The sequence below is a fragment of the Chelmon rostratus genome, chromosome 24 (genome assembly GCF_017976325.1).
Source record: "Chelmon rostratus isolate fCheRos1 chromosome 24, fCheRos1.pri, whole genome shotgun sequence".
Lineage (NCBI taxonomy): Eukaryota > Metazoa > Chordata > Actinopteri > Chaetodontiformes > Chaetodontidae > Chelmon > Chelmon rostratus.
The window spans coordinates 14,086,197-14,223,882 of record NC_055681.1 but is presented as its reverse complement, the minus strand read 5'-3'; the positions used below and the strand labels follow the sequence as shown (position 1 = coordinate 14,223,882).

General features: G+C 41.1%; 2 protein-coding genes and 1 non-coding gene across 6 annotated transcripts; 1 reads left to right on the top strand and 2 right to left on the bottom strand.

The window, feature by feature from the left end:
* Positions 1-28,752: 28,752 nt before the first annotated feature.
* trnar-acg lies at positions 28,753-28,825 on the bottom strand. Its single transcript has one exon. It is a non-coding gene; the product is annotated as a tRNA-Arg (tRNA).
* Positions 28,826-50,808: 21,983 nt separating this feature from the next.
* On the top strand, positions 50,809-102,623 carry LOC121627425 (pseudouridine 5'-phosphatase). Of its 2 annotated transcripts, none has more exons than XM_041966329.1 (4): positions 50,809-50,908; positions 51,699-51,917; positions 53,883-54,112; positions 101,531-102,623. In XM_041966329.1, exons 1-4 carry the CDS (start codon positions 50,839-50,841, stop codon positions 101,705-101,707), a joined length of 696 nt encoding a protein of 231 aa, XP_041822263.1. In that variant the 5' UTR covers positions 50,809-50,838; the 3' UTR covers positions 101,708-102,623. The 2 variants fall into 2 exon arrangements, with proteins under 2 accessions (XP_041822263.1, XP_041822266.1); XM_041966332.1 differs by lacking the exon at positions 101,531-102,623 and adding an exon at positions 76,005-76,567.
* LOC121627424 lies at positions 75,676-82,270 on the bottom strand. Of its 3 annotated transcripts, XM_041966326.1 has the most exons (4): positions 82,249-82,270; positions 81,645-81,700; positions 77,022-78,122; positions 75,676-75,757 (listed from the first exon to the last, which is right to left on the bottom strand). In XM_041966326.1, the coding sequence occupies exon 3, from the start codon at positions 78,103-78,105 to the stop codon at positions 77,062-77,064; it is 1,044 nt and encodes a 347-aa protein (XP_041822260.1). In that variant the 5' UTR covers positions 78,106-78,122; positions 81,645-81,700; positions 82,249-82,270; the 3' UTR covers positions 75,676-75,757; positions 77,022-77,061. The 3 variants fall into 3 exon arrangements, with proteins under 3 accessions (XP_041822260.1, XP_041822261.1, XP_041822262.1); XM_041966327.1 differs by lacking the exon at positions 82,249-82,270 and having other exon boundaries at positions 81,641-81,693; XM_041966328.1 differs by lacking the exons at positions 81,645-81,700; positions 82,249-82,270 and adding an exon at positions 78,447-78,480.
* Positions 102,624-137,686: the final 35,063 nt, after the last annotated feature.

The window sequence follows — 137,686 nt, the reverse complement described above, 5'->3', positions numbered from 1 at the left end:
AATTTGCATTCATAATTACGTTGTGCTGAGAATCATAATTGCTGCCTGGGTATGTTGTTGCCAAAAGACTTTTTGTGTAAGCATGAGAATTGTGGGTGTCAGAGTTTAATTCTCCTTTAATGACACTGGTTAAAAAAAATGCTGTTGAGTCCCTTTTGCTACCAAATAGCCATCAAGTACAATGCCCACGGCACACTACACATAGAAGATTCATTCTATTTTGTATTGAGACCCTCAAACCAATTAGTACTATGTATTTGGCTATTACCTGATCAATGTTGCCTGCATGTCAGTTAGTTTGTTGTAATTTGACAAAACTCAGTTTAATTTCTGAAAATGCACATGTGAGCACAACACAAAGTCACGGTTTAAAACTGCATTTTGAGAGGGCCACAAGATTACGTCATAATGCAGACATCCGCAAGGGAGAATATTTTTAGCTTGTGGGGGCTGCCCTGCACATGCATATTGAAATTTTAACATACAGATTAACATGTAAAACCTGATTTCACCACACTGCTGTCTTATTCAACATGTTGCTCATGATGGTCATGCTTCAGATGGATGTCCATCCCGTCTGTCCTCAGAATCACAACACACAACACACACAAACACAACAGGATGCTCACATTCTGTGTCCACAAAATAGGAGAACAGCCCCTACAGCACCCTCCTTCCTGCGCTAATTATTGCAGGACCCATTTGATATTGTACTTTTGTGGTTTAAATTCCCAAACAAATTTGCTACTAATCAAATTACCAGCGACCCCAGGATTGCTCGCTTTACCCAACTGAGCATTTATTCATTGCAAGGTTCTTGCATGAATTTAAAGGGTCATACCACCACTTTTGAAGTTTTGTCTTTTATTGTTCAACGTAAATTTATACTAAATCCTTAAATCCATCCATGTCTCTGCTGCATTTATGTCAGTCTTGATTACGGAGGCATCTTATACAAACATGCCTCTTTTCCAAGAAGTCTTCCAAATGAAACAAGAATTTACGTAATTTGAAACTGCCCTTTAAAATGACATAGGGAAGCAGTCTCTGACGTCACTTTCAGCAGGGTGACACTATTGAAAGTTCTTAATTATGATTGGGGGACCATCATCGTCATGACAATAATAACAAATGGTTAACCGTGGTCGTAGTTAAAAGAAACCAGTGTTGACTGTCAGTTGGAAACGAATCCCATGCTTCTGTACTAAAGTCTGGTGCACTACAATAACGTCATCGTTGCTCCCGTCATAATTAATACAGCAGCTAGAGGCATTGTCACTCGAACAAAAGCTATTTTGGTACATTTGCCGAAATGACTGATGCTGTTGTTTTTCTTGGGAGAACAGTCTCAAAAATGTAGTGGAGTGAGTGACACCTCAGATAATAAGTGGAGAGGCGGGAGTCAGTCAAGCTCGCCAGTTGAAGGTGAGGCCTGCCTCTTGTCTTGCTAAATGGCACCCAGGGCATTCAGATTTTGGCCTGTTGGTAATGTAAAGCCCTTTGTGTCTCCAGAGGGATCTGAGTAAACTCTGAAAAATATCCTCAAGTGATGTCACACACTTACCAGGTCTCTGTAGCCTGCTCCTGATCTCTGCTTCAGGCAAGAAGCTTGAGGTTGCATTAGCCTCTACTAACATTACACACCCAAATTTCCTGAAATGAACTGTCGGCAGCTGAGTTGCATTGTGGGTAATGTACACCCCAGGCTTTTACAAGGAAGGCAAATATAATTGATATGATCCCTGCTCATCACATGTTTGACAGTATTGTAGGAGGAGAACGATAAAAAGAAGTAAAAACTGTGGCACTTCTGTGTTTTATATCATTGTAACCTGATCTTGAACTGCTAGTTTGCCAAAACAAGACATTTGAATACATCATGTACTGTCAACCTACCTTAATTAAACCGCATATCACATTGTGCAGTGGTGTTTTTCTATTCTTTGGTAACCTGTGCATTGTTTCCTCTGCAGGCTACCAGAGGACAGTATTGTGCATCACGGCATTGGCTGGAGAAACGTGGGTGGAGAAGGTGATGAGTAACACTGCTGCTTCTGTCAGCAGCTCCCATCCTCAAGCTCTTGAGTGATGCACTTAAAGACGGCTCCCAGGTGTTGATGCATGGGAGTGTGTGAGAGCAGGAAATCGCTGCAAAACCGCAGTTCACTCAGCAGCTCTCTCTGGATAAACACAGGTCTGAAAACACACACCCCTGCTGACGCTCTCCAAATGAGGAAGCGGAGATGTGTGCTACAGGCGGGTAGGAGGTGGGGAAGATCTGAAGGTGGCCTATATCTTTCTACCTCCGGCTAAAGCCAGTGTATGGAAGTAATGAGCCACATTAACGGTGGCTGCTGATAAGACAGACAGCAGAGGAGCATTTTAGATTCCTATCACTCTGAGGAGGTCTGGGAGGAGTGTTGAACTGTCGATCTCAGATGCAAAATAAAGCCCCAGGCTCTTGTGAGAGGTGTGTGTGTATGTGTGTATGTTTGACTACGGTGAGGGCAGTCTCCTATGATTTGTCATGAAGTTACAGCAGCAGGTCAGATTAACACTGAAGTAAAGATGGCCTACTAAAGTACAATTTCTTCAATATGGTTCAAGTGTTCAAAATTGACCTTTTTTTTTAGTTAATACCGGAAACTTTATTGAAAGGTATCCTGGGGTGTTTTGACCACCAGCAGTGCTATGGAGCAATGTCTTTACAATGTCTTTCTGAGGAAGGACATGCACACGCCCATGTCCATACACATGCACAACTCGATACACAGTCCGACTAATGGTTTCACACTATTCTACTGACATACAGGTGCAGCAGGAAACACAGCTATTCACTAACAGAGGCAGTTAAGATTGCAAGCTAGTAATCATGGGTGTAAAAAAATTGGCATTGCAAATGTTTTATGGTTGCTGCGAGCAACCAGCCACAACACGGCTGACTCTGTGACGGCCGGTCTGTAGTTTGCAACTGTTATTTTTCACAAAATGGATGAATATTTTTCCAACTCTGAGGTGGTCAACGATGACTTTGTTTACGATGGACGTCCTTACCGTTTTGAGCCAGAGTACACGGACGAGGAGCTCGTTGAAAGGAGGACGCGGAGGCAGAGAGAGGAACAGCTGGCAAAACAACAACAAACGGCTGCGCGTCCACGAGTAGACGGTAACTGGTGGTGTTCTTGTGGGCAATGTTCATCGATGACAACAGAGGAGGAATGCCTCTGCTGCTCAGAGTGGGACTTGCGGCCAGGAGATTCGCGTCTGGATGTGTCAATAAACGTCTGTATCACAACACTGGAGGATTTCCGCGCAATGATAAACCGGGCTGTGGTGGAGACTTTTTTTCGTGTCCCAAAAGTGAACTTGAAGACCCAGCCAAAGCCTGCAGGACCAAATGGGCAACTTTCGATTGAGTAAGTAGCTTACGCACATGTATAGATTGTTTATTTGCCTTGGTTTTGTTTGCCAGAAGTTTGTCATTGCGCGGAAATCCTCCAGTGTTGTGACACAGACGTTTATTGACACATCCAGACGCGTATCTGCTGGCCGCAAGTCCCACTCTGAGCAACAGAGTTATCCTTTAAATATTATGTTCAGGCACAGCACTTGTTGAAAGTCAGGCGAAGATTGTCTTGGTTAAAAACTGGCTAAATTTGCAGTGACTCAATGCACAAGATTACATTACTTTATTAACATTTAACTTGAATCACAATCAGCTGCTTCACCTTAACCAAAGTGTTTTTGTTGCCTTAACCTGGCAACAAACAGGACTCAGTCTTCAGTGGCAAAACCCGACACTATTTACAGTATATTCACTACCCACCTGAAGTTGGTGACACATAATGAAAAAGATGACACCACCCTCATTGGGCACATCTCTGGTGGGGATGAGTCTGCCTATAGGTGGCTGATGGACCATCTGGTGACCTGGTGTAGGCAGAACCAGTTGGATCTCAACACTCTAAAGACAGCGGAGAAAGAACCCAGCCCCAACCACCCCCATCACCCTGTGTGACTCCCCACCCATTATCATCACCCCAGAGAGATCAGAGATCACGATCAGCTCCGTCACTGAGAAGGCACAGCAGAGGATGACTTTTCTGAGGCAGGTGAAGGAGTTCAACCTGCCAAGTCAATGACAGTGCCCTTCTATACCACCATGACTGAGTCCACCCTCACCTCCTCCATCAGTTTGCATTCTACAGGACCTGTACGCCTCAAGGTACCATGGGGCAAGCAGGAAAGATCATGGCCAGCATAAACTTTTTGAAACACTCCCCTCCGGCAAGAGGCTGTGGTCTATCAAGACCAAACCCTGATGCTGCAAGAACAGTTTCTGTCCAACTGCAGTGGGCTTCATCAACAAGGCCCAGGACCCTCACTGAGACTCTCATCCCACTACATGTTACATACAGCATCAATCAGTGTGTTACAGGAACATTATTTGAATCATTATGTCTGGACTTGCACATATTGTTTGCATTATTTATGCTGTGAACATTTGAACATCCCATCATTTTTGTTTTAAGAACGGTACAGTTCTTGAAATTGATGATTCTTGACATTTGTTTCCTCTAGTATATTTGCATCAAAATACCAAGGCTGATATGTGAAAACCTGCTTGGTAATAAACCTAATTCTGATTCTGATAATTCAGGCAGCAATTGTGTTTCCTTTAAAAACATAATTTGTAAAACAAAGGAATAGTATACAAACATAATTTCTATGCCACAGGGTTGCCTGTGTAGCTGTATGTAATTGTATAGAGGCCTGGGGACTAGGTTGAAGACTGGGCTTTGAAAACTAGCTAAGGCTGTAAATGTTATGGTACGTTGCATAGGTTCATGCCATGAATTTGTCTAGAATAAAATCAATAAATAAAATGATTTTGTCAAGACTGCTAACTAACGGACTTGGCCCACTGCTTACCTTGACATAATGCTGACATTACATTTATTGTTTGATACAGTTACAGTGTAATAATTATCTTTTAGTAAGAATAGAATAAAAAGAATTCCTCCCATTGCAGCTTTTTATACTTTATGTGCAGGGCAGTAGACAGACATCATGGCAGACAGAAAATGTTTCAGAGGTTTAGCCTAAATATGCTTATTTACCCATTAACCTTATTCAATTAACTTCACAATAACTACAGTACATACACTGCCTGACTGGTCAACAAGGTCACAGTCAGCAGCCTGTGGTTCAAATGTGTGCACATTAATTACCACGGTCACAGTTTTAATCAGCCATGGACGATGAAGGATATACAATGATGTATGGATTAGGCTTGTGAACAGATCTGGAGTTTTTCATTGCGATGCAGAACGCTGTCATTATCCGAGAGCGCTTCACACCCACACACGATCTGTATGCACACATTCACGTTATTGAGTCGGGGAAAAGGTGACACTTGCATGGTAATTAGCGAGTGGAATGTGCTCTTTAAACTGTTATTGATGTTTTAGTAATCATTGCTGTACTTTGATTTTCAGCCTTGTCAAACGCGTAGCAGAGGAAGTCCCCCCACCGAACACAAACAAATCCGAGTGTGCTGGTGTTGAAAAGCTAATTAATGCGAATGACGTCCCTTAACTACCACAATTTCAACAGTCATCGGACTTCTGTTTGTCATGTTATCATATTTTGCGCATTGTCGCGAACAAGTCTGTGTACAGAGAGAGTCAGAGTGTGATATTCCAGCAGCAGAAGACAAGTGCAGTGCTCGTGTTTTCCCCTTCAGGGCTTGTATCCCAAGTGGATCATGCAAATAGCAGACATAAAGAAAAACTGACAGTGAGGAATCACAGGGCGGTGTGAACAGTAGGCCTGCAGGGCCTTCTACATATCAATAATGAGGGATGAGCTGAGCTCTCACATGTTTGGGCTCCATCTCGGGGGGATTCATTCAGAGGGTGGATGCCAGTGCCCTCAGCAGGCCTCACACAAAGCCTCAGGTTTCACGTGGGATGCCAGGGCTTAGGATCCACTATGTTTCTCTCTCCTCCTGGCGTTCGACAACAGCTGACACACTGTACAGTCTGATAAAATGAATAAATGTATAGGTCAAGGATTTTCATGGTTCAGGATTATAGAGGAAGGTAAGTACATGTGAAGTGAACTTTTCTGTGCCTATTTCATGGTTGATATGATTCTGTGTTTATTTTAGTTGCTTTCTATTGACTATACAGTCTACGGTTTATGTTGCATGATGATGATATTTTGCATCACAAAAACACACATACACACGTAACATGATGCGAAATAAATAAAATAAATGGGTGTAGAAATTTTCTAGTCTTACGATAAATCGCTTTTAAAAGGTCCACTGGATGAGCTCGATTCACCACCTCACGACTTCTGTGGATGGAATCAAAAAACTTGTGAGTGAGCCGTTACACAGACAGAGATGGCCGTGAGCCTGACTGCTGTGGCAGACAGTCAGTCAAACAGCCAGTCTGAACGCAGCCATGTGTTCCACATAAGCAGCAGATACTTCCTTCAGTCAGGTCAATGGATGTTATCCAGCCACCTGGCTGGATGCAACCCAGTAGCTGTCTGACTGTCAGCATGTAAAAAAGCCTCTGTGCAACGGGACCATTCATGCCACACAGGTGCAGTGTGGGCCTCATGCCCCCAAATTTCTTGGATTGCGGCTATTTCATCCTCCAATGTTGCCCTCCTGGCAAGAATGGAGAGGGAGGCCTGAATTATGCCCCTGAAAAGAGGGGGGTTGGTGGCAGGATAGTCCTGTCTTGTCCAACCAAGGGGCAAGGTGGCTGCAGCGCTTCACCCATGCTGAGTGAGGATCCATGATGGGATCAGTGAGAAAAGCTAGGACCTCTCATGCAATCAAAGATGGCTGCCATCTTGGGGAACTTGACACGAGGGCGAAGTCTCCCATGAACCTGGATAAGGAGGCGTGTCATGAAATCCACAATGGTGGTCTTGAAAGGTGGCTGGAGAGGTAGTGGGATCATCATCCAACAGGCACTGCATATCGTCAAGAGGATAGTGTTGGGCTGCTGTGTCCTCCTTGAAGAAAGAAAGGGTCCTGTTCTTCAAAGACATGATGGTCATCGTCTTCATCATAGTAAGATCATGCTTTAGGAGCAGCTATAACTGAACCATAACTTGGTGGTGTATGCCCACCATCACCATCATTTGTTAGTTACTGGTGCGAGAAAATCCAAATTTTTGCATGTAATCTGGTTGAAGATAAACCATGGTGAGCAAGTTGGCAAGCTGAGTCAGGTAACAGAAATGTCAGATGCTGTTAAAACTACATAATCAACTCACGGTCCAGAGTTAACAACCAGGCCCTAACCCGTCACAGCCCCTCACCAGCCCCTCTCCTCAGCCCTTATACTTTTGTCCCTACTCCAGTTCCTTATGATGGTGATTAGGAGACCACAGAACAACTTAACAATCCATCACTGGAATATGTCAGTGAAAGAGCCTCTGCGTCCAGTAAAATTGGAAGCTTGGCAGTAGTGGGAGATATTCTGTAGTGTATTTTTATGACTTATTATTTATTCATCCATCTACATGATTTTTGTTTTCTGAGTAGCCCCCGTAACATTTGAACATTTTCTTATTCAGCCCTGTGTTGTAGAATCATAAATAAATGAACCTTGTACCTTGTACAAAGCACAACAGTTTGTGCAGCATCCTCTTCTGCATCACCTCCTTGAATGGCTCAAGGGTAGTTCCCAGAGCAGAATCAGCCTTCCTGATCAGTAATGGGAGAGTGGCAAGAAGAAAGCCACAGTTAAAAACGACACACAAACTCAAAAACTCGCCTAGAGTTTACCAGGAAGCACATGGGAGTGTTATGGTCTGATGAAACCAAAATTGACCTTTTTGGCCATCCAACAAAACGGTATGTTTGGCATTTGCAGAGTACTGCAAATCTTCAGAATTACACCATCACCACACAACGCAGCAGTGTAGTGGCAGCATTATGCTGTGGGGATGATTCTCTGCAACAGGTCTTACAAGGGTTGTTTAGGTAAAAGGACGAATGAATGCAGCAAAGCAAAAAAAGTGAAATCCTGTCAGAGAACCTGAAACAGTTTGCAACACATCTGCAACATGAGGGAAGATTTGTTTTCCAGCAAGACAATGAGCACCAACATGAAGCCAAAGCTTTGCAGGAATGGCTTAAGAACAACAATCCGAACGTCCTCAAGTGGCTGATCTCAGCCAAATTGGGAATTTGGGGCTGGACTTGAAAAGGGCTGTTCACTCGCGATATCCTCTCAACCTAGCTGAGCTGGAGCAACTTTGCAAAGAAGAACGGGGAAAAGTACTCGTGTCCAGACACACAAAGCTGATCCAAAGAAAGCAGACTCAAGGCTGCAACTGCTGCCAAAGGTGCATCTACAAAGTACTTGAAAAAACAATTAAACCAATGTGTAGAAATGTTTCCAGTTGACATCAAAGGATATTTTTCTGTTGATAATAAAAAAATTGAAGTGTGCACTGTGGCCTAGTATGTATGTTGATAATTTCTGTTACATATTATAGTATACTTTTCAATGTTATATTTAACTATGCCCACACTATAACATATTATATTTGATATTCTGTTCTGTCATATTGCTGTATTATACTATATATTGTTATATTTTATTATTACCCTTTACCTTGTGCTGTATCTCATATCCCATACTATATCATAATTTACCATAATATTCTATATTATGTTAATATATTACACTGACATCTCTGTATTAATAAAGACACATACTAAGTACCATCACTTAATCATAATATAGATTAGTCTGATGGACACTATATTTTAGGTTTTTAAACCTCTTCTGATTTTTTTCTTCTTCTACTTTTCTACTTATTGCTGTCCTAGTGTTGCTGCAACAACCAACCCACGAGGGATCATTGAAGATTTAACTTATCTTTAGCAATGGTGAATTTGGAATTGTTGCTCATCATTATCATTATATAATATCATAATTTCATAACCATTATGTTTTTGAACACTTTCAGCTGATTTAATAATGCATTATTGTGTGTATAAAAACACATCAGTTCATAATAAATGTGTTAATTATGAGTGAATACTTTCATGATATAATTATTGGAAGCGTTGTAATATTTGTTGAATCATGCAATCCTTAATGCACTAAGTAATTCATCATGATTGTAATCCTGATATGCATATTTTTTTAAATTTCAATTTCTTCTTCAATGGGGTCAGCGTGCTACAGCAACACAATTCGCCTTTATATGCCAAAACAGAAATCTAAGCTCCTCTATGTTTCACAGAGATAAATACACAGATCACAACAAGTCATCTTTTATGGCTTTGGATTGGGTTTATTCGTCCCACCCAGAACACTAGTCGTCTCAGTGGGAAACTCTGTAACCACTGACATTTTCCTCCTTCCATGTCACTCTATTGACACTGAAAGCCACACCTGACATATGACATGCTGTGCTGAGATAGAAAAACAGGGATTGTTTGTGTAAATATGATGGCATCTGTACCTCAGCTTGGCAGACAGAAAGCTTTTTTTTTTCTTTCCTGCAGTAAACACAGTGAAACAGAGCAGGCAGAGTGAACTTGTCACAAGGATCAGATGCCACTGGACTGGCAGCAAAACTTCCCACAGACATGGGCCCATTTTGCTCAACACATTGCTGACTCCATCACTCCCGTCTCACTAGAGACATCCAGCTTAATCTGCTCGATTACAAAGATTCAGTGAGCGCATGCAGGGAATGCAACTGTTGTGGTTTTTCCTTGTGCAATGCTTAGGCCCTCTTCTTCTGTGCAAACAGAGGAGGGAAGTGGAGCATTGAAGGCTTTTAACATATTAGTGTTTTCAGTAATTAAACAATATGAAAGAAAAATCTGAGCTTTTATGACTAATACTTGGTTATTTTTACCTGAGCATCACTAGCTTAGGTTGTGATGGCCCTTTCCCGACTTTCTCATTACAACACAGTCAATGTCACAAACGACAGCGGAAGCGACAAGCGGAAAACATGGCAGCATAAAATACCCCGTATGTGTAAATGTTTTCTTGCCTGATGTCGCTCTCAGCCAAACAACACTTTTTCTCAGTGCTTTCCAAAAATGATCCTGTGAGTGCTTTAACATAACCATAAAAATTTGAATCATGCTTCAGCTGTTGGAGTGGATAATGTATTGGAAGAGCAGATATCATATAGAAAAAAATGACAGAAGTTATCAGTGAACATTGACGGCTGCTGGGACCACTGGTACATCCAGCATCAACATACTGTGACTTGGCATGTAGATACGTTTCTTAACATCACTATAGCCTGCTGTATATACACCTCAGTCCACCACTCTGTCCTTTGCTTGTTTTGTGTGTCAATGCTGTCTTTGAACCTGTCCAGTCCTATTTGCTTCAGGCCCGTACACCCGTCATAGACCCTGTAAGTACGCCACTTATGGCCACTAGTACTGAAGACAGGCTGTTTTTAAAGATCCATGGTGAAATTGCACTTCTTGTGTTCCATGCATTTGGTGTTCCAAAACACAAGCGTCTTCCATGCTGTTCATAAGGTTGCTGACAAAATAGTGGACATGCGGGATGCGCTGCATTCATTTCCCAGATCCTCATCAGCTGGCTGCAGTTGGAGAAGGCTTTGCTGCACTGGCTCGGAATGACGCATTCAAAAATTGTGTGGGTGCTACTGATGGTTGCCACATCAGAATAATGGCCCCCTTCAAGTCCTGCCTCCAGTGACCACGTAAACAAAAAGCTATTTCATTCCATCAAGCTCCAAGTTGTTTGTGACAGTGGAGGCAGGTTTTGGACGCCTTTAGTGGCTACCCAGGATCAATGCAAGACACCGGAGAGGTCAAAAACAGTTCTCTATTCAGAAATTACCTGTACCCTCCTGCAGGTTATTTCGGTTATTTCGGGGGTGGTGGGTATCTCTGTATTGAGCAACATGTCTCCATTTTGACACCCTCCCAGGTGGACTGTGACTATTTGTAAGTCACATTAAAAACAACAGTGCACAAAAAAAATTAAATATCACACACAGATTTTGTTCAGACATTTGTTTCTTTTGCCAAACTGAGGATATATTTATTTTCTAAAAAACCTTTTCTTTAAAAGAAACAAACTTTTTTTATTAAGTTATGTTTGTATGAAAATTAAACAGGAAAAAATGTGATTTCATTTAAATTCACTCACACCAGGCTTAAATATGATAAATGATAAGTAAACAAATAACACCTACCTAAAAAATTAGCCGCAGCAACAAAAATGTTTATACATTTAATGTTTACAGATTATCAACCATTCTCTCTTGTACCTCCAGGCGCCTGAGTCTGGCCTCATCTGTCCGTCCTCCTCATAATATTTCCACCACCGAAGGATCATCTCCAACCTCCCTGTGTTGGTGGACTGGGCATCTCTTCTGCAGAACGCAGCCCTTGCTGCTCATACCTTTCTGGTAGAGGCTGCAGGCATGACATGTCTTGTGGAGGTGGGATTGCTTCCTCACAGGAGATTACGGGGGCCCTGGCAGATGAGCGGTTGTGCTGGGTGATGACTGATCTTCCCCTGTGCATGAGGCAATCACAACTGGAGGACTAATTGATGGCTGTGACCCAATTGCCTCATGCATCAGGGAAAACCACTGCCAGCTGTCGGCAGTTGTCTATCCCTGATCGGTCCCTGGAAGACACAGCAGTAACCTAAACATTTTTAATCTTCTCATTTTCCTTTTAAAAGTATGAATACACACGTTTTAGCAATATTGTAGCATACTGTTACCAAAATAAAAGACATTTGGCCAAATTTATGCCAATGACCTTAAACTTCTTTTTAAGATTCTCCCATTTCAGTGTCAATGTCTCATCATCTGTCCAAATGTTAAAATCATAGTATACAACAGATAAAACAAGCAGCATCACAATCAAGATGCTCTTGAAATCCGTTCATAAGATGCAATGTGGTATAAATGAAAACTCACTCCCATTGTGCTTCCTTATAAAAGAAGGCTTATTGCTACTTCTCAACTTCATGAGGAGCTCTGTCTCCTCGTCAGACCCTACAACAATGTGAAAACAATAATTGCTGTCAAAATGTTTTAATGAACCACGCGACATCAACACAAGCAGAGCAAATGAGTCGATGCAAATGTGAAGTTTATGGGTACGTGAGATGTAAAGGCTACATAGACCTGTAAACGTTTTTCTTAAAGACAAATGAGCTAAATGAATAAAAAGTATTTTTGTACTTGTATATGGATGAGTTTTATTTAAATCACCATGGATGTATTTTCTTGCACCAGTTTTTCAGATAAATGGAATGACACTTGATGGCCGTGGGGATTCAAGTGCCAAGAGGAAGTCAACAAGGTATGCATGGTTAAGAGTTGGGTGTGGGTTCCTCAGAAGTCAGTAACAATCTCCTCTGTTTTCCCCATATTCAGGGAGGGTGTCATTCCTGCACCACATGGCCAGTTGGTTCACCAGGGGTGCCCTTTTGAAGGCCCCTGTGCTTAGCGTGATGGCGCTTGATGTGCTGTTGCCGACCCGTACTGATTTTAAACTTTCAGTGAGAGAGTCCAACAACCAACTGCAGAGAGAGGTGCTCAGGCCCACCTGGCCCAGTTTCGTTATTGACTGCCGAGGGATGACAGCAGTTTTTATTGACAGTGCTGAACTAAAGTTTATGAACAACATTCTCACATAAGAGTGTCTTGTACAGTTCTGTTTATTTATTTCAGGTTGTGGTCTGTAACAGCGATGCAAATGAGGAAAGCTATCAATCTAACAAAACACAATGCAATTAAGCACACACTCATAATGCAGATAAGGACTGTAATGACTCATTAACCCCTTAACGCCTAAATTATTTAGAATTATATTAAAAAATTAATTCTTTGTGTTTTTGCTTTCAAATTGATCCTAAATTAAGAGGAGTTTGTTAATTTTTCTGTAGCACTTATTTAGGTATGATGCAAATTAGCGTCAACAGGCGTTACACGTTAACCTGTTACTCACGGTTTTAGTTTTCACTTTGACCGGTCCGACGAGAAACCAGTGCTTGCAAAAGGTTCCTAGGTGTGTGTTGAATATGCACAAACCATTAGCATTAGAGGAATGCATGCGCGATTCGGCTGCAATGTGGATTAAAGCGGTATGATGCAAATTTGCGACAATCGGTGTTAAGGGGTTAAAATGCATGAACAAAAATGTTTTAACAACAGATAGCACACTGAATCCCACAAGGCTTAGGTATATAAGCAAGAGAAATATACTGTATATATGCACCTTCACCTCTGAGCACAGCAAAAAACCCCAAATGTAATACAGAATAAGTAGAAGAAACAAGGAAATATGTTTTTAGCGAAATGAGATGGTCTTTCCTCTGAAGCGTTTTACATTTCAGTTGTCAGTCACAGCTGTAGAGGCTTCTGACCATTTGTCTGTGCACGCGTGCATTAGCACAGTGCTAACACTAGGCCGTACCAGCAGAAACACCTGCACATGGATTTGTTACCCATGATTCCACGTTGTCCTGATTCTGTATTCATACTGCGTGCTGTGTCCTGCTCAAAGCACAGAAACCATTTCCAGTTTTTATATTATTTATTCACTGGCTGACTTGTGTCTGTATTTACTGACAGACCTATTCTGATTGTGAATTCAGTATCTAATAACCCAGCATATGGTTGTCATCTTTTAAATGCTGGAAATAGCTTATTGGGTCAAAGATTTCTGGGAACATAAAATGATATAACCCATGACAAAACCGACAGTCTCACATGTGACTGAATGGAAATAATGATCAGTGATGTGAAAGGCGTTTCATGCTGACATACTCTCCTGCTCTGACTTTAATTGTATCAATAACAAAAGCAGAAATTACAGCCTTAGAGATGGCAAGGATTGAGTAGCAATGAAATATCAAATAAGCCAAAGTCAGACTGCTCCCAACCTGAATCTACAGGGACAACACTAATAACTCACCCGCCCACTAGAGGTCCTTGAATACTGTAGGTCGTATCAGGAATAATGACAAATATAGTTATTGAGGTCTCTCATAATTTAGATTATTAATATATACAGTAGTATGAAAGGTGCCACAGTTAATGTGGTGGATGTGCTACAATGTGACATGAGCCTCTTATTACTGTCCTGCTGACAATTTTTTAGGATATTTAGAAAGTAAAAACTGGGATCCAGACATGGCTTGCCATATTATCTTGGAAGGCAGAAATCATGAAGGAATATGTTGATATATTGGGTTCCGGCTCATCATTTTGCAGAAACCTGATATTGCTGGTCAGCATTGCCGTGTAAAGGCTTCTAATGATTATAGCTCCAGACTGTTGGGTAAACAAATGTATAAGCATTTGGTTTCCAGAGAGCTGCTTCGTATTAATGTGGCAAAAATTAAAGACATTCATGGTTTTTATATTGTCTGCAGCAAAGTGAGAGAGCATCATTGAACCACAGCTCATGTATCCACACAGAACCACTGAGCTTCCCAGTTAATTGCTATTGCATTTAATTTAAATCACTTATTAAACTAATTACGTGCTGGGGCACAGCACAAAAGATCATGACAGTGGAAGGCCTTGAAACGAGCAGATATTAAAGGAACAATCCACCCTCAGATACCTCTCTGTGTTACATAACACAAATTTATGATATTTATTGCGTTCAAGGCTTTGTGATGTGACGTCATTTACGTGTCTCTCAACCTGCTTCCTCTACCGCTGTTGTTTTTTAGGGATTTTAGATTTGATGCCTTACAGTGGGCTCATATGTAGACAGTCTCCACACAGTGATTTACATCTCACCCATGGTGGATGGGATAGTAACTCCTAAACATATGGATAACGCTCCGGAGTATATTGTGCTCACTTTGGACAAGGAAATTAAAAATAATTTTTTGATTCTAAGTTCATTCATGCTAGTTCAAAGATTCAAGTCTGAATGTAGCTGCTCATATTCTGCTATGCCAAGAAATCATATCACCATTCAACATACACCAGTACGAGCAATAATGAGTGACTGCATCACTGTTATTATCCTAGTATTGAGCACCATCAGTGTGTTAATTTCATTAAGTTGAGAGCCACACTCAGCCACATACATTATGGACATTAGAGCAATAACACGAAGTATATATTCACACATGAACTGAACACATCTAGTTTGCATGGCCTAATCTACTGTCAAAGTGGATGATAATCCCCAGAGAAGATCACATTTTCCTCATCACAGCATTCCTTCCATCTGTGTCCAGCCATGACGAGCACACCACCGGACCCTCACAGAGGACCCGTAAAGAGACAACCTTGAATGTCTGCTGCAGGTCACTTTCGGGGTTGAGCATCTTTACCCGGAGACACTTTGACAGGATCAGCTGCGGATTGAACGGCAGAATGACAAATAGGCCATGTATGCTGGCCAATACCGGCAAATGCAGATTGAAGCCCAGTGGGCCAGTGGAACACTGACCCATTGCTATGCTGGAGAGACACCTCGTCACCGTGTGATGAATGAGATCAATGAGTCCAATAAACAACATGACATCATTGCAGCTCATCAGTCTGAGCCCAGCGCTACTTAAGATAACAACAGTGAGGACGAGCGATGTGCTGTGACTCACTGTTATTAGACAGCGTCTTTGATGCTGTTTAATTCCACGTTAGACAGAATGGCAGCTCAGGGTTAAATGTTGGAAAATGTAAAATGAAGGCAGAATCTTCTTCTTGCTCTTCCTTTTGCGAAGTTTAGATATACAAGCCAGTCAGTCCTTATCATCAACTCTCGCTAAATATTTCTGCAACGTCTCAAAGAGAACTCTGTTGCACTGCTTTCCCCCTTGTCTCTCGCTGTGAGTTTTATCAGAAATGCACTTTCTTTTATGCAATATATGTAAATTGTAGGCCATATAGCAGGATTATTATTATTTTTTTTTCATCTTGAATTCTTGGATCTTATGTAAAATGTCTAAGGTAAGGGAAAGAAAACAACATCACCACAGTGGCCAATTTCATTGAGAAATTGTCATTAAAGAGCTCATATTTTATTGTAAGCCATTGTGTTTCCTAACTCATTAAAAAATAGACTTTCCGTGTTCCTGGCAGAGCTAATATGGACTATAGCTCCTGCTTTCTGTATCTAAACTCTCCATGAAAATGAGAATTTTGGAGATATGGACTCCATAATTCCATTCCAGCTGTTAATCGCAGTGCGTGTAATGACTTCCTCCAGCGTCTTTCACTTCAGCGCTGCCATTTTCACAGAGCTGCAGTATCAAAGGAGGCTTTGTCCTAGATTCTCCAAATCAAACTCAACTGCCACATGACCACACAATGTCGTAACAGTGAGAACATTGCAGCTGAAGACTACAAATACAATCAAATAGAAACTTCACAGAAATATTTACCGCAAATTTTTCATAGCCTGCCTATGCAGTGATGCTGCAAATTTTAGAGTGCAAATATCACACATAGCTAAACAAATGGCACCAGTTTTTCTTCTTCCTGGTGTTAAGGAGTGCTTGTTCTTCTTTCTTAACTCGGCCCAGGAGATCACATTTTTGGGTCGGTTTGTTTGTTTGTCAGGCCCTATTTTCATGAAACATGGTGGAAGGTTGTAGCGTGGGCAAAGGAAGAGCCCATTTAATTCTGGAGCGGCACCAAATTACAGGATGGATATACAAATTATTCTTCCCCTTAGTTGGCCTTTGTGTAATAGATGGCAAACATCTTAAAATCCAGTAGATGGCAGTACATTTCAGTTGTGACTTAACATAGCCAGTTGTTGAAATACGATGGCTCCATATCACAGTCCACATTAATTGGTACCAGTAATCTTCTTGTAACCTATATATGTAGCTGCACAGATAACTGATCCCCTCTTCTCTGCTCATCCACTCCTGAGAAAAAGATGACTCTGGACTAGGGCTGGAAGGGGACAAAAAATTGACTTTGGCATTTTTGGCCCAGGCAATCCCCCCACAGTCGGTCGAACACCACCCACTAGTACATCATCCTTGCTGTCCCTTTAAATATGCATAGTGTACTAACCACCCAAACCACTAAAAAGCTGAGGACCAGGGTTCTCATTCACTCTTCACTGACTCAGAGGTGGCTGTGGAGTACACAATATCCATATTCAAGTAGTCTCCAGCTTCATGTTCCCCCCTGTGTTCCTCCTTCACTGCTGCCTGACAACCTGACTAGTCAATAATATAAGAGCAGAGAGGGAGAAATGATTACAGTTAATTGGGTAGGGTATTAATGTGATTATGATATCATTAACATTCAGCTATTCAGCTCATACAGATTTGAAGTATCCAAAAATTACTGAGGACTATTGCATAAGGTGTTGACATCGTTCAGAGAGGAGGAACAGACATGTGCATATGATGCCTATAGTTGGAAATTATTTTTTTCCTGTTACTTTTCCTCACTATTTTCCCTGAACCGGCCTAACACATAAGTAGGGATGCAACCTGTAATACAGCCTTTTCAGCCTTAGGGAACTATGCCAGGATACAAAAACAAATGCTACAAATATTTTTACACTATTTGCCACTGACTGACTGAGTGAGCCCTTCTTCATCCACAGACGTTTGGCCCTGAGCAGTGGTATCTGACATGAGAAACAGAGAGAGGCAGGAGAAGAGGATCAGTAAGAGATGTGATTGGGCCAGCCTCATGTTATCATAGAAAGTGAACCAATGGGCCGCTGCCCCTGCTTTACGGCCAGATCGTTAGCAATCATTTTTTTTTTATTGCTAGCGATCGCCCCCCAAGGTGCGACAATGCCTTCTAAGCCAGATTAGCAGTCCACCATTGCCTTCAACCAGGTGTTGGGTGATTTTCCTCGTGGCAAGAGCGCCGATGAAGACCGCAAGAAAAACAGCTGAGGAGGAAATCTCATACCAACTCTAAACTAACTACTAAAAGTTAAAGTAGGTCATGTGTCTTTACAACGTATGAGAAATTTTATGTGTGAGGTGTTATGACAGTCAGACTGGTGTTTAAAGCAGCATTTTTTTTTTTTACATTTCAAAGCAATTATATTTTATAATTGACCTGTTTGTTGAAGGCTTTTTTTTTGCAGTTTTAATTGTTCATGGCACATTGCACTATGCTTCATCATTAATCCTGAGCATCCTTAAATTGTTTAACCGTTAAATGTTTGTTATAAAAGTGTAACCGGACAAAGAGAAGCTCTTAACTTTATCTTTTGTCAGAGACTCTGCACTACAGAGGACTTGTGGAGTTTAAAATAAATTAGATGTACACTGAGGTGCTAATTTCTGAGCTGCTATTTGCTTAAGAAGAACCAAAGACATTAAACTAAACTACATATACCAGGGTTAGGCAATATGTTAAAATCCAACTGGCCACCAACAGGGAGATGTGTGCAGGTGGTGAGTTGGCTACATTTGTCTAATAAATACACCTTCTGAATTCAAGTTTCTCTCTTTCACTGAACTAAGACAAGCTTAATTGCCTTGTTAAGTCATTGTAAAAAACATACTTCACTTAAACTTGACAGACACGAAAATAAAACTCCAACCATCCTGGTTAGCCTTTCCACCGTTCCAACAATCACCATCTCTGGGTTGGTTGAAATACACCCTTAATTCACAGAGTTTGATGCAAAAATATTCATATATATAATACATGCAAGATTTCCCCACTGCCTCTCTGTGGTCTCTCACTTGTTCTTTGGAGGAAGACCATTAAATTAGCAAAATAAAATGTCAAAATTTGCCCAGAAAACAATCTCTCAACCAGTGATGGACTGACAACATATTTGTCTAATTGCCAAACCCTAATTTGTACCATACTGAACTGCATGGCACCATATTCTTTTGAATTGCCTCATATTGTGTTGAATTAAATCACACTGGATTGCATAGGGGTGACTTGTACCATATTGCATTGGTAGATGCTTGATATGTTTCTTTAAAGTATCGGATTGTTGGCAATGCATTGAAATATGTATCACATTGGCCTCAGTGATGAAAATGCACATGCCTGTTGTATAGTGCCACCTGTTGGTGAAATGTGGGAAAATAAAGTAGTTTCTTATGTTTAATGCAATACAAAAAAAAAAATTAAACAAGCATCTGTAGACCACAATAGTAAAAAATACATTTTTTCACTGCTGTAACTCAAAATATAGAGTACTGCACAGTGTAGTGGAAATACAATGAGCGAAGCTCTGCATGGCAGGTCACAGCTAAAGTATGCACTACTGTGCCAACAGTGAAGGACTGCTTACCTTTGCTGCACACATTGTTCACTGCTGCCCTGGAAGAGTTTGGTACGTGTTAAACATCACAAAGCTGCAGCGGCTAATTTTCCGAGCTGCAGTAGAAATTGCTGTGGGAGAGACAGGTCATTCCGTCTGCAGCGCAGTATCACTCAAATTGGTTCAGCGCCGGGAGAGGCCTTTTAGAAAAGACCCAGGCCACTCAAATGAAACACGAACCCTATGTCAAGTTTAAGTGGGCCAGTTTAAAGTTAAGGTCGATGCAGCACATTGCAAAATTACCTCCTCCTCTCTCCACAGACAGCACGCGCCGCTGTGTCACTTACAAGTTAGCAGGAGCAGAAGCTGCAGGAAGATCTTCCCAGTTTGATAATAAAGGGTCATGGCATTCAGCACTTCCAAGGCCAGGAGCACACAAGAGCCCTTTCACCAAAGTGGAGAACAGATTGAATGCCTGGGAAGCCACAGAGAGAAGGAGCCATGTCCGTCATGGAGGACTCCTGGGAGAGAAGATTGTATTGATTTCAGCTTCCCTCCCACATGACTGGAACCGACCACAAACAAACACAGTTGTATGTCGGTGATAAGTCCAGGACTTAAAGGATTTCAAACACTTTGATTGGAGGAAGGACGAGGTCAGCTGTAGGGCCAACAAGGTGGTGACATTTATGCATTAATTACCCTCTGCATTTTCTGAAACAATCACTGATTGAGCAAAGAAAAACATTGAACAGCCTGGAGGGAAGTTTCATTTTCAAACTGAATTGTGCTGGAAATGTACAATAGACATGAGAAATTAGATGTTGATGGCTGAATGTTATGGGCTTCGATTCATTATAACTGAACATTATCTCTGTATTATGGCACAGACACGTCTCTAAGAAATTACATTGAGATCTTATTAATTATCAACAGCAAATCTTCAGAATCATAAAATGTTCATATGCTGCAAAATGGTAAGCAGCAAACTATTTTCCTACAATGTTAGGGAGAGACAATTGTCTGTGGCATCCCTACAACTCCCAAAACACAAAAGCATAGCATCGCTTTCACTCAACAACACACTGAACATGATCACATAATCACAATACAATGGAAAACAAACAAGTATTGTATCAGCATAATTTCTAGGAGACAAGACAAGGTTTTGTATCAGTTATACGGGTAAAATGGAGAAATCTGTTAATTGACCTGCTGCATGCAAGCACACCAACAAGCCATCCAAATGGCAAAAACAACAAAAAGAAGCATTGTTTGCTAATCCCTATCAATGGGATGACATTGTCACACTGTTGTGCATGCGGGGGTGCAGGGAAACAAGTGGTTGAGCCCAAAAAACAAACAAACAAAAAAATATAGCTTTAAATAACAGACTAACAAAACAGGCAGGCAACAAACTGCAGCAGCAGACAGGAGCAAAATCCAAAAAACTAAGAAGAAATGCTACCAAACAATGCATGATAAAGACAGGAAGCAAAACAAGACATGACACATGAGAGGAAACTCTTTCATCATAAAACAGGAAATAAAGCAGAAAAGCATTATGAAAAATGTGGTTAGGTTAACTTTGATTAGGTTTACACACAAAAACAAGGGTTTGTGAACCATCGTGGTCAGGGTTAAAAGAACATTGACTGCTTTGTTGATCCGTGCTGATGTACAGCACATTGATTTTACAGTAAATGGAGAATAGCATTAGTTCTGCCAGTGCAAGATGATTGGCTGGCTTTTTCATGCTTCACAGCTACTGCTCACTCATCAGCTGCCTGGCTACCAGCTGACTGGACATGGCCAGTGATATTTATACAGGTGTACAACGTCGAGTCAAGTCAATTAAGTTTGAAAACAGTGCTTGTGTGGATGGGATTTTTAGAGAACCAAGGAGGAAAAACCCCATTTTAAGAAATGTCTGTGTGCGTGTGGACTAGAATAGCTGCTCAGTGCGGAACACCGGAGGATGGCAACTGTGAGAAACAATACTATTTTTATAATTTTTTATTTTATATTTATATTTATATTTTTATATTATATATGATATAAGGAATTAATGGACTCCCCATAAGCCATTAATTCCTGATAATGGACATCTTGCTGGGCATTATCGCTTACATAATGTAGTCACATGCAGATATGAGGACATTTGTCAATATATCATAATTTGACCTTGTGATATGATCAAAAGGTCCAGAACACTTGCTATGGACCTGTAAATCACCATGGTTTGAAATGATTTTGTCCACATTTATTACATACACATATATAATAGATAAACAAAGACAGATAAAGTGTTTTCCTTCGAAGGAATAAATGAAGTAAATAAAGAGCAAGAATCTGTCGTTTGTCTGCACAAGCTATGAATTCAAGGATAATGACGAATCAATCAATCAATAAATGTACAAACAAACAAATAAATAAATGATATAGAAGAAGGCTTTGAAAATAAAATTACACTTTAGATCTTCGTAGAAAAATACATTTTCAGAAAATATGATTTACCAACATAAACTAATGACATTAAATAATCAAAGATATGTACAGCTCATTTTTGCCGGCTTGTTCAAATCTCCTGGGGAAGGATAGGGGATTGATGTCATAAATACTCTGCCTGTGGCCTTGGCCTTAGTGTTTTCTGGTGGAGGCTGCAGGAAGTTGAGAGGTTCATGAGCGATTGATTGCTGGAAAAAGTGGTATACATCTAGATAGGAAAGTTTAGCCGCTTTTTTGACAGCAGATTGGTCACAGTAGAGGAAGACGTGAACTGGTGAGCACAAATTACCTTCTGCAGCTTTGATAAACCTCATCTCAAACCCCTCATTAGCACCTGCAAAGCCTTTCTGAACTTTAGTGCCCTGCCAGAATTTCAGGTCGTGATTTCGGTGTTGACGTGACGCTGCTTTCAGTTCGATTTAAATGCACCATTATTTACCCAGAAGACTATTCTGTGAGCACTGTTCCCTGCAGACCACCTCAGTCTTCTCAGCATTGATGGATCACGTATAAAGGACCATGCAGCTCGTTGAAAATGTGATTTATCAGAAGTAAATGCAGCACAGAAAGCTAGTATTGTGCTGAATTATTCCTGAAGGGATAAGCACTGTAATCACAGTGCTTGCGGTACTTGTTCTAGTGGGCAACGCTCCAAGCACTTCATGCATTCCAATTTCTCCAGAATACATTAATATTGTCCTTTAGTTCTCCCATGGTGACAGTGGAAATTATACATTTTTATGAGGAGATCACAGGAGAAGCAGAGCATGGAACATGTAGCATTACAGTGTGATGAATTTTCACACCACTCCAGATTAAAAGTTAATGGAAAGAACTGAAGATGGGATGTGACGAGGCCATGTTTGCCTGCAACCCCCCCCCCACCATGGAGGCTATCCTGACTTTACTCTTGAAATGTATGATTCACAGATTATGACTCTTCCCTCCGGTACATCTTTGATCATCCAGCAGCAGAATCGGACCCTGACAGAGCTAATCAGAGATGTTTCCCAGGAAGAACCGTCCACAAGCGACTGCACTAAGAACTACTTCACAAGCTTTGTGCTTTATTGCCTTGAAAACGCACTCAAAGGTTAAAGCTTTCAGAGGCAACATTTTCATTTTCCTTTAAGACAGTAGTGGAATTCACATTGAGAAACAAGACCATCTGAATGATTGCGGACTTTACTGACATCAACGCATTTCTCCTGTAACTCCTGTTGCTGAAATCTCAGTATTTAAGCTTGAAGGTTTATGATTTAACTTGAAAAAAAGGCCAAATTTCTTAGAAAGTTTCAACAATATCTTTTGGCTGTCTTCAGCAGATGGAGTTTGGTGGATGAAGATGGTTCAGGTGTCATCATGCGACCTAGGTACGGAACTTCAGTCACTGGAAAGCTAGTTGTTTAATGGTTTACTCTGGACTCTAAACAATATCACAGTCAGTCTTTCTGTGTAGAAAATACACTCCAACTCAGATCATCAAAAAAAATGTTAAAGATGCTCAAGATTCAGACCCCCTCAGAATAATCCATGATGCCCTCAGTCTCAGAGCCCTGTTTTGGCGGTCCTTGTCTTCAGTCAGCAGTGAGCAGGTTTGTAGTTAATGAGTTTATAGACATCATACAGAAACAGTGGCAGAAAGCTTGAAGAAGTGGAGGAATAAAGCCTCTCTAATGGCCCGGACACTGACACAGTGCACACAGCTTTATTTATAGCTGACTGGCTGCAATCAGCTGCCTCCTCAGGGTCTGCAGTGGCTTTTACCTCAACCACAGGCTGTTAGACAGCTCATCAACATGACTGACAGCTGCTGGGGCTGGAGCCAGACCAACAGGGGAGGGGGGCTTCAGATGCAACTGTTTGCTTCTTTTCTTTAAATATCATGATGGGAAAGTACAAAAGGATATATATATATATATACCTTTATAATGTATAAACTGAACTTTTATTATAAAAGTATATTCACCCATGGACCCAGCTTTCAGCTACCATTGGTTGGGTGTGGCCTACGACCCATGACATCATCAGGTCAGCAAAACCCCAGCTCCCCTCCCTCATTTCTCTCTTTCAGATGACTGTCTGGTCATCGTGTGTTATGCTGATCGAAAAAAGCAATGCTGAGTGTGATGTGCTGTTTACGGTTCAGCTTATGCTTACACTGATATTCATCTTAGCTTCCGCACTCCTCCCTGCTCATTGAAACTGAGGGGCTGCAGATGGCCACCCACTGCAGGTAATACACTGACTATGAATAAGTCGGTCTTACAATTCCACTTCAACAAATTTCAAACTATCTCTTTAACTAATTACCTATTGATTTTTTCCTTTTTGAAGGGTGGTGCCCTGAGGTGAATACAATGCAAATTCAATTCTACTATTTAATCTAAAAATGGATGCCATTTAAACCTTTTTCCCTTCAGCAATTTTGGACTTTTTGCCTCAGGTGTAAAATGTTGTCCGCTCTGCTGATCTCCATTCCTGTGTGAACTCCACAAACTGAGATGGAGCTGTGCAGGTTTCCTTCTGTCTTCACTGTGAGGTACCTGTTGGCGTATTTTCTAAACAATACAATAAAAAAATGCTTTGTTGAGTAAACCAACAGTGGTTTTAAAGCCTGATGTTTTGTTGAATGATATGAAGGTTTTGTGGCTCTACAATGCCGTCACCCCTGTCGCTCCTGTCATAACTCTGTCGGCTGCTTGGGGCTTAAAACATGGCATTTTGAGACATTTCCTTGAAAGCCTGATGCTGTCGTTTTTCTCTGGGGAACATTTTCTTTAGTGAAGGACGGCATGATCAAGAAGTAACTCATCCAATGTTGGTCAGAACATTAGCTACGAGATACAGCAAGTCAATGCCATATCATAACATTAAAGATTAACGTTACACATGAATAACTAACATGGGTGATGTGGACTAGGTCACAGCATTTTCCTTTAGGGTATGCTTTACCAGGGGTTATATGAGAAAAACAACCATGTTTGACATGATCTCAAAACCCTCCTCACAGACTTGCATTTCCAGAATTATAAAGCTGTTTGATCAACAAGATTCAAGATTGTCTTTATTATAACTGAGCATAACATGTCAATGACATTTGCATTGCAACCCCCATGTTAGAAACAATAAGAAAGATAAGAAAGACAATAAAATAAAATAAAGATACTAGAATAAAATAACATGAAGATAAAAATATACATAAATGCAATAAAAAAATATACCAGAAATGAAAATATACCAAGACAATAAAATATTCTAAAACAATAATAGGATAGATTTAAAAATTTTACTTTTTGTTTTTAAAGCCCTCAACGGGCAGAGCTCCTCTCTGTCCGAAACCCAAACAGGGCGCTAAGGTCTTCAAATCATTTATTACTGGAAGTCCCAGGGGCCAGGTATAAACACTGGGGGATCGAGCCTTTTCCGTCTCTGGGCCCAGACTCTGGAACAAACTGCCCCCTGACATGCGCACCATCACAGACTTTGGCCTCTTCAAAACTCAGCTTAAAACATATCTTTTCAGACTGGCTTTTAATACACAGCTAATGTGGTGACATTTTATTTTATTTTATCATATCTTATTTTATTCAATTTTATCAGTTTTTTATTTCCCTGATATGTGTTCTATTGTTGCTTTCTTTTAATCTGTTTTCATTTGTAATTTTACTGTTTGTTTTTAACTGGAAAGCACTTTGGTCACCTTGAGTGTTGTCAAAATAAATTTTGATTGATTGATTGATTGAATAAACAATAAAATATACCAACAACAGCTGAAATATAATAAAATACACTGACAAGTACTAAACTTTTTTGTTGAAGTCAGGATTTCTTTGTATGCAGACAAATGTACTTGCCTTTATTTAAACCACTCTACTTAGTGTGATAACTGTTGTAAATATTTAGCTAAGTGAAGTTTCCCTCTAATGTTGGTAGATAATTTTGCTTATTTAAGTAATATTTCCCCATTTTATTATTTTTTTCCTTGTTTTTGTGAGCTGATTTTTTGCAGTGCATGGCACAAACTCCAGTCTCTCAGGTGACAATCCTGTGTTTGAGGCATTCATTCACCACGGCCTGGTGGTCCTGCAGCAACACTGATTATGATGTTTCAGGAACAATTCCAACACAAGTCACAAAGCTATAGCATCACTAAAACGAGACTGGTCAGTTGCAATAATGGTCCTGAGCAACATTAAGCATTCTGTAGGAACACACTGACATGAAACCCTGGAGCACTGTTACATTAAGTGTCCACTCTAAAACAGCCTGTCCTGTAATCATCATCAAGAAAGTACCTGGATATCTAAATAAAGCAATGTGCATCATCATCACATACTATCAACAGAGTCCCTTTCCAAATGTTATTCGACTCAGGGGTCCAGCCATTCGAATCCCTCCTTTCTGACCAGCCTTTGGAGATGCAGCTAATGGCACAGATGTTCACATTGATGGATGCGCAGACGCTGAACTCCAGCTCCACAGGGACAATTATGGACATGTCACAATACAAGTGCCATTATTAATGAGCCAGAGCTATCTTAACTGTCCTCTTTTTTGTCCTCAGGTTGCTGTCTGAGATAACCAAAACAAAGAATAGAGAGGTGAGGCCGACATTTCTGCCTTACTCAAAGAAGCTACAAGTGCCAGCTCTCCAGATTTTGACCCCAGAGGTGTAGCTATTCCTGCAGGGGAGATGTGTGAGGGTAGGTGTAGAGTCAAGGAGCATGACAATGCTCTTTCAGCTCTAGTCTAATGAGTAACTGTCCTGTGGGGTCTAGGTGTTAGTTGGTCCAAAAAAGTTGTCAAATCCCTGTTCAGAACCCCATTCAACGTGTTGTCTACCTCACAAAGAGAACAGTTCTAGGAACACTGGAGGTGTTTCACTGAAGTGAAACCGGTTTGCTGTTTTCCAGGTGGTTCAGAGCCAATATTCCATCCCACTGTAAACACTTACTCATCTCAGCTAAGCACAGACAAGCATAGAGAGAGAGAACGAGTAAATGAGACAAAAGACATGACAAAACAGAGATGGCACCCCCATCTACTGATGTGTCACACCTGGTAGCGGATAAACAGAAGCTCATCAGAGACATGTATGAAGAGTCAGATGTGCTTGCTAAGAATGATTCTGACATTGGTCATATCCCCTAGGTCTGGTGTAATAATTGGGGCAAACTTCAGATGGTCAACATTGCAGTAAACATTTTCAGTGATGATGTTGCCATGTTAATGTTAACATTTAGTTCAAAGCACCGCTGCTCCCAAGTATGCTTCCAATAAATTGCTTGTTGAATCGTCGATTAGCATCTCAAAGCCACTGCCCCTCTCAAATGTCGGATTTGTAGGTGCTGCATCCGTAAACGCTCTCCTTTTCATCCATCGTGCAGATACTTGCGTCAGTTCATGTGAACAGCTGTCTGAAAATGTGTGCATCCTGAACTCTACATAGCCATGCAGTGCAGCCATGCAGAGCTGCTAGCATGGCTGTGGCATGTCTACACAGGAGGAGTTTCAAAGTGTCATGTAGTCCATTCCAGACATGTCTGACGGGAAAGATACATTCACGGGGGTGCGCAATTATTGAAACACTATTGAAATACTAATACCTATTCCTTATTAAAGCAAGATGAAACTAGCGGAAGTGACTTTGCCCGCCTTGTGATACCTGAAACCCACTCATTGCTGCTCATAGCTGTAATTTTGGCCCATTGAGCTATTTCCTTCTGTTGAACGCAAAAGGGCTTCAATCCAGAATTGCTGCATGCGGCTATATTCTAATATTATATCTGTGTGTTAATCCTTTGTGCTCTGACAACTCATCAACAACTCATCAACATATCCACCACAGAGCACTTTGTGTAAGTGTGTAGTGTAAAATTGCTTTACATTTAATGACCTATCATTACATCTAACTGTCCAGGGTCACATTTTGAACAAACCATCGTGGATTCATTATATAATCATGTTACTAGAGGAGGTTGTGGCAAAGGACCAAAGCAACTTAAAGTCTGTACAGTTTGTTATGCAGTTTCAGTACATGCTCTGCTTCAAGAGTCGAATATATGTGTTTATGAATATATATATATATATATATATATATATATATATATATATATATATATATATATATATATATATATATATATGTTTCTTGGATAATTGGGTTAAATTGAAAGCACATTCAGCAACACACTACACTACAGATGTGTGGTGTATTACCACACACTGGACCGCACTGTAGTCTGTACATTGTCCTTAAGACTTTATTGTCACATGCAGTAGTGCAGTGAAATGCTTGTAGCCGTGGTCTCTTATTCTTTGTTTACATAAATAAAAACAGAACATCCATGCCATCATTCACACCATCCATACCATAACTTTAACTTAATGTAAATATTTGTATTGTATTAAAAATGGTTATGTCTCATACTAAAATCTGTGTTGTGGCTCTTGGTTTTTAAGTGCTGCACATATTTTTGTTCATCAGCTGGAAATCCATCTTAGAATACTAATACTAATAGCACCTTATAAGATAAGATAAGATAAACTTTATTAATCCCCAGCCGGGGCAATTTGTGTATTACAGCAGCAGGTAATGGCAGTTGGAAAAAAATAGCAACAGAAAGAGAGAAATACAAAAAACAAATAAAAGCTGACTATTTATATGTACATTTTATACAATGGACTATATAAAAGAAAAAATGTACATGTCACAGTAGAATACTATTATGTACAGATATGTAGAGTACTCAATGAGAGTGGAAAAAAGCAATATTGCAAGGTAATAGGTGTATCATTAAATCACACATCGGTGCAAAAACAGTCTTAATATGGAAACCAGGGCTAAAATAAGCAAGGCTGGAGTTCAACACTTTGACAGCTGTTGGTATGAAGGACCTGCGGTAGCGTTCCTTCTTGCAGGTGGATGCAACAGTCTGTAACTCAAGGAGGTGCTGAGGGTCCCCACTGTGTCATACAGGTAAAGATTACATCGAGCTAGCCAGGAGTCAAACCTAGAATCTTCTGATCCGTAGTCAGACGCGTTATCCATTGCGCCACTAGCCCTATGAATCCTCTGGCCAAAAAAAAAGTCGCCACCTGGATTTAACTAAGCAAATAGGTACGAGCCTCCTATTGGATAATTACTGCATAGGCGATTATCTTTCAGCTGGCAACAAGTTTTTTAAGCCTAACTGGTGCAATGAGTAGATTTTTGGTCTGGCCAACAGAAACGCATATATGTGGCTAAGTGTAAACATATTTGTCTTAAATCTGATCTAGATTTTGTCCAGTTATGAGATGACACTTGAGATGACAAGTGGAAATGGGGCCAATGGGTTTTTTATCCAATGCCTACTTTCATCTTTGACTCTACCTATTTATTTTCTATTTCTAGAGGCAGATTAGGGGTCCAAGGTTCTTCACTGAGAATGAATCCTCTTTTTGAGCACAAGTATCTTGTGTTTAAATTAACTGGCTTTCAAATAAGAACAGCTTTTCGAAGAATACCAGGCCCTAAAGATTCCCCAAAGCCCCTCAAGATTACATGTTTTAATATATAATCTCAAATTTTAACTCTCACTTTTTTATCTTTCAATGGCCTAAGTAGACGTTTTTCTTGGGGGTATGGTCATTCTATACAAACTGCATTGCATTTGTGGTTTACTGTATGTGGCATGACTGTTCCTATCACATTTCATTCACACAATGCATTCTCCTTTCAATATTCAGATGTGATCCAGAGAGTTATGAACAGCTACATATATGTTACACTACAAATGCAATACAATACATATTATATTATACACTGTGTAGTTACATATATTGACAGTATATGGCCTTGCTCAATGCCATACAGACAGTAAATAATTGATTGCAAAGTTGAAATGCTACAATGGTGAAACTGAATTGCCTTTTCACCTCTTTTACTGTCCATCGTAATGGCCCTACCCACTTAGCCAATAAAATGATGCACTTGTGACAAGACAATTAATCTCACTGATAAAAGATGCAGCAATCAGGATCTGACTTTGTAATTTCTAATTACTGGAGTGTAAATATGTGAAGTAATGTTACAAGACTGATCCATTTCTCTCTGGGAAACCTAATGAGGCTAATGTACATCAGGCTGACTTTGACTGTTAATCACTCTACAGTGCCCTGGTAAGCAGTGGGAATCAAAGACAACAAGGCCCTCATCAACATGCCTGTAGATAAACAGTATCCTTTTCTGATCAGGAGACTGGCAACCAGAGAATAGTCAGCCCAAAATGTTTCTTTGTCTGGCAACGTCTGAAAAGATTGCTTTACATAATACCATGTTATCACTAAAATGGAATTCACGCACAGCAAAATGTAATTTGCAAATATCAACAAGTCTCCTCCAAGGCAAAAATTAAAAGAGCCAAGACGGAGCTCTGCCACCAAGCAACACTTTCTGGAGCTGTTCCACTGCCAATGAATGCGCTGGCACTTCCCGTATCCAAGGTGATTTTCTGGGATATGTGCACATTTTCTGCTTCACTCTGCTCGTTTGGATGTGATAACTCAGACAAATACTCACAGTTTACAGAATAAGTCCCACATTTGTTTGACTGGATCAGCTCCAGATGGGGCAACATGGATTAAAGGACCAGTTCACAATTTTGGGAAATATGTTCATTGACTTTCTTTCCCAGAGATGGTTAATGGATATCAATATCACATCTGTGAGTTATTTATGGTATTGTATGTGTATTCTTAAACACCTTCAGCATCTCTGAATGTCAAATATCATGTGTCCAGGTCTGATGTGCCAAACTGTCAACCCCACTGTGACCACAAGACTCCATGAAGCAGCACTTTCTTAATACAGAAAACATAAAGTTCAAACTCGAACTTTGGACACTGAGAATAGGAGGACACACTGTTCTATTCGCTATTTGGACAACGGCATTCTTCCTGTCCCATCACTGCTCAACCGGACTCAGGTCATTATATTCAAATTCAAAGAACTTTATTAATCAGTTCGGATCTTCATTTGTGCACAGCATCAGAGCGTGTGTGATTCACGAACCCAGCAACACAGCACAACACAATATACCACAGACACATGATATACCAGCAATCCAACAGAAAGTCAAGGCGTTTAGCAAAGCACAATACATGAATAAGTAATAAACAATAAAAGGCTATAATACAATGATATAGAGTCAAGTAAAAGGATGATTGTGTATAATATATACAGGTGAATAAATAGATCTAATAGATGCAGGTACGAAACTCGACATGGCTCTCTTGGTCCTGAATATGAGTGATTTGTATCTGTGACCTGAGGGTAGAAGACTGGACTGGCTGTGGAGTGTGTGAGTGGTGTCTGAAGCTATTTGTGTTCCTTTCCATTTAGTCCTTCTGTCGTAAATGATGAGTAGTTTTAGCTCTAGTCCAGTTATTTTACTGCTAATTGCTATGACTTTGTTTAGTGGATTGGATGGACGGCGACCCAAACCAAGCTGATACACTGAAGGTTATTACTGATTCAGGGAAACATTTGTAAAAAGCTGTCAGGACTGGCTGGTGAACCTGAAGTCTGCTGAGTTTTCTCAGGAAAAAGAGGCGCTGCTGAGACTTTGAAAAGATAGTTTCACTGTTTGGCTGAAAGGTTTATGATCAATTGTTGTCCTGAGGTATCTGTATGGCTGGACCCTTTCTATTGGCCGGTTGTTGACTGACAGAGTGGAGATGCTGGAGGGGCCTTTCTGGAAGTCAACAACCAACTCCTTCGTCTTGGAGGAATTGAGGTCAAGGCAGTTTCACGTACACCACCCTGCAAAAACGTCCATCTCAGACTGTAACTGTCCCTCTGAGCTGGTGGTGTCCATGATCACAGTGTCATCAGAGTCTTTGTCGTATGTTATAACTGGGTTAGTGCTTCTACACTAAGTTAGTAATTTTTCAAATTAACAAGAGTTTTTGGAGGTTTCAAAGCATTAAGCACGGGATCAGTAATAAGTTCACAGCCATCTCTGAATTACAAGAAGACGTGTCAAGATCAGACTATTATTATGCTGACTGGCCGATCATAGCTTACCCTGCTGGAGGGGCGAGAAACATCTCAGAGAACAACTGAACAACTTTTTAAGTAGACTTTATTTTAATATGTCGACTGCATACATCAATCTAAGCTGCTTATTGCCAAAACGAGACAGTCTTGCAGTGGCTATGTGAGGCTTTAGTGGTCATTGTAATGAAAACCGCTAAAACTAAAACTAAAACTAAATAAATAAAAATACTGTATTATTGAAATTGATAACTGTGCTAGATAAGAATTTGGAAAATAGGATTTGGCAACCTTCTGACTATCTCAATAGGCTTATTTCCATGATTTCTGATTTATGGTGGATTATCCCTTTAAAAATATAAAAGTAACATCTATTTTCTCTAGTTCCCGAGTGGACCCTCTTGACTTTTAAAGGGGGTCTGCTGATTTTCTTGCTGTAAACACAATGCATAGTGCTGCCATGAGGCCTTGTTAGGAGCACCCAATTAGGCACACATTATTTCCAGCTTTCCACAGGGTTCAGTTTGCACAAACAATTATAGTTTGTTCAAAACCCAGCGGCTGTAGTGATTTCCAGCCACACTGCTCTGCGGCACTTTACAGGACGCCGCTTATATTTACTTTGAAGCAGTGAAGGCCAGTGTTTTCTGTAAATGGCAGGGAGGATGTGGAGGGCTGCGGCGTGTCCCGCATAGATATGAATATTTTATTGGGCTGCTCAGGGGTCACTGCACGTCAGCCATGACAGCCACATAAATCAAGAGCCATATCAAGCAGGAAGATGTTCCTGAGGTGCAGCAGACTGTTAATGCGGGGCAACTGTGACCCTTTTTGCTGGTGACAAACAAACACGCAACAGGAATGCAGATAATGGGCCTCATTTATCAACACATTGGTGTGTTTATTTCTGCATAAAATAAATGAACTAAAACACCCAACACATCTCCAACTGGGAGCCATGATGCATGACTCAGTTTGAACCATGCAGAGCAGGTGAACTCTTATACAATATTAACTGCTGTTAAATAAATTCATGTTGTTCTCTTTCAAAGCTTTTTTTTTTTTACAAGCTGGTTGTTGTTGCTGTTCTTGTTTATCACTACTGGTTTTACTCAGCAGGTTAAAAGCAGTGCTCTGAGGACACGTTGAGTCTTCTTGTCATAGATTCACATCCAGGTCAAGTAGGGCAACCACATATTCTTAATACCTAAACCACTTAGTGGAAATAAAAAGGAAGGTATTATCCAAACTTGCACACTAAATGTCGGAGATGATGAAGCTTCCCCTTACAACTGTAGCACAATACCATATCCAGAAAAAGATTATTGAAAAGGAGCATTGACTGTAACAACTTTTGTCTTTACTTCTGAATAAGTGGTTTACACATCTAACTTAAACTGTAGACTTCTTTGGAATTCATGCTGTGAATGGAAATTGTTCTGAAAGATAAAAGACACTTTTAAAGTGGAATCAAAATATAGGAATGATGGTCAAGTATTTTCCTTTAACCCATGTAGATTTTCTGAATCTTCTACCTGTAAACACAAACTATTCAAATAAGACTTTTCATGTATGAGTCAAAAAACAATCACACCACCATCACAGATTTTGAGCATGTGTAGTTCTTCTTATTGCTTTTATCGATTCTATTTGTTGCTTGATCGTATTTGTCTGACTTTACATGTGTGTCATGTCCAAGAAATTGTGTAAGGTTATGTTTAGTTTTTGTCCTGTGTCTATGATGTCTTGTGCTTCCTGTTTTATTGTGAAACCTAACTCTCCTTTCGTTTCAGGCCCCTTGACTTCCTGGTGTCCTTCCCGCCTGTCTGATTGTCTACCTCGCCCTGATTGTTTCCACCTGTTCCCCGTTACCTCATGTGTATATATAGTCTGCGTTTCCCTTTGTCCCGTGCCAGTTCGTCTTGTCCTGTGCAGTCTGAACCTATGCCATTCCATGCCACGTCTTGTAATAAGACAAAGGTTGCTACTTTGTCTTGTTGATTACCATTGTCTTGTCTTGCTTTACTTTGATACTTTGCTTTGCCTTTTTCCCTGTCACAGTAGTATAAAAATATAGGAAAATGAAGAATCTTTTAGGTCTGGTAAGGTGACCACAATCCGTGAATTTAATGGGTTAGGTCACAGAGACAGTTTAGCTAATAGCCACATTTAGAATTTATTGCTACATCCAATTAGTGAATGTTTTTAGCTGTTTATGGTTTAAAGGAGCAATGTGTAAGATACAGGCAGAATTTTAGTTAAAATATTATGTTATCAACAGAATGTGAGGAAATCAGTGTGTCAAAAACATCTTTGTATTGTGTTGAAGAGAGATCTACTGAAGCTAGCATGCTAACCAGCTAGCACCAGCCCATCTTGTCTTGTAATGCAACTTTATATCTGATAGTCGGATATTATCGGCTCCCTTCGTTTCATTTGGGAGATGTAAGTGAGTTTCCTATGTTTCACAAGTGCTCCTAGCTTTTTTAGTCTAATAAATAAACAAAAAGGCTGCCAGCTCCGCTCATCTAATAGGTGCTGCACGTCTAACTGAGCTAACTAGCTAACAGCAGCTGGTAGCTACAGCAAAAAATATAGCGTGCAGCAGTTTGGGGGCAGCGTATCACCAGAGTGACCGCTATCTGTTAAAGGATAACTTTCGTTTTTTACAACCTGAACTTTATTTGTAGCATTAAATACGCCCATTTACTCACCCAGACAACTTTGGTGGCATTTGGAGTCGTTTTGAAGAAATTAGCCCCAGAGTAGCGGAGCATATCCGTACAATGCGAGTAATCGGGGCATCCGTGCGTAGCCTCTATAAACGCATAATCTGCGGCGAAACTCGTTCATATTCCAATATTTTGTTATGATATGCTGGCGCTATTCCCCTCTGAGCCCGTGGTGGCATGTTATCAATATACAGCGTCTCGAAGAAACTACCTCTGACGTGGATGATGTCATTACCGAAGCAGCCAGCCACAACACGGCTAACTCTGCGGTGGGAGGCTAGTTTAGCTGTAGTTTGCGACTGTTATTTTTCACAAAATGGATGAATATTTTTCTTTCCTTTCCGTTTTGAGCCGGAGTACGTGGACGAGGAGCTCGTTGAAAGGAGGATGCAGAGGCAGAGAGAGGAACAGCTGGCCAAACAACAGCAAGCAGCTGCGCGTTTTTTAACTTCAGGGAGCTAGTTCTTAACCAAATGATTTTTTCATGGACTTAAATTTGGCTGTGTCCTGTTTCATCCACAAAGGGGAAGTTTTTGTTCTTCAGGAGTGCAATCTCCGCAGCATTACCCCACACTAAACAGAGTGTACCACCCCTACCACATGTCCAAGTGGTCCTCTTGAGGGAAAACCTGGTCACTGGTGGCATAGTTCAGCAAAAACAAAAACCCAAAGCAAAACATTCCCACAAGAGTGAATGGATTATTTTCTGGGGGATGCAGAACACATCCTCTCACATTTTTTGATTTGGTCGAACTGAGAGACCAGTTCAGCTGATTAGAGTTCAGAGCTGATTTGTGAGTCCCACAGAGGGTAACCTCAGATGCTTTTTTGCTCTCTTTGATTCAGTATTTCCTGCAGTGCAGCTCCTGATTCTCATTTAAGTGCAACATGGACAGCACTGCCAGCGGCCAAGAACAGCAGACTTAACGTGTATTTCACTGCTCAGAAGGGTTGTGTTTATGCCGACAGAAGAAATGCACTAACTTTTAAGACGTAGTTAAAGGGTCAGTTCACCCACATTTTTGCATGTGGGAACGCACCAGTATCTCATTCACAGTTTTGATGCCATCTTGCATCATTAGTGGTATTAGTCATATATCCTACATAATGATGGGCGGGAAGTAGATTCAGGATGAAAAATAATCATAAGATTACAGCGTTACAGAGAGGACGTGTGTGTGTGTGTATGTCAGTGTATATATATACATATATATATATATATATATATATATATTATACATTTGTGTTAATGTAAATAAAAATAGAAGAACCATGTGTGCACCCGTGGTCGCCCTATTGAAATGATGATGTAAGGGGGACAATGATGAGGTTTATTAACTTTACTTAAGTAAACGCGCAGTCAGTGACGGAGCCGCTCCGTCACAGCAGCATAGACTGGCTTGTCAATTTGGAAACTGGTGGAACCCCTGGCCAGCTTTGAGAGTGCTCCTCATTTTCTTCATGGCGTGGTCTCTTGGAAAATAAAAAAAAATAAAAATAATAACTCTGCTTTGCAAAGTATAGCCCACATGGGGAGTGTTTTGGACAAATTAGCTGTCAATTTTCCTTCTATAAGTCTGACTTGATGAGACCTGTTGTTCTTTGAAAAGGGTGGCACAGTAGACAGTAGAAAGTGCAGAGACCTTCTTCATCAGGTATCTGGTAAAAAAAAATATTTCTGATATTTCATTTGAAAAAACTGAACAGTTTAGATGCAGAAGAACATCCACAGCCCATAACCCAATGCAAACAGAGACTGGTGGTTTTCAATACCAACATGTTATATACACTTAGATGCTGTGACCACCAGCACGGATAACTACAAGCATACGAGACACTCTGCAAATGGTATACACTTAAAAAACAAATTGAAAAGACACTTTCAGGCATTTAAGTGTGAACACACACAGTCACGGAGAGGCAGACTGGATAATAATGAATGAACTATGTTTGTTTGCTGGTATTTTAATGTGAAAAAATAGACTGTCGAATTTAAAGCATGAATAATGCTTTGAAGCAGGGCATCAACAAAGAAAAAGACACAAGTCATGTTGAAAGGAGATGAAGTGAAGCAAAAGTACTGATATATTTTTCCTTTTAACTGCTCAACGGTGGAACAACAAACCTGTCAAGGCTAAGCTTCAAAGCACCTTCAACAAACACGGCAAGCTTTTGTGCATACTGTATGTCTCTAAATCGATCTCTGCATTCCAACTTGAAGCTGAAAGCTGGAAACTCGGTCTCCTTGGGTTTCATTTGTTTAGCACTTCAACAGAATATCATTTAGTTCAACTCAACAGTTTCATAGGTGCACTATGTCTAATTACGTACAGTCCACCACAAATGACAGGATGAAAAATTATCTATATACTGAGGATCTACAGCAGTAATAGATATATCAAGAGATAACAGAGACTTTTTTGTCCTCCATATGTATACAGTGCAGTACATAGAGGAACAAAACTGTGTTTCTCCTGGCCCCGGTGCAAACTTGACTGATGCCAAATTCACTGGAAGTGAAGCAAATATTCAGACTACACATGAGGTGCAACAACAAAATAGTAGTGCAGTAGCAGCATTGAACCAGTTTGTGGGTTCCTGAGGATGTTTGTGTATAAAGAATATATATGTTTGTAAGGTGCAAGTAGTAGTTAACATTGTGGGGACTCACGCTCCTTATGCAGGTCTCCATAATGTAAATCATTAAATTTTAGGATGAGGACTTAAGGTTAAGGTTAGGTTTAGGTTTGTGAGCAGGCCTTTATTAGACCAATGTTCAGGTTAACATATCAGCATCAATTTGAACTACAGGGGGAATGATGCGATTTAATGACAATTAAAAAGTAAGCACTTCATAATCTTTTTGTACATTAAATGAAAGCAAATCTTAGCTTTACAACTTAATTATTTATGCTCATTAATGATAACTGTGAAGCTCTCACTCCTCTCCCAATATTTTCACATCTAACTCCCTGATTGAGGCTTTGTTTTGACTAAACCAGAGTTTGTGATTGTAGGAACAGTGGAAAGAGCAACCAAGATGGTTTTGGTGAGTTTTGTTTCTGTCAAGTCCGAACAAAGTAAAAATAAAGGTAAAATTATAGTTTTTGTCAATGGAGTCTGGTGGCTTTGAAGAGCGAGACTTCCGTTTTTGGTTCTGGGATCTTACTCTCTAACTGTCTCTAACTATCTCTGTAGGGATCCTTTAGTCAGCAGGATAGCTAGTCAGCTCTAACAGAGGCTACATGTAACTAGCAAATCAACACGTGTTAAAGATTTTCCAGAAAAGTCACTGCAGCTAGTTTAATTCTGTTTAAAGGCAATGCAAGACTGATCACACACTTGTTACATCATCACACAGCGGCAGCATTCCAATAAGTTTTGCCATCTGTGCCCTCTTCATTAGATTTGAAGAAAGCTTCAAACAAACTTCAGGAGGAGCACAGCATGTCTGCAATGAGTTTTAAATAGCTATGAGCATACAGTATATGTCCCCTATAGGTTGGGCTCAATACACTTATGTAGACCTATTCCCAATCACTGTTAATGAGTTATGGCAATTTTCCTGCTAAGCCCCCCCCCTTGCAAAGTTTTTTTTTTGTTGATGGCAGCCATGTTTTCCATCAAACTTGCTCATTTTATTAAGTGTATAACTCGGTCCCTGCATTATGTATCGGTGTCCATATAGCCAAAATTCAACAAATTGTATTCACAACCTTTTATGGTCCAAGAAGCTTTTCTGTACATTCTTGGCCTTAATTACAGCGCCACCATCTGGGTGATTGGCCTCATATTTCTTCTGAAGCACATGCACATCATTTCTAATTACTAGGGTGAGTTTCATGTTTCTAACTCATTCCACCAGAATGTGAGCATAAGAATAATAATAATAACAAACCAGCACAAACCCCACTGTGTTTGTGCTGGTTTGTTTCTCTTTATTTATTATACATACAAAAACTCAGCTGGGAAGACCCTTATATCACAGACGACATTAGCAATACTTCCACCGCAAAAATATATACATCAGACAAAGCACCTCGATGATACAGTATAAACAAGTTCCTTCATAGCACAGACCTAACCACATTAACAGAGGATCAAGCTGAAGTATTGGATAAATATTTTACTCCTGAGGAATTTCATTAAGAACTTATGCAAATACCTTCCAACAAAGCACCAGGTCCAGATGGCTTCCCTACTGATTTTTTGGCACACAATTTCACTTGTTTCTCAGAATAACACAAGATATTATACAAATCCGAAAAATCAACACTGCAACAACTGTAGTTATACTGAAACCTGATAAAGATTTCACCCTTCCATCCAACTATCATGCTCTCTCTTTTCAACACAGACATAAAAATCATCAGCACAGCTTTATCTTCAAGAACTGAAACTGTCACTCCATGTAATGAAACAGGTTTTACCTAAGGAAGACACACATTCAATAACACAGGCAGGCTGAGACACTGCTCCACTCGCCATGGGCCACGATAACAGCTAATGGCTTAACATTGTCAGGTTTCACACTGCACAAGGGGACGAGGCGAGGATGCCCACTCTCTTCTTCCCTTTTCGCGATCTTCATTTAACCCCTTGCTGCAGCTGTCGCCCAGAACAATCACAACATTAATCTCAACATTAAAGGTGTATAATCCGCCTGAGTAAACCACAAAATTATCTTAGAGCTCAATCTAACCAATTGAATCCATCCCACCAAACAACACCATCTCTGGATATAGTGCTCAACAATGCAGGATTAGATAACTCAACCCAGTCATTTATCAGCACCTCCATAAAATATATATAACTGCTTCAAAAATATTATTACAGCTACAGCTCTGACTGCTTGTTGTGTAGATCATCAAAATCAAGCACTTAACACAGATACACCACTGTATAGAAATATAAATACAAATAAACAGTGAATTCCATAATATGGAAAGATAAAGTTAGCGCACAGCTTCAAGACATTATACAAAAATCAGCAGTTATGACATTCAAAGGACTTTTTCAGAAGTAGGAAATGCCACAAATATTTATTTTTCCAATATCTACACTCTTAATTAGTCACTACACAGAAGGTCAACTCCCATGACACAAACACACACACACACACTTGCCCTGCTTCTTCTCGCATACACCCAATATCAACATAACAATGTAAGCAATCTTCTACGCAGTGGTCTGCTGGGGGTTTGGAAGCTTTGAGAGGGACAGAAAAAGACTGAGCAAACTGGCCAGGAGAGCTGGACTGCCCTCTGGACACTACTGAGGAGGTGGGTGAAAGGAGGAAGCTGACATCGATCATGGAGAACACCTCACATGAGACAGTGGGGGCCTTAAGCAGCTTCAGCAACAGACTGCTGCATCCACTGTGTAAGAAGGAAGGTTACTGCAGGTCCTTCATTCCAATTATTTACATAATTTATGTTAGCATTTGCTCATATCCATAACATTTGTGCAAATATTTTGTGCAATATTACATACTTGATTATGCTTATATATTGTTGCTGTGTTATTTATGTTCTACTGTGCAATAGCACAAAGACACTGCATTTTCTTATTCATATCTTACTCATGTGCAGTTAAAAAAAAACACTGTGAATTAAACCATTCTTCACAAGGCAATGCTTTTAATAATCTTATGCATACAATGTACATACTTATTTTAGTTTGTAGATTTTCTTTATTGTCTGTTTGTTCTTTTTCTACCAGTGTGTGATCAATAAAGTCTTATCTTATCTAATCTACCTGTTACTGTTGTTTGTACCCTGCATGCTTTTGCCCTTGTCAGGTCATCCATTGTGCTCTGCTCTGTCCTTTCTCACCTGCTATGTCTTGTTTCAATTGTGGAAACAGCTAAAGTTAGAGTGGGGATGCTGTGAGAGTTAAAATCAGCAGTAATAATAGCTAGTGGAAACTTCTCGCATCCTGTTCTCTCTGATTCCACTCAGTTGCATTCACATGTAGCTTGTACTGTGAGCAGGATGACTTAAGTAATCATGAAGATAAGCCACCACAAACAACACCCGCCAGTGTCAAATCACACACTTTTTGTGGCAAGAGGTCACGTGTCAGGAAAATACAAACAGGTTGTGTTAGATGTTGGAACAAAAGGATGAGCTGTTGTTTTTTTCTGCTGTGGACAGTCCTGATTAGGAGAAAAAAGCACCTAAAGATCTTAAGAAAAGACAAATATGGAGTCAGAGACCAAAAGTTTTCACCTTACCGTGACCCGACAAGATACCTGTGGTTTCAGGTATCAGAAGAAACACTTTGACCTGATGGGCTCACACAGCAGCCCAGTGGCAGACGTCTGGTGTAGATTTTAATGAATAGCAGTTCCAGGGAAAATAAAAAAGTGTCTTTTTAATTTATGGATTTATTCTCTGTTTAACTCATTGATTTTGAATCTGTTTCAGTTTCTAGTCCTGTACACTTACTTACTTATTAAGATCAAAATACTGAACTCAATCGCATCACTCACTCTTCCTGTAATCAACCTTCTAATTGAAAAGAGAGATGCCTCCAAATGAGTGCCACAATTACCATTATCATCACTGAGGGGAAGCCACTTCAGTCTCAAGTGCTTGCAGCCTCCCTCTGAGTGACTTGGTCCAACACAGGAAAAGGAGGGAAGGACTGCATTTATAATGATGACCTGTCACCCCCATCATGTTACTATTTCCACATTTCCTCAGGTTTCTCAGTTTGTTCAGGCTCACTTCTGCAAACTCAAATATTCCAAATTCCTAATTACAGCTTGGCTAGAACAAAAACAACGCCTTACTTCACATTTCCATCAAACGTCTCTCATTTCAGGTTTTTCAAACGCAGTTTTAATGAAGGTTCTAGATGCAGCCTGCTGCCGTTGATGCAGATTCCTTTAGGGGAATGAGAAAGAAGGAGGAGCAGGTGAAAAGTGTCTGCAAATTACAAATCATGTTGATAGGACAGTGCTCCGGCAACAGAGACAAAGCGAAAGTTCAGATGGCATCCATAGTCAACTGTAGCTGTAATCTGCATTGTGGGTATGTCTTAAATGATTTTTACTGACCCATATCTCTGGAACAAGAGGAAGTGCCATGAATTTAAAAAAAAATTGAATGAAAGCCTTGATTTTGGGGTGCCTAGTAACCTAGTGGGACACACACCATATTATAACAATGTACCTGTTCAGTTCAAGCCGGGGCCCTTTGTTGCATGTCATTATCTGTCTCTCACACAGTCTGCCTCCAGTAAAGGCCTCTTTATGGATGCAGTGCTGAGTTATGGCTTCATCTTAAGTGAGACCAACTCACTGAAGCACCATTTGAACTCAGAGAGATGGTCCGGTGTATGGAGCAGGCCGTCTAAGAAGGGGCTTTGTCCTTCAGTTGGAGTCCGACAAAATCTCTGAAGTTCCACCATTCCATAAGTCTCACCCTCAAGGCTTCAGTGGCATCCTGTTCATTCCAGGAGAGCACTAACGGTTCAGTTGTATAAGCTCACAGTGTTCCATGTGTGCATATCTGCAGTCATTATAATTGGAAACTGAAGTATGTAAAGCTTCACTATCTCGAGATCAGAAGACTGACAGTCTGGCGGACTTACAGTGAACACCAACATTACCCAACAAATCCCACAACATTCCCACACTTGCACAAAAGCTATTAGCTTGCTCCTTGGCACACCACCTGAGCCCAATTCCCCTTTTCCATGCAAATCCAGGCCTTGAGCACGCTCACAGTTGGCATCACATGGCTTGTGAGTCAATTAAGACTGCAATTAGCTGTAATAGTTACTGCAAATTAAAGGCAAGGTTGATCACATTCGGAAACTACGACTTTCAGACAAACACTGCATGAGATATGCAATTCAAAATTGGGCTATTCAAAAATTGTGTGTTATGTCCTGTGTTATCGCTATGGTTGTTTGCAGATTAATATATTTGTTTGTGCTACAGGCTGATTAGTTTATCTGTTCACTGAAACAATGTTTAAGCGAATATAAATTGAATAGACACCTGCAAGCAAATCAGAAAGGCTAAAGTCAGACACAAGTAATGGCCGCTTCTCTGTGCTTTGTAGTGAAATGTCACGTCTTTGATTAAGGCCTCAAGGACAGCAGTCTGTACCAGGTACTGTGCTGTACTTTATTCCCTTCGGTGAACAGTATTGATCTTTGTTGCTGAATTAGCATTTCATATCACCTGTCCTCATTTAAAATGGTGATTGCTGATATCTCACCCAGGACAAATGGTTGGCTGGGGAATTGCAGCTGAGAACGATACCGATCAGCCACAGAGAGCTAACGAGCTTATCATCACAATGTAAATAGCTGTGTGTGTGTGTGTGTGTGTGCGTGTGTGTGTTGATTGCTTTAGGGCCGGTCCCCCCTGTGGAAGTGTCATGGTTAGTAATCAAAGGATAAACTGGAGGAGAATTACAAATGACTGTATCATCTGTGGGTGTGACAGTGCAGGCTTTAAAGGATGATCATCATTGGCTGTCTGTCACACTGCAAGAAGACTAGATTTATCAACCTGGCTTCTGCTAGCATAGTAATGACACAGAATGCATTTATTGATCCCTCTCTGTCTAATCAAAGTGAATTAATTTACCAAGCAGATCTGCTGTTCGATGAGTCTATCCACATTCTAACTGAAAATAGTAATAACAGGAGCTTCATAAGTGGCTACAATTAATAATTTATAATTAATAAACAATAAAGGTTTTGGACAGCTGATACTGATACTTTTGATAGCTAATATTTTTTGCTGACATTCATTGTCTGTAAAATTCCACTCCACAAAGGCTGTGCAGAGTCAAGAGTGCTAAATCCAACAGTTCAACTGTATTTAACGGCTGCAGTCAGGTAGCAGTAGTGCTTTTCCTTTGTAAGGATACTAGCCCACATTGTGGACAATGTGGCTTTTGACCATGTTCCTTGCAGAATCTTGGAGGGTTTAGAAATACAGGGCATCAGGACCATTTCTGTTTTTCAATGCTTTTTGAGATATGCTTCCATTTTTAACAAATTTAACAATCCACACAGACCATACCTGTCAACACTGGAATTGGAAAATAAGTGAAATTTTGTAGTCCACCACCCTTATCACTGTCCACATACCCTTTATACTGTATTTAGACAAGGGTACACACAGTGAATCCTAAAATCACCACTCGGAAACTACTTGCTTTAAAATATCAGAGCAACAAGGATTGAGTTAAGCCATTCCTACATTAAGTGACTACAGTCAGGTGGTCAGAATCAGATACCTGGTTGAAAGTGAGATGCTGTGAACATCCCTGCATGATATAAACATACATACATATAAAAACAGGAAAGTGCTTATCGTATTATTATTTAATTATTTCTTGAATGTAGGCACGTCACTTAATTGGGCAGTAACTTTGTACTCATTGTGTGGTGGGTAAGATATGGTTTTTACAGAGAGGATAAGAGGGGATTCAAGTGGAATAACCTGAGTCCAGTCACGCTGGTGGAACAATGCTGTTGTCATAAATGCAAATTATACAAACTTCATCCTGCCATTCTTGGGAGTTTTGAGTTCGCTTTGTCAATTCAAACTCCCAGCAATCCGAGTTTGAACTTGATGTAGTCTGCATCAAGAAATGACTAAGGTCCTTAATCGCAGGACACCTTCATGTCCAGGATTTCTGGGTAAACAGAGGTTGTACAGTGGATGGAGATGAAGATGAAACCTTGACAGCAAGTAATTTTAAAATCTTAATCTTTCTGAGAAATGAAAGCCCCATCCAAACTGTATAAAACAAAATAATTGATGAACCATTTTCATGTATTGGCTTTCAGTGAGCTGTGTGGTGAAAAACCCACACATTCAGAACAATCTCACTGTGCCAGTGGTTTACATTTTCTGATAGTTGTTGCAGAACAATGTGTCATGCTGTATAATATTCCCACATATCTTTAATCAAAATGCCTGATGCACCTTCTCCAGCCACATCTTTTTCAGGGTTAAAAACAACTCAGTTTTCCTGATAAGATCATTTCCAGACTTGTTTGGATCATCCGTTGCACCCTTTACCTTTCTTGTAATTATTCAGGGAAATGAGGACTCATGCAAAAGGCTTATCGGGGCAAGCTGCCCAAGCACCCTACAGCTCTCCAAATAAACACAGTGTTTACATGAATCATTTCGAATGCTGACTAACAGTAAACAGAGAAAGTAGCTGGCTGAAACAGCCATTCCAGCAAAGTGCATAGGGATCTACATCCAGGTTTACTTTTGGCCAGACTGAAATGATTCATGTGAAAATCATGTTTAGTTGGACATCTGTATGAGGCTCATGCAGCTTGCCCTGATGTTTTGTGTGAGTCATCATTTCCTGGAATTTTTACAACACAGGTGGGGAATGCAAAGCTACAATATATCCACATTTATGGGAAATACAGTTTGAAATAAATCACAATTTTCGTTTAAGGTGGACTTTTTTATTTGATCTTGAGGCCCTGTCTTGAAGAGGTGCAATGCGTTACATTTAGTTTCAGCACCTTCATTATGTCAGCAAATCTGGGTCCTGGTAGCACAGAAGCAAAAATCACACGGAGTGGGAGGAACAATGGGTTAACAAGGGGCCAGCCAATTATTTCATCTGGGTCTCCATGTATGTGGAATGTGCGTACATAGTATATGTGATATTGGAATTCAGGTTTTAAGAGGTTAGAATGAGTTGAAGCAATCGGTGTCTGGATGAATTCTATGTTTAATCAAGTAAACCATGTCTCATACATCATATCAAAGCTAGACCACACTGAAACAGCAATGTTTATACATGGATCTTGGAGTAATAAGTAGGCAGCAAACATAAAGCTTTGAATACAAGCAGTGTCAAGTCTAATTGTAGCAGTGTTTCTGCAGCAGTCCCACTCCAGAGGGAGTGAAAACTAACTAACTGTGTTTTTAGCTGTGATTTTACCGCTCCACTATTTATATCTATAGACACACTGTTTCAGTCAGACAGCAAAGTGTTGCTCCAGGCTAGCTTCATAGCAATCTCCCGCTACTTCTGTCTGACTGTCATCTTTTTGTTGTTGCATTGATTTGTGGGATTGGAAGCATCATCAGGCTTATACTCTTTTTGACTGCTGTTTCCTCTGCACTCACGATACTGCTGGAACAAAACAAAAATACTCAACTTTTTCATCTTGTCAGCCTTGTTATATTGACACGAAACAAATGTGTCATCAGGAATTGCTCTCTCCTCCAAAAAGAGGTTCTTGCTCCTACTTAGTGTTCGGAGCTCTCAGTCAGTCCGAGCAATTCCCTAAACTATGCAATTTGGCCCACTCGAAGCCTCAAAGCCTCCATTTCAGTCTCACCGTTCCCAATTAGGCCTGAAATCCATAGGGTCATTAGCTCGTCCAGGTTCCAGGGTTCCCTCATTCCCCTGACATCTCTTTCACACTAACAAGACAAACTCTTAACATGGAGCTTCCAATTATTAAAAAAAAAAATAAATGTGGCAGTGCTGGTAGCAATGCATTGAACAGCCTTTTGTCAGCAATTTGCTGCGGCCCATTTCTGTGACACATTCTGGAGAAGGAAGATGTGAGAATGAATTTTAAATTAATAAAAGCATTTGTTATTTGGCTTGTTGAAGAGCAGCACTTGTCGGCCTGTTCTGAGAACTTATACCATGTATGTAAGTGAGGACATCGAAATAGATATACGTCTAAATGGGAAAACCAATGATTTTACACATAAAGGTCTGTTTATGTGTCACGGTGTGTCAGCCTGTCAAAACTAGATATTGAATCTCAGTAATCTACTTTTAGAGCACCCTAATTCACAGATCATTTTCGAAAGCAGAAGTTTTAAGTCGGATATTCAGCAGAAATTCACTCTAGATCCAGTGGCATGTCCTTACTCAGTTTGACCCAATATACCAAATTGGGAAACCTATTTTAATTGCTCAATAAAATTTATTTATTTGACATTAATATTTGAATAGAAAATAATTGCAGTTTTTTAATTGCTTCAATGTCATATCATCCAGTACTCAATAATGAAATGTATTGCTACATAAATACAACAAATAGGATACACCTCTTTTTATTGGATTTTAGTTATATATATATATATATATATATATATATATATATATATATATATATATTCAAGTGAAAGTGGTCATATTGGAGAACTCTTCTCTTATATCTTTCTTATATTCTTTCTCCATCAGGCCCTGTGCCCTTCTGTCCTGTCTGATCCTGTTCTTCTGCAAGAAGGATGCATCCATTGGAACAATATGACATAAAAGTGAAGTAAAAAGACCCCACTTGGGAACATACTCAAAGATGACCATCAAGAGCTGCATCTACTTTGAATATCTCCACGGCCGTCTTCTCACCTTTGTGTTGTCCCACTCTCAGGTCTTTATGCCCTGCTGCCGAAGGCAGGCTGACGTCGTCATCGTCATCTGTATCCTCCTCCTGTCCATCAGAGTCGCTGACCATGATGTTGACTCTTACAGAGGTCCCTTCAGCTGGCCTTTGTGGTGTGCTTTCACTTGCACTTGATCTTGATGGCCTGGGTCTGGATCTGGCAGATAACTTGAACCCAAATCTTCCTCTGTGCTTCAGGGCCGGGGTCCCACAGGAGAGTAGTCTTCCATGAGGTTAGCTTGCCCCATGGTCCTTGGTGATGAAGATGAAGGTCTTGGCCAGAACGTCTGCTGCTCCTCAGGGCATCCTGTGCTGGTCCTTAGGCCTGCCCCAAGCAGTGGTGAAGGCTTGTCTTGGAACGCAGGTCTCACTTGTCCTGTTGTGTCTTAAGCTTTAACAAGTTTTGACTTCTCTGGTTCTGGCTTTACTTCATCTTTGCTGGCTGATCTTTTGCATGGCATTCAGAATTATAATAATGATGCATTCTTGGTCTTGTTTTGGGACAGTGATGACTACAATTTCTTCATTTGAATCCCCCATTCTGGGCATTTTCAAGTAAAGCCTCATAACTCCCATCACTGCTTTCTCTGCTTCTTCCCATGGCATGGTGTTGGATCGCAATCCGTCTGTGCACGGCACAACTCGCCTGAACATCACCAACATGTTGCCCTGGTACTCCTAGAGTCCTTTAGCCCCCTGGTACACTTTGATTGGTAGGTTTATCACTATGTAGTAGGGGAGTTGTGCTCCACTAGTCACCACGACCTGCTCCTCTTCATGGGACCTACCAGCCTGTCCCTTGTACCAGTCATTAACTTTTATACGTGTCTCTGACTCGCCTGACCAGTTTCCTCTGGAGCTTGCCATTGTAGAGCTTCAGGCTGGGTTTGGGGAACTCAATCAGAGTATCACCATTGATGTCCCATGGGCTCCCAGTCAGATGGTAGGCCTTGATTCCTGACTGACTGAAGGCTCTGTCGGGGGATCGGAGATAGAGGGGGTGATAATTCCTCTATGCCACCTGTGAGTCTTCCAGTCACTTTAGGGCCTTTTTCTTCTTTTCTTTTTCTTTTTTTTTTGAGGAATTTTCCCCATCTGTGGTGCTGTAGCTTTCCTTCTGCACAAGCTGTCTCACTGCAGGGGTCACTAGTCTCTAGCTCACCTAGCAGTGAGAGATCCTTGTACTGCCATTGTTCTTCTTCAGAGTTGCCGTTTTCTTCAACCATATCTTCGCCCTTGGATGCAGAGCCGGGGTTAGGCCAGCCCTCACCTTCATCTTCTCTCTCTGAGAACGAGTTTCGGCTCTTCAACCAGACTCTGATTATCTCTCCTTTCGGCCCTTTCCTGGTGTGTTTTCTTCTTATTCACTTGTACTGCTTTAGTATCAGGCTTCACCAGGATGTAGTCAATTCCTGTTTCTCTGGCAATCATCTTTACCATGGGATTATATTTTATAGAAGGGCTCACAAGAGTAGCTCTACAGAGTGATGGATATGGGAGTGAACTGAATGCAGGTGCAAACTGCGAAAGAATAGGTGAGTGAATCGTGGATGGGTGTGTGTGTATCTGTGGTGTGTTTTAGGTGCAACTATCCTTGTGCTGTGATCCAGGATGTCACACTATGATAAGATTTTATGGTCAGTCCAGTTGATGAAGGGCTAAGTCGCTCCCTCCAAGCCAGTGCCACCACTCCTGTAAGGCCAGGACCACCGCCAGCAGTTCTCCCACATCCCCACATCGTAGTTCCGTTCTGCTGGCTTGAGGCAACGTGAGAAGAAGGCACTGGGATGCATCTTCTGGTCCGTAGGGATGCCCTGGGAGAGAACGCCCCCAACTCCTGAATCAGACGTGTCCACATCTCCCATGAACTGCTGTTCAGGATCTGGGTGGGTGAGGACTGGGGCATTAGTGACCAGGTTTTGGATCAAACGCATCTTGTGCATCGGGAGACCATGTGAAGGGGAGCTTGCTTGAGGTAAGTTTTGTCGGGGAGGAACCGGTCAGCCCTTGACTGCTTCTATTTTGGAGGGGTCGGCCCTGAGCTGGTGACATTAAATTCACATTTCTCATGTGGTCCATGTGCTCTTGCTGTGAGCAAGAAAAAATAAGAATGTCATACAAGTAAACAAAAACATTCTTATATAAAATACATCGTTTACTAGGCTCTGGAAAACTGTGGGGGCATTGGTCAAGCCAAGAGGCATTACCAGGTTCTCAAAGTCACCAAGGTTGGTGTTGAAGGCTGTTTTTCATCGTCCCCCTCCCATACCCTGACCAGGTGGTAGGCATTGCGTAGGTTGAGCTTTGAGAACACTGTTGCTTCGTGGAGGGGGCTAAAGGCAGAGTCAATCAGTTGCAGCGGGTACTTAATTTTGACAGTGATTTCATTTAACCCCGTATAGTCAATGCATGGGGGCAGGGTCCTGTCTTTCTTTTCCTCAAAAAAGAATCCTGCACCCAAAGGGGAGGAAGAGGGTCTAATTAAAGTATGTTTCCATCGCGTTTCTTTCTGATTTGGTCAAATTGTTTAATCACCTAGTTGGGAGAGCAGCACCAGGAAGCAGGTCTATACCGCAGTCATATGGCCTGTGCGGGTGGAGTGAGCAAGCCGAGTCTTTGCTGAATACTTCTTTTAGGTCGTGATAATCGACTTTACTTAAGTCAATAACCTTGGGGCCGTAAGCAGGGTTGGGGGATCTATGTGAGAGTTATGTAGTTTTAATCAAGGAATGCCTAAATGGCTGGGGTGAGTGGCGATGAAATAACAAAAAACTCAAAGGGTTCGTGGTGATTACTGGAGAGTGTTAGCTTTAATGGTGTGGTTCTGTGAGTGACTGTGTCCAAAAGTCTGCTGTCACATCTAGCAGCTGAGCTACCACCTCTCTGCCTTTAACTGGGTGGTCGAAAATGTGCTTGATCTCCTCAGTAAACTTTGTGTAATCCTGAGTTATATCTGAAGAGGAGGGAAGCACAGGCAGGGCGAGAGACAAACACTACCAAAATAGTCACAGGAATCAAGACCACAACACTTAAAGTTATGAGCTGTTTTTTCCATTAGATTAGCACAGTTTAAACACTTTTACTTGATTATATTTCAATTCTTAATTCATATTCTCATGATTGCATTTCATTATTAATATCAGTGACAGCATCTTACAATAATCATCAACTTGTTATATGGCAAAAGGTCATGTGCATTACATTACAATAAGGACTGGATGTTAAAGGTCCTTGTCCTCACAGTTCTTAAGTGTAACAGGGCAATGGGGATCTTAGCCTCTCGGGCAGTGTGTATTCATGTATGTATGTATGCACCTATAGTTTTTTTTAAATGAATGAGTAAAGAAGTAAAGAAGTCAAAATCCATATGGAAATGTTTGCAGTGCTTTTACCATAGCTGTGTACCAATTTCAAACCACTAACATTTGTGTTTTCAGTATACAGAAAAGTGATACTGATAGGCATAATCTTAACACAGAGATTCAAATCTTCTTGTATGCATTTAACAACCAATGTTACATTGTGTTTGAACAACAGTGACTGCTCCAAGGACGTGCCTTTTGCTGATCCTGGTAATGGTTGACAGGTTTTAAAAGCACGCTAATTCAGTGCGGACTTCATTTCCCACAAACCATTGCGCTGGGACGACTAAAAACCATTCCTGAACAGGCTACAGCTCAATTTTACGCTATATTATTTTATTTAGACCTATTGATAGTGTTGTTCGGAATTGTTTTATAAATAATGTGTGAATGTCATATTTGTGGCTGTTATTGAAGCATTACATGTAATTGGCAGCGTTTTCTATGCGATGATACATTTATCGGTGTTAGGTTTTAGTTGTCCTCCTTCCGTCATGTTCGACGCGGAACCAAAGTCATGATTGAAACATGTCTGTATCAAGCAGCTCCTACAAACCTGTGAGCCATGTCGTTTTCGACATGGATGGATTACTATTAGGTCTGGAAAAGTTACTTCATGTGTTGTATGTAGTTTTGGTCATCATCTCTTACAACGTTGCACCTAAGCTAATGCTACGTTGATACCGAATATCATTCATTCACTTTGAGTCCGTTAGCGAATTCCTTGATAAAAAAAATAGATGTTTACGATTTCTTTGCACATGGCGAAAATATTGTTCCACGTCTAACATTCCTTAATAAAGGATTTTTAACGTTATAACCTGTGGGTGAATTCGGCATTCATCAAAGGCAGCAATTTGTGCCACAAGCCTTATGAATTCAACGTTTACTGCTATTTAACCTGGCTCACGTGTATGTTTGGTTACCCGTCCTTGCAACGGTGACCCACTTTAGACAGCTATGGTTTCTCTCACAGTCAGAACTTATTTATTAATCAGACATGTGCCGAATTAAACATTTGTCTCTACTGACCATCTTGAATACATATTACACCATGTTTGGCGAATGTATATCTACCGCTAAGCCCAACGACTACAAATTAACTTATATTGTAATGATGTTAAGCTTGACACTAAAGCATCACTAAAGACTGATTCCTGAAAGGAGCACGTCTGGGTAATCATTTCATGTATATTAAGTAAGCACTGTTGAATACATTTCTTTTTAATTTACAGTTTGAGGACACAACCAGCCTTTACAGTCTCATCTGTCCATTTTCAGACAAATATATGTTTGTGGCAGTGTGCAAAAGGTCCCATTCATATGAATTCCTACAGTATACTACAGTTAATTTAAATAAATGTTCTTTTTGTATTTTCTAATTGTAGACACAGAGCGACTGTACACTGTGTCCTTCCAGGAAATATGTGACCGCTTTGGAAAGCAGTACACATGGGACGTGAAGTCATCAGTGATGGGCAAAAATGCTCTGGATGCTTGCCGTATTATTCGGGACACTATGGATCTTCCCATTACAGCTGAGGAACTCCTCACTGAAAGCAGACAGATACAAGAAAGGATCTTTCCTTCTGCCAAACTCATGCCAGGTATGCCTGATTTACCTCAGCATTTAACAGTCAGTGCCATATTTTAGGCATTTCACAAAAGAATGCAGAAATATAAAACAGTAAAATGCAACTGATTTGTTCTCCGCTCGAGAGCAGCCTATCATTAGCTCTTGTGTGGGCTGCTGTCCTCTTTATTCTACATGCAGGAGTGCTGCTCCTTCTATTTGTGTACATGTGTTTACAGCTATGCAGCTGTTTTGGGCATGCATACACACAATCTGCAATATTTTGTTTTGACTCTCAGCACTACAGGTGCAGTCAGAATTTAATTCATCAATCGATGCCCTGATTTAATCTGTAAAATATCATGTCATCACTTAATTTTAATGCAGCACATTTCAGCTGTGCTGCTAATGCTATTGAACAAAGAGCATTCGTTCACTGTATTAGAACATGACATGCAGCTGTATTTATGTATTATTATTATGTATTTGTGGCAAAATTTTCCAATATCATAACCAGTGCGCCTCTTCAGGGGTTGAATTTTCCAAAGCATGCAGGCCATAAATGAGCTTAGTTAATGGTAGTTACAGCAGCAATGTTGTAGATATCTACAGTTCAGGTTTTGATTTATATTTCAGACTTGGATTTCACCTGTTTATATCATTACCACAACAGTAGATGACTGTACGAGATGTGACCAGGCTCCACTGTACTTTGATCATATTTCCTTCAATAACGTATATTCCTAAATTTACTTTGTGATATGAGAAACTGGGGGAAATCTCACCTTTCATTATCACTACTGAATAGGAGACTATTCCCATGCTGTTGCCTAATTTACATTATTTCATTCACATACTAATAATGATAATGGAGATGGTCTATGATCCTGACGAGGTGACCTGCCTCCACTATTGAACAGTGAAGGAAATGTGTGTATCTTCACAGACCTAAAATAACGACTTTGAACACTCCACTTTCAATTTCTAAGTTTAGAACCAAAATGTTGCCTTCAAGTTCTATCATATCTGAGATTACAGAACCATTTGTGACATTTTTCCTCGAACACACAATGGGGAAACTGAAAAACTGCTTCATGATAGTGTCACACAGCTTTTTCTATAATGCCTTACGATAACAATATAGCCACGCTTCTAAAGGCCCTTACAAACCTTTAACTATGTATGCATGACCGGCAAGACAAGGGGAGGTGGACTCTGTGTTTACTGTACGTAGTCAAAGTTGATGGACATAGTTTCCAAGTTGTCGGGTTTTTAATGTTGGGATGCCAACAATATTATCAGCACTATGTTGTTGCAGAAGCAAACTTTTAAATTACTTTCTGGGTGTGTACATGTAAATGTGTATATGTACTGTATGCATATAAATAACAATATCTATTGCTTTTCTAGATTGAAATATTTGTATATCAGTTATCTGTATGTCTAGCATGGACGAGCCATAGCTTACAACATTTCATAAAGTGTTGTAAAGTGAAAAAAAATAAGTGACCTCGATTCCTTGGTGTATACCAGCCGCTGTGATGCAAGCGGCATTGTTCACATGCTTTTCCGTCTATTTTGTGTTAACCTGAAGGATTAAAAAGTGTATTCACTAAGGGGAAGATGAGACCTGAATCATTCATTCATTGGATGACAATAGAATATCTTGCACCTACCGATACTGCTGCTAGATGGGATAGCCTTGTCAACCCTTTGTGACATATGTAGTCTAGATATGTCGATTTTATACATTTCAGAATTGGGACTCAGCTGCAATTTATGGTGAAGCATTGAGGTGCAGTGTTTACTGTGCACTTAGAAATGTGTTCAGTGTCCCTGTACTCTTCACTCTTCCTAGATTAAAATCATCCTGCAACTCTCCATATCATGTTTTCTCTATGTTTTCAATAAAAATTATTGAAAATATTAGCTTTGTATAATGACAAATTGATATATTAGGCTAACCTTAAGTCTCATTTTGCAACACGTGCACCACTAGGTGTGGAGAAGCTGGTGCGCCATCTGCAGAAGCACAACATCCCCATTGCAGTGGCAACTAGCTCAGCCGGTGTAACGTTCAAGTTGAAGACAAGCCAACACAAAGACTTCTTCAGTCTGTTTCACCACATTGTTCTGGGTGATGATCCTGAAGTGAGGAACAACAAACCTCAGCCTGACTCCTTCCTGGTCTGTGCCAGCAGATTCAGCCCTCCCGCTTCTCCAGAGAAGGTAAATACTGCAGATTACAGGATGTACCGTATTTTAAGTCATGCTCGTTCATTTAAATATTGGCTCGTCTCGGTCAACCCACCCTGCGAGTGTTTTCTGAAGCGTAGTGATTTAAATGCTGTATAAATTAGCATTTAGCAATATTGGTAAAGTGAGAGCACAGGTATCTAGATGCACATTTCTAGATTTCAATTCGGATTGAGGTGAACATGTTTCCACTTGAGTTTAAAAAGCTTGTACTTCATGAATCCACTGCACCATTAGACCAGTGCTCGTATTCACCACTTAGCTCAGTTATATGAGGTGGGATTAGTGTTAAACTAATGAAAGCTACTAAAATATTAAATTGTCTTATAAAATTTTTACTCTAAAGCCATTAACGTGTGGATGCAGTAAACGATGGCTGCTTTGATGTGACAAATGCATCTCCTTGTTGTGTTTTGCAACTTTTTCCTATAAAATATCAAGTATTTTTCCCACATAGCAGTGTTTAAAATTTAACATAAAATATATTTTACAAATAATTTGTAAAAATAATTTGTCAAAAGGATTCTGTAAGAATTCATCATTGTACTGTAGGTACTGTACTGAGTAGCGTCAAACAACAACTAGTTGCATAAAAAATAAATAAAATTACAAATACTTTCAATTTATTGATTAATGCATGATTGTATCTATTATCTAGTCACATTTCTTTCAGTGAAGATGAAAGAAAGCAGAAAGCAGCATCACCTGCTGTGTGTTTTTCTACAAAGTAGATTAAAATATTGGTCGAAATGCTTTTTATTTAATTCTATTTACATTTTTTTTAATGTCATTGATTCTTTTAACTGATGTCAGTCTGCCTAGCGCACTGAAAAAACACAATGAGAGGGCAAGCTGTCAGTCATCTCCACCTGCCGCCCAGCTCCAACACCTAAATTCCACTTCACATCCAGCTGCAGCCTCATTACTTCTTACTGCTGTAACCTCTTCTCCTCTCTCGCTCTGTCTCTCACGGTTACTTGAGTTTGCAGATGGGTGATCCGACAGCTAGGGGGCGGCAGGAGTGGGGGAGGATCAGGGGATTTATGTCAGAGCATGCCAGTGGCATGTCAGCGTGGACAGCTTGGGTTCAAGAAATTTAATTGCCACCTCACTTAAGGTTAAAATTAGATACTATTACAAAAATAAAAATGACCAACATAAACCATGTTCTAAACCTTTCAAACACTGAAGTTAAATAATAATTAGTATTTTGTAATTTGTATTTCCGAGCATAAAACAGCAAAGTTAAACTTGTCGATCCAGGATCAGGTCTAATGAAAAATGTGGGGCATAGCGTCAGTATTTAAACCTTAGCCAAAGGTTGTCATGTTGATGTTCAAGGTGTGTTAATCAATTCACAATGTCAGTTCTTGCATTGAGTGACATCCAAGAAAAAAATCCACCTTAAAAGTTACCTGTAGCTGGCGGTAGCCTTTATGTGCCACAGTGAATTCATTTTTAAATATTTCTTTCTGCAGTGTATAGTTAGTTAACGTTAACTAGATGAAAAGGCAGCATTGTGTCAATTCATCATTATTAATTAATGCTTCTATATAACATTAGGTCCAGTCCATCTCTGCAACGAGCCAAAAAGTCTGTAAGTCATAGTTCACCTTCTACAAAGTCGGATTATTCTCGGTCTCCCGCCTCTCTAGTCTGTGGACCTACTATCAAAGCATGTCTATTGGATATTTGCATTCCCGACAATGGGTTTTTTTGTTAAGATGAAGAGTCATTAATTTTAGTTGAACTGTAACTGTAACTGTCATTTTGTTTTGAGCACCGACTGCCTGCTTTGCGGAGGAAGTATCCAGTTATTATTGTGGATTTTCAAGGATTTTTTAGGAGTCTGGTCACACTGAAACAGGCTTATAAAAATTACATTCATCTTATCAGAAAGGGAGAATTTTAAACAGCATTATAAAACTTCATAAATCCAGTCTAACATTTGATTGTATGGTCAGCTATAGTTGACTAATGTATGTAAACTTGCCACTGTAGGAACAGTGGTGACATAACCTTTGAAATGATATCATGGTTTTACCAAGGTGCAGAAGGTGAGTCTATGGATGTTGTACAGCCTGTCTGCAAGCTATGCAAAAGTCTGTTTGTTTGTGCTCAATGCGACAGTAAAACAGCATCATGTTCCAGTCAACATTTTCTTAAATATCGCAATTTCAAAGTTCGCCACATTTACGAAACACAGAGCAAACTTTTGGTGAGCAGGTATATGAAGACAGAGTTGTGTTGCGACAGATCCGTGGAAAAGAAATCTGGTGTGTAATTCAGGATTCAGGAGTAGATGGGCATGCCTCTCCACCAGAAGCATCTCTAAATACACAGCAGGTGGAAGTAAAACATCTTATTTCTAATGGTAAGTTAGTTAATGATTATAGGAAAAATCAATGGCTGATCATCCCTTCAATCATCTATATATGATCTGATCACCAGTTGGCACAAGCCTGATGTTAATATCACTCTTTCCTGAACCCTACCCACCATGCAGGTAACTTTGGAACCATTAACTGATGAATAGTGCTTTTTAAATGAAACCATGTTGAAAGAACATGCAGTAACAACTCTATTGAAATCGATTCATTTCGCCTCAAATAAGAGCCAGTAAGTGAGCTTAAAACTGTGCCAACAAACAAAAAAATGTGGTTTAAAGATTTACTAGTAGCTCACTACGCTACAAATGATCTCACCAAAGTGTAGAAAAGCACAAAAGAGTGCAAAACACAACAACGCTGGATGAAACGCAACAACAAAACCGAAAGTGCAAAAAGAAATTCCACAAAACGCTTTCCATAAAACACAACAAAAGAGAAATACATTCAAGAAAACAGAACATTTCAAAAGACAACAGCATTTTTGAAAGTTGCAAGTTTTGAATTAATGTTTTTGCTGTTTAGTTTTGTCCAGTTTTGTTATGTTTTACATCTATATGATCTAATGCAATGTAGTGCAACAGCTCCCACCTTCACAGAGCTAAAGGAGATTTTATTGAGGTCACAGTAAGTGCTGGTGTTGTACTGGACTATATTACATTGGAATATATTTTTAATATTCTCCCACCCACGCTTGTAAATGAAGAGGGCAAAACAATAGAAACACCTCTGAATATAGTTCATGGCTTAAGATGTACTGTGCACAGCTCTAAATTTGAGGGTATTTTGCAGGATAAAAATCATGCATTGGTAATATGATCCTAGAGAGCTCGGAGTTTAGATGTACCATGAAAACACAAGTGCAGCATGTTGAGGAGATGTAGAACTGCATTTCAACAGCGCGTCAAGCAATATGCCTTCATGTCCGTCGATCTCGTCGTGTTTACCTTCCTGCATGTCAGCCAATAGCTTTTCATTTGCAACTAATGTGTTCCATTTGCAGTAATGCAGACAGGGCCTGATGTCAGCCACCCTCTGCTCTGACAGACACACACTTCTGCTGCGCCACTTTGATCAAATGTGGTGAGCTTTCAGGGTTCACGGGCTGTTCGAGATATATTTTCAGACACCCTGGAAGCCTTTTGCTGCGTTGAGTCAGTCTAAAATAGCTTCCAAATATCTCACTAAAAGTCACCAAATAACAGTGTCAGGCCTGACCTACTTTCATGAAAACAGTCACACTGTAAACCGTACGTAAAAATTCGTAGTATTATGCTGATTTAAACAAGTTACAGTTGATCATTGTTCAGTGACCAGCTTACTAATTGAATATGCAGCTGAATGACAATTTAGGCTTTCTGAAAGTGGGAACAGACAACTTTTCAATCCCACATAGCATATCCAAGTGGTATTATTGTTGCTGCCGATCGCTTTCCGTTTTCAATTACCAAAATAACAAGACAGATTGCATTCGTTTCCAAACTTCCGTGACGAAGCGATCAACACCGCTTTGGAAATAAGAGAGAAAAAAGAATCATGTTCAGTAACGTGAAACTGTAATACCATTATATGGGAGTATATTACAGTGTTGCTTCACACAAACAGGTAACTACAGGGGTTGGTGTAGCGTGGGAAGTAGAAGAAAACATTCGGAGAAGGAGAGTTCCTTCATTCATTTAATCCATAATGGAGGCATACAAGCAGATATAAATTGCGCCAGGGGGATTGGCTCACCAGTCAGCCTTAATTTTCCCGGGAGATGGTACCTGGTAGCAGAGAAAACTGCATGATGAAAGTGAGGTTATATCAATCTAAATGCAGATGATGTCATTATTCTTTAGCCACTACATTACACTGTGCAATCAACATTTACTTCATAATGATGCATTACAGCAAAAAAAAGGGCCTATTGTCACTTAAATAAGATTTTATTCTGTTAACTCTGAATTGTGGACAGTCTGCATCTGTGGTGATTTATTGAATTTTTAGAATGAACAGTCAAGAGCCGAAGTGAAGCTGTAACATCTGGGTTCTGTTGCAGCTGTCAGACAACCTGCTGACAAAGTTGTTAATAACAGCAGGACAGAGAGGACTGAATGGTTTGAATGGACTTTTTCAGATAGTAGTTAAAATGTTGAAATACGACCTTTAAGCTTGTGTGAATAATATAGATGAGAGAGAAGCAGTGCCCGTGTGGCATAAGTGCCTGTGTGGCTGTGCTGATAAACTTTCATGAGAGCTGTTTGTTTGCTTACAAGTGAATTACTGTCCACTTTAGTAGGATCGGACATGGTTCAAATTCAAATAGTTTGTTGCTTTAGTACGTCCCCATTTATCTCGGAATATCAGAATTAGAAGCAGCATTATTGGCCAAGCATGTGTACACAAGGAATAGACTACAGTTTTTAAGTTGCTCTCAATGTACTTAAACACAGACAGAAATTGAGATGCAGGACAGGGAATTTGAAAAAGATCAAAACAAGCATAGAAGTGTTATATACAAGTGACAGGTGTAATTATAGAATAGATATATATGCTATGAATGCGTCTGTGTGTAGCATGATGGGTCTGCAGTAAGGATTCAGCAGCTCCTTCAGCAGGTTGAATTTCCTGAGCTGGTACCTTTGTGATGTTTGTATCAATATTGGATGCTCACTTTAGGTCCTGGGAGATTAGGGATTCCAGAAACCCGAAGGCTTCCACAGCAGACAGTGTTGTTAGGTATGGTAGTGGGCGCAGAATTGAGGGATCTCTTCCTTAAGTCCACTGACACCTCCACAGTTTTGAGCTCCATGGTTGTTCTGACCGCATCAGAGGGCCACCTGTTCAAGCTCCTGTCTTTATGCAGACCCATCAACATCCTGGGTGAGACCGTTGTGTCATCTGCAAAGTCTCGGAGTTTAACAGACGGATCTGCTGAGGTGCATTCATTGGTCAGAGGTGCTAACTGTCACAATGCTGCATGTGAATTTTACCTGGGCTCACCTGATAGCTCATGTCTGACAGGAAGTTTGTGATCCACTGACTGGTGAGGGCTGGCACAGTGAGTTGGGTGAATTTAGAGTGGAGGACTTCTGGGATGATAGCGTTAAATGCTGAGCTGAAGTCCACACACAGCTCACAGCCAGCAGTAATGTTGGGTAAAACTGCAACCAGAGATTTGAAACACTGCTGTTACACAGTAAGGGATTGACCCAAAACGAAAGCGTAATGGGTGTATTCAGATTTTGTTCTGTCACTCAGTGTGCTGGGAAACCAGGCCATGGACTTTTCATGTCATTTTCTAGGCATTACCTTTAACTAGCACATCCTCTGTATTCACTTTTGTTAAGGCCAACCATGCACAAATTTTGAATTAGGTGCGTGCCCTCAGAATATGAATCCTGAAAAAAAAAAGAGCGAGAAATAACTGGATGGATAAAAAATAAACATGAACACAACATTTTATTTAAGGTCTTTCTTATCAATAGCTGCCCTCTTGCATTAATCATTGCATTCAGCATCATTGCAAACAATTCTGCATCTGAAGCAAATAAAATGAATGAACAAGACGCTGACCTTCCTATTTTAGTGAATGTGTTCATAAGCTCTTGACATTCTGTTATTTACGTACATGCACAACTGAAGGAACAAATGATGTCTTGGAAATCTGACCATGATCCAGTGTGTTGACATGTGACTGTGTGAACATGCAACAAAACACTGATACAAAGGATGGAAATGATGTTGCCCGTAGCTGCAAAGGGCTGCAATAACATGTTACCTGTTCTAACATGGAGCACTGCAAGCTAATGTAGCACTTTGTTATTTTTTTTTTATAGCATTAGGAATAAAATGGAGCAAATATAGTTAGAGTATCTTGTTAATCATGTAGATGACTGGACACAATCTTGTTATTCTAGTCATCAAGTGGCCTTGAACAATGTCCACAATGCTATTGCTATTATGAATTGCTATTATTATTTGTTGTATTATGAATTGTATTAAATTCTTTAATTATGCAGGGTGCTCCTGCTATTTAAAGGGCACATTATTCAAATAGTTAGCTCCTCCCACATGCCTGCTTCACATCGCATCTGCAATTTAAATAGTGCTGCGCCAGGTGCAGGAACACCTGGCTTTTAAAGAGGATTGCAGTTGGGCATGCCCTAAATGCACTTGTGCCATGCACTTCAGACCATGCACTATAGATTGTTTAAATAGATCAGAAACGAACAGTTGTTCTTGGTCTGATATCTTCACCTTATACCTAATGGTGAACCCTGGCAAGGCAACTTACATTTGGCTACTTTTATCCATTGTGTCACTCTTTTGGTCATTATCCAGAGCTCATGAGGGTCAGGACAAAGATCTGGTAAATCAAGACCGTCGCCTTCAGGCTCATCCCCCTCTTCACAACAGCATTCCGATGCTCTACATTATTACTCCATTCATCCATCCATTATCTATACACAGCTGAATCCTCAAGAACACAGGATACTGAAATTCCATCATTTGGGCTAGTGACTCATGACCAACCCAAAGGTTCCCTCCTCTTTTTTCTGGCTGGAGTACCATGGCTTCAGTTTTGAAGTTGCTGTACCCTCAGTCCCACAAGGTCACATTTGGCTGCAAAACATCCTCTTGCAGTAGAGGTCGTGGTCTTACGAAGCCAGTTGAACCACGTCACCCATAAAAGCAGAGTTGCAAACTTGCAGCCACCCTACTGGACACTCACTGCACAGCTGATGCAGAGATTCTGTTCATGAAAATCACAGAACTGATGACAAGGCACAACCCTGGCGGAGCATCCCCTGAGAACGTGCTTGACTTCCTGCTGAAGACTTTGACACACCTCTCAGTGTGGTTGTTGTGAATTGTACTGGGACAGTTACCACATGCCATACAGCACAGCTTGTAGTAAATGCTCCATTCTCCTGCTGTACCCTTCACAAGAATCCCAGTGAGGACATGGTCAGAAATCTGCTCTGAGTCTGCAAAACACATGCAAACTAGATGGGCAAACTCCTGTGACTCCTTCAGAACCCCCGCAAGGGTAATCACCTGGTCCACTGTTCTGCGAGCAGAAGGAAATTGGCACAGCTCCCTCCGAATCTGCAGTTTGGACAATCAATCCAAGTCTCTTTGCAGGTACCCTGGCGTAAGCTTCCCCCAATAGTTGGAGCAAGCTCTCTGGTACCCTTTTTAAACCGTCAGGACCTGTCATTGAAGAGGGTGTGTACCAAGACAGCCTTGTGTCCTGACCCCTTCGTCAGCATCTTTCAGCAAATCTCGAGCCCTCCTGATGCCTCCCCACTGTTGAGCTTTTTGACCACTGCAGTGACAATACTAGAAAATGTACAAGGCTTTCTACAAGCCAACAAACTCTGCCTCTACTGTGGAGGATGTGTCAGGCATTGTAGAGTGTTTGGTCTGTATTAGCATGCCTTGTTCCTAATATACACCACCAAGCCTAATTACAGCGCAATAGATAATCAAGGATTTACAGTTGTATTGGTTACCAAAGACATATGCCATATACATACTGAATCTAACTGAGGAGGCTTGGTTAGGTAATAGTGGTTTTGGTAGTTGTAGTAGTAAGTCTTGGGCTGGGTAACCTTCATTGTTTTCAGTTTCAGCTTAAATGTCTCAGTGTTTGACTATAAGAAATACTGTTAAATTGATAAAAGTATTACTGTAAATAGGGATCAACCATGTGTTGGCAACCTCTAGTACTTGATAGATTCTGGTGGTGCTGTAGACACAGTTCAGTTGCTACTCAGGCAGTTTCAGTACCCAGGCTTAAATAAGAGCCCCCCCCCCCCAACATAAAGGAACATCAGATGCTCATTATTCAGCAGGTCTACTAATGTTCTAAACCTTAATCTTAAAAAAAAAAAAAACGAGATAGGAACCACATGTCACATTTTAACTATAAAACCCTGCATTTGCGAAAGCCCTCTTGATAATATAAAAACCAAGGTGGGTTCAAAAAGCAATTGTTCAAAAAGCGAGCAGTGATTGCATTTTCCTCATACTGAATTTAGATATTTACAGCCTAATTTAACAGGGAAATGTGAGGCATCCAGTAGATACATTCTCGCTAACTCCTCTCCTCTCCTCTCACTTAAAAGGCTTTTTGCTGCAAATAGATCTGCCCGTGGCACCGCGCACCTGATTTTTTAATCTGGAGCCAGCCTCGGTTAGGGCTGGCATTTTTCTTGATGAGATATGATACCGAGGCTCAGAGGGGGAATCGACAGAGTGTTCAGCGGAATAACGAATGATGATGCGTCACTCCCTGGCTCCCACTCCGTGACAGTGGAGTGGAGGAAGGGCGAGAGGCAAAGATGCGAGACAGAGGGAGAGAGACGGAGAGCAGACAGAGGGAAAGCTGGAGGGTGGAGGATGGAGAGGAGGAGGCAAACAGAAAAAGAAACTGTATGGAAATAACACACATCCAATTGTCAGTTCTTGCCCTAATCTCAACTCTGATGAAAAAAAAATAAGAGCTTGTTTTTATTCATTGAGAGACATGACAAACAGGCAGAAGAGCAGATGCTTGCCACATATTTAAGTCCACACAGACAGACCTAGACTCAGTTATAAAATGGTTTGTAAAATATACTGACTTTGGCAATTAAAAGATTTTTAACAGCACTAAAATGAAACATCATATTGACAGTTATGCAAGAATAACAAAAGACCTGCTGTACCACCTTAATGGCTGTACTAGTTTCATTTTCAAAAAATACAGGTTATATTTTTTAAAATTTTATTCACTCTAGTAATCCCAAACTGGGAAATGAGTCTCTGCATTTCACCCGTCGCTGATTTACTGAAACACACACATGCACATGCAACATGCAGTGAGACACACAGGAGCAGTGGACTGCCACATCAGGTGCCCGGGGATCATATTGGGGGGTTTAGTGCCTTGCTCAGGGGCACATCAGCCGGCTAATGGAGGGGGGGAGTGAATACTCCACCACACCCAAGTTTCTCTGCCAGTCCGGTGGGGGGAATCGAGCTGGCGACCCTCCAAGCCGCACACAAGCCGCTTCTCCAACCTCTAGGCCACGGCTGCCCCCAATATATAAAATATATAATATATAAAGTATATATAATATACTGTATTTTTAAGACATATTCCATACAGCTGTCAGCTCACAGTACCAGACGCTTCAATTAAGTTAATCACACACATCCACGTTATTAATCATTAGCACAGAACAGTCATTCTGATAAACCTGTTTCTGTTGTTTGGATGTCTTGACAAGTCTTGACAAGTCGTCGCACTGGAATCTAATGACAGCTGACTAGCGTTTCCGTCGGCCTCACCTCTTGCCACCAGATAATGCCTCATTAACAAACAATTTTCTTTCAGTCTGTCCCTTTCGTAGCTGGTTAGATTTTTTGCAACGTGATAGCCAAAGCCACATTGTGCATAAAGAACAATTTGAATGAATCGTATTAATTTGATACATCCAGCTCCACCCCAAGTCATTTTACTATAATTTACACCTGCTGCTGCTAGAGGGTGCTAGTAAGTAAGGAGAGTTCTATTAAGGAAATATGGAATATATATATATATATATATATATATATATATATATATATATAAAAACTACAGGAAGAACTCTACGCTCTACGATCAGAGTTTCACTTAAACCAGAATGGTCACATCCATGATGCAAATCTCCCGTTCCACCACATCCCAAAGATGCTCTATTGGATTGACATCTGGTGACTGTGGAGGCCAGTTGAGTACAGTGAACTCATTGTCATGTTCAAGAAACCAATCTGAGATGATTTGAGCTTTATGACATGGTGCATTATCCTGCTGGAAGGAGCCATCAGAAGATGGGTACACTGTGGTCATAAAGGGATGGACATGGTCAACAACAACACTCAGGAAGGCTGTGGCATTGAAACGATGCTCAATTGGTACTAAGGGGCCCAAAGTGTGCCAAGACCCCACACCATTACACCACCACCACCAGCAGCCTGAACCGTTGATATAAAGCAGGATGGATCCATGCTTTCGTGTTGTTGACGCCAAATTCTGACCCTACCATCTGAATGTCTCAGCAGAAATCAAGACTCATCAGACCAGGCAACGTTTTTCCAATCTTCTATTGTCCAATTTTGGTGAGCCTGTGCGAATTGTAGCCTCAGTTTCCTGTTCTTAGCTGACAGGAGTGGCACGGGGTGTGGTCTTCTGCTGCTGTAGCCCATTTGCCTCAAGGTTCGATGTGTTGTGCGTTCAGAGATGCTCTTCTGCATACCTCGGTTGTAACGAGTGGTTATTTGAGTTACTGTTGCCTTTCTATCAGTCGAACCAATCTGGCCATTCTCCTCTGACCTCTGGCATCAACAAGGCATTTCCACCCACAGAACTGCCGCTCACTAGATATTTTCTCTTTTTTCGGACCATTCTCTGTAAACCCTAGAGATGGTTGTGCGTGAAGATCCCAGTAGATCAGCAGTTTCTAAAATACTCAGACCAGCCCGTCTGGCACCAACAACCATGCCACGTTCAAAGTCACTTAAATCACCTTTCTTCCCCATTCTGATGCTCGGTTTGAACTGCAGCAGATCGTCTTAACCATGTCTACATGCCTAAATGCATTGAGTTGCTGCCGTGTGATTGGCTGATTAGAAATTTGTGTTAACGAGCAGTTGGACAGGTGTATTGCAATTTAATCAATATCTGAAAATTATACTATACAAGGGCCACACAACTGCTGAGGTAATACAACATAGGAGGAGTCAGAAAACTGAAGTGTGTCCTATTTAGAATGATTTTATGAAAATGTTCCATGCAAAAGCAAATATATTACATGGTGTGATTTAATGTGGCATTCAGAATGCCAGGGGCAGAGCAGCAAAAACTCCATGTCCCCTCACTGTGAACACTGCAGTTCAGTGGCCTCACAGGTGAGTAATGTGGTGTCAATGCTGCTGTCTGAGCTGACCAAAAGTGAAAGAAAAAGTACCGCTCTCTTTTCCATGGAGAGCAGAGACATTTTTCAGAACTCCAAAGTAACTCTGTTGATGAGACAGGAGATTTTACCAAAGGTGTGCTCAGCAGCCTGAATAAGATTAATGAAACATGAAAGTGAGCTAGTTCATACTCACAATGATAGGGAGGGAGAGGAGCGGTGAGAACTAGTTCTTCCCCGGTCATTAATCATACAAGGCATTACACCTGGGGAAGGCCTGATATTCCACATATTCAAATCAGGTACAATTAAGACATGAACATTTCTATCCAAACATTAAATTGGCCCATTACTGCTCTGACAAAGCTTACCGTATTCACCCCATGCCTGCCGTCATGAAATACACACCAGCCCATAGATTATTAAGTGCATATCTGAATTAATTTTTTCTCTGAAAATGTTAAATGTGCTGTAGGGAAGTGGTTGAGGCCACTTTTTAAACGGCAAGCGGTCATTGATTGTTTCTACACTGAACTTCATATAAATCACACTCAAAAATCACCTGTCCTGTATGTCCATTGCAATGTGGATGTATTGAGTCAGACGTGATGTTCCTCTGACAGCCTCCTCCGTGGCTGTGGATTTTGGTTGCGCCAGTCTGGATACAAGAGCATCCCAGTCTCTGTTTTTTCTTATTACCTTGATTAATTATTAATCAGATAAAAAGAAAAAAAAGCTAATTTTTTTTTTTAGTTCCAGCATTTTATTTGAAAACTTATTCCTCAACTTCTTGTACAATGCTCTTTCATACAACAGACAAGACCACTATAATAAAGAAATGGAATTCAATAAATGGACATTGGCAGACCTTTCAACCTTCCAGTTTTTTCTGGGATTCTCCGATATTTTACCCTTCTCTGACGCTGACCTCCTTTATTATTTTTTTTTAAATTAGCTTCAACCCTTATAAAATGAAAAGTTGGCTGTCACGTTGACAGAGAGCAAAACCGAGTGGGCTATTTTCTGTGTTTTGCTACATACTCGTGTGGTGCATTTATACTCTTCCATCCATTGTTATCACTCTCTTCTACCACTTGTCTCGCTTGATCTTGACAAATGGAAAGATAAAAATGAATGAACAAATATGTTAAAAAAAACGCAACACAGGACAGGACAATAAAAGACAGACCAGACAACAAAAACAAAGCCCAGAATGGAAATCTGTAGGAAGGCTTGCCTCTAAAAATGTGTTCTAGAAGCTGCTTGAAACAGTCCAAAGAGTCAGTCATCTGATAGGGAGAAGATGTTTCCAGAGGGTTTGGGCTAAAAGAGCAAAGGCACAATCGCCTTTTGTTTTGCAGTTTGAGCGGGGGACGGATTAAAGGCCGAGATTAGGGGATTGGAGTGGTTGAGAAATGGAATACAGAATAAAGAGATCAGAAATGTTAAAGGAGCAAGGTCATGCAGAGCCTTGTAAGTAATCAGCAGGATCTAGGAGGTTATTTTTTTACAGGCAGCCAGTGGAGGCAAGCAAGAACAGGGGTGGGACCGTCGGCTAGTTTTAGTTAATTGCCAGCTGCATTCTCAACTAACTGTAAATGGCTTCGAGCAGCTTGACTGAGACGTGTGTAGACAGAATTACAATAATCAAGGTTGGAGAAAATGAAAGTGTGAATCAATAGTTAAAGACCAATGGAAGACAACATGTATCTAATTTATTGGGGCGTCTGTGGCTCAGGGGGTAGAGTGGGTGGTTCGATCTCTGGTGTGTGAGTGGGTTAATGCGTAATGAGCAGGTGGTCTAGCTACCACATGGGAATGGGTGAATGCAGGCTTGTGTTGTAAAGCGCATTTAATGGTCGGCAGACTAGAAAAGTGCAATATCAGTACAGTCCATTTACCATTTTGCAATATTTCCGAGCTGAAGAAAACAGGACTTGATATGCTTAATAACATGTAGGTCAAAAGGCATATACTGATCAAGATTCTTAGTGATAGATGTGATATTTGAGTGGAATGGACTAATGAACTGTGGAGGAAAAGTTATCAGGACCAATTACATGAATTTCTCTTTGGTCAGAGTTTCGGTGGAGGAAATCAAGAGACATCCATTCCTTGGTGTCAGCTGAGCAGTCGTGGAGGGAAGACAGTTGATTCAGGTTGTTAGGTTAAGCAGAGGAATTAACGTAGTGACAAAGTAGATAGCCATGTCAGTCACTTCCTGTAATTCATCATGTGAGCTGCACAAGGCTCGCCATTGGCTGACTTACTCCCCCCACTCCATGCATCATAACAGACCCAACAAATTACTGATGAAATTTGTTGCTAGCTATTTTTATAATGGATTGTAATCGATTTAATCAATTAGTTGTTGCAGCCCTAATGCAGAAACAAGCCTGAGTGTCGGTTACTTAACTGTAATTATGTGCATAATATATGGTCTTGTTTATGTGTGTATAGTGCAAGTGAAACACATGCTGTGATGCAATCTGTGTTCTGTCTGATGGAACGGATCATCAGATATGTGCATATAAGACAGACAATCGAGAAAATGTGTCTGAAATGCCTCCTGTTAGAGTGATTTTGGGATTCACTGTGTGTAGCCTTGTCTAAAAGTAAGGGGTATGTGGACAGTGGTAAGGGTCAAGCCCAGGGCAGGATTGATGTGTGGATACACCCCGCATTGAGTTAATGTTCGTTTAAATCACCCCTAGGCCACAGCTTGCTTCAAAATATTAGAGCAACAAAGATTGGGTTAACAAGCTCCTACATTAAGTAAGTGAATACAGTTGGGTGGTGAGAATCAGATACTGGTTGTGTCCACACCACAGCACCAAAGAGGTATAAATAGAGGTTTGGTTTGCTTTCTCGTGGCAGGTGATCACCCACACACAGTGGGGCTTTTGCAGTTTTCCTACTGCCATCTTTTATTCATCCCTCCATGGCGGGGGTTTGGTCAGGATAGCAGGTCCATCAGTCAGGGCCTGTCGTGGGTCATCGGGGGTCCTTGCTGGTTGTTTGACCCTTGATCAACATATAAAGTTTTAACAACACACCATGTCACTATGCAGCTCTTGCTTTTTTTTTACGTTAGAAATATCTTGTGCCTGCTTTCTCTTACCTTGTTTTAGAGTCAGTCCTTCATTCTGGTGTCTCATCCCAGCTGGACTAATGTCACAAGCCTAAATAAATCATTAGTGGAAAAACCTGCAGCTGAATAAATGCTGCAGCAAGACTGTAAATGCAGAGCTCAGTTCTCTGCTGTCTTGGTGTCAGTGCACTCAAAAAAATGACTGACCCCAAAACATTGACTTTAAGTATTTTAATTACATGAAGTTTTTCCATGTAATTTTATTAGGCAAGTTCAATGTGAGGGTTCCATTTAATTCAATGTGTTTGTACCATGCAGAATCAGTGTGAATACATTAACTAAAGTTAATGCAAACATAAACATAAACTTCATGTGTTTATTCAGTTAAAGGCAAGGTAAACTTTCACATAAACCTTATGTGTTTATTCAAATATAGGTAAGGTGAACTTTCACATAAACCCTATGTGCTAAAGTATACAATAATGATGTATTTCAAATATGTTTGCATTTAAAATCACAAAGCAACACAGCATAGATCTTACAGATTTATTGGCAGTAACTTCAAAATTACAGTAACTAAATGTGTCTACACCATATGGATGTCACTGTACACCTGTGGCGTTGGCACTTGAACATTGTTTAAAGCCGCTTCACAGGCACCACATGCCCTGCTCAATTCAATCAACACGTGTCAGGGATCCAACCACAAAATACATCCCATCAGGAATATACAAATGCCACCATTTCCAAGTGCAATGCAGTTGGCCTCATCTCATTTAAAAAGGTCAAACCTTTTCTCAATCTTCTCCCTCAATCCTCCTTGTTAATTTGGATCTGTGAAATTACAGCAGAACAGCAGTTGAGTTTATGTGGGGTGGGGGCAATCTAACAAAACTGTACAAATCCTTACTGTATGTAACTGTCCACCTGACCCCCAGGGATGCAGCTCCAAATTAACGAGGAGGATTGAGGGAGAAGAGAGCTCCACATAACTATTTAACAAGCTTTGCACACATCAATATTGGGAATGTGATGTAATTTGGTTTACATCGGTAATAAGAAAGGGCATCTTCACATGCTGGATACACATACAATTGCTACACACATAAGAATTGTTTTTAATGAAATAACCTGTGATGACGTTAAATAGTCAATTTTAAACATCCTTCAAAGCTTCCAGACTAACGTGGGCTGACATGTTACAGTCAAATGTCACTGTAACATGAAGTCATCATTTTAACAAAATTTTCAGAGAAATGCAAGTCCATTGCTGCTGTCCATCACTAAGGACCAAATAACATTGATCAGTCAGTTTTGGTGTCTCTCTTCAACTGGAACAGGATAATAAGTAATGTCAATGAAAAAAATGGCCAAAGGGTCCAGAAGTAGGTTCGTCCAACAAATGCTCCATCCCATCCAACAGCACATTATATGAACAATCCACTATTTCCACAAAGTCAAAGTGGCAGTAAAAGATGAAAAATGTGGCTGGCTCAATTGTTCAGCCCCTTAACTTGTGATTTCACTGTAGCATCTTTATTTTAAGTGCTTGGACCTTTGGAGACAGTCGGTTACCATCCAAGTTCATCAGCACTTTCTGGAAGAACTCAAATGTGAATTTAAGTTCTTGGGGATAGCTGAGGTTGAGTGTGTAGATGAGCCCAAAAAGCATAGCACATCCAAAGGAAATACTTCCCAGATTGCAGTTCCACGCCCTCAATCACCACTCCAACATCTTCTGGCTTTTCCTCATCATTGGCACCCTCTTTTTGGATCACGTAAAGCCCCATGGTGGTCTGTGCAATGTCTCTCTCAACTTCCTCGGTGTTGGCGTTCTAATGGTAAAAAACGATGAGCATTTTGAAATGCAATGATGAAACATTGCAAGACTTAAAGCTCACAGTAAAATGCAATTACTGACCAAGTACACCTTGATAAGAGTGTTGCTGTCCTCACTGAGATATGCACAAAGGCCTCTGAGTACACAGCCCTTCTTGACTTCGATGTCCTCACTCTGCAAAGGAATGTATATGAAAAATTAAAGCTATTAATTTTTCAAGACATTTTCCAACACTTATCAGATCTTTATCACCAATAACCCCCACAAGAGGTGGAGAGGAAGGTTGTAGAGGTAAACATACATGGACATTGGGAAGTGGAAGGAGTAAGGAAGATGAAGGAGAGGAAGAGAAGATTCAAGAAATAGGGAAGATTGAGAAGAGGGTGGTCATGTAAAGAAAAACTGAAATTTTAAGAGATGAGGGGAAGAGTGGAAGGGAGAAGTAGAAATATGAAATACTAAAGAGAGGAGGTTAGAGGAAGAGCAGAGTTCTTTACGGGTTTGACCTGTGAGACATGTAAGGTCGGGTGAATTTTCATGGTGGAAGGGAGTTTCAACCGAACCGCACTAGGGTTCACAATCTTTTCTATAGAAAAAGGACCCACAAATCGAGGAGCCAGCTTCCTAGATTCAACCTTAAGAGGAAGATCTTTAGTCTTTAACCAAACCTCTTGTCCCACAGAGTAATTAGGAGCAGGGGCACGGCGACGGTTAGCCTGGTGCTCCATTCTCTGGTTGGAGCGAAGTAGTGCTGCTCGAGCCTTTGTCCAGGTTCTTTTGCTTTGCCTGATGAAGGCTTCCACAGAGGGGACAGAGATGTCTTGCTCCTGTGAGGGAAACAGTGGGTGTTGATAACCCAGGGAACATTGGAAGGGGGATAGACCAGAAGAAGAATTAACCGACGAGTTATGTGCATATTCCACCCAGGATAATTGGTCACTCCAGACTGAGGGGTTTTCAGAGACTAGGCACCTGAGGAAAGTTTCAAGAGACTGGTAAGTGCGCTCAGTCTGACCATTAGACTGGGGATGAAAACCAGATGTTAGACTCACAGTAGCTCCCATAGCTGAACAGAAGGATTTCCAAACCTGAGAGGTGAACTGAGGTCCTCTGTCAGAGACAATATCTGAGGGAATTCCATGCAGCCTGAACACATGATGGATCAACAGGTCTGCAGTCTCTTTGGCTGATGGGAGCTTCGGCAGGGCAACGAAGTGGGCAGCCTTAGAAAAACGATCCACAATGGTTAAGATAGTGGTTTTACCTTTAGAGGCTGGGAGTCCGGTGACGAAGTCCACAGCGATGTGGGACCAGGGCCGTGAGGGAACTAGCAAGGGCTGCAAAAAACCAGCACTAGGTTGGTTAGAGGTTTTGTTCCAGGCACAGGTGGGGCATGCAGCTACGAACTCCCGAGTGTCTTGCTCCAACGTGGGCCACCAGAATCTTTGTTTCAGAACATCCAAGGTCCGGGAGGCACCTGGATGGCAGGTGAGACGGGAGGCATGGGCCCATTGGAGGACCTGGGAACGGACAGAATCTGGAACAAACAGAGCATTATTAGGACCATTACCAGGATCAGGGTGTTGGTCTTGGGCTTGGCGAACCTTGTTCTCTATCTCCCATGTTAGGGAGGCAACCAGACAGGTTGGGGGCAGGATGGTTTCCGGGTCTCTGGAGAGTTCGTCACTAGAGAACTGGCGAGAAAGAGCATCAGGTTTGATATTACGTGAGCCCGGGCGGTATGTTAGTGTGAATCTGAATCTTCCAAAGAACAAAGTCCACCGGGCCTGTCTAGAATTCAGTCTCTTGGCAGAGCGAACATATTCTAGGTTTTTATGGTCTGTCCATACAATGAATGGTTGCTCTGCTCCCTCAAGCCAGTGACGCCATTCCTCTAAAGCTAGTTTCACAGCTAATAATTCTCGGTTTCCCACATCATAATTTCGTTCAGCCGGTGATAGGTGGCGGGAAAAGAAAGCGCAGGGATGAAGCTTATTGTCTGTGGGGGATTTCTGCGAGAGTACTGCTCCCACTCCTGTGTCAGAAGCATCTACCTCAACCACAAACTGAAGATGGGGATCTGGCTGAATCAGGATGGGGGCCGTGGTGAACCGCCCCTTAAGGGAGAGAAAGGCCTGGTTAGCTTCAGGGGTCCACAGGAAAGGACGGGATGTGGAAGTCAAGGCTGTGAGGGGAGCTGCGACCTTACTGTAGTCTCTGATGAACCGGCGATAAAAGTTAGCGAAGCCCAAGAACCGTTGCAGCTGTTTCCGTGTCTCGGGTTGAGGCCATTCAGAGACGGCTGACAGCTTAGCAGGATCCATCTTGATTTGCCCCTGAGAAATGATGAATCCTAGGAAAGACACAGTGGACGCATGAAACTCACATTTTTCGGCCTTCACAAAAAGGCGGTTCTTAAGTAGGCGTTCCAAAACCAGATGGACATGTTGAACATGCTCCTCTTGATTCCTGGAATAGATCAGGATATCATCCAAGTACACAAACACAAAGCGGTTTATCATGTCTCGGAGTACATCGTTGATTAGGCTCTGAAAAACAGCAGGGGCATTACTGAGTCCAAATGGCATGACCAGATACTCAAAATGTCCAAGTGGGGTATTAAAAGCAGTTTTCCACTCATCTCCCTCTTTGATCCGAATGAGGTGGTAGGCATTTCTTAGGTCCAATTTGGAAAAGATGGTGGCACCGTGCAAAGATGTGAAAGCAGAGTTTATGAGAGGAAGTGGATAAGTGTTCTTTACCGTTATGTCGTTCAGTCCCCGGAAGTCAATACATGGCCGAAGAGTCTTATCCTTCTTGTCTACAAAAAAGAAACCGGCTCCAACAGGTGATGAGGATGGACGGATAATTCCTGCTGCTAGAGAGTCTTTAATGTAGGTTTCCATGGCGGCCTGTTCAGGTTTAGACAGGTTATAGAGTCTACTACTTGGCAGAGTAGCTCCTGGTAATAATTCTATTGCACAATCATAAGGTCGATGGGGGGGCAAGGATAAGGCATCTTCTTTGCTGAACACAGCAGCAAGATCATGATAAACCTTCGGAACATTAGTCAGGTCAATTGGTTGGGGAGGAGGTTTTCAGAGGCTGGAGTTAGTGCAGAACGGAGGCAGTTAGCATGACAAAATGGACTCCAGGATTTAACCTCTGCTTTGCACCAGTCAATAGAGGGGTTGTGCTTAACGAGCCAAGGATAACCCACAACTACTAGAGGATGTGTATTTTCAAGCAAATGAAAAGAAAGTGTCTCTTGGTGATTACCTGCCATTACAAGATTAACTGGAACCGTCTTCCTCCGAACCATGGCTAGGGACAAACCGTTCAGAGACCGAGCCTCCAGAGGTGTCTCCAGGGGAACAGAAGGTATCTGAAGTTGTCTGGCAAGCTTGCAGTCTAAAAAGTTTTCCTCAGCCCCAGAATCAACCAAAACAGATACAGGAACAGAGTGGGCCTGAAAACAGAGAGAAGCAGCGAGTTGCAGCCGTTGAGGGGAGGTTGTGGAGGTTTGGCTCACCTGTATGCTCCCCGTTACAGGTGAGCCAGGTCTTTTGCTGTCTTCTTGGGGCAGGAAGAGATGTAATGTCCCGCTGCTCCGCAGTAGAGACAGGAATTCGTTGCTCTCCTCTGATCTCTCTCCTGCTGCATAAGCCGTGCTCTGCCGATCTCCATGGGTTCAGGGGTGGACTCGGGTGGTTGCAGGACCTGGGGTTGCAAAGAGGTGGGACCGGGACAAACTGGGGCTGGATCTGTTCGCTGGATGCGCTCCTGTCGTCTCTCCCTCAGACGATTATCCAGACGAATAGCTAGGGAGATCAGTTCATCCAGATCCTTTACCTCATCACGAGTGGCGAGTTCATCCTTTAAACTTTCTGTTAACCCTCTGTAGAACGTTCCTTGGAGGGCTGTGTCGTTCCACCCACTCTCCGCCGCCAGGGAACTCCACGGAATACTCCGCCACACTCCGTGCTCCCTGTTTCAGAGAGGTCAGACGATTCCCTGCCTCACGTCCGTGAATTGGGTGGTCGAAAACCTTCTTCATCTCTGAGATGAACTGAGGATAGGAAGCACAAACGTCACCTTGTTTTTCCCAAACAGCAGTGCCCCAATCTCTTGCAGATCCTTTCAGTAGCCCAATTAAATAAGCTATTTTTGCTTTTTCAGTGGCATACGAGAAAGGCTGAAGCTCAAAAACCAGAGAAACCTGTGTTAAAAAGGCCTGGCAAGAGCCTAAATCTCCTGCGTAACGTTCAGGGACTGGAACAAAGGGTTCACGGAGTAGCTGAACTGAGGCCGGTGGGGCACTGGCAGCTGCTACGCCAGAGCTACTAGCGGTAGCGGGGGGATTAATTGGAGGAGAAGCTGAGGACGTTAAGGTGGACAATTTACCTGTTAATTGTGAGACTTGATTTATCATTGTGTTAGTAGTCGTGATGAGGTTTTTAATCAATTCATCGTGCTGACCTAGTAAGGCTCCATGACTATCCATAATGTGCTGAACCATCTCATTAATGGACGCGCCGTCAGCGCTGGTCCCATTGTCCGCTGAGCTCATCATGGCCAGTCCGTACTGTCACGGATCAGGTTCAGAGGCCCAAACGTGGACAAAGACACAGCAGACAGTAGCGTCCAAAAGAAAATATTTATTTACAATCACAAATGTTAACACAGGGAGTGGTGGTCAAAACTACAAAACAAAGCTACCTGTGCTTACTAGCAACTAGGCGAAAAACTACCAGAACACAAAACTAGAATGGAGAACTAAACAGGTTAACAAGGCTAATAAATTAAGGATCCTATAAAGGCTGAACTGAAACAATCAACAAGAGATCAGAGCTTACTGACAGACAGAAATGGGGAATGAGAGGGAGTACACCCAGGGCTGGGTGGCGTGGCAGTGTGGCTGTTGCTGGCTTGTAATAGAAGGTGAGTGAAGGCAGTTTTCCAGGCAGGTCAACCAGAGGCAGATGAGTGTGGCAGGAGGGATCTTCAGGCGGCAGAGAGGGTCGGAACTAGGCAGAGAGAAAGCAGGGTTAACAAACAGAATTTTCGGAATGCGAGTCAAAATTACCAACAGAGCCAGGGTGCACTGACTGGAGGTTGTTTACGGACTGGCGTCGAGTAGTGGTCTGCTGGAATCTTTTATACAGGCTGGAGAATGCTTCAATTGAGGTGACCACTCCCCGCCGCGGCTGGAAACAATCTGGTGATTGGGATGAGCTGCACCTGCCCTCCACCAGCGTGGCAGTCATGCTCACACTGCCAGGGAAAGAAGGGAGGGAGAGGTACTGCCACTAGATGGTGCCAGAGGTGGAGGGCATGACACAACGTTGTTATTCGCATGAATTCTGCATTTATCTGTAACAAGAAAAAATGAGACAAGGTGTTAATGGGAGAAGTAAACTTTCTGGCTTTAAGAAGTATCATTTCCTGGGCTAAAAAAAGGACAGACACTTTGTGCCCCAGTGCCAAGTCCTCAATCTGAAATCCAGATAAATCACATCTCAATCCAATTGTTACGGCCCCTGCCGTAAATATTTTGATTGTTTTTCTGTGACAGAGTGAGACCTCTTCTTTTCTGTCCTATCTTTGTGTTTGTGAGCAGGAGCATCCCTTGGAAGACTTGGAGGCTGATGATTGGCTGTACCATCAAGCCTGGCAGTACTTAAACCCATTCTTCCTGCCGGCCTGCGACTGGAGTCCACTTTGTGTCGGCCAAACTCAGCTGTACCTGAAAGCGTCACTGTGTAGTTGCTGAATGTATTGAGTGTAAATCGTTTTGAAATTTGTAGACCATAGAGATTTGGAGTTAGCTTAGTGAGAGTTGGTTTGTTTGTTTGTAATTCGGATTAGATTGTGTAAATATTGTAAGTATTTTTGTTTTCTTTAGAAGCAGTAGGGGTGGTCTGGCATTTTTGTTACTGACTATTTTCTCCTGTTTTACTTAGCCTAGGGAGGTAGGCTTAGTAAATGTTTTTTTGTTTATTTATGTTCCTACCAGGGTTTAGTTACTTTTTGGGGTTTTCAGATAGCTTGTTTTGTTTGTTGTTTTGGCCATTAGTCCACCCTGAAGCCAGGCTTCTTTTGATAGTCCATTTGGTTTGTGAATTTATCTGTAAATTATAAAAAGTACGATTTTTGTTGGCAATAAACTGCCTGTTATCTATAGTAATTTCTCCTCCGCCTTTCTTTGTGTTGTGCCTCTGTACCCCTAGACCAGGGGCATAACACCAATAAATCCATATTTCAGGGCTTTGTCAAACGTGTAACATTTAAAGTATGTTAAAGTCTAAAGGAACCTGCTCCAGCTTACATCAGGCTCATTGTCAAGCTGTAGAGAGCAGTAGCACAAGCCATCAATACCAAAATTGGGCAGCTATAAAAAAGAAAAAGTCTAAATAGTGGCAGCTGATGAGCATGTCAATACATTGATATGCCACCACTCTGCATTTTAAATCTTCCTACTGGAAAAATCTGTGTACAGTCTCTTGAGAAATTCTATTGACAAAAACTGCTTACCGATGTTTTTACTGTACAAATAGATATGTTTATAGAGAATAAAATAAACTTTTCCCCCACTCAATTACCTTAACATAATTTTGATGTCATCAGTAATGCTTACCTCACTCACTGTGAACAAGGCAGGCCATCTGTTCACAAGCTCAGAGACTAAAGGTGAGTCCTGGACAATCTCTTGACGTCTGCAGGAGAAGGTCTTCTGCATTTTCTCCTTGACCACAGCCTGTCTCTGTGTGTCTCTTTTTCACCTCTGTTAAGAGAGCTTCTCTTTCATTCTCAAGACTCTCTCTTGTTTCGCCGTAGGGGAGGGATGGGAGAAAGTTGACCTCTGCTTTTCTTGTTTTTTTGATGTTTGCAGCTGCTTTTTCTTGACCTTTGCGCTTATTCTTGAAAGAGTTTACACAGACTTCTGGGTGTCCAATCTTGCACAATTTTGTGCGAAAATTAGCAACTTTTGTCTTTAGATACTGTTTCCATCCTTCATGGCCACCTCGAGTTCCTCTTTGCCTCAAACATGGATGAACATGCACCAAGACCTCAGCAGCCTCCTCAATTTGGGAGTCACTGGGGTATGCTGTGTATTTGAAGATCTGTTCAGCCATGCCTTCAAGGATATCCATTCTTAGCTTTGGGGGAGGGGTTAGATGAGTGCCATTTGCTCTGAATTCTGCATTTGCTCTTTGAAGTTGAATTTCAGCAAAATATGAAAAATTGGGAACAATGAAGAGTGGAGGCCATGAAGACGTTCTTGACTCTGGAGCTGGATCTAAAATGATAGTGTCTGCACTGCCAAACGAGTGATCAGAGGAAAAACCACCCTCTTCCAAGGATGGAGAGCTGAGGGGGGTTATAGAGCTGCTGCTGTGAGATGTAGTGGGAAAAGTCAGTGGGGTGCTGGTGCTGCAAGATGGTAGAGTCCCTGGGATGCTGGAGCTAGTTTCTTCACATGCAAAAAATACCACTTTCAAAGTATCCCTGTCTCTTATTTTACTGGTTGACATAAGATTGACATATTCATTTCCAAAATCTGCATCTTTATACTGGAGTCTGAACTGCTGCACAAGTCCAAAAGCAGTCTTTATCTCATGGACAAGTTGATCCACAGACGCTGGTATTCCTGACATCAGGCTAAGTTTTCTGGCATCATCTCCTCCAAACACAACTCTCAGGTGGACGGGACTTGACATCTTTCACTTCATGTATTCTTGGGAACAAATACGGGACACAAAAGGTTATGAAAATAATTACGGCAACTTCATTTAAAAGGGATAGTTCAGCTTTTTTGAAGTGGGGTTGTATGAGGTACAAATGGCCATTAAGTGTCCTGTCTGCAGTAGAAAGGTCTCTGCTTCCCCAGCTGAGAAACAACGGCACTGTTGTGAATGAGGGACAATTAATCAGCGTATTCTCTCTGCCAACGAGAAGTCCCGTCTCAAAATAATACACCAGTTCAAGAGTATGATAGAAAGAAAATAATCACAACGTATCAGCAGGTTGAAAAAAGTTTATCTGGAACTAACCAACTCACTCACTCCTCCACATAGGTAGGCTCCACTTCTTCCACACACTGCTAATAGAAACAGCTGCTAGGCGAAGTGATACAGCACACTGTGGTGCCTGCCTGCATGGAAGAATGAGTTAGTTGATTGGTTTCAGATAAACTTCTTTCTGACCAGCTAATGCATTGTAATTTTTTTCTTTCTATCGTACTCTACAAATAGTGTGTTATGAGACAGGACCTCTCCTAGGCGGCGAAAATACACTGACTAATTAACCCTCATTCACAACAATGTATTGCCTCTGTCTCGGTGCAGCGCGATGCAGCATTGTTTCTCAGTTGGGAGGAGCAGAGACCTTTCTACTGAGGACAGTACACTTAATGGCCATTTGTACCTCATACAAACCCACTTCAAAAAAGCTGAATTATCCCTTAAAGAACTTCAACTAATGGCCATGTTTAGTAGTTCATATCTAACTTAAAAATCATAGCTCATAGACTGATGATAGAGAGATGGAGACAGAAACAGAAAGAGATACAGATAGAAATGGAGAGATGTATAGATGTAGAGAGACAGATGTTAGTTTAAATCACATATAATCTAACATTTACATTATTTAAAAAGGAATACAATTTATCAATTTTTGATATGACAATTGATCAAGGTTTTATGTGTTATAACCCTACTTCATGAGACAGTGAGAAAGAGGATTCATTATAGACCTACCCTAAACGATAATGTGCCTTTTCAAAGTAACCATTCGTTTCACACCCACAGAGTAATCACAGAGTGGATAAGCATCGGCCAGGTTTTCAAGATCAACTAGGGCAACCTCTCTATTAGGAGATGTAGTTAGCTCATAGGCTCTGAAATGCTCATGATACCATGCACACAATACCCTTACAACAAAGCTCAAACTACTTTCAACAATGCAGATTTGAAGGATCTCCGCAAACTCTGGTAGGCCACCGGTGGCTCCATATGGAATTAGCATTCCAACTCTATAGGAGATGCCTTTGACAGTTGCGCTTTTAGCTAGATGAACATCATTTATCTTGGGGTTTTTCTGCCTAAGGCTGTCCACTACTTCCTTTTTCATTACATCCACAGGAAGCACACAAACATTATCAACTTCCAATGCAGTTTTAAGATGTAATGCACTGATATGATAAGCAATCATTTGCTGATGTTTAGTTGCTAATGTGAGTGGAATATTTTTGAAACAATTTATCTGACGAGCAACTCTCTTAAAAAAGCTATGCTTTGCCTCAAACCTCATAGTCCACTGCCCTACTAAAGGCCCAAAACATTCAATCAATTGAGGGTAGTGTTCAAGGAAGTGATGCTTTGGTAAGAGTCGTGCAGGACAAAGTTCCAAGAATCTGTGTCTGTGTTCAGTGATTTTACAGTCCAGGTAAGCAATGGTTTCTTGATTATGAAGAGGGGCAACAACGAGTTCAACTATTTCTTTTAAGTCAAGCACCACAAGCCAAGCAGGCTCTCCCTCTGGAATCAAGTCTCCTATTATAAATGGGAGCAATCTCAACAGATTGCAATTTTCATGAGCGTTACCTCTAATGGTCCGTCTAGAGGCGTAAGTGTGTGGTATGATATGAGGTTTGTTAGTTCTATCTCCCCACTTATATGGAAAGTTCAGGATTAATTTGTTAAGAGTGTCAAGAGACAGATATTTCTGGGAAATTATGTCACTGATAAATTCTTTGTAAAAAACACTCTCTCTTCACTCCACAACAGATGGTTGAGTTCTCCTTTGCAAACTTAACATGCGTTTCGTGTAGATCTTTTGTTCGAATGTTAAAATGTCCTGACTGAACTGCCTTATCCTGAATGTCTGATCTCTCACCAGTACAAAACCTGCAGAAGTACACACCAGAGAAGCTTTCAACGAAGCCTGCAATACCATGGGCTCCTAAATTATCTGCAATGACTGACTGGACTGTGCCTTTCACAAACTCTCCAAGACCTGCAATAAAAACACCATGTTTCTCTAAAATGATCAAATCCTGTAAAAGGGGCTCTAAAATTTTTTCATAGCCATACGCCTTAACATCAGTACTCTTACATAATACTGCCAAATAGATGGAAGAAAGAGCTGAATGTGATCCAGGTGGTAAATTCCAGTACACCCCACAAAGTTTATGAGTTTTCCTGGATGTGCCTAAGGGATTGCAGACTTTAAAGTCATCCACATATAATGACACTGACAATTTCAAATCCTCCCCAGTAAAAAAACTGTTTTCTTTAAAGTAAACTCCATCCCTTATTGATTTATAATGCACTACACCCGCTGTACTTTCCTGTGTCTTGTGTGTGTGGAGTACACTTTCTAAAATGCCACGATTACTTAACAGATGCTGAAGAGAAGGCAAAATAGGAATATACTGGAATGTCCTATTTGTGTTAGGGTCAAGGATGTACTCAACCGGGTTTACCACATTGAAATGTTTTTTAAAATACTGCTTCCTTTTGTAGGCTGTAGCTAGGGGGCCATCTTTTGCAAAGGCTTTAGCCAAAGGACAGGACTTGCACACAGCTTCAGCAGGCTCCTTGACAACCGACTCATTAACTTGAACAGAACATTTTTTAAGGATGCTACACAGGCTATTAAATGTGATTGGAACAGACACAGAGCTTAACACATAGTGTAATTCCTGAAGTAATTCGTCAATAGCTGTAGCCGGTACAAAAAAAACATGCTCTAGCTTTAATAAAATTGAGGCGATATTCTGCTCAATAACTTTTGGAAGATCTTCAATACTGGAAGCATGCGCATCTACACCAGTTTCAGATTCTACATGTGTGTCTGCTGCACAAGAAGCATCACTAACTCATCTTTAAAATCATTTAAAGTATGGGGATTATGTTTCCTGTTTTTATGGCTATGAAATGTATTGTAAATGCTAGTTTTAAAAGCACAATCTTTGAACATGCATGTTACAGTTTCACATCGTCGTAAATGTCATTTACATGACTGAAGTAATCTCGTTCATTTGCAAATTTAGGGCATGTACACAATTGACATGTAAATATAGATAACTCAGATGGCTCTGAAGATGTTTGAGTTTTGTGAGCACGGTATATATGATTCAAAAGACTGTTCCATAGTCTGAATGTGCATGGACAATTAGAATATGGGCAGAAATGCCTGAACCTGTTTCCATGATGGCCATGTTTTAGCTTGCAATGTTTAAGCAATTCATACCTACTTGATACTGATTTCCCGCAAACTTTACATTTCCACACACCCATTCAGATCTTCAACCTACAAAAGATGGGGAAAACAAATGAAATTGTTATATAAGCTAACATTTTCACAGAAAACTATGGCTTAACTAAGCTTCAACATTTAACAATGCTATTACCACAAATTCAGCACTATAAGCCGCGACTTTTTCCCGGCGCTTTGACTCCTGCGGCTTATAGACTGAAGTGGCTTATTTATGTATTTTTATAATTTCCTCAATGGGCCGAGCGGCCACCAGAGGGCACTCGAGCAGTGCAAGGGCAAAACAGGCCGGTTGAGGTACTGTAAAGCGCAGAGGAAGACAGCAGCTGTGTCGCATGACTGATTTGTTTGGCACTGGTCGGAAAATAAGCCGGTACGGTTACCGGTGTCTCCTTTTACTGCTGTGTTTAGTAGGCTAATTAAACATTTAAAATAATATTTCTGTGTACCATAAAGATCTCATGTTTCAGCATGGCCACCTGCGGCTTAAGTGTATTTTTTTCCTGAAATGTTATTAAATTTGGGTGGTGCTGCTTATAGTCAGGTGTGCTCTATACTGCAGAATTTACGGTACATTTACTCACCTAATTTGAGAGATTGCCCATCTGAAAAAGAACTGTTTATTTTATTTTTAGCAAACAGATCCCTGGAGATAACTATCTGGTTCTTGTTAGCTGGACAACACAACTCGGCCACAGTATGTAGCCATATCCGGTCAAGACTCAACACTAATTGATAAATCCAGTAATTGATAAATCCAAAAGAAATGTTTATTTTTTTTTATTCACTTTTCTGACTCCATGAACACGTGATCAGGTGTCTTTTGGCAACGTCACAACTTTGTTGAGCATAGTCGCGCATACTGGGATATGTCAAGGATGTCATGCTCAACAGACCGCTGCTTGGAGAGGTCTGCACCAAGCCAACCGCGGTGCCGTTAATGAGAACCGAGCCGCGGTTCCACAAGGCTCAGCTGGCTGCGCGGCAACGCGGTCAGCTCGGTGCAGACCTCTCCGTCAGCTGGTGAAGCAGCGGTCTGTTTCAATGTTTCAATATTTTTTAAAAACGCTTCAGCCTGGTCGTAATTGGACATGTCTGCTGCAGAGCCTGGAAGTTAACGCCCAACTCCAGCAGCAGGGGTTAGCTGCTACACGTGCCATGCTGTTAGCCTAGCGCTAGCCCTTAGCATATGGCCGTCATGTCTCGGCTGAAGGAAACCGCGACACCGGGCCTCGTCTCGGACGCAAGGACAACCGAAGTATTTTAGTAAATAACGCGCCTGAGCGGCAGTAGCCCCACAATTTGCTCCATTCTGCTTAATAACCAGGATGGTAGTAGTGCTGCTAGCTCATGCTAAAAGCCACATACAGGCATGTGCTAATACAACTTAACCACACAAAAATATAAAGGCCAAAACATTCATTCACATTGTCATTGAGAAATAATAAAAAAACTGGATATGTCGACATAATTCTAAAAATATCATATCACTACCATGAACACAATATATTTCAAACAATTAAACTTACCGTATTAAGCACACCTTTTGCCCTCGTCGGTCAGCTTCAACTGTTCAACGCATGGTCCGCATGGCAGTGCCAAAGTGAGGGCACTGCACGGGCAGTGTGGGCGAACCCATAGATTTCCTCAGTTACCATGGTGACAACATGCTGGCACACGCCTACTGTCCTCTTATGTGATCCAGTCAGATAATGCTTACTCGATTTGTTTACATCCTGTTTGTGGAGAGCATATTTACATAATCTTTACTAATTCTTATTAAATAAACTTCTAGTTTTATGGATTTCAGTTACAGTTTACTTAAAATATTGAATCATGTTTATTAGGGCCAAGAATCATTTTTTTGAGTGTGATTGGCTTCTTTGTTCTTTATTCACTGCTCCTTTTAACTACCTAGATGATCTTCTGTTTATACAAAACAACCCATAAACCTATATAAATTGCACTCTGTGTTTGAGAGGATTGTTCTAGGGCAACACCTAGCAGATAAACAGAGATTCTTTTCAGGTGTACTGGAGGACTCAGCCTGCACAGACCTTCACCTCTCAGTTCCCAATTTAGGACTCTCTTTTCCTTTGTTGCTCTTTAGCACCTGGGGACAGACATGGGACAGACATTCAAGGACAAGCTGTGGTGTCAGAGGAATCAAGGCAGCACGTTCTGTATTTGCCAGATTTTACATTCTCAATCAATCAAACATCAGTGTCATCACTGTTATTTCTTCACATTTTGTTGTTAATTCAAGTTAGTTTTAAATCATAATTCTTACATATTGCACCTTTAATCTTCTCATTTTCAATGCTCCATATTTGTATCAAACAAACACAAATGAAACACACACACACATCCAGTATCAGGCTGGTAATGTTAACAAATATAATCAGTATATAAAATGAAAAGTTTAGGGCGCAAATCGTTTCTTGTGTAACCCTACAGTAACATCCATACCTCTACCTCTTTACTTTCTACCCCCTACCCGAACCAGGGTTTGTATTCCCACCCCGCTTTTATTAGTGCAGTTGGTGATAGGCAGGGGTAGATGATGGTAGTGTGGCAATCGGCAGTTACATGTGGCATCTAGGCCTGTGGTAGCATTGTAGCAGCTAACAATAGCTAAAGCAGTGGTAGTATGATAGTATCTTAGCAGTTAGTACTGGTAGCTAGCAGTTAACATTAACAGTATAGGTGAATTTAGCTTTATTGTCTTCTTCTGTTCCTCTTAGCAGGTAGCGGTTAGCACTTAACATTAGCTAAATGGTAGCATCGGAACTGTATTGTCTTCTTCTGTTCTTCTTAGCAGTTAGCATTAGCATTAGCATTAGCTAAATGGTAGCATCGTTACTGGCCACTACCTGGAGCATCTCTGGGTCAGTTGAACGTGGCGGTGCTGTTTGGATTGTGTAGGAGCAGTGTGAACTGGCACTAGGGGGGGTGACTCTGGGACGCCGGAGTTCACTGCCTAACCTCCTGGAGGTGTAGTGGGACTAAGTAGGCAAAACACTGTTGAAGGGAGGTTTCCACCTGATGACCCCCAGAGACGTGTTAGGAATCACTGCTCTTTGGCAGGTATAGAGGCAGATTAGAGCTCCAAGGTTCTTCACTTAGAATGAATCCTCTTTTTGAGCACAAGTATCTTGTGTTTAAATTAAATCCATATATTTAGAGTTCCTTTCAGCAAAATTAATATATTGTTGTCCATTATCCAAATAAGTATTTGAGCATTTCTAAAGCATACCATATGCCTATATTGTACACAGTAATATACTGTATCATGATCTGTGGTATCAGGTTTCTTGTCCAGTAAGACTGCACTATGTGTAATTTCACATTGATCACATATAGATGAGCCTATTTATCAAGGTGTGTATGAATGCAGATCTGTCAAAACATTACTGATTTTGTAGAGATTATTATGAGGACACTTGTCAGTGAACCTCAAAGGGGAGTGCTGCTCGCTGAAAGGGAGCAAAACATATTTATATCATTAGCTACAGTTTTCTTTCCCATATCATTATTATAACACTTCAACCATTTTCAAACAACACAGTCTGGTTGAGGAGGGAATTAAGGAAAGCTTGCACTGAGAGTAAGAAAGGGTTCTCACACAGGGTGGATAGAGGGTGAATTCCCTTTTGGCCATGGGAGCTTTGGATGTGCAGATAATGATACTGCAACAACATGGCAACTATGATTCAGGATCTGCCCCACCCCCATACTTTTATTGGCTTTCATTCCTCAGAAACCATCAGACTTTACAAGGATTCACATAATAAAGAATCAACACTCTGATCTAAAGTCAGGGGAAGAAAAGGCACTATTTCTAAGCTGCAGTCTGTGGACTTCTGGCCATTTGTCTATCACTAAAGCCATTTAATTTTCTCCAGTTTTGTACTTGATTGTCGCATGGCCAGGGTCACTCATATAACAGATGTATCTGTTGTGATAGAGAAGCTGTGATATTTATGCAGGTTTTCTTCAAAGGTTTCCAAAAAACGTTCAAAAACAGTCCCAAAAGGTTTCAAACGGTGCTCAGCCTGAGAGGCTCACTTTGTATTTTTTCTATTTAAAATTCAAGATGGTGAGCGTTTGGCTGAAGCTGACAAAATATTATGGGTTGGCCAAGGGTTTGAAGTGCATTGATGGCCACTGAGCCCAGACTCTGTAGCCCCCTGCATTTCTCTTATCTAGTGTAGCGTGGACTTGCTCCACTTGCATTCAGACACACAGTTCTGTCCCTCCTCCCTGTTTGTATTTTCCTAGCTGGATACTTTATCGCCACAGACTTCAAATGTGTGGGTTAAGCCTGCTGCAGGGTCCTCCTCAGATCACAAGCAAAGGGAGGCAGGGTGGCTATGAGATTTGCAGACACTCATTTTGGCTCAATGGTGATTTTTTTGATTAAGTCCTTGAGCTGTCCACAGGCTTTTCTTTGAGCCAGCTGCATTCTCTTTACACTCAGCACAGCGGTAAGTTATCTCTTAATGAAAATGTGCTCAGTAATAGCTGCCTCTGTTGTGATTGCATTGTGTCGGTCAGGCAACATGTCAGGCTGTGTTTCTTTCTCACCAAGGTGAGAGCTTTTTAAAGTTAAAGTCACCAGTCAGCTCCAGTCAACAAACAAAATAAACTTAAATAGACAATAGACATTATTCTGACTGATTTCTATTGTAGCCAGGTAATGAACAATAAACCTAATAATTATATACAATAAAATATAAATGCACTAATATAATTTAAATGCAAGGGGAAACACAGGTCCTGATTCCACACATTAAGAATCGATTGTCATTCATATTGAAATACAATACATAACCCAGTGTGAAAGCACAATCCACTTCTCCACTGTCCATCTGAATGCTCAGTATGTTCCAAACCGATGTTTTCACCAAAATATGGTTAAATGCACAGGGATACTTACACAGGAATACAATACAACTTACTCCACCCAGTGACTGTTGTATGTTTGTGAAAAAAAGCCACAAATAAATCATATATGAAATATGCACACAATCAGGATTAGATGTTTTGTCAGTATCAAGTTTGTACAGATGTAGTTGTCTGTACACCCATGGTTACAGTGCAAACAAGGACTGCTCGTAGCTATGCAGCATGACTTTCCATTGCGCAAATTTGCCAGATGAATGTAGAAGGTTCATTTATTTCAGGGTTGTATAATGAAATGTTATCTGTAGTCCCTTTATGCTATTCACTGTGGTGTGGAGGATGAATGGAGGAGTCTCACTGTCTGAGGAAAGAGGTTGCTCTGTAGTCTGGTGGTATGGTGGCGGATCTTTCTGGGTGTATCCTTGGGCTCTGTGCAGGCACCTCACCTCATCAATATCACTGATGCTCAGTAAGTGGCTACCGGTGATGTTCTGGGAAGCTTTAAGCACCCACTGCAGAGCCCCTCTGTCCAGCGCCATGCACATACCATGCCAATTTGTGATTTTTCCAGTCAGGATGCTTTTTATTGCTCCTCTTTGAGAATCAACAAGAATTTGGCACAGCTACTGTAATTTACTTTCTTAAGCGTCCTTAGGAAATACAGTCATTTGGGTGAAGATGTGTCACATTCATGACAGGTTCTCTGTGATGCTGATTCCAAGGAACCTAAAACTGTTAACCCACTCCACCTCAGCTCTACTGATGTAGACAGGGTTGTGTGTCTTTGCCTCCTTTTTTCAAATATCCACGATCAGCTGTTTGCTTTTGAAGACGTTGCGCAGTAGGTTGTTCTCTGTGCACCACCCTGCAAGATTGTTGTTTTCCTCCTGATATGAATTTTCATCGCTGTTTGAAATCCGTCCAAAGACGGTGGTGTCGTCCGCAAACCTCACAGCAGAGTTCTTCCCATGTCTGGGCTTGCACTTGGACTTTTGAGCACTGTGGAGGGGTAGAGTGGCAGAGGTCGCACCACCAATCCGAACTGTCTGGGGTCTGTTTGTGAGGAAGTCTGATATCCAATTGCAGAGTGTGGTACTCAAGCCCAGAGTGCTACACTTGCTGATCAGTTTCAGGGGAAGACTGTGTTGAATTCTGAACTGAAATCAACAAACAGCGCTCTGATGGACTATAGGTGTTCAAGATCTATGAAGATTGGAGGGCACTGGAGATGTCGTCCTCTGTGGGTCTGTTGGGTCTGTTGGTTCTAAAGGCAAAGTAATGAGAGTGTAAGCTGGCTGGGATGTTGTCTTTGATGAGATAAGATAAAACTTTAGTGATCCCAAGCAGGGGAAATTAATTTGTTACAGACAGCAAGAATAAAAGAGAGACATAGAAAAAGAACAAAAAAGACAATAACAAAGGACGCAGAATAAAATAAACTATATATATGTGCATTATCTACAGTATATAGATACAATTGCCATGAGAAAGGATAGCTTGGTTTCTCAAAGGAAAAAAAATAATATTTGCACATGATAATTTTGCACAGTAGAACAAATATATAACAGTAAAAAATGGAAATATGTAATATTGCACAAGATATTTGCACAGAAATTATATTAGCAAATGTTATATATATCATAAATAACTGAGAAGTGCCAGAACATAGTGATGTGATGTGTGATGTGAAACAACAACAACAACTTAATGATGTTGGACTTACGCACTCGGTTGCTGAAGGAGCTGCTTAAGGCCCCCACAGTCTCAAGTAGCCTCTCACCCACCCCCAGAGGGCAGTTGGGGACAGAGCCAGCTCTCCTGACCAGTTTGTTCAGTCTTTTTCTATCCCTCTCAGAGCTGCCGCAGCCCCAGCAGACTGCTGCATAGAAAATTGCAAATGCCACCACACTGTCATAAAATATTCTTAACAGCGTCCGACACACTCCAAAGGACCTCAGTCTTCTCGGTAGATAGAGACGATTTTGGCCCTTCTTCTCTCCAGCAGCTCTATGTCTCTCGTGCAGCGCTGCTCCTTCACACTGATGCGCCCTGGGTTACACCATCTGTTGTTCATAAACAGGCTCGACTCAACTCCAGACCCGATCCTCTCTGGAGTCTACAACATGGCCTGGCTGTGGTAGCAGAATGCCCTCCCCAATAAATTCAAGCAACTGTAGCATTACTTGTGCCGTGGAGAGCAGTGATCATCCAGTGAAGTTCACTGAGCGTTCACAGCCAGGCATCCAGATTTTTCATTCCTACTGTTGACGAATGCAGTGGCTGTTCTGAACATACCTTTCCTCAGTGTCTCTGAAGACTGCCCACTCAAGGAAAAACCTATGCACCATCTCCCAAGATTTGTTGAATGCAGTTGATTGCCTTGTTTAATTTGCACCATTGACCTATTTCATGTCTCAAATTGAGCAGTTGCTGTCATTCATTGATATTTACTTATCTGTCACTGTCTTAACATTAGGATGTGAGTAATTATGACCATATAAGCACAAGAAAAATATCAGTGCGTACATACTCACAATGCAACAGTGTAGAACTACTCTGCGTTACAGTATTATCAGTATTACTCTGTACTCTGCAAAATTTGACTTAAGTTAAAGTAGTTATGATCAAAATATACTTACAGTACAAAAAGTAGTCATTATGCAGGATGTCCCATTTCAGAGCCGTATGTGTTAAAATAATTCAATTATAACATCAGAAAGCTGAGAAGCTGGTTGGGACCTGGGAGCTTGAGGGTCATCTCCTAGAGGCACTTGGTAATGTACTGTCCTGGCAACGATGAAGTTTGCTATCACAGAGTTTCCACGACAGGTTTTCCCTCCATCGCCATGGATTCTTTGAGACAGACTGACACTTTGGAGCCATTTTTCTGTGTCTTGTGCTAGCAGATCCACTGTAGCAACGAGGCACTCCTTCACAAATCTTCCTTCCGAATGAGGTTTCAGCTCCTCAGCTATTAGCTAAGAAGGTGAAACCACAAAACGTATCTGCATAACCTCTCTGTCAGAATGCGGTCAAACTCTAGTGCATTATTTTCTTTTATTGCTGGAAAAAAAATTAATTGCTGTCTAGAATTTTTATTTGTTTTATTTTGTTTTTCTGAATTTCCTCGTGGTCTGGATCAAATGGTCCTGTGGGCTGCACACGGCCTGGAGGCTAAAGGTTCCCCACACCTGATTGAGAATAGGGCAATCTGTCGCTGTTGCTTATTTACTCGCCTTTGCACACAGGACACAAATGCGTGTATGATGCACATACATGTACAGTTTCCCCTAACCTCATATATAATTGGAGTGTATTCATATGTGCTTTTGATGTGCGTTAGCTTGTTAAATTGTCACATCGTGCATCAGCCATGCATCTTGGCTATTATGCTGTAAATAACAACCATATTTTATTTTGACTGTTGTTTTATGTCTTCCTTTCATGCCTCTACTGGGAACAAAAGCAGCAATATCTCTGGGTAAAGCACATGATCCTTTCACACACAGTGAGCAAGTTGATAATAGGAAACTTAGAAGGTGATGTATTCATTGAAGCGTGTTTCATTGAGGTATGCAATATCTCTCTAGAATGTGCAATACCTGTTTGTGAAATGTGTGGTACAGCAGTAATATGAGAGAACTGCCACTGGACAACACAAATATTAGGTTGAAAAGGTTTCTCCACGCAGCAGCACGCAGCTGAATCAGGTGTTTCTCAATTTGAGAACAGCAAACTTCTCTCTTTTTTTCCCTTGGACACACAGTATATCATGTTGTTACATAGTGGTGGACTCGGGCTCTCTGAGGGCCAGCAGTGAAAGAAATAAAAAGAGCACCAACATGCAGAAAGTTGTGATGCATTTACGTTTTCTGTATGTTCAGGGCACACATTAGTGCACTGCATCATGTTTTCTCCACTGGAAGGGCACCCTAGTGGGCACTTGATATGTTTTTTCTCCACTGGAAGAGCATCATAAAGGGAGCTTAATCATGTAGTCTTGAACAGGGGACCACCATAGTAGGCACTTTATCATGTTTTATCTACCTTTGGGGCATTCAAGAGGGTACTTTTGACTTTTGTACTTTTTTCAAATCCTTGTGATGAGCAAATTTTTGGTTTTTAATTCAGATTGATTAATCTTATAACAGGGCTTATCTCATTAAATGACCATATGTTTTGCATGAACAATTTTATTCTTCCAAGTAACTATAACCATCAAACAAATGAAGTGCAGTAACAGGGTCAACATTTCCCTCTGCTGTGCATAGTGGCAATACTAAAGTGATATCCCAAGTACCCAAGACAATGCACTTCACTCCACTGTGTTTGATGGTTTGCATCAGTAAATTTGTAGTGTTGGGTTCCAAAAAATACTCTATGTAGTTGGCAGGCTTTTAAGTTTAAGATAAGAAATAAGATAAGACTTTATGAGTTAGTGGGCCAATTGTGTTCTTGCCACTCTTGCGGTTTTAAAAATGACACTGGTGGCAAAATACATCGGCTGCATCTAATTAACATTAATTCCTGAACAGCTAAAATAAAACTTTAGACTCTTGTCTGGGAAATCTTTTGCAAGCTTGTGTGTTTTTGGGGTTTACCAAGACAAAAGTGGTGACTCTGCTGTAGGGAAGTGATCTCGCTCATTGTGGCACATCAGTTTCAGTCGTCCGAATCTCTGCGGAGATCTGGCTTGATCCGAGCCATTTGTTAATTTTTTTTTCCAGGATATGCGAATTATGAATGAAGATTAAACTGCTACTTTCGTCGGACAGTTGGATCTGACACTGTTGCGAGCATCATGCGTAAGGCTGCACTCACGCTGGATCAACTCCAACTCTGATCCTTTGAATTGGCTCAGGACAATCATGTTATTTTTTGTCATTACACACTACTATATGTGTTAATGGCAAAACTGACTTCTTTAGGCAGACAGCTGAATCATGTCAGAAGAGGGACTACAGTGTCACTGGACAACCCAAATTATAACACTATTACAGTACTTTTATTCACTCACTTTTGTCTCACTCACTCAGATGCTAACTGTGTTCAGTTCAATAACATAAACAATGAGCTGGAAGGAAATTTGGATAGTGGTGGTCATTGTTGTGTACTATAATAAAATCAGTGACTAGGTCTTTTAAGTTTTAAGAATTTAATTAGGCACTGAATATGTTTCATGCTTTACCCAAATATTATCTGCAAGCTGCAATTCCCCTCCAAAGTCGTCTCCGCTGGGTGTTTTTGCACAGATGTCAAAAAGATGAAAACATAGCAACTGCATCAAACAGTCCACCACGTCTTGAGCTGAATCCCAGTCCACCTAAACTGGTTAAGAGACCTGAAGCCGGGAGCCAAATATGGAACTATAAAACTGGCTTACAGAGCTGACAGACAGAAAAACACACCCAGCCGTTGTCAAAAGTGTGGCTACATTTTTACAATTAGAGCTGCAGCGCTGACTGTTTTTCAGTCAAACTCTCTCGGCCTCCTGTAAATTAAAGCTTCTTGTCCTTCTGCACTTTTTTCATTGAGGGGACCCATTTTATTTCCTCGTCTTTATGTACTTTCCATTTTCATGTTATCCTTGGGTGTGTGTTGAGGAGCACTTTGTAAAGCCTGTTTTGATATGGGAGCTCTGAGCTAAATCTTTAATGATTTACAGGTGCATGTGCTGTATTAATGATGGTTTATGTGCTATAAATAATGGCCACATGTAATGTTGGCTGCTCTGGCTGTGTTGGAGAACCTCTTTAATGCAGCACTGTGTGAAATTGCACTTATAATTGCAAACCTGGTGGAGCAGACTTCTTGATATACAAAGAGTTGAATCAGGTTTTGTCCGCATGTACATGTTTAATGGTGGCATTGCAAATCAGGCTTGTGCACGTGTGGCTGGTTGGATTGATTAGAATAGGATTACAAAGACATTTCAGGGAGTAAAAATCAAAATACTAAGAATATTGTCACCTAATCTTGTTTTGACTTCAAGTATCGACATTCCTATACATCACTATACGTGTACATCATCAGTGGAGTAAATATACGAACAGCAGCATGCAGCCTATCACAATAAAATCCCATGACTGATCCTTGCTTATAAAGAGATGATCTCACTGATTATGAGCGCCTGTGAACCCAGCTGAAACGTACCAGCACACTGCTCGGTCAGGTTTATCTCACGGGCAGCCGAGGCGTTCTTATTGAACCGCTGTCCACAGCCAGCAGCGCCGTCTGCAGCCAAACGTTCTGGATTTTCTTCAAATCATAGCACACAGGCATTGGCTGCTGTCATCTGGCCACGACGCATCCTTCTAAAGGGGTTACCTCTATGTGTGTGTGTGTGTGTGTTAGTGGGCCAATTGTGTTCGAAACAATGGCAAACACATACACACACCGTGCATGAGTCTGCGCACACCAAATACACATTGTTTCAAGCTCTGGCCTCATCCCATACCCCCTTTGTCTTGTCTCATTGAGCAGCGCTTACTTGGGTGCACAGTGAATTCAGAACCAACCAACTTTTATTAAAGAGTCTTATATTTAAAAAACAGAAGCCGAGGCTATCCACACTTATTTTGAGCCTTAAACTTACATCACTGCAGCGAAGAAGAACAGCTGGCTCTATTTTGAAAGCTGTTTGGGCTTATTACAGGACCTTTATGGGCTGAGAGAAATAGAAAGCAGGTCATTTTTAGTCCCACTTACTTTATGCTGTTTACAAGGTTCATAATTAGAAATTGGGTCAGCTCAATTTATGTTATTATGCTATTAATGTTAAAATACCCTCTTCTCCTGGTGGTCTTTTGAGTGGACTGCCTTTTTAAACCAAAGCAGGTGTTTTGTGGTGAGGCTTCATTTTTTCCCAGTAAAAACTTCACAACAACATCGCTAACGCTCTTTTCTGATTCGCTTCGATCCACATGCCCAGTTCACCTTGGTGCTGGCACTTTTATACGACTTATATTCACCCAAAAGGGGGCAAAGTCTCTCTCAGGAAGGGGAAGTCTTCTTCTGTTTTAGTTTTATAGTGGTTGGCGTTCATATGAGTTGCATTACCACCACCTACTGGATTGTAGCGTAGCTTCACAATGAAAATAAGTAATATTTTAAATATAAATATAATAGAAATATAACTATTTTTGTAAAAAGGAGCACATATTAGCACAATTTCTACTGTATACTGGAGGTACAGATTTGTTTTTTCTCAGTATTGGGAGTGACAAGATCCCTCCCCCAAAGATTGCTTGATTATGCCCACGCTCTGAAGAATCTTGTATGTATGTATGCTTGAGTGTAGGCCGTAAGACAGGCTGTAAATCTTTAGCTTTAGCTTTAGCATTAGCTAAATGGTAGCATCGGTACTGGCCACTACCTGGAGCATCTCAGGGTCAGTTGAACGTGGCGGTGCTGTTTGGAATGTGTAGGAGCAGTGTGAACTGGCACCGCCTAGCCTCCTGGAGGTGTGGTGGGACTAAGTAGGCGAAACACCGTTGAAGGGAGGTTTCCACCTGATGACCCCAAGAGACGTGTTAGGAATCACTGCTCTTTGGCATGTATAGAGGCAGATTAGAGCTCCAAGGTTCTTCACTGAGAATGAATCCTCTTTTTGAGCACAAGTATCTTGTGTTTAAATTAACTAAAATTTGAAGCACCTTTTTGAAAAGGACAGTATGTGTTGCATCTCTCCATAGTTTTGGGGTTTTGAGGAATTATATTGGCTTGAAAAGGCAGTAAGCTATTTCCTCCTTCTCAAATGTTGGTAAAAAAAAAGGGAGCTTCAGTAGATTTACCTTGTTACGTTTTTATGAGGCTTTGTTGCTCTGTGGCTGGGTGTTTAACAAGCAGAACACCTCCTCTTTGTGTGACAGCCACTGTTGGGAAATGGTTTTGGGCTGTAGTCAGCAGCACTCAGCCACTGATGCTGCTCTGGTTTCTTACTGCGGTCACTTAAAGTGGAGATGTGCACACTTAACTGTAGCCTCTGGCAATAACTGATGCATATGTTTTTTACAAGCTGACCCCATTCACACTTCCTGTTTCAAGTCTCTCGTATCCACATAATGTTCTGATGTGATGTGATACACGTTAAAAGTAGCCAGATCACACATCAGAACACAATCCATTAAGCTTTTTCCATGCTAGAGGCATGCAAATCAGTGTAGGCCTTACTACAATGTATAATATTTAATCAGTTAATTAACGCTACATCTCTTGTGATTGGGCCAGCATGAAACGGAGGCTCAGACAATTAGTCCATATTTATTTCTATCTGTGGAGCAGATAGGGGAACACTGATCGACCATCACTCTCAGGATGGACTGGACCCTTTCCACAAGCGGGTAACATAAGATGCATGCATTTTCTGAATTCATTAGTATTGCGTGGGCTGGATGGAAAGGTGGCGGGCTGGATGTGACCCGTGTGCCGCCAACTGATAATACGGGCTGGGCCCAGATTGACTGGTGGTGATGGATTTGAATGGATGGACTAGAAATAAGACTTAAGTCCTCACTGTGCATCAAACCAAGCGTCTGAAACCCCCTCGACTACCGTGGAGTCATGGGATCTACGTCCGAGAATGTAATTTTCTGTCAGACAGTCCAACAGTCGCACCCACTTTACGTAGCAATTGGCCAGGTGTGAAAGTTGACAGGGCTTGAACTCTCAAGCTCCCTTGTGTCATTATTCACACAGTGACTTTAATTATTTTTCATGTGTACGACTGAGTGCAACACTATGAACGCCTTTGTGTGGAGAAAGTGTGCAGTGTCACCCCAGTTGTACAATTCATGGCGCTGAGATTGGCTCGTTGGAAAGAGATGTCGGAGGAGGAGGCTGTGATGGCAGGCTTTTTGCTCCCCCCTCTCAAATCGGAACAGGCAAAAACATTTCTGCCGTTAGATGTGGTCAGACCGAACATCGTCGGCCCTCGTTCAGTTGAAGCACACCGAGCCCTTAAAGTTTTCTGTCACCCATAGAGATCACTGCTCTCTCGCCCACACAGATCGTTCAATGGGTCCACTCATCTGGCATCAGACAAGTGCTTCATCTGTGTGACCACAGGTGGTAAAGCTGGAGCCACTTTCCTCCTGTTGCTTTAATGTGAGAGACAAAAAAAAACATTATGTTCAATTCCACTCTTACTTCAGTTGCCATTATCACAGGAGGGATACTTTGATGTATTTGCACTTGGCTTTTCAGGTCTTCCCGTGGCCCATGAAGTGTTAAAGTGGTACTGTGGTTTAGATTGTTCTGCATGTATCTCAGTTCATGCACGTACTTGTCATATAGTGATGCCCATCTCTGATTCACCCGAGCCATCAAGCCACTTTGAGCTGCAAAGCATCTGTTTCTGCTTTCATCTATTTTAAAATAGCAAACAGGAAGCAGATTAAAAGGTCAGTTCACAAGCTCATCGGGCATTCCCAGTATTAATTGCTCCTAACTAAGGGAATTAGCAAGAGCCCTCCGTTGTGTACTCTGTGTTTCCGCCGCCATTGTTCGACATCCTCCAGTTTCAGGCTTACTGACATCATAGAAGTCAGTAAGGGGTTCAAGTGACTCGATGAGGCCTCTTTGTTCTACCTGGTTATTAGAGTTGAGACAAACAAAGGTCCTTAAGGCTTTCTCAGAGACTTAGCTTTTGGTAGCCTCTGTAGAGCTTTCCATTCATTGTACTTTTGTTTCCTTTATTCACACTGAAGTGCTGTTTCCATCCCAGTAATGAATTCACTCTCCACAGCTGTTAATGAAAAAGGGAACATGGAGGCATTTCAAATTTAGGTCAAAGGGAAATTTGTCGTACATAATACTCATCTGAAATAAAGGCTCAGTTTTTGATGAAGCATTTAAAAAGAGAAGTTTCATAATGTTGCAAAAATTGTCTGGCTGATTCTGAAAGGCTGTTTCAGATGCTGTAGCACTTTGTTTGAAGCCTACTGAGGCCCTTCTGCTATGACCAAAAATATGTGGCATGTGCACTTCAGTATACTTTTGGTCAGGGGGCTGCCACAAAAACGTTTTTTCTGGTTCGGTCTAGGCCCCATCATGCAGTGATATTGTAAACAGTCATATTCATCCAGCATTATTTTCATTTAATCTTTGTTTAATCAGGCACTCTCATTGAGATTAAGATCTCTTTTCCAACAGAAACCTGAGAATTCCAAAGTATTTGTATGACTCAGCAGGAGTAATGTGAACGCCGCTTAAAGTTTTAATGGCATAATATTCAGTCACTGGTGGAGGTGGAGAATACCATGTACTTTTCTGTTTTTAGAACTAGTGTGATTAAAGAGTCAGGACCTGGCTATGTTGATGAAATAGTATCATGAAGATCAGCATATTGAGGCAACAGTTTGGTTTGTCCTTTCTTTCATCCACCATATTTAGAACTAGAAGGTTGATGCTGTTAGACATTTAGTGCTAAATCCTCATTCTCTCAATGTGAGTGCTGCTGTGGCCTGTGTCTACAAACCAACCAATCAGATACAGCATTCAAAGACATAATATTGATGTGACATTAGAGGCGTCCACAGACATATCCACGTAAATCTGACATTGGTGTGTTTATATCTACTGTAAGCTCCGTTGTTTAATTAAGTTGGAAAGTCAGTTCAGGGATATGGCTGAAGGATTTGACTAAAGCTTCTGACTATATGTTTTTTATGAGAGCGACACAGATGGATAGCACCCACCATCTGCCACATACTAAGCATACATAAGCAAGCAGTTGCATGCGTACATGTATCCAGGGCATACCTCCGCATGCACATGAAGCCACAGCTTATTGCCTGCCATCAGTCACGTGCGAGTGTCATGTTTGGGCTGCTAAGCCTGTCATGCTTACATACACCATTGTTGCACTGCCTCTCCTGGGCATGATTCAACTCATATTCAACTTGACATTGGATCGGTGATTTCTGTAGGACCTCTTCGGTCACAGGGGCCAGTTCATCGATGTGGTCGCCATGCAGGGTCACATTAGTGTGTGTAACTGCCAGCTATTCGCCACTCTCTACCTCTGTCTTATGAACTGTCCTCTAATCTGTTGATACTCTTTCACTATGGACTATGCACATGCATGAATACCAATAAGGGGCATTTATTTCTTATTTCTCTCTGCTTGTAATAGTATTCATGAAAGATTCTTTACACAATCCTCCTTACTTGGCCTGAAAGGCCTTTTGTATGAAACAATGAACTCACTCCTCCTCAGAGTGATTCAGAGCCAAGGACACTTCACTTACCTACTTACCAATAAAACAGTGTTTTTGTCCAGGAAATGGTCTCTGTGCTCTTTCAGGCTTGTTGAATGGGAAGTCAGATATTCATAAGTGACAGCAGGTGCAAATTCAGAGTGTTTAAGTCCATTTCTTGTTCATTGAAGGTGTGTTTGTGAAACCTTTGCTGTTTGGATGCACAATAAATTCAAGTTACAATAAAGAAAAAAAAGTGTTTCTTACATGTATACACATTCAGTGCATTTTGGAGGCGGATGCTGACTAAAGGCAAATTTTAATGGAAAAAAATATGCTAGTTTGCATATTTGCAGGTAGAGGTGAAAACTGCTTTGGAGTCAGTGCAGTGGTGAGATCTTCATTTGTCCAAAATGACCCATTTGAGTCATTTTCAGATCTGCTGTTTCTATGGTTAAGTTTAGGCAACTGAATGAGTTTGTTATGATTTGGGGAAAATAGGACTGGATGAAATTACCATTGACTGAAACATGATGAGGAGTGCAGCCTATGGTGTCAAATCCTCCACTCCACGTGAGCTGTATTATTGAATTTGTCTATAGATTCACTGTGCAGATCCTTTGATGAGACCATTGTATTTTACCTCCCATGTCCACGTTTTAAATGTAACATTATGCAGTGAATGTTTTGAATGATTTCAGTATTAAATGGACCACATCAATTTGTGTCGATCCATATGTAAATAACATTCAAATCAAACTGTTCTTTTAAAACATATATTCCACCTGTCACCTACACTGTTACCTAAGTAGCTGTATGAGTACAAATCAGTGTCCCTGCTTCCGTCTCCGGCTCAAAGTCTTGTTGAATAGTTGGTATTAACTGTTCCTCCTAACCCTCAGAACTAAGCCGCCACTCGTTCTCTCTTCCTGTCTGCACACTCCTGAATGCGATTATTGGACACTGAAAAATGATTAACCTCCTGGTGCAGGTTCAGCCATATTAATTTACTGGAGCTGCTGGAATGTCCTTGTTCAACATGTGCACAGATAAGTATTCCTAATGACAATTAGTCTCCATGTTTTTCATATTTTAACTTGGCTTGGCGTATCGCAGTGAGCTCTGCCTCACAAATGACATCCATTTCCAAAACCTTTATTAGACAGGATTCACTGCAGCAGCAAACTTTGCACAGAAAGATTTTGCCTGTGTTCTGGTTCTGGTCATAATCTCTTATTTATGGTATTTTGGGCAGTAATCCTCATTGGTTGAAACGGGTAAATAGCATTAGGAGAATTGTTTTCTCCAATGTTGCATTTCCTGCTCCCTTTCTTTCAGGTGCGGAGTTTGTTAGATAATGAATGTTGGCACTACTGAGTCAGATTGTGATTTTCACTTATGCTGTAATCAGACATTAACCAATATAAATTATAAATTACCATTTTATCAAAATGAATTGTTTGTGTTAAGACAATTGTAAACACTGTTTTATTAGTTAAAAAAGATGTAACTGTATACATGAATACATTTCATGCTAGAAAAAAACAATAGTGGTTAACAAATGAAAAGAAAAACATCATAGAGCACATCTTAATACTGAAAATATCGCATGTTGTTTGAATTTTATTTGACATTATGAGAAGAGGACATTAAATCCATATCGCAGATGACAAAATAATATAAGATTTATTTCCATTATGTCGGAGTACGACATTGCTTGGCGTGTTTGTTTTGAATTCACACATCCAGCATAACTCCCAGGATGTAACTGCAGACTGTAGTTTTTCAGAATCAGTTTTGCTGATGAAAATGTGCCTCATTTAAAGTGTGCATAAACATTATGAAATGTGCTCGACTTTTAGTCGAAAACAGAAAACATGCTCAGTTAGTAGAAAATGTGCTCACTGGTACGGTATCAGTACAGTATCTGTAAGTGTAATCACATCACCACATCTTAACCCTCTATGGTACAGCAACAACCCCCTTTTAAGCCTTTTACACATAGATAATACATCCCAAATTATGATGCAATGCATTAAAACGAGGTGGGGTTCTAAAGAAACCAACAGCAGTATTTAAATTTGTCAAATGACTTTCTGGAGGCCGTTTTGAAACCCTTTTCTGCAGACATCATCGATGGGAGGAGCCTCACCATTTGACTCCTAAAAATTCAACAAAAAAAGGTTTTTTTTGAAGTTTTTCAACGGGGAAAAAAATATACACTCAACAATAGGTGAGTTAAGTTCATTATTATGTAGTTTCATGCATTGTACTCGATCAATAAATAATAGAAAAAGTTAAAAATGTGTATGTTGCCACATGGCAACACTGTACCATTATGGATTGCTAGCCTGGCATGTTGGAGAGGAAAGCCCTAAAGAAGATGGGAAGACCGTCCCATATTGAGGCCAGGAAGAGGAACAGAGGTCCCATTGCACCAGTGCCACCAGCAGCTGTGCATCAGGACAACACAAATCACGTCATGCCGAAAAAGGGCTGGTGCAAATACCCAGGCTGCACTGGGATTGTCAGAGTTTAGTGCACAAAGTGCGACGTCTACCTGTGCCTCACGACTGAGACGAACTGCTTCATCACAAGCAGTAAGGCAAAGATGGCCATCAACAAGTCAAATCAGTTACTCAAAAAGTACTGTACATGTATTCGAATTAAATGTTGTTCAGGCCACTGGGGATTGTTTATACTATAACATGAGTTTTAAAATAAAGGTTATATACAATTTTAAACAAAACTCTCTTGTTTTCATTACTTTCCATTATGGTACGGTGTTGCCATATGGCAACGAACCCTAAAAACTACTAAAAAAATAATATATTTGAAAATGTCTCTTCATTATGTTTACTTGGTCTATTTTAAGACAAAAAACACCCCAAACATTTTTTTACCTACTGGGATCATAGTGCGTACCATAGAGGGTTAATGAAACATGCGTACTGTACAAATACCTGAAGGCAGACGTCAATAAAAGGTCCCTCAGATTTGTTTTTTGAAGAACATATGTACTAAGTTAGGCATTTTACAGTTAAAAAACTTAAGGTGTCCGGTAGACAAATTACATAATGTCGTGCTGTTTCTCAGCAACCTTTGGCATTTCTGCTCCGACAGTTTTCATTAATTGGTTAGCAGGCTAATAATAGCCTAGACCCTGTCTCGTCCACAGTGTGGGAGAACATCTCAGCTGGTTTCCATATAAAAGTTCTGGAAAATGGCTGTAGCACACCAGAAGTGATGAGTTCATAAATAAAACCAAAATAAAAACCTTTTTTTTCCCCACAGTCACTGGTGGGCATATGCTAGACACAAATAATACCTCGTAAAAGATGGAATTGATTTGTAATGGACTGGTGATTTTTATAATGCCTGATAGTAGGTGGTATATCATACAACTATGGTCTTAAATAATAATAATATTTGAGTTATCACCTCTACACAGTGGTAACAATACAACAACAATAACAGGAACAACAGTGGCTGAAATTATAAGCAAAGACAATGAAGTGAGGCTACAGAGGGCTTCGTTCTTCAAATTGTAGATTTAATGGATATTCCACCTGGTGGAGGTAAACAGTGCTCCACTGAGGAATATCCAGTTCATCACATTGAAAATGGAAACAGCTCCTGTTTCCCCCTTTTCCTGTGCTTGTTTTTGGTCTCAGCTCTGCGGCGTCTGCAGGGATGAAATCTTGTAGACCTAATAGGCTTATAGGATAATATCACTCTGTTTTCCTCCTCTGTCCTCGCTCAGTGCCTGGTGTTTGAAGATGCTCCCAATGGTGTGAAGGCGGCGCTGGCTGCGGGAATGCAGGTGGTGATGATTCCCGACGACAACCTGAACCCCAGCCTGACCCAGGAGGCCACGCTGCGACTCAGGAGCATGGAGGAGTTCGAGCCACAGCTCTTTGGCCTGCCGGCATTCGACTAACCAGAGACCAAACCCAGAACCACACAGTGTCGCTCAACCTTCCAGTCTCTCTTCAGTCTCATTCTTTGAAAGAAACAATTCTGACAGAGTGAGAAAACGTACTGTCTTACTTTGTTATGGGTGGATATTGATGTTTTTTGTTGGCACCAGTTAATGGCCTTTTAGTGTTTTCTGTCAAATGAGAAATCACATCATTGAAAAACCCTTGAAGGCTCCTTCTTGAAAGCTTTGTTGAAATACATTTGTCTAATCAAACTCATGAACACACACCCACACAAAACACTGTCAATGCAACACTATCCCTGTCCATCCATCCTGTTGAGGCGGTCTTCTTGAAATTCCAAAGACACCACTTGTCAGTGTAATCCACTAAAAAGAGTCCCCCAGTCACCCTCACCCTTTCATCTCGGCTCATTTCTACCTCTGCACTTACCGCAATTCCGCAATTCCCCATCCTCTCACCGAGCAGGCTTTAACCGGGGACCTGCTGGAGGAGCATGGGCTCCCTCAGGCTCCTCAAATAGGATTTCACTGCACTCCCATCCGCCTCCCCTCCAAGCGTTTCCAGCCTTTCATCCTCAAGGATGGGGTGACTGCCACAGCTCGTTTTCTGTTCCTGCTCGCCCCCCATCACTCCGTAGTTTTACATGTCATTTGCCCTCTCCTGGCTGGAAGTGTGGTTAATTTCTTTCTTGTGTGTTTTCCTTTTAATTCTTACAACAGAGAGACCGTCGCATTGGAACGCTTGTCTGTATTCAAATTGAAGGCTGCATGAAAATAATACCGAATCATCCACATTGTGTTACATTTTGTCTTCTGTTCAGATGTGTCAACTCATCAATATCAAATAAATCTATAATACAAACTCTCTGCATAATAATTGTGCAATTTCCATTCATTTTAAATTCATTTTATTATTGACTTTGATTTCAGATTTATTAAGGCTATGTGTTATTTGTGTGTCTTTTTTTTTTCTAGACAATTTTTGTGTTGGGCTGCAGTTGACAGTAACACTAAAAGTGTATTTTGTACTAAAAACACTTTTTTTTTTGATTTGATTTGCTTTCCCCGCCCCATCTTCTCGCTCTGCCAATAGGAAGAGAACCAGGAAGAGGAAGTTTAGATAAGGTGGGGGTGTGGCCAGCTAGAGTCTCTCTTTGGGACCATGCGGCCTGTTCAGGTGAGTTTGCGTTGTAAGATACAAAGTTGGCTTGTTTTTTGATCTTTTTGGTTGTTTTCCTGCTCTGTTTGCTTTTTGAAGGAAATGGTAGGGTTTGTTGCTTCTTGAAGGAAATGTTAGAAGAGGCTGTTAAATCTAGTCTGTGGTTTAGGCCTCCACCTTCAGCACCCTCTAAATTTTCCACCCCCTACCCGAACAAGGGTCTGTATCCAATCCCTACTTTCATCTTTTGACTCTACCTCTTTATTTTCTACCCCCTACCCGAACCAGGGTTTGTATTCCCACCCCGCTTTTTTGGTGCAGTTGGTGAGAGGCAGGTGCAGATGATGGTAGTGTGGCAATCGGCAGTTACATGTGGCATCTAGGCCTGTGGTAGCATTGTAGCAGCTAACAATAGCTAAAGCGGTGAGAGTATGATAGTATCTTAGCAGTTAGTATTGGTAGCTAGCAATTAACATTAACAGTATAGGTGAATCTAGCTTTATTGTCTTCTTCTGTTCCTCTTAGCAGGTAGCGGTTAGCACGTAACATTAGGTAAATGGTAGCATCGGAACTGTATTGTCTTCTTCTGTTCTTCTTAGCGGTTAGCATTAGCAATAGTTAAATGGTAGTATCGGTACTGGCCACTACCTGGAGCATCTCTGGGTCAGTTGAATGTGGCGGTGCTGTTTGGATTGTGTAGGAGCAGTGTGAACTGGCACTAGGGGGGGTGACTCTGGGACGCCGGAGTTCACTGCCTAACCTCCTGGAGGTGTAGTGGAACTAAGTAGGCGAAACACCGTTGAAGGGAGGTTTCCACCTGATGACCCCCAGAGACGTGTTAGGAATCACTGCTCTTTGGCATGTATAGAGGCAGATTAGAGCTCCAAGGTTCTTCACTGAGAATGAATCCTCTTTTTGAGCACAAGTATCTTGTGTTTAAATTAACTGTCTGTACAAAACTGCTAAAGTGGTATGTTAGCTTTGGCTGAACACTGGCAGTTTAAGGGACTTGGTAGTTAGTGTCATTTTTCAAAGTAGTGCTGTGATACAGGGTACAGGTTCCTTTTCTGGATTCCTAAAAAGCTGGGACACTGTAAAACATAAAAACAACAATATGACAACTTGAGCAATCCTTTTGGACATATATTCAAGTAAAAACAATAGAAAGGTGATACATTTAATGTTTTACCTCGTCAACTTATTGACTTTTAGAATATCTCATTCTGTAATTGAACCTGTTTCAAACAAGTTGGGACAAGGGTCGTGAAAACTTTGTAAAACTGTTATTAAACACAGCTCATTTGTGAATGATTGCATTCTGTTTTTTACATTTTGCACAGCATCGCAGCTGGAGTCAGGTTGTACACGAACGTCCACAAGTGGGAGGAAAACAGCTAGAGAGGTGTGGTGGTGAGTTCACAGACTGAGCTGCCACAAAAGGAGAGACAATACGGTGGCCAAAACTCACTGCCTATTAAGAGAACACATGCAAATAGACTCCACAAATGGAAATTAGACCATCATCAGATTAACACATGCGTTGCAGATACGCACAGCACTACCAAACCGACAAAACAGAACCAAAATACAGAGACGCTCTGCCAACAATGAATATGTTTCCAGGGGACGTTTAAAAAGTGATGAACCTGCTGGGACACACTGCTGCTGCCGTAGTTTGTGACTTCAAAAGTTATTGACGTCGGCTGATGTTGGAAAATGTATATTCTTTCGGTTTATTTAGCATCGTAATCACATTATATCATTGTAGATATCTGCTGTTAACTTAGCCTCAGTTTTTTTATTATTATGAGCCTGCCAATTCAAATAATCTGACGAAATACCCACAATTAACTGTCATCTGTGCTACTTGCAGCTCTCTTCTGTATTAAGAGTGAATGCCGCCGTTCAGCTTGATGAAAACACACATAATGCACCTTTAACCTCGTGTTGCTATACACGTGTTCACCAGGATCCGTGTTTCGGCTGATTGAGAGCATGCCAAAGTGCACGTTGTCTGCAGCGACTCATTGATGCCTTTCTGGAAGCCGTCTTCTTTGAAATTGAAATCAAGCTTGTGAAGAGTGTTGTGGAGCTTGGCATCTTTCCTCTCATTTGTGCATGCTGTGACCCATTTCAAGATAATGGTTTCCAGCGGAGGGAGAAAATATTTTTTTCAGCATGACTATTTGTCATATTAGGCTTTTTGGCAAGGTGACTGTGCGGTGGGTCAGCCATCCAAATGTCCCCACATCACAATGCGTATCTGAACGTACCTGTTATAGAATCCATAAGAGCTCTGGAGGCTACGCCCCAAAAGCTGTCCCTCCAAAAATAAATACATTTGCATTCTTTCCCGTCTCCGTCAATCATCCTCCTCTTTTATCCTTGCTGCAAACCTTTTCGGCTTTAATTCTGCCTGTGAGTGAAGAAGGCAGGGGGAGAAAAGGGGAGCTCAGATAGCTCCTTGACATGTTTCCCAGGCCCCTGTCCTCGCCTGTGCTCACGACAGATAGGCGAGAGTGGCTGTGGGACACATTCATCTTCAACGTCAGGTTTTATATCCGGATTTTATCAGCGCTTAGACAAGAAGCTCCACTGCAGGCGCAGTCTAAAAACACTGGACGCCAGGGACAGACATTGTATGGATGACCTCGTTTTAGATATTAAAGGGTTTTTTTTTTTTTCGTCTTAAGGGGCTGCCAAACGGTCCCTCTGACTGACTGTGTAAAGAGCAAGATGGGGAAGCTCATCAGATAATGCAGGCCTCCTTCTGTACATTTCCTTCAGTCTTGTCTCAGATGTGCAGTATCAAAAGATACCGACTGAATGTCATATCTTTGAGGAGGCGGGAAGCAGTTTTCGCATTTTTCTTCAGGGGATTTGGAAAGAAAAGTCGTCACCTTGCTGAAGAAAACGAGGGAGTAAATATGTGCAGCTTGTGCAAGTAGAATAGCAGGGAAAGGCCCAAATGCAGACTTCTGACGCAGATCTGATGTGGTTCAGGGATCTTCGATAACATAAACTGAAGAACAATAAGACTCAGGGAGAAAGAGCGGCAGGCAATGGTCAAAACCAGAAGGCAGTCCAACACAAGCAATCAAACCAATCAGGAGCAGGCGGGAATCCAGAGTCCAATGAACAGGCAAAGGGTCAAGACAGGTCAGCAAAAATAAATGCAGGTAACACGGAAACAGAACCACATAGAACTGACTTTACAATCTGGCCAGGACATAGTAGTGATACGTGAGAACCTATTTTTCTTTTTTCTCTTTCTTTTTCTTTAATTTTGTTCCATCTTGAGTAAATATGTTTGTCACCACACATTAGCCTATAATAATTATAATATTAATGATATTTGTATAAATAAACACATAAATACATGATCTTTATATAACTATGCTAGGATTATTATCCTACTGTGGAGTTAGAATAATGGTAATGTTTTAGATTAAAGCATAATCACTGCAGTGTTCTGGTGTAATCTTTTGTACCAGTACAGTCCATACTGGTACAGATATGTAGGGAGAGAGCCAGTTGCCCACATTCTGCGCTGGCTTGCCTCAAATCACCCGCCTGTGTGATATTCTCCTGCTAGGTGAGCATTCATATTTAATATGTGCAACGCTGCCTGTCTCATGATAAAATGACCAAATTAATGTTTAATAGCATGTCAGCTGAGTTTGGTAATGCGTTTGTACAAGTTACCTCTGTTCAGAATGTAAACTCACATGGTTAATGCTGTTTTAGAGACACATTGCCTTTGGATTAAAGACTGTTTTGGTGTACTATTTCATGGACTGAGAAAGGACTCATTAAGTTAAAAAGCGAATTAATACATTTCCAAGTTTAACTTGTAAGTGGACTAATTGGCTGACTAGCAGTTGTATTATATAACAAGCTCTATTTTCTTTGTTTAATTTTTTTTTACACAAGGGAGAAACTGATTTGTTACTAAACCAAGGTTTAATTTATTTTGCATTTTTACCTATTTGAAGAATTTCACTCCTTTTAATAGAAATGTAAGTTTCCTTTCATTTCATGCCTATAAGATGTATAATTCAAGTCAATTCAGTTTTATTTATATAGCGCCAAATCACAACTAAAATTGTCTCTGGACACTTTCCATATAGAGCAGGTACAACCCAAACTCTTTTAAGGAATTATGAGTAGTCTGTGATAACCTGAAATATAATAAAAATAGAAATTTATCATCCCACAATTCATATAATAACTGGATTAGGGTTGCACTGGTATGAGATTATCATTATTATTATTATTAGTAGTAGTAGTATTACAACAGGCTGTGTAAAGATCAGAATTGTTCACTTATTACATCACTAGACTTTATTGGAATTTAACACTAGAGGCCACATCAGTGAACTCAGACCGTATAGAAGTTTTGCATGAGGTGAACAATAAACATGGCGACACTCCAGGAGGTTATTATCTTGTTAATTCTGAGATCACAGCAGAAAAAATGGCAGCAGTGCCATCGCAGATGGAACGTAAGGCCACTTAATGAAGCACTCTGTGACAATGGCGAGCATGTTTCTCTCATTCTGCCAAGACAAGAAATTAATGATGAGTAATTAAAAGCAAAGTATATCTCTGGCCTTACAGTAATATTGTCTCAGCAGTTGTTTTATAATAGGCTGAAACAGTGGCTGCATTGACATTTAGACATTAAAATGATATAAGTCTTCCCTCTGGCAGTTGTGCTCGACCAGCATCACAGGTCCTCAAGGTGCAAGCTTACTTTTTATCAGCTGTGTGCACAGCCTCCTTTCATCCCCAGAAAGAAATACAAATAAAGCAAGTAGAAAAGACAAGGTATTAATTAAAATGCATTTAGTTAATGTTCTCATCTGACAGCAATCTTTCGAGTTAATATATTTTTTTTTATCTTTTGTTCTTCCATGTTTTGAGGCGAGTATAATGAAAACAAACTATTCTTATATTGTTTTGTATTGTATATCTGTATATTGTCTTTTCACATTTAGTAACGAGTAACATTACAAATAATCTAAAGCACTGTTGCTTCTGCCTTTGTTATATTCAGTTACGGGGTATTCAGGCTGTTCAGGTAAGTCATAATTTATGTTATGGTCATACTGGACCCTGCAATAATAGTATAAGATCCTGCTTGGAAATTAAATTGACTTTTCATAGGATCTTAATTCGAAAGTGTATGCAATCCATTTAGACCCATAACACAACTGATGCAGCAATAATTTTAACATGTAAGTTAATTTAAACACAAGATACTTGTGCTCAAAAAGATGATTCATTCTCAGTGAAGAACCTTGGAGCCCCAATCTGCCTCTATACCTGCCAAAGAGCAGTGATTCCTAACACATCTCTGGGGGTCATCAGGTGGACACCTCCCTTCAACGGTGTTTCGCCTACTTAGTCCCACTACACCTCCAGGAGGCTAGGCGGTGAATTCCAGCGTCCCAGAGTCACCCCCCCAGAGCCAGTTCACACTGCTCCTACACAATCCAAACAGCACCGCCACGTTCAACTGACCCAGAGATGCTCCAGGTAGTGGCCAGTACCGATGCTACCATTTAGCTAATGCTAATGCTAACCCTAAGAAGAACAGAAGAAGACAACACAGTTCCGATGCTACCATTTAGCTAATGTTAAGTGCTAACCGCTACCTGCTAAGAGGAACAGAAGAAGACAATAAAGCTAGATTCACCTATGTTAACTGCTAGCTGCCAATACTAACTGCTAAGATACTATCATACTCTCACCGCTTTAGCTATTGTTAGCTGCTACAATGCTACCACAGGCCTAGATGCCACATGTAACTGCCGATTGCCACACTACCATCATCTGCACCTGCCTCTCACCAACTGCACCAATAAAAGCGGGGTGGGAATACAAACCCTGGTTCGGGTAGGGGGTAGAAAGTAAAGAGGTAGAGTCAAAGATAAAAGTAGGGATTGGATACAGACCCTTGTTCAGGTAGGGGGTAGAAAGATTAGAAGGTGCTGAAGATGGAGGCCTAATTCACAGACTAGATTTAACAGCCTCTTCTAATATTCTCTTCAAGAAGCAACAAACCCTAACATTTCCTTCAAGAAGCAAACAAAACAGGAAAACAACCAAAAAAGAACAAAACAAGCCAACTCTGTATCTCACCTGACCAGGCCGCATGGTCCCAAAGAGAGACTCTAGCTGGCTACACCCCCACCTTATCTAAACTTCATCTTCCTGGATCTCTTCCTATTGGGAGAGCGAGAAGATGGGGCGGGGAAAGCAGAGGAGAGGAGAGGTGAAAAGAAAGAAAGAAAATATGCACAAGTTATTTGGTGATAAACTACTCTAGCAGCCAAAAAAAGTAAGAAGGGCATGTGCTGTGTGATACAGTCTGCCGGCGAGGAATGCACCCCCCTTCCCATGCGGACGTGTCAGACCTCATGCCCCCCAGTTGGCCCTGATGATGAACACCAGCAAGCATCTTGATGTGATGCAGCGACTCTAAGCGTGGTAAGAAGATAGAACGTTTTGTGTGTGTGTGTGTAGGAAACCCAAACACTTATTTCACTTCATGATTCCCTGAGCGCCATTTGCAGTTCCCTCAGTTCCATGGCAACACCTTGAACCTCAACATGTTTGCTGGAGGCACCAGAGTCGTCATCAGGACCTGTGAATGGTTTTGTTTGTTGATATTGTGTATTTGTGCTTCCCATGGCGTTTTCTCTGCATCGCTGTAAAGGAGGGTTGCCCTCAATGATTTCTCTCAGAATATAAAAAAAGGCTGGCTGAATGAATGAATGAACAATAAAACTCAAACTGGGCAACTTACCAAGTTCTGAGAGCACTGGGGTCCCCTCGCCTCCTGCACACTATCACTGGCACAGTAATGCGCTTCTTGTCCTCATGCCTGAAATCAGACACTTTTGTTTTTTTAAATCTCCTCCAGGGATTCAGGGAACGCCATTCGCTGCTTTGGTTACTTTCTGCCGTTCAACCTGTTTCACTCTGTTGGTAATGCCAGAGCTCAGACTTTCATCAAGGGTTTTCTTTTGTCATTTTTATCAACCATTACTTCAAGTTCACTCAGTAAAATTGTGCCTCTTCTTGTACAGCTTTTTAGATGCTTCGGCCATTTCTCCTCAGGATTAAACAAAATGCGACCCTTTATGTGCAAACCAGACAACTGGAGGTGTGTTTGAAGTCATTTATTGTAAATTGTGGTCGGTGGTGTGCACAATTTCAGATGATTGAGGTGCATGAGAGGACAAACGTGGGAACAAATGCACATAATGTTTTATATTTGGTCTCAGGCAACTGCAGAGCAGGAGAGGGAAGTGCGAACAGGTGTGTGGTCTGGTGGGACAGCCAGGTCACAGGGCAACGAGGGAAAGTCCGAGGGCCCCTGGTGGATAAGTGGAGAATAGCACTGAAGGGTCTGGGAAAATAGAAATGTGGCTGAAGGGAGGAACAGGGAGGCAGACCGCTGCAAAATATACAGAAGCTTCTATATTATGGGCAGGAAATCCAATGAAACACTGATGAACTGTAAATCTTTTAACTGATTTGTCTGACAGAAACTGTCGTAATCCAAAAGTCTGCATCTAAATCTGAATTCACAGTGTGCCAACTTCTTTGTGTCACTAGTTTTAAGAAAATCCTCCTTTTCTTTTGAAGATTTGGCCAAAACAAATAACTCTGCTACGTGCAAGGTGGCAGATCTTTAGATTAGATATCCTCAACACCAAGCAAAAAGATATCTCCAGTCTGCATATCTTCAAAGCGCAGGCTGTGGCTGAATTGCCAAGACGGGTTGAGCGCAGAAGAATGCCAAGATCCGATGGAAGTATATACGCTATTTCATATTCCACTGCCAGAGTGTGCAACCTTAACTTGAACCAGAAGAGATTTTACAGAGATGAAGATACTGAGGACCTCTGACCACGAGAAGCACTGTCTGTTATGAGACAGGATGCAGACGCTGCTTCACCGCTTGCTGCACTTGCTGTGAGACTCAATTCTTCTTCAGCGAAGCAAATAGAGTTCATGTTTTATTCAGCTTAGCGTGATGAGAGGATAAATTTGATTACAGGAGCAGGTGATAGAGAGGATGATGTTGGGAAGCAGATCTGTGATGGCAAAGAGGAGTTTAATGCACAATTAAGGCCAGACAATATGAGATTAACATGTTTCGCAATAATGCTTTGAGGAATTAAAGAGGAACTTCTTCGCAGTCTTCTAGCATCTTGGGAGTTTGATATCATGAAATAACGAGGCGTTATTGTTTTGTTTTGAGGATTCAACTTTTTTTGTTTCGTGTTTAGATTTAGATGAACGTGCTGAAACAGGGACCTTGCGGCTACATGGAGTAGATGATTTGCCATATCAGGATGGACCTGATGGAGGGGGCACTGCACACAGAGGTTGACCCCACCTAAAATCCAACTAAAAGGTGGAGGACATGCAAGCAGATTGCACTTGGAGAGCAGTTCACTTGGATTATCTCATATCAAACCAATGGGAGGACGATTAACGCTGATCCATGTTCAGTCAAGGGGCCAGTTGTATCAAGACCATGTTGGGGATCATGATCATTTCAGGAGGGGGCTCTGAAATCACATGGAAATCACGTTTTCTAAATTAATTTTTACTTTTACCTGCTGCAGCTGACCAACTAATCAGCTATCTTGCCTGTATGTGTGATCGCTTGTTTAACAAGCTAAGGTTCAGGACAAAACGTGTGCTCATGTTCATAACTGAGACAATAAGGACGCTTTGGCGGAACAACTAATTTTGAGCTGTCTTGAGTCTCTGGCTCTTTCGTATCGAGCTGCTGTCCGGCTGGATGCATCACTCGCAGATTTCACCGTTTACGGCTGCGTTGCATTCCGGCTGCAACACGGCTACCAGAGCTGAATTTTATGTGCTCTTTCTAAATGCTGCTTGAGTTTTGATACAGCTTGGTTGGCATGCTAAAGATCTTCTTCAGACTCTAACAGCTTGATTCCCCTGGGCACAGATGCGGCAGCCGCAGCTGATGGCTGCAATTCCAGACAATGCTCGCGATTTGACCAGAAGTGGCGCAGCACATTTCAGATGTGTCCCAGAAGCGACAATATGCGCCTCCTTTTTGAATGAAGCCACGTCAAGCCGCACAGAGCTGATCAGGCCAGGCAGGAAGTCAGACACAGGAAAGGCATAGAGAATCCGGTCAGCACCAATAACAACTGCGTAGCCTACTTACCAAACCAACCAAGCACAAATATGAAGGAAAAATGACCAACAAACCAAACAACATCTGCCTCTCAAATGCTGATGGAATGTCTGGGTTATAAATGCGGGTGAGCCCTCCAAATTTTCCCAGTGGCCGCTTCTGGTATTGCAAGGAAAAACTCCCTGCTGACCAAAAAGCATTTTCTCTAAATCCACAGTGTGTTTAACTGTTGACAGGACACTCCAGCTGTAAACATGGTCAATTATTATTGTTGGTACTATATATTTTTAAGCAACCGGGTATGTTGTCCTGGGCCTCAGGACCATAAGGGCCCCTGAATGACCCTTAATTTGGGGGGTGGGGGGGTATGTTGATGTTGGTCTCTTGTCCCCGGGCCCCAGCAAGTCTGTTGACAGCCCTGCCCAGCCCTCGTAATGAGCAGGTGTTCTTGCTACCATTGTATGAATGGACTTGTGCTGCAAAAGTGCTTTGAGTGGCGCCCTATAAATACATTCCATTCATCTTTATTTGTCTTTAATTAAAAACTTTGGAACCATAGAGACTTCTACTGTCAACCCCTATTCCAGGATCAGATAACACAATAACAGCCCAATAATGGCTCAATCTGACGTTATGGGTGGAACATAAATGAAGTAGTCCAGACATCCCTCTCCTCAGCAACATGTTCCCATGACAGATCATATATATTCTCTCCAGTGTGTCCTGGGATGCCCGAACCACCTCAAATGGCTCCTTTCAACGTGAAGGAGCAGCAGCTGACTCCGAGCTCCATCCCCATCTCTAAACGTGAGCCCAGCCAGCCTATAGGGAAGACTTAATCTCATGCTTCCTTTAATAATTTTGCATGCGTTTAATCTGAGCATCTACTAACTATTCAACTGGATTATTTATGGTAGGAATGGTTTCCTGACATAATTTTAAAACACATCTCAACATATATTCCACCTCGCCTTGCCACTGTTAAACTAACAAAAGAATAGTCAACAGTATGCTTCAGCAGACGTTTGGCTGCGACATCACGCCTTGGCACATCGTTGCGGTTTTCTCAAACAGTCTTTGCTGTGGAGAGCTCAGTGAGAGTCAATGGTGATCTGACGCAGAAAGGAAAATGTAATGTAAAAGGGAGCCCATGAATACTTTACATGGGCTTTCCTGCAAAGGATAACAGTGACAAATGAGCTAACAGAGCATCAGCATCTCATTTCCACAGTCCTCGCACTCTCTCAGAGCACTCTCTGTTTCTTTTTATCTCTCGCTGGTAGTCTCTTCCTTTGAGGTGTGCACTATGTGGCTTAAAGCCTCCATTAAAACCAGTGAAATGTGCGCAAACAAGTGTATCACAAAACACTCTCTCCTGTCTCCGTACATCAGCAGAGCACCGTGAGGACGGCCGGTGCAGCCTTCCACTTTACAGAGACACCTCCCTGTTACAGCCGCAATAAAAGCAAATTAAATATAAATGTATACAGTTGAGAGAATACCGCAGTTTAAAGGAAGGCAAATGATGCAGTAAAGGGTCATCTGGGTTCAATAAAAAGTCCCTCAGGCTTCACGGCGAACACATCAGGAAAGCGGGTCTCCCTTGATTTCCTGAATTATGCATGTGGGCATCAGGCTGAGGTGGTAGGAGCAACATTTCCATCTTACAGTAGAATGTATAACACACCAAAATACACAAAATGTGTACCATTTTTTTTAATTTTACACAGAAACTGAACTTTTTAGAATACTGCTATTTGTAGCCTGCACACCAAAAATTGTTGGACATAACTATCCATTATGTTAGTTTAGTTTAGTTGCTCACAATTTTACAAAATGACCGTGGGTGCACACAAAAAATTTATTTCAATTTCACGCATGTTGGCCGGAAAACACTGAAGAAGAAGCCTGAGATAAACTCTTTGTTGCCAAGGTGTGCTTCACACCTGTGCAACATCAAGCTTCACCTTGCACTGACCAACGAATCTGATTCAACTGCTGATCTCTGAATAACGACGTTTCTTGAAGAATAACCTCACCTTCATGTAGCAGTAGGTCACAAGGACCCTGCAGAGGACAGAGGCTGGAGACCAATCAGGAGGGACAGGAGGGGCTGACTGGCAGCAGGTGTGACTGCAGCGGCAGCCTTCAAATTGTGTGTGCTCACTCTGGCTGTGACTGCTTGATTCCCTCTGACTCTGGTAGGGTTTTAACATTGTTTTATAGTTATGTTAGTATTTTAATTGTTAGGGTAAAGTAGGGGTACTTGCACCCTGAGGTATTTGTATTTTAATTGTGGGTCTACTATGTTTTTAGGTCTAACTCAAGTGTCACACAACACAGAGGTATGTAAGACAGCCAGCATTTTAAACCTCTTGTGTCTGACCTAGTTAATTAACTGTGCTTTGTTTGTTTCTAGGCAAAGCACTGGCTGCTGTTTATTGTTATTTTAGTACTACGTGTTATATTTTTTACTGATTGTATTATTTTATTGTTTTAGTGCAGGGTTTAGTTTTAATACTCTTTTTAATACTGTCTTCTCCTGTTTCTAGTGCGGCGGTTGGTGGGGTCCTCCACTCGCCAGTGTGGTTGACGCTGGGAGTTCACTTTAGATGGTGATACGGTTTGTGGTGGCACATTGTTAATTGTGTGGTGTTTTTATTTGAAGTGTGTTGAATTCCCAGTGTCCCAGCAGTGACTGGTTGGTGTCCCAGCCGTAGTACGACTGTCTGTCCTCTCCTTTTTCATTCCCTGTGTTTTTAATCAAATAAATGGCATGCATATGACCCACACTAGCTGTTGCGGCATCTTTTATTGAAGCCCTTGTGTTCCACCTGAAAGGCTACATTCTTTTTTTTTTTTTTTATCCTGTGTTTGTTCAGTTTGGCAAACTTGCACCATAACACTTTATTTCCTTTTGCAGTGCAACCATGGAAACAGACAATTATTTTATAAATGCCTGCAGCCTTGTGTGGTTGTACACAGTTGGTGCTTCAAACACTCACCATGATAATACTAACATGTTATGTAGCAAGTGTTGTCTTGTCATCTCAGTTGAGTATGTTATCATGTTAACATTTGCCAACAAGCAGCAGACTCAGAGCACAGCTGAGGCTAATGGGAATGCTGTCATTTTTGCAGGTGTTTGGTCATTAACTGTACAATTATTAACTATTGAACAGATATTTTGTGGTGGCTGGTGATTATTAACCTGGATGGGACTACAGGCACTGGGCTTCTGGGCACCGTAGGTTCAGACAGAGGGCGCAAGCAAACAGAAGCCTGGAAAAAGATGTTACTGGTGGACTACCTGGCCAAGTCTTGTCATGGGAGTGTCGGATTATGTAGCAGTGACCTCCCAGTGCATTCTGATGCCTCTGCTCCTTAATATAGTGGGAAGAGTAACTGGACATTTATCTGCAGACATGTAAAAAGTTGTGGTGCTTACAAAGCCTACTGTGGCAAAGGTAAGTAAAAGTCAACTTCCTGTAATTCATCACGTGAGCTACGCAAGGCGCGAGATTGGCTGGCTTACTGCTCCCACCTGAAGAGACGCGTCAGTGCTAACGTGCATCATGACAGACCCAACAAAGCGACGATGGATGAGATGGAGATGGAGAGACTCTGTCCATGCCAAAATCAAAACAAATGAATAGCCAATCACAGCTTGGGGGGTGGAGCCAGTGCATGAGCCCGTCATTGCTGATACCCTGACAAATAATACCTTAGAGGTATCCTGTGGGCTCTCTGGCTGCTGGGACAGTAAAACTGACTACGCATTAGTGACATTTGTAACTATCTTGATTTTTAAGGGAGAGATTGTGCTGCAGGAAGCAACACTTCGAGGTATCGGTGGCCATTATAAATTCTGGAAAACAGAGGAGCTCTATGGCACAGAGGGACATCAGACTTTAGATACACACACAATGCCTGTTAATAGGATGCATTCATTGTTTGCAGATAGGATTTGTTGCATCTCCCTTTGCTTCTGTATTTGTATTAAATTTTTGTATTTGCATTACAAAATAATGAATGAATAGTTTTATCTGATTTTTTTATTTGTTTTATCTTTTCTGAGCAAATGTGGCTACAGCCAGTTCCGTGCTCTCTTTCTCTGGATTAGAATTACAAGTACAAGAAAAGAATTGGAGTTTTAATTACAGCTGATTCCACCAGACACGGCACTATGATGTCTGTGATGTGGTTTTGTTCCATCCTACATGTGGCTTCATGCCACCGGGAGTGTTTTACCTCTCCTACTTTGCTGTCTTACCAAGATCTTGTTGATTTGATTGATTGATTTTTCTCTGATTTTTGTGCTTCTATCATGGGTAAGTTTGCCACACAGTTAAATGCTTTCTTTTTTGTGTTTTTCTGAACAAGGATCTGAACAATGCCATTCCTGCTGCTTACCAGCCTTGATCTGCTCTGTGTAGCTCAGAAATAGACTAGGCACACGCATATTTTAAGTGGAGCGGAAAACACAAGCATTGTCTAGAAGTGCTGTGATCATCTCCAGCTGCCATGTCCATGCCTGGTGGAAGCCGTTAAGAGTCTGAAGAGGATCTTTAGCATGCCAAACCTAAGAATCAAAACTCATTCAACACATTTATTGTATAAAATTAGCATACAGTATGCCAAAGTTCCCCTTGATTGGCTTCTTTTGCAGGTAGATCATATCTGATCCAACCAGCAGGGGGGCATCAACAGGCTTTTGTTAATGTGAAACAAGAACTGTTTAGAGGTGGGTGACTTTGTTTCAGCAAGCAGGAGACTACCCAGCCAAACTCAGGCATGTAGGGGTGTGTCGCAGGGTAGTGATGGAGCTTTCCTGGAGAGGTGGACGGAGCAGGAGACAGTGGAGACATGGAGGTGCACCTGCTGCTTATTAACCTGTGCATGTACACTGTATGTATGTCAGCCTGTGCAGAACAAACAGCAGGATGCTAGCAGCAGGAGGTTTTGGCCTACAAACACTGCTCATTTATAGACTAGTGGCTGATCCCCAGAGGAAGAGGAAAGAGTTTCAGCACTGATGGCATACGCTTTAAATTATACAAGTCTTGCTTTTCTTTGTGACAAAAAAAACCAAAACAAAACAAAGACCGAAACGGAGGGAAATCTCCACAGTCTCTGCTACAGTAAAATCCTGCACAAATGTTTAAGACTTTATGTCGGGCGGCCAAACTTTAAGTTAGCCATTTCCCAGCTGGCTGGAGAATACTGGGTGTCCTAGAAAAAATAAAAACCCTTTCGTCTCTCACACAGCAGTCACTCTCCACTCTTGTTTTTGAGCGCTACTTTAGTCTGTGGGGTAAATGCGTGGAAGGCAAATAAGTGATCTTCGCGTGAATAAAATGTTTAAGCCACTATGTGGACAATTAGAACATTTCTGGCTTTGGCACAATCAAAAACAACACTGTGGATTACTGCAATTTTCACTTGGAGTAGTTTGAAAGATGTTGGGACCTCACAACATGGATGGACAGACAATGGCTTGTGTGTAAAAGCTAAAGCCTGAGTGTAAGGAGTGTTTGGATGAAATACAAATCCTGGTCTCTCATTGGACAAAGGGGAATCATCAAGGATGTAAGAATCAATGCTCCCCACTCTACCTCCCCATACACTGAGATGTCAAGCTTCTCCAGGAGATTTATCATTCCTCATCAAACATTGCTACTTCAAGTAGCCTAGGCAACAGGGCCAACTAGATGGACTGAAACACATGTAATCGTTCCCGTGGTGACCTCAAGTAAGAGGCCTCTGTCTTGGCAGAGACAGGTTAATGACAGTGTGTTGCTGTGAGCTTCATTGCTGTATCAGCTTTACTACATTGTTGTGGAATTAGCAGACCACCGAGTCCCGTTGTCGCAGTCTGAAATACCTCATTTACTGTGCTTGCTGCTCGTTTCTGTGCGCTTAGCGTGCTACGTTGACTGTGTGTCTGCACCCCTGGGCTGGTAAGCTGCACTTTATCAATTAAAGGACCAGTGCCACAGCTGACGAACTCTGGGTTTCTGCATGATTATTTATGCATATGTGTTGTGGTAACAGTTGGTTCAACCCTTCACTGTTTATAAATGTAAAATGGTATTTTAAGTCTTTTTGTAAGACTGTATCCATTGTTTGGTAATTGATCCTTGATCTCAGACTGATTCCTCGTTATTATTAATTCTTACTAATCATTTATTGATATTAACGGTAACTGGTATCAATAACTGTGATTTATCTGCGAATAACCAAAACTGCTCCTACCAGATCCCAACAAAGTTGATACAAACACATTATTTTTTTTCATAGAGTGGCAGTCCATGAATTGCATTACAAGCTTAGTGGGCAATTACAGGTCAAAATGTTCCAATATTTTTACTTGTGTCCCCAATTCTTATTCCAACATTTATCATTTGAGATTTTTGGGTTTAGCTTCAAAAACGTCAAACCATGGTTGTTCTGAGTTCTTATAACAGCTCCATTTCTCAAAACCAATAAATAGCTCTCTGAAGCACCAATGACACTAATGACATTGCGCATCATCAACCACATGGTCATCTTCTTTTGAGATAAATTGCAACACAATGTATAAAAAAAAGATATGCACTTGGGATGAAAGAAGCATATGCATCAGTTACCATCATGAGAAGCTAAAGTAGGAAGACAACAATATTAAGAGTGATTACCACCTTTTACTGTACTGTATGTTTCATGCATATGCACAATATAGGACACTGAATATGTCACTGATAAATGCAATCAAAGCCAAGGGGGAAAGCATGCTCACTAAGACACAGTAGCTGTTAGTAGATATTCATTCGTGTCACAGTAACACAGCTTGAGAAGATCGCATGTGTGTGTGTTTTGCAGAGGTAAACACTTTGTGCAGATTCTTGACAAACAGGTGATGGGGATGAGTAAATGGCACACTACAGTCAAAAAATTACCAGAAGACAGAACAGAGTCGGCCATCTTTTGTGCTTTTTGTGTTCAACATTAAAAAAATCCAAACTGTTAACCCTTGTGTTTTACATTCTTTGGAGTACTCACTTACCTGGAGTGGTGTGAACAGTGTTTGTGTACAGACGGTCAGAGAAGGCACGACACAGTACACAACACTCATGACAACTGCCCTGAATGCTGAGGACAGAGGATATTGTGTGCGGGTGTAATGAGAGCTGTGTTTGCATCAGTACTGCAACACCACTTGAATTATGAATTACTAAAATGATGAATTAGTCATGTCTCCTGGTGCTTTGCAGCTGATGCATTGATTCTATTTTTCGGAATAGGAGGAAACTGAGACATGAGATGTGACATGAAAGCCACGTTAATGGAATTTATGTATACTCTAAATTCAGTTAATGTGGAAGAAGTTGCTTGTTTGAGTATTTCTGATTTGTTGCATGAACAAAACTGGACTACACGACCGCAGGGTTCATGACTTTGGCTTTGATTTGCCTGTCTCAGACAAGTACAGCATCATGCAGGTCACAACAGATGCCTCTTGATGTCTCAGATGCTGTAACAGTTCTAAAATATGTTTGATTTTGTCATCTGCAAAAAAAAAAACAAAAAAAAAATTGCTCATAGTTCGATCAAGTTGATCACAAGTCTGAGAGAAGAGGAAACCAATGACAGCACAGCAGGAAACCTGGGACTGGGAAGGTAGTAGGCTGCAGACAAACACACACACACACGGGTTAATCTTGTAATCAGTGCATTTCATAAATCTGGCACTGAAATGTCTGAATCAATTCTTAGATTTAGAAACTGCACTAATTTCCAAAGCTCACGTAGCGCAAATACAGGAGTGTGGAAACCCAGAATTCTAGTTTACCTCTGATAATCAATTACCAATTAATATGTAATATTTTAATGGGTTATTTTGGGTATATATTAATAAATAATAAATTAAATATGAAATATTACAGTGTTTTTAATAGACACAATAACAAGTCTTTTTAAGGGCAAAAACCCTTAAAATTAACAAAATAACAGACTAAATAACATGAAAGCAATCCTTTAATTCATATTTTAAAATGGCCTTAACTTTTCATTTAAAGTGAAAATTCTGGGATGGCTTCATGCTACTTTGTACTTTTAAAAAGCGTTTTACCCTTACCTTACCTTAACAGTACAACATATGAGATATGGCCAGAATTTTAGTTTAAAACATTCAAAGTGAACAAATATTATCACCAGAATGTAAAGATGTAATAATTCTGATAATATGTCAAAGACATTCATGTATTGTGTTGCAGAGATATCTGCTGAAATTAGCATTATAACCAGCTAGCTGTGGGCTATCCTGTATTTTTATACTACTTTGTATCTTAAGGGCGATTGTCCCATTGCATATTCCCTTATAGATTCAGCTGGAACATGCTAGTTTGCTACATTTCACAAGTGGTCTTAGCTTTTCAAGTTTAATAAATAAACAAAATAAACTCACAAAATGTCAAGGAAATATTCTTGCACTTAGCAGTAAGTCCTGAGAACAGAAAAATATAACTATACACCTTCTGAATTCAAGTTTCTCTCCCTTACCTAACGTTTCTACACTGCTGATGACCAACCTTCCTGTCTCTGCTTTCCTGGCTCATGGAGCTCCTGTCCTGGCCTGCTGGGTCTTCATCATCCCCAGAATCAGCCAGTGTGGCGAATTGAACAACGACCTTCCAGTCTCGTACCTTTCAGCCACCACTGCCCAAACCAAGCCTGCAAAAGGTTTATTGTTTACCTATTCACATTTCTGGATAAATGAAGGGATCTTTGGCTACAATTTCTGTTCAACACAATCACAAACATGATTAAATCTTTTCTTCACAATTTCTAAACATTCCCTAAATAATCTGTAGTAAAACGTCTCTCAAAGATTACACCTTCACAAATCAGCCCACATCCACATACTGTAATTCACATAGTGAAACACATTTTCAGTTAAATAAATCAAGCTATTGCTCGTGATGTCTCAGTGACAAAGTCCAGCAACCAATAACAGAGAGAAGTGCTCAGGCCCAGCCGGCCCAGTTTCCATATGAACTTCTGAAGGATGATGGTGGCGAATGCTGACTTCAATGAACAACATTTTCACAGAAGAGCCTCTTGTGTTCAGGTGAGGGCTGAGCGGAGAGCAGACATGTCCAGTGTATTATTTCACCTTGTCTTAAGATCTACCTGGTTGAAATCCCTGGCTAGAGTGAGAAATATGTCTCTTGCTTGCTAATGGCCTGATACAGTTTGCCGAGTACCTAATTTTTGTCCTTGTTGGAACTGAGGGGAATGTAACCAGTGACGAACAGAATGGCTGTAAATTCTCTTGGCAGATACAGAGGTCGGTACATGACCTGTTTCCTCTCATACCACTTGCGGTGCCTCCTCTTCAGATGGGGACCAGCAGTCAAGGCCAGTGATGTGGTGGACAGGTGAAGTAATCCGAAGATCCCAACTAAGAAGCACATCGCTTACTGGCTGAGAAAATTTCCTCAGTGAAAAACTCGCCCATGCACCCCTTGGACACTCAGATCAACGCGTAACACAGATGGTCCTGACATACAGACAGCAAGTCGAGAGTGCTGAACCATCCAGGACTAGAGTAAGGTGATGGACCCCACAAGCACTGACTGGGAGTCTCTGAGAGGCAACAAATTTGCTGTGTGCACTGTACGCTCTGTCTCCCAATAAGGTACAATAACTACAACCCCTGGTTTACCGAGAACCACAAACAAGAGGAATTCACAGAGGGTGACATAGATACAGTCAGGTTGCCTTGACAGAACCTCAAGAAGGCCATCAAATTTGCTAAGTAGGGCTACAAAGCCAGGCAAAACATCCACCCTCGTTCCAATTCCAAACATGGACAGAATTACGTGTCTGAGTGACTTGAGACTCGTTGCTCTAACACCTGTTGACATGAACATGCTTTGAAAAACTCATCCTATCCTTCTTCACACCAATCACAGACCCCCCTCTGAGCCCTTTACAGTTTGCCTGCAGAGCCAACTGGTCCTTGGGCAATGCTGTTAACGTCAGCCTCCACCACATACTTCAGCACCTGGACACACCCAGCGGTCTTGTGTTGTCTGCCCAGTATTTAATTAAAGCTGCTCTCCGACACTCACTCATTGCCAGATTGTTCTTTGTATCCATGCAAGACTCTCCAGCATTTACCATTGGCATTATCTCTCATCTCTGAACCTGTCTGTTCTCCTCTTCCCTGGTAAATACCCCAGCCTTCCGTCTCATTTTGTCCTGCACTTCCTGGTTTCTTGTCTGCCTGTGATTGTTTGGTGCTGGCCTCACCAAACATTTCAAAAGACTTTGAATCTGCCTAAAAAGACTGAACTGAGTGAGCTTCCTCTGCTCTCTTGGTGATTTGGGCCCTAAGGACGCCAATTTTAATTTAATTACTCCACCGTATATAATTCTTGCATTTCTTTAACTTTTTAACTTAATTTTTGATGTTTTTTAAAGCCAAATTCCTGTGTTCATTGTACACTTGACAAATAGTGATTCTAATTCTGATCAGAAACAAATGATCTTGCAGTTGGAACAGGATAGAGAGCTCATGCCTACCCACTCCCCTTAAGGCAGAGTGGGGGCAGCTGTAGGACAAGGCCTTTCAAGGCTGGATATTAACAAGGCGTCAGAAGAATTAAGTCTGGTAAAAGTCCCTGTATCCTGCTCATTAAAAAGACAGAATTTGTGCGCATCAAAGCGATCCTGCAGTGAAGGCTCCTGGTGGGGAGGCTGGGCGGCCGAGAGAGGAGCTGGTTCCAGGTGTTCCAGCCTCTGGATGTTATTGGCCTGTGAGTGAAGTGGGAGAAGGCGTTGGTCCCAGAGCACATTCAGTGCAGAGGAAGGGTGCATCAGGTTTAACAGCACCAAAAACATATTAGTGAAGTTGTATGTATTCAGTATGAGAGCCATGAAAACATGGCTATACTGTTCACTCACTCTTTTTAGAATAGAGTTTGTCCACCTTTAAAGTCGACATAGATTTCATTTTTGAATATTAATACTAAATCAAATGACTACATAAAATGCCATAGTGTTGCTTGCTGTGACAAGCCAACAGAGACTCATTACCAGATTCTGTAGGTCGACTGGGATTTTTATTTTTATCACTCAGTGTTTTGGTTTTAGTCCCAAATAATTCTGCTCATCAGCCTTGTTTCCAGCAGGCAGCTGTTTTCAGTGATAAACCCACTGATCACTACCTGCTCTGCACCAGCCAAAACAAAGTACCAGTGAAAAAAGTGATGTATTTAACAGCTAAAGAGCTAGAAATGTATATCTCAGCTGATGGAGACCAAAACCGGAGCTAATAAGAAAGTGAATACTGACATTAATAGAGGGATATTACATCAATCAGTTGGATACAAACATGACTTAAAATGTTGCTTTGCTTGATGTGCAAGCAGGTGACCCTTTGTTACCTCACTTGCAACTGTAACTTTAAAAAAAAATCAGTTAATGCCACTTTCAAGTGGTCACTTCACACAAATTACACATCAGCTCCACGAGATATTGTTCTTCATTGCTTTTAAAAATGAACCACATGTTGTCAGATATGATGGCCCTGTCTGCAGGCTGACGGCTCATTGCTTGTGTTGTGCTTCTTTCTGTATTCTCCTGTGTTTCTGTGTCCTGTTTCTCTAGGTACCACTCTGTGGTTGATCCCAGCTGTTTCTGCTCACTAATCGGGGCCTGGAGCTTAAAGGCTGGGAGAGGGCTGCATGCAGTGCCAGTGGGCCATTTGGCAGATCGTAATTATGCGTGTTACTAGCGGGGTGTTAGTGTGTGCCAGAGTTGGCAGACTTACTCCCTTTTGGGGGGAGGGTGTCTACATGTTGGAAGGATTGGTAGTTGTGAGTCCCTTCTGCAGAGAGTGTGCTTATCATCTATCTACAGTTAAGATTTGGTTAGTTAAAGGCACTAAAACAACTTGGTTAGCCATGTCAAAAACGAGTATTCTTCATATTATACTTTTGAATGTGCCAACTATCCTTTGTACTATTGTGTGTTTAAGTGTACTCTAGTAGTCCTTGAGTACCACATAAGTAATACTTGAAGTGTAAATCGCGTGTTAAAATTGGCACAACTTTTATCACAAACTTTAAGTGTACTGAAGTACACTAGTGAAAATCGTGATTCATGAGCATTCAAAACACACTTGCAGTACAATCGTGTTATATCACCAATATGTTGGAAATACACTTAAATATTTAAAAAGTAGTAAAATTAAAGTACACTTTAAGCCTGCCAATACTGTATAACAAAGTATGTGAAAATATGTATACAATCTAATTTTGTACACTTAATTTAATTTAGAATAAAGTATACTGTCTCAGTTGTCTGTCTGTTGTTTTACAGACAAAAGACGCTATGCCGACAGGGCACAGGAAAAAAAACAAATAGAAAATTAACCACTAGCGCCCTCCAATAGGCAGGGAGGAAGACTACTAATAAACCGAAAATAATACCAACTGAAAACCAACAGTCCTCTAACGGGCTGGTGAAAAACTATAAGGGCGAACTACCGAACAAAAAACTTAATCAAACCAGAACTGATACTTAAATAACAGAAAATACCTTACCATATTTATTGTAAGGACGAACAAAAACGATCTAAGCGCAAACACACATTGAGCTAGCAAAGAGAGCCGGAGAAGACGGACTGAAATGGAGGGCAGGAAGGCTCCTGGATGTCAGAGGGTGAAGGTGGATGAAGGTGGACTGGAGCCAGTAGATGCAGCAGAACAGGTTGTGGAATGGCAGGTGAGATGGAACAGCGAGGACGGTACGGAGGACAGGCAGACAGACTGACAAATGAACTTTTAGCAGGAACAAGGCAACGAATGCTCCACTAGACGGAGCCAGAGGTGGAGGGCATGACATCAGTACTTTCAAATACCACTTTAAGTATTGCAGAATTTGTATATTCATTTTTAATAGATTGAAGTAAAATTTAATGACATCTAGTTAGAAGTTCTCTTTTTATATGTCAAACATACTTTAAGCACAAACAGTAAAAGTGGACCTCCTCCTTTTCTCACTTTTGCACTCCTGTGTTTTCCCTTCTTCTTGTCTGTCTCGTGGAGTGACATCACTCCAGGGCGGGGCCGACAGGCTGGGCCAGCCTCCCTGCACAGGTCTGCTCAATCATACAATCAAGACCCCCTGACTACACAGTATATCAACCGCGGAGATCCATCAAGTATTAGTTGAATTGTCTGCCTACCAGTGTGGTAACAACTAGACCTCTTCATGTGCTTAGTATAGGAGTCTATCTTACTTTGTTTGTGTGCTCAGTTCCCAGCCAGACCTCATGTGGATAGTCAACCTCACCTCATTTGGAACCTGTCTGCCAAAGAAAATCTTGGGTCAACCAAACCTCCAACTCTGGACCTCATCCGGCCCCCGTCTGTCTGCTTTCCCAGATTGGGAACTGGAATCCATTGGACTAAGCTCCATTGAACTCTGTCCTTTCGTTGGAGCTCTGACTGGTTTTCTATTGAACTTTCATTAAAACTGTTTATTGTTCACACTCCTGTCTCTTGTCTGCTCAGTCTGTTAATCCCTACAAAACGTAACAATTTTCTGTATTTAAACTATAGGTCTACACTATATACAATACACTAAAATACCACTTTTTGAAGATGATTTACTTTTTTAAATAAACCCTAAACCAGCATAGGCTGTGCTAGTTTATGTTTCCTGTTAAGAAACAGGGTGGTAACAGACACATACTTTATTTGTACATCTATGTACCTGCAACATGCTACCTAAAGGTGTGTTTAGATATATTTTTATGACTACACACGAAGTCGAATCGAAGATGTGAACAAACAGATGCACATTTTCTCTGGGAAACATGAACTGAGCCAAGTGAGTAAAAAAAGTCTCGACTTGAGTGGGCCATCAGCCTCTGTTTCTGTCCGACGTCCCTGTAGTGAGTTAATCTGGCCCTACAGGTGAGTTCTGATACTAGACTTCAACAAACGGCCACTGTAATTCTGCTGAGGACAGTCTCAATAGTTCTGTTGTTTCAAATCTCGAGCTGAGGAGCCTGCTACGACACTGACAGCCCAGTAGTAGAATGTACACTGCCCTGTACATAGCCTACTTTTACCAATGCAAAAATTTGGTGGATGGGATGTTCCTGTTTGTATAAGTGCTATCCCACCTTATTTCCAACTCCAGCACTGAAATGGGTAACAGTCTAAATTCCAGTCAGATTTTTGCTGTGGAAAAATACGATGTATTTGCTGAGGCAGCTGTCATGTTAATTGGCCTTTTAGAATCTATTGGCCCTTCAGTGGAGAGCTATTGATTTCAGAATCACTGCTGTACCTCTCTCACTGACCTCTACTGTACATGGCGAAGGCCAAGCCACCATGTTTCCAAGAGCATAATTAGAATGGATCTAATATCTTTTTTATATGCGCTCATGGCTCAGCTGTAGTGGGCTGTAGCCTCCCCCCTGCCAGACCTTTATTTACCCGAGTAGGTCTGCTGCATTTTGATAAGAGTCTCTGTCTGTAAGAATTAATGTAAAGAGAGGGGTTTCAATTCGGGAGCAGGGCAAGTTTGAATGGGATAAATTCAAGCAAAATGCACTGGCACCTCATCTCATACATGAGAAGAATATAGACCTCCCCAATCGTCTGAAACCTCCTGCTTATTTCTGCCTCAGTGATTAGCTCTGTACAGATCCAGGCTTGGGCCATCACTTCCATGCAGAGCATCCTTCCTCTTTCAGCTTGATGGACTGTCAGCGAGTACAGACTGCTGCTCATTTGTGCACATTACCCACTTATTCTTTATGTTGCTGAATGCGGAAAAGTCCGTGCAATGGAACAAACTAGTGATGCATCTGTAGGAGTTAGCTCTTTCATTTTTTTCGAGAAGTGAAACTTTGGGCTGACAGAGAGGAGGCTTGTGTTGCTCCTGACGGATGTTGCCAGCCTTTACTCATGAATTCTAAATCAGCCTCAACTAATTAATGTGGAAAGGCCACGCTGCAGCCAGACAGTCTCTGTGAGAGCCAGACACCAGCTTAGAGAGGAGGAGGCTGTCAGCAGCTATCAGGTGACAAAATAAAGAAAACGGTGAAACAAGAAATAGAGAATCACTTATGATATGATATACACCCTGCTGCCGCCTTCTCCCCTCTCTTCCTTTCTTCTGCGCTCCCATCGTCTTTTCCTCCCTTCTGTGACCTTTCCTGTATTGTAGACGTGTCTTTGATAAACCCACAAGCATGCTTGACCTTGACTTTGAAAATAAATGAGCAAATTAAAATATCTCAAGGTCCGTGATCTGTGCGCTCTTGTTCGTCAGGATCATTCAAACCGAGCACAGCTTTCGCTATAGTGTGTGCAAAAGCAAAGGTGGTCAGATGCACTGCAGCAAGAAAAGGAGAAGGAAGCAGCTTTTGCTGAGGCTACCACTTTGGAGGCAGCTTTTGGCGACATCTCACCTGGCAAACTCAAGCAAAGACAGCATGACCTCATCACTGACCATACACAATACACTAATCATGGTAGTATGTGTGAACAGCTGGTCAGTAAAGAGGAAGATATGGATAGCCCCTCCTCACAACAGTACTCCAGTCTTCCACCATATCTTCATAGGCAAATGCAAGCCAGAACATCTTCAGTTCACCATGACCTGTCACCTCGCATCATCTATGATGGGTAGAGAGATAATGGAATGAAACGCAGATGTTAGCACATCCCTAACATCAACACAACAGATTGGTCAAATGATGAAGCAACCCTTCGACTACAGCTGCCCTGCTCAGCTCCGCACCAGGAGTCAGCTTGTCATCGCAGGTCTAACAAAATCTTGATGACAAAGTGGAGCACTACTGGGTTTGGAAATCATTGTTTTCCAATGCTGTTGAAGCTCTGGACTTAACTGCAGCAGGGGCTGGACCTGCTTGTGATGTGGTTGCGGAAGGAGCATGCGTGTCGGATCAAATCCATCCACATCAGGCACCCAGCAGCTGAACTGCAAATGACATGGGGCCGGCTGGAGCAAGGCTATGGGACGCCTGCAGCTGTCGAAAGGGCTGTTTTTATGGCCGAGATGGCAACAGTTCAAAACAGTAGTCCACAAACTAATGGGTGATGTCGAAGTGGGTTCACACTTGGGCCGGAGGCAAAAACGGCTTATTTCTTGCCACCGAAGGAGCGGACGAAATGGCAATAGCATCAAAACAACACAGCCTTCGCGCAAGATCAAGGTGCTGAATATAGAGCTCCCATTCTCACGAGGTTGATGTCATGGGAGGGATCCACACCACCACGCCATCCTCTGGGTCAGCATCAGTGCTGATCCCTCTGGCAAATTAGTGGGATTTTTAACAAGCAACAGGCTATCACTGCATGCGCTTAGCTTTACATACCTCGCTAATGTTAACCAGAAATGAAAACAGGCCAGCATGGGCAGGCACTCGTGATCCTGACCACACACACACACACACACTACAAGAACACTTCGGCTAATTAGCTAGCAATCCTTGTGGACAGCAAGTTAGTCGATGTTACTTAGATCAACACTAACTTAGACAGTAACTTTTAACTTAACACAATAAAATGTCTAGTCCTGCAGAGACAACAGATGGTAAATGGACTGTATTGATATTGTGCTTTTCTAGCCTGATGAACACTCAAAGAACTTTTACAACACAAGTTTGCATTCACCCTTTCACATTCATACGATGGCTAGGCCACCTGTTCATTACAAGCTTTTAACCATTCACAGAAAAAACAAATGGCATGATGGAGACTCCGTCCATTGATTTATACAGTCTATGGGAATTCCAAGCACTGCGCCAAAGCATAAATTCAGTCATGTGCAAATACAAGCAAAGCAATGTCGACACACATCACCCAGCTCACCTGTCACGGCCGACAACAAAGCCATGAAAGAAACCGTTCTGGACTTACAAGTAACAGTATGAAAGACTTTTAGTTTTCACCAGCATTCCTGAGCAAAACACAGACAACCCCGAAAAGTCAGTCAAGGAATTCATTCAAATGCTGTTTACATTTCACCACATACACCGAGCACTAACAAATGGCCTCAGTCAATCATCGTGAAATTTGAACCCTACAAACAAAAAGAACAGGAACAGACTAACAGATTCTAAACTCAATGACCAGCACCCAAGCGCAATCATGCAAAGACACAAACAGCTACTCCTAAGCTGGAAACAGATGAAAGAGAAAAAGCAATAATCTCAGTGGACAAATTATACATAGATGGACGGCTGACCGTGACCAGAATATAACCCCCTGGCTGTTCTAAGCAATGCCCTCTCACTCCTTCTCGCCTCATTGGCGACACACACACACACACACACACACACACACACACATCACAGCAGTCTATTTCTACCTCCCTCCTCTCTCTTTCTATTCCTCTGGTGACACAAGTAACCAGTATTAATTACTCAACCCAATTAGGATTATCATTCACACATTATCGTACCCATGCCTCACTGTACTCTGCAGTGTGTGCCCTGATTAGCTGCACTCTTCTTTGCTTCTCGGTCTGTGTTGTAATGCATTTTGTGGCGTGCGTTTTTGTCCCTTTATTTGTTTCGTACATGCAGGTCTTGCTGTGCCATGCACACATTCGCGCTCACACACACGCACTTACAGACAACGTTCGGATATTAACAACAACCTCATATAACCCATTCAAAATGTCATTGCTCAAAGAGCGGTATGTGTTTTAATGAACCAAAGTCTCATTTGTTGAACAACACCATCATCGATCCTGACAGACATTTTATCACCACAAACATATCAATCAACAACAGCTCAGCAACAACCTGTAACATTTATGTCCCAAATACTGAAGATGCATTCTTTTAGCGTAATTTTCCATAATTTCCAACTGCCCAGTCTGAATAGGAGGTGGCTTTAACACAATTATTAATCCTTCAGCAGAGAGAGCTAACATTTCAAAACAATAAGCATATCTGGAAGTCCACAGACACATTACAGACACAATTTTGGCATTGGCAGTAGTTGGTAATTGCAGAACCAATTCACCAGTCACCACTCATATTCACACATTGACTTCTTTCACACCAGCAACTCAATGATATCTAATTTTTCAGACAGGAACTGCCGCTTCATCGTTATTAGTGACCATGCTCCGGAACACTTACCTGGAAAAGAACCAGTCTACATAAACCCAGCAACAGATGGCACTTAACACGTCTTTTCTCCAAGACCCTGAGTTCGGCAGTCTCATTAAAAAGGAGTGGACATCCTTCTTAGATATAAATGATTCTCCAAAGTCATCACTAACTCCTCTGTGGCAAACAGGGAAAGCAGTTTTAATAAGGTATAATAATTTAATTTTCAGCTAATAAAAAAGGCAGAAAAAGAAGCTGAACTAGAACAAAAAAAAATGTAGCCACTTGAAAACATATGCAAGTTACTCAACAGAGGAAACTCAAAGTGAATTAAAGTATAAATTCCAAATAAATAAAATAAGAACTCAATTCCTGAATATATCGACTACATCAGAAAATACTCCACTACTAAGGACTCAGCAGGAAAGCCCACACATTCACCCAGAGAGATTAAAAAAAAAGATTTTTCTGACAATCTATCCAAAAGGACCCAAATCAAGAGGACACCAGTTCATTTCTTAACAGCACTGACTTTCCACAACTTGGTAAAGAACACAGAAACATGCTTGATTCACCAATAACAAAGGATGAACTTTCCTCTGCCCTCAATCTTATGCTCAATAACAAAGCACCAGGACCTGATGGCTTCCCTGCTGAGTTCTATAAGCACGTCTGCTCCATTCTACCACTGCTTCTCAACAGACTGATAACTGAAATAAAACAAAAGACTGCCAGCAAACATGAATGCAGCTGCAGTTTCGCTCCTTCTTAAAAGTAACCATCGAGCTACTGCCCCAAGTCTATTCTCGATGTGGACAGAAAAATCATCATCAAAGTTTTAAATTGCTTCTCTGCATTTAACCCACTGCATTTAAAGCGCTAGCTCTCAGAAGAGCAAAAGTAATTTTGTCCATAAGTCACCCAGATCAAACTGGCTTCATCAAAGGTAGACACTCATCCAATAACACACATAGCCAACCCAATGCATATCATAAGATCAGTCTATATACAGATGACATGTTACTGTTGCCACAAAACCCTCACTCATACTCACACTCAACTTATTGAAGCATACACTAATATTTCAGACCACTCAGATCACTGGAATAACCCTCCATCTTTCCATCGTAACAGCTGTGATGTGGCAGCCAACACATCAACTGTCAGTCTGTGCACAGGTCACGTCACATATTTCAGAAGTTATAATTCCCCAGGCTGTCAGATCTGGTCAGATTTAACTTCATCCCACTGCTCAAAACCTCAAGACCCCCACTATCCACTATGGGTAGAATAGCCACAGTTAAAACGACACTTCCTAAAATGAACAATCTATTAACAGTGATCCCACCTCAGCCCACCCTCTCCTGGTTCACATCTCTAGACTCAGTTATCTCTACATTGTACTGGAAAAAACAGAAACATGAGGAAGACTGCCATTGAAACTGTTGAAAAGCACAAAAAACACATCAAATAATGGACGACACATTGATGATGACAACTTAAAAACATTATTGTTATTGTAGCTACAATAACGAGACATACCTTAGTAAAAACAAGTCAGGAACAGTCAGTAACAGGCAGCAGTCTTTAATGTTTCTCACAAAATACAGTTTTTGTAGTTTTTGTTCACAAAGAACTTTATCCTGATTTGCACATTTTCCAGTTACCTAACACACAATTGACAAGGAGCCATGAGGTATATGAGCAATTACCATAACTTCTTTGGATTTCTAATAACTCTGGCTAACAGTCACAAACATACAAACACAGGATATATAGCCCCCCATTTACTGTTACACAGTAATCTGTGGTGGTTGGTACTTCCGTTTATTTTGAAAACCCACTTCCTGTTTTCCTGTAACTTAACTTTTGTTTCCTGAGGCTCCCTTCCCCCCGCGGCGTCGAGGAGTGATCGGGCGCACCTGGATTCACTTCCGAATCAAGGACGCTTGTTTATACTCCACGGAGATGCTCCTCGACACCAGAGTATGCTACTCCGTACCGTGGTACCAGTGGCTTCACGTCTCTCTAGTGGTAAAACATTTGACTAATTCTCTTGTGAACTTTTCGTGTGGAGTAATGATTTGTCTCTATGTTTTTTCTTCCAGTGCCTCCCGTGCCCACACAGCCCAGCACTCTCTGAAGCCTCTTTGAGTTTGTTTGGATCACATACTTCATTTGCCTGACTTTTGCCTCCTTTGTTGCTCAAATAAACCTTGTTTAAACTCTGTTTCCGCTCCTGGGTCTCTCTCAGCTTACTACGTCACATAATCTCTGCTTACCTGGTGGAAGTTCCACAAAATCACAAACAGCATCTGCGTCATCTAATTTTACTTCCATCTTGAACAGTCCTGATTTTCTATATATTTCTAAAAAGCATCACACACCTCAAGCACATCTACCATAACAGTACGCTGGTTTCATTCCCCAACTTGGTTGAGAATTATAGTATGCTGCATTATCAAAATGCAACATTACGGCCACCAACGTAGATCTTCCTTCCTCAAGCTAAGAAGAAGAAGAACTGTTTTCTGTTTATTATCCAGTTGGTTCAATGTCTGGAGAAAGTTGAATCCGCTCTCCTGCATTAGTGGCTTCTTGAGTTCCAACAATTGTGAGGATAGTTTTTATCCCTATGAGTTGGCCACCAGTAGGGTGATCTTAACTACTGATAAGTAATATGTAATGGAGGACAAGAAATGCCTGCACCCAATCATGTCCTCACCTGAACACCTTTGAGAGTAATGTTCAGAGGGCTTATTCATGATGACATGTACCAGATTAAAGTTAGAGTCCACTGGACATGGCTGTGTCACACGCCAGTTGCGTTGCGGTTTTGTTCCATCCCCCACTTCTTCAAACCCCAACGCATTTTTGCCCGCCTGATTTTGTTGACTTGCTGAGAATTTGCTCATTTGTTTTTTTTTTCTTGATGTTTTTAACGTGTCTTAAAAATTAACCAGATTCTTCATGTAGTTCCTGTTTCTGACATTTTAGATATAGAGAAGACCGAGTGTCTAGAATGTCAGCTTTGTCATCCTTCAATGCTATTGACTTTTTTCTTTGTCCTTCTTCTCACTGGACAGTGTGTATGCACTTGCAACTCATGACACCTATGGAAGCACATAATTGACACAGAGACTGAAGGAAAGACATGTCATAATAAATTACATATTAAAATACAACCACCCAACATCATCACCATCACTAGATCCCCTCTGCTAGTGCGGCCAAAAATGCCAGTGTATTGTGTTTGTTGCAAATCCTCCTAAATTTCTTTGACTCTTCCATCCTGATATGGTTTTGTTTTCAGTTTATTGCCAGTTGTTTGTCTGAATTGTTTTTTTTTGTTTTGGCAGACCTCGTTTCAGATTTGAAGGCCCAATCAGGATATCCACATGAGTTTTTGTGCTTGATAGGTGTGCTTTTTTTCCCTGTGATTTCTGTGGATTACCCTTAATTTGAGTTCATCTTACTTGAAATTAACATGAAGCTGGAACATCAAGCATCAAAACACATAAACTTATTCAATTGTGGCAATTTTTTTCGCTGCAGATCCATGCAAAATAGACAATCCTAAAATATTTTTGACAAAGAAAGCTTCTTGTACAACACGGCTGGCCCAACCTACATACTAACGGCCTAGTAAATAAACATCTTATTTATTAATTAAATCCAATTTTAATTTAATTTAATCAGACAAACATCATCACACCTCATTGTATGAATTTCCACCCCCGAAACCATCACACTTTTTTCAGCCCTTTACTGGTAAAGCTATCCATTCATACTGAATTCCCCTCGCTGCTGCTGCTTATATTTAATTGAAAGGTAGATTAAAATTTAAAATCTACATTTGGTACATTGTTACACTGGCTTTTTCTTTCAGTGGAGAGACTTGCCAGTCAGTTTTAAGTTGGCAGAGCAGAGTGTGCAGACATCCACGGGCCCCGGGTGAATCTGATTTTCACCGTAGAGATCTGCTAAACGTTATAAGAAAACCAAATTTTAACACCAACTGCGCTCACATGTGTCACTTTCGCAACTTTTGGATACTCCCACCTTTGATATCACCATCTGCTCCAGATTAGGAAATTTTGTTCCTCCACAGTGAAAACCTCCTGCTACGATTTTGTCAATTTGCTTGAGCCAGTGTCTCTTATTTTGTAATGTGTACAGTGTATCATCACCAAGATTGATGGCTGTGTATTTGTCAGTTAATAATAAATCATGTGAGTTTATGAGATCAAGCTGCTGATACCAGTAACTTTGCAGCTGTTGGCAGGATAACAATGTGTGACACCACAGGTGTCAGAGGGGCCAAATTATTATTTATTTTCCTGATTGGTATGAACCTATAAAGGTAACAGACAGCTTGTGTTTGAATGGAAGAAAAATGGAAAAAAATCACAAACCAAGTTACTTAACTTTCAAGGTGAGTGCTCTGCAACCATGATGCAATATGATATACAATATGATGTATCACCATTTAAGTAAAAAAGTCCCAACACAACAAACTGCATGCTATCACAAAATAATAAGATACTTTGGATTGGATTAATTTTAAAGTTCAAAATATTTTATTTAATGTTCGTTGAACCAAAATATATGTACTTGTACTTCTTGAAGCATCATATCACAAAGAAAAAAAAAAAGGTCACACCGGACCCCCTATTATCTAAATGTTATTTTATTGCAACAATAAAGTAACACATGAAGGAAAAGATGGCCTAACTGGTGTCGACATACATTAAACAATCACTTTAAACTTTATTCTTCGTAGGACTTTATGGCCAACCCAATTTTTTTTTGACTGCTACTTTTTCCTGTTGAATGCAGTTATCCCAATCACTTTTCCCTGGAACACGACAGGAAGTGATGAAGGACATCATGTGCTTCTCAACAGCAAGGATCTCCTCCTTCTACCACATCCTGCTCTTGAAAGGTTGGCATGTTTTCTTTGAAAAAAATTCACTAGACAAATACATCATAGTGCAACAGAAAAATGCACTTGTTACATTTTGATCACAGAACTCCTTTTTGTTGTACTTTTTGTAAATTGAGAGATTTTTGTTATTAAAACCAGCATTGAGCCTTTTTGTTTTCTAAGTTGGTGTGAGAGTCTTGCATTTGAGTCCAGCCACCTTGTGCCTGAGCTCTTGTGATACATTGAGGTTTCATTTTCCTCTCTCTGACTGGATGTGGCCTGATTCTCTGAACATCAGAAGAAAACAAATTAGAAAAAAATACCACTAATAAAGTACCATCATTGTCATACCACAATTAATCAGGGATGTCCTGAGCTGAACTGGTATTGGGGCCGATCTGGACTGTCACACCGTGGTGAGGCCTGGCTCGTCTTGGATTTTTTATCTTGTCATTTCCTGTTTTATTTTGAAAGACTAACTCTCCCTCTCATTTCAGAGCACTTGCCCTTCCTCATGTGTCACCGTTGCGTCCGCCCTGATTACCTGTTGTCTCCACCTGTTCCCCATCACTCTCCATGTGCTTAAATAGTCTGTGTCTCCCTTGTCTTGTGCCAGAGTGTCCATTGGTTGATTCACCTGAGCCTGTCTTTTGCCCTTGTCCATAGCCACAGAATCTAATGCATGTAAGCCTTTGTTCCTCAAAACGAGTGTTTTTTTTTTGTTTGTAACTTAAATACTTTAGTTTTTGCCTTTGGTCATAGTTTTGTTCATAGCCGTATTGTTTTCCTCCTTAGCCTTTTGGGAAGGACATGTGCAACCTCTGGCTTATTCTGATGAGCACGCTCCAAATGCCTTGCCAATTTTACAACATCCATCTTACACTACAAACAATATTGCTTTTTGTTGTACTTTCGTGACCCATTATCCTTTTTACAAACAGCAGGCATGGTAAGTGGACCATCAGTCATAGCATCAAGTGGGGAAGAGGCAGTGTAAGGAAGACTTTGTTCTAGATCCATTGTTAAGTTTTCAGCGATGTATTCTTCTCTACTTTCATCTGAGGTGTGGTCAAAAAAGTCATCTGAATCAGATTGAATGTGGTTGTTCATCTTTAGAAAGAAAAATGTGTATTAAAGTCAACACATTACTTGAAACATTTGCTTTGCACACTTTACTTCCTGATGTGAACTATCAGTAAAGAAATCTTTAAGCACAAACATGAATCTTTTCTCTATATTGTGTGTTGTTCACCTGTATGCCTTTGGTCCTCCTCAGCCTTGGGACAGAATCATGGTTCTGTTCAGAAAGGTCAGGGATCGAACTGGGATTTGAAGTCTACAGTGTCAAAAACAAATGTATTTTCATTTTGGCTAATACATGAACAGAGAAAACATATGAAACACACAATACATGATAACATTCAGAAAAATGAGTTAAAATGAGTTCAACATCATTATTATATACCAGAATGTGCTTGGTAGCACACGTATGACTTCAGAGTTACACCGATATGAACAGTAGCCAAATGTACCTTCAAGTACAAACACTTCAACAATTAATCAAACGGGAAATTTGATTGATGTTTCAAGTTTGAGCAAAGTAAAGTAAATGAAAGACAACAGCAGAAATTCAAAGAAAACTTCGTACCTCGTTACGGGCAGATGAAGATCTCTGAGGAGCCTGCTCTGTGGTTCATGAGATCTCAGCCTCAGAGGACTCAGTGACAGTCGATTGTCCTCTGATCATTATTGAGCATTCAATCACCCGTAATAATATTTCAATTCAACATCAGTAACCGTATGTACATACTAAAGAAAACAAGAAACCAGTGTGGAGGTGTTATTGAAAGGGTTCCTCTATGTAAGAAAATCTTTCTCACTTTTGATCGCTTCAAGTTAGCTCTGATATCTCTTATAAATATGTCACCTGCATTAACACTGCTGTAACCATGACAGTTGAGAATAAATAATGGCAGCAAGAAATTGACCTGTAAGCAGCAGCTGGAGTGACTGGTAGAAAGCAGACTGAGCTCACACTCAGTAAGATTGTAAAGTAAAGTTTTCATATACCAACAATCTTTAATATAATTTAGTATAATGTATGGTATTATAAAAATGGAAATTTTTCTCAGAAGGAAACCAATTAGATGCTCAATTCAACAGACTTGCCTTATTTTCACTTGCATATTTACTTTGAACAAAGTACTTCTTATTACTTGATTAATCAAAAGAATTATCAGTAGATTACTCACTTACTAAAATAATCAATAGATGTAGCCCTACTTCAAAGCTATCCTCAGTTTGGCAAAGCTAAAAATAATCAGAGGGAAAAAAGCACTCTTGGGTTAATTCTAAGGAAAAAAACAGCATCATTCTGATGTTCTGACAATCAGTCCCTCCATAGTCGGAGCTCACACATGGACAGATTTTTACAGATAAACAACCTGATATCAAGTCTTACTAGTACTTAAGTGAATCTGTGCAACACAGGCTCCATTACTGATGCTCAGTGACTGATGCAATAATATCACACATATAGT

Coding starts and splice junctions, on each gene's coding strand:
- LOC121627424 (XM_041966326.1), bottom strand. CDS start 78,105: ATGTCAAGTCCCGTCCACCTGAGAGTTGTGTTTGGAGGAGATGATGCC.
- LOC121627425 (XM_041966329.1), top strand. CDS start 50,839: ATGTCTGTATCAAGCAGCTCCTACAAACCTGTGAGCCATGTCGTTTTC. Junction 50,909..51,698: donor CATGGATGGATTACTATTAG/GTCTGGAAAAGT, acceptor TTCTAATTGTAG/ACACAGAGCGACTGTACACT. Junction 54,113..101,530: donor CTCCCGCTTCTCCAGAGAAG/GTAAATACTGCA, acceptor GTCCTCGCTCAG/TGCCTGGTGTTTGAAGATGC.